Here is a 103,457-nt window from a genome sequence, read left to right on the forward strand (position 1 = left end):
GGTTTGCCAGCTTCCCAAGGCCATAAGGCTGAAAAGTGACAGAAGAGGGACAGAGAAAAGTTCTTGGCAGTCTCCCCAAGTTGGTACAAGGACCAAGCTGGAGCTGGGGCCACAGACAAGGGAAGAGAGCTCCTCACCCAGTCATGAGAGCCATCTGCCAGTCCAGGACAGCAGGGCAGCATTTCTTGGTCTTTGACCTGCCATGGGCTTATGAGACAAAAATGAAAGCGCAGCCAGCATCCTCTGCCACAAAAGACCTTTAATGGCTTCCTATTTATTATTCTTTTGTTCATTTGTTAGAGTTGAATAAACTATAATAATTTGTCTGACATAAGAATGCCACAGGTATAACAGATAAACCTGGCAGGTGGTCCAGGAATGAGAGTGTCACAAAATAATCACTCAACACAAGGGCCACAGAGCTGCAGATTCTTCCCAGCCATCCCTCACTCCTGCCCCAGGACACAATCCATGCAGGCCCCCATTCCATAGGAAGAGGCAGGTCCCATAGCGTCTGTGGCTAGACCTTAACACGGAGCAGAGATGCCTGGGAAGACGGCACTTCCTATGCTCGTTCCCAAGTGCTCTCCTCATCTGCCATGCAGGTCAGGACCACACCCCGAGTTTGTGAGGCACCCACTTCTTATACCCACCACCTCATATGACCACCTATCATACCCAACTCTCCTATGACCCTTGCAATTGTCGCAGTGAGGTGGGAAGAGCCTGGCACTAGCCTCATTTTACACACAGGGAAACTAAGGACACACTCGGACCTAATGTAATACACCCATGTCATGCGCTTGCTGTGCCCTGAGCTTCACATTTTCACCTAGAATTCCTTGTGGGGTGGGAGTGGGGGGCAGGGCAGGCAGGACTTTGTACCACGGGCTGATCCATGTCTCACTAAAGTGTACAGGATTCCTGGGGGAATCCTGCCCTCAAAGGAGGGATTTTGTCATAAAATCCTCCCTGAGTCTGTCTTTTATGTGAGCCAAGATTTCCATCCATCTGGCTCTGTGTAAAGATGAATTTAACCCTAGGCTGTCTCTCCATCACACTGCTTCTCCTGCTGTCCCTTGGGCCTGGGCCAGGAAAGTGGGGTGTCAGGCAGGGGTGCAGACACAAGTCCTAGGTGGGGGATTGAGCCTCTTTCCTTGCTGCAGAGCTCCCCATGCCTCATGGGCCAATATCAGGGTCAAGACCCATCCCCACTGAGCACCAGGTCCCTGTTCAAATCAAATCTTGGCCAGAGCTTCAGGGTGGGTTGGCTAGAAAAAACATCAACTATGTACGTGTGTGTGTGTGTGTCAGGTTCCAACACAAAGACACTTTGTACTGGAATGCTGGAGCCATTCCAACATGAGCAGCAAGAATAGAACCTGTGCTGGCTGGTCTAAGATCAAACCTGGAGATGGTGGTTTGAAGTTTTTCTTCAAAGAAAGCTTGAAAATGAAATCTCAGTAGGCAAGACAAATAAAAGCAGAGTTGTTCTGGTGGAGGTGGAAATGGGAGGAGGGCTGGAAACCTATCCTTTACCTCCACTCCCATCTTCCCACCTTAGCATCCCCTGACAAAGCTCTGTGGAATACCAGGGGTTCCGCAGCACCTGGTTTGAAAACCACTGTATCGGCCGGGCGCGGTGGCTCAAGCCTGTAATCCCAGCACTTTGGGAGGCCGAGACGGGCGGATCACGAGGTCAGGAGATCGAGACCATCCTGGCTAACACGGTGAAACCCCGTCTCTACTAAAAAATACAAAAATCTAGCCGGGCGAGGTGGCGGGCGCCTGTAGTCCCAGCTACTCAGGAGGCTGAGACAGGAGAATGGCCCGAACCCGGGAGGCGGAGCTTGCAGTGAGCTGAGATCGGGCCACTGCACTCCAGCCTGGGCGACAGAGGGAGACTCCGTCTCAAAAAAAAAAAAAAAAAACCACTGTATCAGTGTCTACAAACCGTGGGCCCCACAGACCTGTGCTTTGACTTCCCTTTTGGGGTGACGAGTTGGGAGTGTGATGGGGGGAGGATGTTTCCCCTTCAACAGGGCCTCTCTTTGAAGCCGCTGTGCAGTGACCCTCTGGGGAAGTGGTAGAGGCGGGGATCCTGCAACTTTAGTCCAGAAGGGATGGCAGAAGTGATGGAGCTGCCTGGGCCAGGAAGACACACCAGGCCCAATGCAGGCCGTAAGGCCATATAGATGAGGGTTCAGGAGTCTGTTTTGGTCCTTTTGAGTTTAAAAAATATACGTATCAGAACAGGCATAGGCCTATGTCCATGAGACCCTTTAAGAGTGTAAGACTGGGACCTAAACCCTTCCTCCTGGATGGATGGAGAACAACCAGTCCCCAGTGACTGGCAGGAGAGAAGCTGCCGCTCTGGACTGCTGACGCCACTGGGGGAATGCATCCGCTGTGGCTCAGCTCTCAGGGCAAAAGGCTTAGGTTTTCCCTGGGCCTGAAACCCTCCCAATGTCACTGAGAAGCCGTGGTAGCTCCAGCTGATCCCACAAGAGGCCTTACACTTTCAAGGGAAGGAACAGGCAATTTCTATTTCTCCTTGCCCTTAGATTTTCTGCAGATGGGTGATTTCAGCTCCCTGAGCCTGGGGGCTGGTGGCTCTCTTTAACCTGGGGTCAGAGCTAAGGCCCCTTGGCCTCTGTGGGGTTCTGACAGATGGGAGATGTGACTCCAGACCTACGAGGGTCCGAGATGTCCGCCTCCACCACTCACTGACAATATCCATGTCTTCCCTCTGTGTCCTGGTTGATGGGACCACTATTTTTGGGCATGATATTCCTGAATCGTGTCTAAATTTCCTGCTCAGCTAGGTCATCAAAGCCAAATTAGCTGTGTCTCATTCTGGCTGACATCTACCTAAGTGAGAAGCAGGGCAAGTGATGAAGACTGGTGGGGAGGGCTTCTCCCGCAGCAAACTTCCTGTGTGACCTTGGGCCATCCCTGCAGTGGCAGGGCCACACCCATGCAGCCATGTTCAACTTAGAGCCCTGACCGCTGACTTTCGTCTCATCTGGGCCTCATAACAATTCCTGCGTCAGGAAGGGAAGGGATTATAATCCCATTTTACAGTTAGGGAAACTGAGCCCCAGAGGTTGAGTAGCTTGCCCAAGTCCCCCAGGTGATTGGTGACAGCCAGGACTGAGAGGTGGCATTGGGGACCTCCAGGACAGAATTCCTTTTACTGCACCACGTAGGAACCAGCTTGTCAGGAACTCTCCCACAAAACCAGCAGCCAGGTGAACCCACTCTAGCAGGGCTGAGCTTTGACGCTGAGGTGCAGCCAAATAACTCAGTCCTCATTTTCGTGGGGACTGAACTCTTCCCCTGGGTGGAATGCTGAGGAGGGCCAGCTGGCCCTCTGCTCAGTGGGTTTTCACCAGGCCATGCTCTTCCTTCCTGTCAAGACTGGTGTCCACACGCCATCCACAGGGTGCACTACAAAGTCCCGGTGATGGATGGCTTGGCCAGCGCAGGCCCCAAATGCTTGGTATAGAAACCGCCAGTACTGTGGGCTGGTGCCTGGGGCCTAGTGAGGCTCCGCCACCTCTAGTTTCACTTCAAGGTCTCACCTGGACAGACTGACTCCAGAAGGGAAAGGGGCCCTGCAGAGAAGCACTCACTTGGCCATGTTTGGGGGCTGGGAGGTGGTGCCTGGAGTTGACCAGAAGCTTGGAAACATGACCTGGTGCTTCCTCTCCAGGAAGAAGCTGAAGGAAACACTTTGGTCTGTGTGTCCCTCGAGGCTGCAGCACATGGCTGTGTAGCAGGGCACCTGGCCAAGGGGAAAGGGGTGCCAAAATCCAACCTGTGTGTCACTCACAAAGCTACGCATTCTAGTGTGGGTCTGAATCACCTGGAAAGGGCACTGTCTTCTAACTCACATCAAGGTACGATAGGGACCAGCAGCCACCAGGAGCCCTGAAGGCAATTGCCCTCTATTACCTCCCCCTACAACGTTCCCCTGACTATGGGCTTCCTGAGGATGGGGGCTGGGACTGACTCATCTCTGTCTCCCGTACTTGGCATAGAGCTGAGTCATCAGCAAAGGATGGTAGGCTGAATTCAACTACGTTTGGCCATTGCCTTGTACAGTCCTGGCTCAAGGAGAAAAACAAAAAAAAAGATAGTACTCTGATCCTTCCCTGCAGCTGGAGAAATTTGCTAAACAACACTGGGCTAAACCCAAAAGGGTGAGTGTGACGTTGAGGCGGAGGCTCGGGAAACCAGCCTGACAAACCTTTTCCATGCATGCGTTAGGGATAGGGGAAGAGGTTTGCAGGAAAGAGGTCATTCCAAACACTAAAGGGTCTTGTGTCAGCCCCAAATGTTTCAGAAGACACTGGGGGGGGGGGTGTATGTTTGCCATGCACTGCTCCAGCATTTCATCAGCTCTGTGCCTGCCCAGATGAGGTGCAGCCTGCCCAGCAAGCTCTAGGAGGGGCTGGATGCCTGGGAGACCGGGCAGTACGACTGCCCCAGCTGACTTGGTTCTGGTCTGGGGAGGGGTCCCTTAGGTTGAGTGGTCATGAGCCTCAGAAGTTGCACTGCCAGGCTTGTGAAACAGGTGATTTCACCGTGGGAAATAAGTCGCACTGCCTGCCCAGGAGGTGCTGGACTGGAAAGGACTGAGATGCCACTTGCATAAGATTTTTTTGTCTCCCTTTTCAGACAAGTATGGGACAGAGATGGAAGGGAGCAGAAACTGAGGAGAGAGCCCTTGTCCTGCTAATCAATGTATTTGTTTGGGTAAACCTCAGGGTGTCTGCATCCACAGGGGGCAGTGAGGTGCTGCAGGCCCTATCACAAGCCCCTCAGCCAAGCCTCAGCAAAGACATGCTCTGCTCCTCCTTGGGCAACTCAGGCTAGCTATGGCCACAGCCTGACATCAATCCCTTCCCAGTCCTGGGCAGGGGGTGGAGTTGAGGGGAGTTGGTGCTCCATAGGGCCCTGCCACCTCTGAGGTCCAATAAATCCACTCTGGAGACAGAGAGACCAGGCAGCAGCTCTGGATCCACCCACCAGACCAGGAGTGCTAATATTCCCAAATTCTTGGTGGCCAGAGCTAGGAAGGCCCATTGTGATCATCTGGTCAAACTCCTTGCTTTCCCAAGTGAGAAACTGAGGCGCAGAGTGGGGAAGGAACTTGCCCAAAGTCACACAGTAAGTTATTCTCAAAGGCCAGGCAAAGAGGATAACTCCTAACACTTTCTACCTCATCTCCCATCTGGCTTCTTGCTCCAGGAATTGCCCTAGGTCTCAATCACGCCAACACCAGCCAATGCGTACTGGGTACCCATGACACTGGGAGCTACTGGAGGTCATCAACTCCCCAAGAAAAGAAGGGGCTTATTTGCTACCCAGAAGCCTCCTTCCCTTTGGGTGAGGATATCTCCATGGATGCTGCCACCTTCTGGGATAGGACCCCCTTTGCGGCATGGTGGCCTCAGGCACACTCTCCCAGTCTGCAGGTTCAGTCCAGCCCTGGAGAATGGCAGGGGGAAGCAGGAGGATACTAGTGGCCTCAGCCCCCGCTAGACCCCCATCCTCACTTCCTACATGACCATGTGAAGTCCACAAGGAAGGGACATAAGGCAGACTCTCCTCTCCCCACCCCCTGCCTCCATATCCCAGCGGCCCACTTCGGGAACCCTCATCAAGAGCTTCCGCTAACTCTGCTGTGGGCTGGTGCTTGCTGAAGGCCCCCTCCCTCCCTCCCTCTGCTTTTCTCTCTGCATATCTCTAGACAGGCCCATGCACTTGAAATACAAGGTAGCTAAGATGTCACATCCTGACACTACTGAAATATACTTTGTTGAGTCCACACAGCTTGCCTCAGTCTAGGTAACTGCTGGTAAGAAAGTCACTCCAGTTGCTTTTCTCTACTCCTGTGGTCTACAAACTTTCACCAACGTCACTATCAGACACAGAGGGACATCGGGTGGAGAGGAGGGTGAAGGCAGAAGGTCTTTGGTGGGTCAGAACTTCAAAAAGGCATTGAGAATCTGTCCACAGGTCTGCCCCTCCCAGCCAGAAGGAGGTGGCCTTCAATGCAGTCATCTTTTAGCTGCCAGAACTTTGTTAACCACCTGGAACCGTGGACATCTTCTCTCGTGTCTTGAGCCCTCATCCCCACCCCTCCAAGCCCTCATGCCCACCACACCGTGTCCTGCATGCCCCATCCTCCCCTGTCTGCTCCCCATCTCAAGTCCAATTCCAAGGCCAGAACCCTGGCAGCTTTTCTGGGAGACAGCATGAAAAGGAGGGCAGTGGAGAGGCAATGGCAGAGATGGGGTGGAGCCGGTGTGCTGTGGTCCTGTTGGCATGGTGATGTGGGGCCAATCCTGAGGTCAGAGGTTCATCACCGTGATCTGGAAGGCCACAGGCCCCCCTGGTAGAAACTGGAAGAACAAAGGGGAAAATAAACCAGAACGGGAAGAAGACGAATAAGCATCCGAGCGCACGAGAGTGGAGCCGGAGCCACGTGGAGGCAGGGCCGGCCCATCTATCTGTTGTTGAGCTGTGGAGAGCCGGTACCATTCTCCTCTTCCTCCTTGTCATCCTTCATGCCTTTCAGTCTCTGGCGGGCAAAGTCCTCAAATACAATGTCGTCATCACTAGTGGGAGAGACAAGGAAAATGTGGCGTGTTTGCAGGGGCAGGGAGAGTAGGCTTATCCAGAGGCCCGGCCAGAGGTGACTCAGAGTGTGGCTCTGGGGCCGGGGAGAGAACCACCCTCTGTGAGGTCTCTGACCTCGGCGACTGACCATAAGCAGAAAGGCCTGTCTGGCAGGCACATGTGGATGCCCCCTGTGGCAGTAAGGACAGTCACATCAGGACTCAGGCCAGTCATGAAAGGGGCAGAGAGGGGCATGAATTTGACTCTTGTGCCTAAGGGCTAGAAAAGTAACCCGGTTCTTTAGGAGGTGGGGGGAGCAGTGTGGCTCTGTAGCCCAAGGAAGGACTTAAGAAGCCAGGCCACCAGTAGTTGTTTCACAGCATGTTCTGAATCCCCCAAGAATAAGACTGGTAAACCCCACCCCACCACCCAGAAAACTGCCCTTATGAAGCATTCCCGTGTCTGGACAGGAAGGAGTAGTTTGGCTTCGTGGAAGAGAAGACCATGGAGAACCTTTCTCCCAGGAAGTGTCAGCTCCGATTCTCCCACGGGGGATCCCACACAGGAGAAGGCTGGGGTAGGAGGATGTGAATCTGAATAGGGGAGTAGAGGACCTGTTCGTGAGGAAAGGGGAGGCTTAAGTGGGGTTTCAGGACTAAGGACTGCCTTTAAGAACAGCGAGTTCCCTTCTACCATGAAACATGTCCACTTAGGACCATGCAGGGGTCCATCCAGGTCCCCTGCCCAACAGGGTTCAGCCAGTGCATGTGGCATCCTCATGGGGTGACTTGAGACTCCCACACCCCAGATTTCTCCTGGGGGACAAGGGAAGATTGGCTTTGGAGCTGCAGCAAGAAAACCAGTTGGCCCTGGAGGTGGTTCTCGCAGTCGGCCCAGGTCCTCCCCCTCTGGCCACTGTCCGGTGACTCGATGGCCTTTGACCGCAGGGAAATCCACATCGGTTGGTCCTCAGGAGTCAGAAGCAACAAGATCCCCAGTCCCCTGCCCACCCCACAGCCTGATTCCACTGGTTGGCGTGGGCAGGACAGGAGAGCCGAGCCCAGGGCCATGGACCAGCCCTGTGTGAGCTGAGCAGGCGCTGTGGATGGACGAACAGACTGACGGACGGACGTGCAAGGACGAGGGAGGAAGACAGACCCCACCAAGGCAGGAGGAAGAGGAACAGGCACGGAGGGTCCTTCAAGTCACATGCAGGCAAGCGGGTTGCTGAAGAGGCGAGCAGAGGCAGCTCTCAGCAGACGGGGTTAGACCAGCGGCTCCTCAGGGGTTAATAAGCATATATGCAAATGACCCCTCCGCCCCGCCCACCCACGGCCCACCCTGTCCCCCGATGTCTGCAGGCAGGGTTCGGCTTACTTTGTGTCAAGTTCTATGAGATTGGTATCTACTGGCGTCTGGTTCTCTGGAACTAAACACAGGGCGGGTGGGCAGAGTGTCCAGGGGTTAGTGAGTGGATGAGCACGGGGCGAGTAGGCACAGGCCCCCACCCTGGGACAACCAGACTAACATGAGGAGTGCAAAAGAAAAAGGGGAATGGAGAGGGGGGAGGACTCATTCCTGGTACTGAAACACCCCAAAGCATCTGAAAGGCAGGGAGGAGGGCACCAGGAGGGCCCCAATCCCCACTGCAGCCCCAGAAGAACAGAAAATCCTCTAACTTCTGTTTCTTTTGGGAGGTCTCCAACATGACTTACGTTAATTCCTAGCATGTATGACATTTACCAACTCTAAGACAATCTTTTTTTTTTTGAGACAGAGTCTCGCTCTGTCGCCCAGGCTGGAGTGCAGTGGCGCGATCTCGGCTCACTGCAAGCTCTGCCTCTCAGGTTCACGCCATTCTCCTGCCTCAGCCTCTCGAGTAGCTGGGACTACAGGCGCCTGCCACCATGCCCGGCTAATTTTTTTGTATTTTTAGTACAGACGGGGTTTCACTGTGTTAGCCAGGATGGTCTTGATCTCCTGACCTCGTGATCCACCCGCCTCGGCCTCCCAAAGTGCTGGGATTACAGGAGTGAGCCACTGTGCCCAACCAGACAATCTTTTTTATATTTTCCTTCACATTTTAACATCTCTGAACTTGGAGTGTATCTTACCGTCGATGGCACTGCACAGTTTAACCATGGAAGATTTTTCCTAATCGTATCTACTATAATGTTGTCTCTCTTCACTGAAAGTCTCAGATTCAGTGAAATATGACCAATCTGCTATCACTTGAAAAACATGACAGGCCGGGCGCGGTGGCTCATGCCTGTACTCCCAGCACTTTGGGAGGTTGAGGCAGGCAGATCACCTGAGGTCAGGAGTTTGAGACCCTCCTGGCCAACATGGTAAAACCCCGTCTCTACTAAAAATACAAAAATCAGCCAGGTGTGGTGGCAGCCGCCTGTAATCTCAGCTACTTGTGAGGCTGAAGCAGGAGAATCTCTTGAGCCTGGGAGGCGGAGGTTGCAGTGAGCTAAGATCCACTCCAGCCTGGGCAACAGAGTGAGACTATCTCAAAACCAAAAAAAAAAAAAAAAAAAAGAAGGAGAAAAACATGATAATAGTGTGTCCAGCGGTCATCTTATCCAAGCAGCCCCTTCCCCTACTTCCAAACGGGATCCAGCCCATGCCTGGGTGCAAGATAGAGGCTCAAAGCATGATCAGTGAGTTCCCTCCTCCACTCCTGGTCTCCCTCTCCCATGGGGAACAGGAGCCACGCCTCACTGTGTCCTGGTTGGTCAGAAGCAAATTGAGTTCTGGATCCCACAAAAGATGTGGGGACCTGAGAAAAGGGTGACTGGTCTGAGGGCAAACCGGGGGGGTGGGGGGTAGGTTACAGGGTCACATGGCAGCTGCTGGAGAATCCCTACCCCAGAGACCCACAGATTCTGCTCACCTTCCCGATGCAGGGGTTCCTCTTTGGGCTTGGGGTGCATTAGGGTGAAAGGCAGTTCCACAGCCACATCACTGAAAGAGACCCAGACCCAGTGAGCCTTGAGCAGACTCGCAGGCTGTGAGACTCGATGTCAACGCCCTGTCAGGGAGGACTGCGAAGGGTTTTGCCATCAGAGGAGGTAGATCCAAAAGATGTCCTCCAGCCCCAGTTCTGCCACTCAGAGCCTCGCTCTGCCTGGGAGCTGGATGAGGAGACTTCCTCTGGCTCCAAAAAGAAATGGAAGCCTCCCCTTTCCTGAGAAGGCTCCCTGGGTTCCCATGGGCTGGGAGGAGGCCCAGCGGTGGGAAAGGATTGCCCAGGGCAGCATGCACCATGGTCACTGCAGGGCTCCAGAGGTGCCCTGGGACCCTGCCCACCTCAAATCGCCACAGCCACCCTCACCTCCCCTGACACTGCCCTTCCCAACTTCCAGGTTGGAACTCCTCCCACCCTCACACCATCCCATCTCCCGACACCTCCAGGGCACTCTTGTAAAAGTGCTCAGGTGACCCTAGCACCCCTGCAATCTGGATGAAGCACTGTGGAGGTCAGTTTAGTCAGGTTTAGGATGGCCCCAGGGCCCAAGGCTGTCCACGCTGTGGGGATGCAGGAGAAAGCAGTCGGGAAGACCCAGCCACCAGCCAGTGCTTCTGATGGGGCTTTCTCTGTACTTGGCCCTGATGGACAGAATAAGAGCAAGTATTCACATGGTACTGACCCTGTGCCAAGGATTACTGTAAGCCCCTTCCATAGAGTAACTCATTTAATCCTCGCAACAACCCTATTATTATCCCCAATGTACAGACTGGGACATTGAGACATGAGGAGATTAAAATATCTTGCCCAAGGTCACACAGCTATTAATGATAAGTGATAGCAGATTCTGGCTCCACAGCCACACCCTTGATCACTGTGTGACAGTAGCAGAATTCAGACCAACAAAAGCAACCCTGAAGGCTCCTCTCGGCTTGGGGTGGCATCACCCTAGGAGACCCCCCAACTGCGAGTGCCTACAGGCACAAGCCACATCTTACTGATCTTTTTGTCCAGAGCCCAGTAGGGAAAGAGGAAGGGACAGGGAATGGAGTGGTCAGAGGCACAAGCCATGCAATTAGAAAGGTCTGTTCCACCAGCCTCACCACTCGCTGGTGCAGCACTTTCTAGCTTTGAGTCTCACTGAGCTCCACGTGGAAATGGGGATAACAACAGGTTCTAGATAGCCTGTCTTCTAGAACCACTGGAACTTCTGGGAGATGAGGCAGCTAAAGGGCTGAGTTAAACTGTGAAGCTTGACCAGGCACAGTGGCTCAAGCCTGTAATCCCAGCACTTTGGGAGGCCAAAGTGGGCGGATCCCTTGAGCTCAGGAGTTCGAGACCAGCCTGGGCAACATGGTGAGACGCTGCCCCCACCACCCATCTCTACTAAAAATACAAAAATTAGGCCGGGCACGGTGGCTCACGCCTGTAATCCCAGCACTTTGGGAGGCTGAGGCGAGTGGATCATGAAGTCAGGAATTCAAGACCAGCCTGGCCAAGATGGTGAAATACTGTCTCTAATAAAAATGCAAAAATTAGCCGGGGTTGGTGGCAGGTGCCTGTAATTCCAGCTACTTGGGAGGCTGAGGGAGAGAACTGCTTGAACCTGGGAGGCAGAGGTTGCAGTGAGCCAAGATGGCGCCACTGCACTCCAGCCTGGCCGACAGAGCGAGACTCTGTCTCAAATAGAATTAAAAAATCAAATAAAAATGTGAAGCTTGTGCCTGCCAGAATCATTACTTCCCCTCAGTGGGAACCTGGGGGTTTTACAAGGCTGTCAGAGCTATTTGGCCTTTTTTTCTTCTCTTTTTTTTTTTTTTTTTCCTTTTGCTTTGGGGATTGCTTCAGAATGGAGCTAGTGGAAGAGTGGGTTTGCCAACAGTTTAGTGGAAGAATCTGGATCTTAACCTTCTACTGGGCCAGGAATGATAAGGTCAGGGTCCACATCTGATTCCTCTCTGGGACTCTGGCACTCAGCACTAGCCTGGACACAAGCCCGGGGTGAGGAAATCTTTGCTGAATTATATGGAACTGAATTGAATTGAACGAATTTCACCTGTCAAATTAGTCTAAGATTTCTTAGGATGAGCCACACTGCCATCTTGTGACAGGAGGAGGCCAGACTGCTGTGTTTGGGGTACATGCATTTTTGGAATATAAGTGCATCCAGCTGGCTGCAAGGAGACCTTGTTTACAAAATAGGATCTCCTAAGGACCTCTCCTTAGCAACACTCGGCCAGCAGTTCATCCTCACTAGTGTAGAAGTTTGAAAGTCATGAAGTCTGCATTTCTCCAAAAGCTCCTATAATTCAGGTGATCAGTAATTCAAACTGCTCTCTTGGGGGCCACTCCCTGTATCAATGTAATCAGGCTTTGCTCTCTGTAAAGGTCCCTGTCACTCGGGTGGGATGGAAGAGCAAGGTAAGGTTTGTTAAAGAGAAATTGTGTCTCCCAGCTCACACCTGAACCTGGCAATCTGAAATGACCACTAAGATTCCTTCCAACCCAGTGCCCTGTGATTCTGGTCAGTCAACCCAATGGGCTCCAGGCCCTCCAGGAAGGTGGGTGAACGGTGGAAGGGAGGAATTTACCTGGATGCAAGATCTCCCAACAGGCTGGGTGGGTCAGAGGAGGCAGGAGAAGTGGTTGGGAGAGAGTTCAGAGAGGAGAGAGGAAGAAAACAAAAAGCACATTCATTCACCACTTCTGCTATCCCCCGGATAGAGAAGACCCATGGGACACACTCCCACCCACCCCCCTGCACAGCCCTGACTGCTCTTTCAGGGATACACTGAAATGGCATTAGCCCTGCCCCAAGGGACTGGGATCCAGACCCAGCTCAGCAAACCCCCTGAGCCCCAGGATCCTCATCTGTAAAGGCAGTGTAAAAATTAACCCCAGTGCTGCCTGCCCCAAGGGAGGCTGGGCTATCTAAAGGCAGAGGGAAGGACTCCGGAGTTGCCAAGAATGTTTGAGGGACTGCAGATCCTGAAAGGTCACCAGACACAGGATTTGGGATTTGTAATTTTGAGATGTTTTATTATATAAGGTCAGGATTACACACTGCCACTGCCAAGAGGCATTCTTCTAATAATCAAGGAGACCCAATGTCTAATGAGATTTAGCTTTTCAATCTTTTCATATAAATTTATGAATTAAGTTACAAAAAAGAAACGTAGTTGTTTTTTCTTCTTCTCCCCAAGCTTCCACCAAACTATGCTCCAGGGCAGGGAAGTCTGGTCCACTGCTATGACCCCAGCCCATGACCTGAGTTAGGGGAGGAGATTTCAGGCAATGTTTGGGGCACTGTTTGGGCCTCTGTTTCACCATCTGTAAAAAGGCAAAGCTGACTAGCTAGTAAATCCGCAATCCAGCTCTGGGTTCTGAGCCCTTTTAGCTGTTTCCTCGGAAAATTAGCTTGGGCATGCATGGGGGTGGGTGCCATGCCCACAGTGTGATGAGGAGATTGCACCCCTGGGCACCCCACAGCATAGACTCTGAGGACGCCGTCCCCTGGGCATGGCCAATCCTCAGTGTGAGCCCAGACCCAGGATAGAGGAGGAGAAGGAGGAGAGAAAGAGATGGCCGGGGGTAAGAGAGGGGCTGAGGGCCAAGGAAGGAAGAGAGGAAAAGCGGGCAGGGGAGGAGAAAGAGGAACAGAAGGGACAGGAGGTTCCTCCTCCAAGGTGGATGCAGCTAAAATGGCTGCAAACAGGCAGAATGGGGCAGGGGCCTGTGAGCATCTGCAACGCTCCCCTCTGCACACCAGGGTCTTGGGCTTGGCTAGAGCACTCACCCGCCCCGAGACACCACCAGCTTTACTTTCACTTTGTAGGAAACAATGATCCCCAGGATCTCACGGTTGGCGCCTTCCCTCAACCTGCAAAGTGACACAGGGGAGCCGGTTCAGGGGCCTTGCCAGGTGGGCGAGACACCTCAGGGGTGGGTGTGCTGGGGGGCAGTGGCCATCCATCCCCCATTTGGCTGGCCACTGAGCTACCATGTCCAGTAAAGTGCAGTGGAGGTGAGGAAGGTGAGCAGTGCCCTTAGGTAGCAGGGACCCAGAGCCCCGGTTCCAAGTCTGGCTGTGAGACTCGCTCGCTGTGTAGCCCTGTTGAGCCCCTCTCCCTGCCCAGGTCAGCATGCCCGCAGTGATGGCCGGGCTCCTTCTCCCCTCAGATGGATTCTGCTTCTCTCAGCAACCCATGGGCAGAAACGGCCACACACAGCGTTCACAGAGGGCCAGGCAGCTTGGATGGGGTGGGGGCCGTCAGAGAAGGACTTCTCCACAGAAGTGGTGCCTCAGCTGGGTCTTGAAGGTGGATAGGGTGTGAGCCAGTGTGGAGACAGGGCAAAAAGCTTCAGGTAAGTGGGAGGCTGTGCAGGGGCTGCTGAGGAGAGCTGAGAGAGTCTGTGCTGGAGTGGCAGCTGCTCTAGACTCAGGCCAAAGCCCCACTGAAGGACCACACTCGCAAGAGGGCAAGATGGCATCCCCATAGCCAGGGCTCTGCTGGAGCAGAGTAGCCTAGAGGCATCCATGATGACCGTGCAGCAGAAGTGACAAGATGCCCTGGGACCCCTGACTTGGAGGGGTACCTCATGTTGGGTCTAACCCAGCTCACCACCCTGGTCTCTCCTCAGGGACACCCCATCTGACTGAAGGCATTATGTCAGAAGCTGCCACCTCTTGCAGGAAGCCTTCCCAGGTTGCCCTCCCCCAGGCATGGTAGCAGAGCCCAGCACTGCCTGAGCGAGCTGGCCTAGTGGTCCATCTTATTCTCAGTCACCCCTGGGTAGGAATGGGAGCAAGGAGGCAGCTTCCCTGACAAGTCAAGCACCTGAGGACAGGCCCTGACAAGGCTGTGGAGAGGGTAGCCTGAGCTTTGTCTTTGAACTGGGGGGACCAAGGAGGGTGTGGCCCCATCAGGCAAGGTGCACTAGGAGCCCAGGACTAGGAGGGCAGGTCCTCACAGGGTGCTAGAGGCCAAGTTCGTGTCTTCATGCTTGAGCTTCCCGTCCAAGGCGAGGCCTCGCTTCTCTCGGTTATTGGCTAGGAAGGGGGTCAGTGTGTAGACCTTGCAGAACGTCGAGCTGGGTGCCACAGTGTCACTGGGAAGAAGGGAAGCAGCTGTGGAGATGGCCCTCCCCAGAGCCAACCCCACCCCTGATCTCCAGCCCAGCAGAATATCTAGTCTGGGCCTGCTCCAAGTCTCCCTCTCCCAACCTCTGTTCCCCAGATGCACGGACCACTTGGGCCAGCCCAGCTCAGGCAAGGAGAACCACTGCCACTCAAAAGAGGCACATCTATCTACATTCTATGCACAAACAGCACTGAATCTGGGATATTCTAAAAGATTGTCCAAGTCAAGCAGCACAGTGCTGAAAAGCGTATTCATTTAAAAAATTACAGCTGGCCGGGGACGGTGGCTCACGCCTGTAATCCCAGGACTTTGGGAGGCTGAGGTGGGTGGATCACCTGAGGTCAGGAGTTTGAGACCAGCATGGCCAACATGATGAAATCCCATCTCTACTAAAAATACAAAAAATTAGCCGGGTGTGGTGGCGGGCGTCTGTAGTCCCAGCTACTTGGGAGACTGAGGCAGGAGAATGGCATGAACCCGGGAGGCGAAGCTTGCAGTGAGCCAAGACTCCATATCAAAAATAATAATAATAATAAATTACAGCCACAGCCGGCACAGTTGCTTATGCCTGTAATCCCAGCAACTTGAGAGGCTGACAGGAGGATTGCTTGAGGCCAGGAGTTTGAGACCAGCCTGGGCAACATAGCAAGACCCCATCTCTACAAAAAATTTTAAATATTAGCCCGATATGGTGGCAGACACCTATAGTCCTAGCTACTTGGGAGGCTGAGGCAGGACGATCACTTGAGCCCAGGAGTTCGAGGCTAGCTGTAGTGAGCCATGATCATACCACTGCACTCCAGCCTGAGCAACAGAGTGAAACTCTGTCTCTAAACATTTAATTTAATTTAATTTTTTTATTTTATTTAATTTTTATTTTATTTTTTGAGACAGAGTCTCGCTCTGTCGCCCACGCTACAGTACAGTGGTGTGATCCTGGCTCACTGGAACCTCCACCTCCCAGGTTCAAGCAATTCTCCTACTTCAGCCTCTCAAGTAGTTGGCATTACGGGCGCACACCACCATGCCCAACTAATTTGTGTATTTTTAGTAGAGATGGGGTTTCGCCATGTTGGCCAGGATGGTCTCAAACTCCTGACCTCAAGTGATCCGCCTTCTTCAGCCTCCCAAAGCGCTGGGATTATAGGCATAAGCACCAGCCCTGTCTCTAAACAAATTTTAAAAAGAAAAAATTATAGCTACACACAAACCATAAATGAAGCTATTTGGGCAGCCATATACCCATCATATAGGCTCAACAATTAAAACGTTACTTGCTTGATCACATCCATCATACATAGGGCGTTTTGACTGTCCAATTTTTACTTGCTTTTGCTCTATCCTCCACCCTTTCCAATGAGAGAGCTGTCATGCAGCAGATAGTGAACAAGCCTTGGAGTCAGACGAGCTGTGTTCCAACCCCAGCTTTGCTGCTTGCTAGCTTGCAAGTCACATCTCTCTGAGCCACTTCCTCCTCTACACACTGGGGCAGCAGCAACCCCAGCCCCACAGTGCTTCCTGAGAAGTAAACAAGTCTGTGAATGCAAATGCCTCCCCAGCCATCCCTGCTGGTATTCGTTATGCAGACGCTGGCACCATCTGCAGTGGTTGCGATTTTCTACTCTTTAGGGATTATACGTTACTCTGGTTCTAGATCATTTCACTTTACCATCAGGAATCTATGCCTCATAGCTCTGATTTTTTTGAAAAAATCAACAGTGGATATGAAAAATATCCAATAACCAGAGAATGCTTGATCTAATCATAGCATGTTCACCTATAGGACATTAAAAACTATTTCAAAGGCCATGTAGTAACATTTAAAAAATGTTTTAAGTTGGCCGGGCGCGGTGGCTCAAGCCTGTAATCCCAGCACTTTGGGAGGCCGAGACGGGCGGATCACGAGATCAGGAGATCGAGACCATCCTGGCTAACACGGTGAAACCCCGTCTCTACTAAAAATACGAAAAAAAAACTAGCCGGGCGAGGTGGCGGGCGCCTGTAGTCCCAGCTACTCGGGAGGCTGAGGCAGGAGAATGGCGGGAACCCGGGAGGCGGAGCTTGCAGTGAGCTGAAATCCGGCCACTGCACTCCAGCCTGGGTGACAGAGTGAGACTCCGTCTCAAAAAAAAAAAAAAAAAAAAGTTTTAAGTTGCAAGAAATACTGATTGGAATTATATATAAACAAATACACATATACATGTAAAATTATATCGGGTGTAATTGCTCCAAGAAATTACTTGCAGGGCCAGGGGGGGAAAAAAAATGTGTGTGTCTTTGAATGGGAGCATTTACTTCCTTTAGGCAAGTAAAGATGTTTCACTTGAGATCTCTCCTCTTGCCTCAGCTGCCAACAAGCTTGGGACAAAGTTCAGTCCATGCTCAACCATAGTAGTTCTCCTCAAACCTGGATTGTCCCCCACACAACCTCTTTCACCCAATGAGCTGGATTACCCCTTTATCAAACAAGAGCTGTGTACCTAGTGCCTTACCCACTTTGCCCTGGCTACCAGAAAGTTCAAGAACAAAGTATTTCCCTTCAACCTAGGTTTCTTGTACAACGTAATTATCTTCTCTCCACAACCCCAATCCCCTTACATTCATTAGCTCTTGTTTTGTCGTTCTAGTTTTAGTGGGTCTCTTCCTTGACTGTAGCATGCATTTTCTTGTAGATAAATCAGGTGGATGGTTTCTAAAAGGCTCTTCGGGATCATCTACTCTGAATGGCAAGGAAGTCTGAGGCCCAGCCCTCTGCCAGGTGGAGAAGAGCCACCTGGACCTGTAACGGGACACCTAGAGCTTCTCTTTTTCCCACCGAATCCCACACGCCCAAGGCCAGACTTGTGCCCACTTACTCAGCCTCTTCCATGGCAACAGGGCACTTGTACTGAGCTGTGTTGAAAAGGCAGATGTCTGCATACTGGCGCACTAAGGAGGGAGAGGAATCGAGGTGGAGTGAGTCAGGAATGCAGCTCCCATGGAGTCTCACAGGCGTCCCGGGTTGGGGATATTCAGCCCCAGGCAATGGCCAGAGGCCACCAGTGGGGACTTCTGCATGAGACCACCCCTGTCTTCCATCCAAAGGGTAGCCCCAAACACATCCCTTTCCTTCCATAACCAAAGCCTTCCCCTCAAGGACAGCTTTGCCCAGAACCCAAGAAACTGAAGAGGTGGCTTAAAGAGCAAGCTCATTACCTGGCCAATAAGCAGCCTGCCTTACCCGACTCAAAAGCTTTGCCCTGTGGCTCAGAGCAGGCCCCAGGCTTCAGTGGCTATTTTTTATACAAGGCTGTTAACAAGGGGAGATCCTTCGGCCACTCCCAGCCCTTGGGAAGACTGCCTCTTGCTGTCCCCTAAGCTGACCCTCTGCCTGGGGTACCTGAGATCTTGATCTTCTTCACCGTCTTGTTGGTGTTGTTGGTGACGTGGACGTTGACACTGATGGGTTCTCCATGGTAATAGATCTGGGGGGCATAAGAAGGGATGGGGTTGGCTGGGCGGACAGCAAGGTCCTAGGGAAAGGGGAGGGAGAAAAGCCCCCACGCGATCTTCTGGGGTTCCCCAGACCTTGGGCAGACCTTCAGAAGGGTCTGCTGCTCCCTTCTGAAGTCCATCACATCCCTCAGGTTCATGCCCCCTCTGCCACTCCTTTAGGCCCAAGAGATTTCTCTGAATCCCCCAAGGCATTGTGACATTTGCCCCAAGTTCATCAGCCACTTCCCACTGCTGCTAAGGTGGCATGAAAGCCACCAAGCACATTAGCCTTCAGTTCCCTGGTGGGACCCTTGAAAGATAATGGAATTGGAAGGTGATAGTCCTGGGCTCCAGCCCTGGCTTGGCCACCAGTAATCGTGACAACAATAACAACAATAACACTGACGATGATGAAAGCAGTGTGACCGTGGGTAGGTTAAGCCTCAGAGTCTCCCTCTGTGCAATGAAGGGGTTGGACTAGGTGATATCTGAAGTCCCTGCCAGCTCTAAATTCTGTCCATGGAAGGATCTGGAAGAAGCAGGGAAAGGTGAGGAGGGGCTGACCAGCTCACTGAGGGAGCCAGCTCTGAATCCCCACAAAAAGGCCTCAACCTGCATCTTGCCCCAAGGCACTTCCCTTCAGCCATGCCCCAAGAGAGGGGGGGTGCCCACACGTTGAGGAGGGGCTAGCCCGAGCTCACAGCAGGCATCAGTCATCTGGGTTTGATTCAGAGCTTGAGGGGAGGCCCTTCCTTCAGCAGGGCTTGTCGCCCCGATGCTCAGGGTTTGGCAGGGAGGTCACAGCCCCCCACCGTACCCCCTCTGCAATGCTGGTTGACCTTCAGCACTCGGCCTGAAGCAGGCAGCTGGTGGAGGTGTGGGGGAGATGTCCAGGACCTTCGGGAGGGTCTGCTCCTCCCTTCTGAAGTCCATCACATCCCTCAAGTTCACGCCCCCTCTGCCATTCCTTTAGGCCCAAGAGACTTCTCCAAATCCCCCAGGAGAGGTCTCAGATTCCCTGAGCCCTGTGGTCCTTGGGCTGGGGGTAGAAGCTCCTACCTGAGGCATCCCTGCAGGCCAGGAGAGAGCTGGGATCTGAGGCCCAGGTCCTAGTGGAGCAGCCCCCACCCCCTGCCCAGTTCAAGCCTCCTACCTCCTTATCCAGGGAGGCCTCTAGGTGCAAGGGCTTGTCCGACATGAGGAACTGCCTGGTGGTCTCGGCTGTGGGCTGGGGGCCAGGCCTCTCTGGGGCATATTGAACCTTCCGGATGACCAGACGCACAGAATTCCTAATGGGGATGGATGGAGTGAAAGAGGACCAGGGTCACCTGCCTTCATCCCCTCTCCTTGCAAGCCTCACATCATTCTCCTGCTCAAGAGACTGGCATGGCTCTTCAACGCCTTAGAATCCAGCCAAACTGCAGAGATCAGCATAGGGGTCTGTCACTATCTGGCTCCATTCCATCCTCCCCTGTTCTATCCCAGAAGTGCCCCGTGGCCGCACTTCATTTGGGTCCTGGTACCCAGCAGGAGGCTGAAACAGGGACTACATTTTCACCTCCTGCTTCCCTATGTCACCAAATAGGTAACAATGTCACTTCCCGCCTCCCTATGTCACCTTACACAAATAGTGTCCCTCTGTCATCTCTTTTGGTGACACAGGACACTATTTGTGTAAGCTCTTTAAGGACAGAAATTTGTGTCTAAGGTGTTCACAACTGTACTCTCAGCACCTATAACTGTGCGTGCCATATAATAAACACATGCCAGATATCTATTATGTAAAACTACGCAGAGGGGACAGGGGTCCCAAGAAGAAATGGGGTTTGGGGAGGCGTCGGGGTTCAGGGAGGAGGTGTGGATTCAGTCAGGGGGATGCAAGCCAGTGAAGGGGACAAGCCCAGGGAGGGGAGAAGGGCCATGGATGAGACTGGCTCCACGAAGGTTACAGGGGATCAGGGAGCAAATGAGGATCTGGTGAGGGAGGGAGACTCAGTGAGGCCGTCTCTGAGGCATGCTGGGAATGCTGCATCTCCATTGCTCAGATAAGCTGCTTCCATTGCCTGGAATGGAGGAGCCAGGGTCAAACTCCCAGCTCTCCTCTTGCTAACTATGTGGCCTTGGGTACATTAACCTCTCTGCCTCCATTCCCTCATCTGTAAAGGGTGATGATAGAAGGACCTATCTCTTTTTTTGCTTTTTAAATTTTATTTATTTATTTATTTTGAGGTGGAGTCTCACTCTGTTGCCCGAGCTGGAGTGCAGTGGCGCGATCTCAGCTCACTACAACCTCTGCCTTCCAGGTTCAAGCAATTCTCCTGCCTCAGTCTTCCGAGCAACTGGGATTACAGGCATGTGCCACCACACCTGCCTAATTTTTGTATTTTCAGTAGAGATGGGGTTTCACCATGTTGGCCAGGCTGGTCTGGAACTCCTGGCCTCAAGTGATCTGCCCGCCTTGGCCTCCCAAAGCTCTGGGATTACAGGCGTGAGCCACCGCGCCTAGCCAGGACCTAATTCTTAGAGCTGCTATGAGGATTAAATTAGTTCGTACAGCCCAGCACTGTGAATGGTGCCTGACACCTAATCAGCCCTTGATAAATGATAGCTTCTATATCATTATTATTAGTAACTCCTTGGTGTGGATTTTAAATGTCCCATTGGTGGTAGGGTGAGAGGGGTGGCTCTCAATGTCACCTCCTCTTTCTTGTGCTTGCTAAGCCTCCTCCCACATCCCACAGCACCCTTCCTTTTCCCTTGTCTCAGGTCTTAAGAGGAAAAGGGAGACAGAGAAGCAAGGGAGAAAAGTCCCATCTCCCCACACACAGGCAGGGCTGCAGATGCAAATGTATGCAATACACCCTATAGCCACCAGGTGGCAAACTCAGCCCATGCCCTAAAAAGGCTGCTGTGCCCTCAGCCAACCTCCTCTGGGAACAGTGCCTCTGGATGCAGGAACATCAGCGTTGAGGGCCCACCAGCTCTTCCAGGAGGCAGGCAGAGCACAGCCTGACCCAGGAGGGGCAGGCCTGAGACATCCGGGCCAGCTGTTTCTGGCTGCCAGCCTGGGCTCTCTGTCTGCCCAGGCTGTGCTTCTCTGGAGAATGCTTCCCCTCTCGGATGTGGGCCGAGCTCCCTGTCACTCTGCCCTGGATGGGTTCACTATCTCCACTTCCTCCTCACTTAGAAGCTGCCATTGACACACACTCAACCCCTGCTGAACTCCTCCCAAGAGGAAAACTGGAAAATGGGGATGGTCAGGAAACAGCCTGCTCACGGTTTAACACAATCTGAATTTAGGATTTTTCCAAAACAAATTAAAAAGACATGCAGTCTGGAGGGGATGAAATGAGAGGCAGGGAGATGAGGGAGGAAGCTTCCACAACGGTGCGAAGGAGAAGATGCGGCAGCCTGAACCTGGGCAGTCAAAGCCACCTCCCCCAGGAAGCCCTCCGTGACCTCCCAGCTTCCAGAGTGCCCTTCCAAGGCTGGAATGTGCGCCCCTCCTCACACACTTCCAGGTATTGTTACTTATCTCCTCTTGGACTTTGCCCATCCTGTCTCCCTCCCTCACCCAGCAGGCAGCCCACACCCTGGCATCCTACTCACCGCTTGTGGATCTTCTCCTCCAAATTCTCCGCACAGAAGGCTTTGACTTCATAGTCCACACCGCAAGCCTGTGGGGAAGGGGTCACTGACCACAGGGCCTTGGAGAAGCAGGGTCCCCAGTACACAGCCAGCCTACCTCTCATTTTACAAGCGAGGACACTGGACAGGAACACCAAGCTCCCACAGCCCAGCCCTCCTCGGTCTGGAAGAAGCAGGGGAACGCCCTTGTGCTCAGCCCCAGTGCTGTGCTGCCTCCTCCATCTGACATGGGACATCCCAAATCATCCAAACAGGGCTCTGCTCTTTGGACTCCTGCCTCAGTCTGGGTGGCCATCCTCATCCAGGCAGCTGCCCAGAAATAGCAACAGGTACCTGAGCGGACTGGGGGCACCTACTACTACTGTGTGCAGACCTGGCCCTGGGTGGCTTCTCCGGTATCCCTCTAATAAGACAAGGAGGCACGTGCTGTCATCTCCATCTTGCAGATGAGGAAGCTGGGCTCAAAGATCTGCAGCTAGTGGTGTCACTTCTATCCAAGCCTCAGTTTCCCCATCTGTGACATGGGGATGATCACACCTTGATTCAAGGTTGCCAGGGGTTACGTGAGGCCAGGTGTAGGTCCTCAGAACACTTTGGTCCTGTTGCAACCAACGCCACTCAGGAGGGCCTCTGGATCCATCACTTAATGGGAGAGTGAGGCTGACCCCATACCTGCTGCCCTGTCTAAAGAGAGACTGGTTGTCCAAGGTGGGACCAGCTTAGCCTAACACTGTTCAACAGGGAGAGTGGTTCTGTGTGTCCAGCACCTCCCAGGGAGAAAGCCAGGGACCTGGGGACCTGAGAGTCCTGGAGCCAGAGAGATGGTCCCCTTGGGGTAACCTACCTTCCCTGTGTCTTCGGGCCCCGGCTGCAGTGTCACAGAGCATGGAAGGTTTGGAGGGATCTGTCAAGAAGACAGAACGAGCCATCTATCACATCCACCACTGTCCTGTCTCATGTCTTGCAGCCCAGACACGCCCATACACCTATCAGACCAAGGGCCCCAGGGGACAGGCCATGTCTACCCCATCAGACCATGCCAACCCATGCCCCGCAAGTGTCTGAGTTTTCTTTATCTAAAGAGTTTGGCCTAGCCCAGTTCTCACAGCAATGGTTTAAATAGATCTTTCTATGATGTCTACTGTAGTTGGCAGAATAATGGTCCCCCAAAGATGTCCACACCCTGATCCCCCAAACCTGGGACCTTAACGACAAAAGTGACTTTGCAGATCCAATTAAGGCCTTGAGATGGGGACAGTATCCTGGATGATTTTGGTGGGCCTGATATCATTATAAGAGTCCTTAGAAGTAGAAGCAGGAGGCAGAAATGTACGAGCCAGAGTGATGGGATGTGCAAAAGACTCAACAGCCACTGCTGGCTTTGACGATGGAGGAAGGCACCAGGATCCAAGGAAAGCGAAACTGGAAAAGGTGGACGCTCCCTGAGGGCCTCCAGAGGAGCCAGCCCTGCCATGCCTCCATTGAGGCACAGTGAGACCCGTTTTGGGACTTCTGACCTCCAGAGCTGTAGGCTCATACATCTGTGTTGTTTTAATTGCTGCCAAGTTTGTGGCAATTTGTTTCAGCAGCCATAGGGAGCTAACATGTCTATGTGGAAAAGGTGACTCCATAACCCTCTCCACTCTCTAAGTCTCCCAGAAAGGGAGGGACCACACTGAATCTCAGAATCAGAGAGCCTAAGAAACTTGAGATTTTGAAATCCAGCATCTTAGTCTCTGATTTGAAAGGTGGTGGAGCAGACAGATCACCTACTTGCCATCCCTCTCTTGCGAGCTGGGTTAAACCAGGCAAGTGGGGAGCTGATCTGAGCGGGAGACACCTTGCAGTGACTCACAGGCCACAAAGGGCTCCTGCTTTCTCTGAAGCCCCTTGGCGCCCCCTTTCTCCCACCAATGACCTGGCCTCGGTCTGAGTGGCCCAAAGGTACAGGTGACAAACCCCAGCAGGGGCTAGAGAAGAGACACTTACCAGGTAACATAGGTGTCAGTGCCCCAGGTCCCAGCATACACTGGGAAACTGGGTGGCAGGGAGCAGATGACCCACACCGACCCCTCATGCCCACCCCAGAGGGCTTCCTAGAGGTGGTATTTCTGGAATGGGGCTCCAGGGGTGGCAGTTCCTGACCTCAAAGGTGAAAGGGTAGGCATGCTCGCCCAACTTCTTGATGAGGCGCTCCTGTAGCCGCGTCAGGGGCTTCTTGTCCTCGGGGGCTGGTGGGAAGGACTGCACGTTGGCCACAAACAAGTCCTTGCGAAAGGTCAGGCCCAGGACATCCAGGTCCTCCCGGCCATAGCGGAAGGCGCAGGTCAGCGTCACATAGACTGTGGGGAGCAAGGAGCACTGAGGAGGGGCCTGGGAGAGCAGCAGGTGAGCCCCCCAGAGTGCCAACAGCAGCCATGGGACAAGCCCTGCTGGAGGCCCCAGGCCTGTCCCAAGCTCTTTGGGGATGGCTGTACTGTCTCCACCAGGAGGGGCTGGTATTGAGTACCTGGAAGGATGCCATGGCCTGGCCCCTGGGAGGAGGAGGGGGCTGCCTGCTGAGCAAGCCCTGTCCTTCTTCCCCCTCCCACCTCTCTCCAGGGCATGTGTGGAGGGGTATGGAAATGGTCTGACAGGCTTGGCGGGGGCTGGAGTAGTCTGGCAGGCCTGGGGTGGGGGTAGGAGGACTGAGGAAGGAGCAGGGAGTTGTAGGGGCAGGGCAAGTGCTGGGTGGTATCTGGAAGGCAAGGATCTTGTCACAGCTCAGTCGCCCATTGGTGCACATTGGTGCACATTGTCTTCCTGCACATTGGTGCACATTGATACTGCCCCGGTATCAACGTTCTGTTCTGTTAAAGAAGACCCTAATCCTGCCCTGCTGGCATCCCCAGCCTTGCCATAGTCATGACATATTGATGTGAAAGTGCTCAGGGCATAGGGAAACCTTCTCCCAAAGTAGGCTTGGGGCAGGGCCGTCCCAGGCTGGAGGAGGCAAGGGCATCTGTGGGGGTATTTGTTGAGGCTTTCAGGGGAACCAGTGGGGACGGACAGGGAGATCCTATGCTAGAGGTCCAGGGGGAAGAGGAGGCCCTTGACAGGCTGGGGATGGGGGCCACAGCCTACCTCTCCTCTCTTTGAGATACTCAGGATCCACCAGGACCACACCATCTGGGGAAAGGACAGAGAGTGAGCAGCCTCTCCCAACCTGGCCTCCCAAACCTCTGCGCCCCCAAACACCAGCCCAAGCCCAGATTCAACCATATGTCCATCTAAAATCATCCTGAGAAAAATGGAAAGGCCGGCACCTAGAGGGTGGCACTGCCGACCTCCACCATGCTCTACCTTTCCCTCATCCCAGGCCAGCCTAACAGACCCAGCTGGTGACTTTAAGCAGGTTAGTTAACACTTCTGTTTCTTCATATGTTAGTAAGAATAGTAACACAGGTCCAAAACTCCTAGAACCAGGTATACTTTGGAATTTAGAAATTGTGAAGCATAGAGAGGCAAAATGGGCCGGGCATGGGGGCTTATGCCTATAATCCCAACACTTTGGGAGGCTGAGGCGGGTGGATCACTTGAGGCCAAGAGTTCAAGACCAGCCTGGCCAATATGGTGAAACCTCATCTCTACTATAAATACAAAAATTAGCCGGGCATGGTGGTGGACACCTGTAGTCCCAGCTACTTGGGAGACTGAAGCAAGAGAATCACTTGAACCTGGGAGGCGGAGGCTGCAGTGAGCTGAGATCATGCCACTGCACTCCAGCCTGGGCAACACAGCGAGACTCTGTCTCAAAATAAAATAAAATAGGCAAAATGGTACACGTTCCATATATTCTGTAATGACCTCTGCAAGATCTGCACCCTATTACTAAAGCCATTGATACCTCCGTAGGAACACAAATATTCTCACCAAGAGGCTAAATATAGCCTCACATCAGTTGGGGTCAGGTTTGCCAATGAATGAATTCTGCATTAAACTTGGAAGCAATGCTAGGTTTTCAGAGCTTCTTGGGCTTGCCACATGTGAATCAGGGGTTGTGATCTGCAGTGCCTCCCTCATGGGTCTCCTGTGAGGACTGAATGGGTATACGCATGAATGTGCACATGCGTGCAGCACTTAGACAGCGCCGAGCACTCGAGAGCACTCTGCAGGTTGTGGAAGGTGCCTCAGTGCCCTGGCCCTCGGGAGCAGAGTCCAGCTGAACACAAAGGACATCTCTACTCAGCACCTCAGGAGGCCAGAAACACTGGTTCAGGGTCACCCCCTTGGCTGACATCCCCTGTCTATCTCTGGCCAAACCTTTCTTTCCTCTCTCTCCCCCTACCCTCTAACCCATTGTCATTCCACCGCCAGTGGAAGAGGAGGGCCAGGATGGATCACCAGTGTCCCGTTGGTGAGGCCAGTGGGCTCGGACTTGTGTGCAGGTTTGGTGGGGAACCGGTAAGCATAGGGAGGGTATCATCAGATCAAGCCAAATGGCAGGGTCACTATGGGAGAAGGGTCACAGAGCAGCTCCGCACAGTGCCCCAGAGTGTTCGGGGATCCCAGGGCTCACAAGGGGCCTGATACAGAGGGGGTGCTCTGTGAACACCTGCTGAACAGCTCTCAGGGTGCCTGCGTGTGTTGGGGGCTAGATTCCTACCCCTCTCCTCTCCCAGTCTCTGGGCTGCCTCTGCTGCTGTCCTTAGTAGGCCAATGGGTACGGATAACCCTGGCCTCAGAGGGCCACCAGAAATGACAACATGAAGCAGCCACAGGTGAGCACCGGGATGCCTGCTCCCAGCCTCTGAGGGGCCAGCACAGGGAGAAGATGCCAATGGCAGAGGGACACTGAGCTTCAGAAGACACCAAACAGCATCCTAGGCAGGGTTGGAGGGGAGAAGTGGGGGTGTTTGCTCCAGGCCATGAAGGGCTCTGCTGACTGTCCCCTGGCCCCTGGAGCCCAGTGTCCCCAGGTCTTCCTCCTGGTGAGCTGAAGTCCGCAGCTGGGCTCGCTCCCTTGGCTCAGGGACCACACAAATCACTCCTGCCCTGGCCCCAGGACAGCCCGCAGGGACACTGATGGGAGAGGCCACACTAGGCCTCACTTTGATTTGCTCGTCTTTTTTTTTAAGACAGAGTCTTGCTCTGTCACCCAGGCTGGAGTGCGGTGGCATGATCTCTGCTCACTGCAACTCTGCCTCCCGGGTTCAAAGGATTCTCACGCCTCAGCCACCCCAGTAGCAGGGACTACAGTTGTGCACCACCATGCTCTGCTTTTTTTTTTTTATTATTATTTTTATTTTTATTTATTTATTTATTTATTTTTTTTTTTTGAGACGGAGTCTTGCTCTGTTGCCCAGGCTGGACTGCAGTGGCCGGATCTCAGCTCACTGCAAGCTCCGCCTCCCGGGTTTACGCCATTCTCCTGCCTCAGCCTCCCGAGCAGCTGGGACTACAGGCGCCCGCCACCTCACCCGGCTAGATTTTTGTATTTTTTAGTAGAGACGGGGTTTCACCGTGTTAGCCAGGATGGTCTCGATCTCCTGACCTCGTGATCCGCCCGTCTCGGCCTCCCAAAGTGCTGGGATTACAGGCTTGAGCCACCGCGCCCGGCCATTTTTATTTTTTAGTAGAGATGGGATTTCACCCTGTGGGCCAGGCTGGTCTCAAACTCCTGACCTCGGGTGATTTGCCTTCCAAAGTGCTGGGATTATAGGCATGAGCCACCATGCCCAGCTGGCTTGCTCATCTTTCAAAAATCATTGAACCTCTTTGGACCTCACTGTGCCCATTTATAAAATAGGAGTAATTCTAGGCTTCCCTCTCACAAACAGGCATGAGAAGAGACCATGAGACCAAGGCTCTTCCAATGAGAGCAGTCATTCTTAATCAGGGTGATTCTGCCCCCAGATAAGACACTTTGGCAACGAATAAAGACTTTTTTTTTTTTTTTTTTTTCCCCGAAATGGAGTCTCACTCTGTCTCCCAGGCTGGAGTGCAGTGGCACAATCTCAGCTCCACTACAACCTTCATCTCCCGGGTTCAAGCGATTCTCCCATCCCAGCCTCCCGAGTAGCTGGGGTGGGAGAATTACAGGTGCCCACCGTCACGCCCAGCTAATTTTTGTATTTTTAGTAGAGACAGGGTTTCACCATGTTAGCCAGGATGGTCTCGAACTCCTGACATCAAGTGATCCTCCTGCCTCAGCCTCTCAAAATGCTGGGATTACAGGCATGAGCCACTGTACTCGGCCTAAAGACATTTTTAGTTGTCCTAACTGGAGCATGAGGTACTCTGGGCATTGAATGAGTAGAGGCCAGGGATGTGGCTATCCAGCCTATAACACACAGGACAGGCCACACCAACAAAGAATTATCCAGTCCAAAATGTCAAGCATGCAGAGATTGCAAAACCCTGAATTTGAATAAGAACCTGGAAGATGCCTTCGGCCACAGCCCAGGTCCTGGCAGGACCGCCATGTACGTGAGGACAGCTCCCATTTCACAAGTTCTAAGAAGGACTCTCCCTCTCTCTCCCACCCTTTGCCATCACACGGAAGCAGAACAAAGAGTTTTGCAGACTCTGCCAGGTTTGAACCGGGCTCCTCTATCTACTCGCTCTGTGACCTGGAGTAAGTCACTGAGCCACTCTGTGCCTCATTCTCCTTGTCTGTAAAGCAGGGCTAGTCATCATAGCCACCCCCACTGTCTGCTACATGACACGCCTTATAGTAAGTGGTGGTGTCTGTCGTCATCACCCTCACCCTTCTTACCGTCATCAGGACGCCTTCCCTGATTCTACCTCAGTCCTTCCCACAGTCTCTTCTTGCAGTCCTCACTTGAGTGGGAAAGTAGCTGCTCAGTAAATGCTTGCTGTCTGAAGCAGGAAGCCATCCACCCCCGTTCTTGGCACCAAGCCCCTCTGGAGAGCTGAGAGCTATTTCTGGGAGGCTTGGCCAGCCCCATGTTCCCCCAGCCCTCCTCTCGCCCTCCAGGGACTCACCCACAGGGTCCACGAGGTCGATGTGGTCCACAAAGTCCCGCTTTCCCAGGTAGACGGTGAGCTGGGGAGGAGAGGCATAGGGGGCGTTAGCAGCCGCAGGCCCGGAGGACATAGGACCCTGCCCTGGAGGAAACCCTGAGAGCAGCCTCTGAAACTCCAGACCCATCCCTAACTCTTATCAAAATCCTAACTGGACTTGGGCCTTCACCCCATCCCTAATACCAAGATTCGCAAACCCTTGTAAAATCTTAAAAGCACCTCTTCCTCCCAAAACCCTGTGAAGAAGTCATTATTGTTCCTGTTTTACAGATGAGGACACTGAGGCCTGGAGAGATCTTCATGCCAAGCACCACTGCCGGTGGAGCAGCAGCGGCAGAGAAGCCAGGTGAATGGGAGTGCGGGCATCTCAGAGGGTGAGAGCCCCCAGGCAGGCAGGAGCACGGAGCCCTCAGAGGCTCTGAACGCGGGCCGCACTGTGTTCTTCAGTTGCTCCTCCTCCCATGTAGCCAGGCAGGGATCCACTGATACGAGGACTCGTTTTCTTTCTCTTAATTTTTTTTTTATCGAGATGGAATTTTGCTCTTGTTGTCCGGCCTAGAGTGCAATGGCGCGATCTCAGATCACTGCAACCTCAGCCTCCCGGGTCCAGGTGATTCTCCTGCCTCAGCCTCCTGAGTAGCTGGGATTATAGGCGTGCACCACCACGTGCGGCTAATTTTTGCATTGTTAGTAGAGACGGGGTTTCACTATGTTCGTCAGGCTGGTCTCAAACTCCTAACCTCAGGTGATCAGCCTGCCTCGGCCTCCCAAGGTGCTAGGATTACAGGCGTGAGCCACCGCGCCCAGCCTAATTGATTTTTTAAATTGACTTAAAAGTATATGTTATTTATCATGCACAACACAATGTTTTAAAATAGATATACATTGTGGAAAGGTGACCTCCAGCTAATGAACAAATGCACCGCCTCACACAGTTAGCAGTTCTGTGTGTGACGACTTGCCTTCTGAAGCACTGAGGGGTCGGGGACTCATGCCCCACTCAGTAGCCAGCCAGGAGGGAAAAACTCCGAGACAGAATTCCAGCAGCTAAACCAGATCCAGAGTGTCACCCTGATGTGTCTGTTGCTCAACAACCCTTCAATCCTCGTGACTCAATCGCCATCATTATTTCTCAGGTCCATCCCTTTCCATCCCCACAGCCACTCCTGCCTAGACTACCACACCAGCCCCTTGCTGCTCACTCGCTGAGAGCCTGCTCTCCTCTTTAGCTAGACTAGACATTCTAAAACGCAAATCTTTTTTTTTTTTTTTTTTTTTGAGATGGAGTCTCGCTCTGTCGCCCAGGCTGGAGTGCAGTGGTGCAATCTCAGCTCACTGCAACCTCTGCCTCCTCGGTTCAAGTGATCCTCACACCTCAGTCTCCCAAATAGGTGGAACTACAGGCATGCACCACCACGCCTGGCTAATTTTTGTATTTTTAGTAGAGACAGGGTTTCAAACTCCTGACCTCAAGTGATCCACCCACCTTGGCCTCTCAAAGTGCTGGGATTATAGGTGTGAGCCACCACGCCCAGCCCTAAAATTCAAATCTAACCATGCTACTGCCGCCTGAAACCCATTAATGGTTCCTCAGTGTCCAAAAATAAGGATGACAAATGGGTTTCATTCCAAGTGCCAACTCAGATCTACCAGCGGGGAGAGGGGGCAGGGAGCTGTCTGGGACTCTGGGCTAAGAAGAAATCTAAGATGAAACCCTGGTGCAGCAGGAAAGGGCGATGGCGACTGATGTTATCTGCTGTGGGCACAGAAGAGAGATGTGGAAGCACATGTGGTGCTATTTGCCAACCCAGGCCAGCTCGTAAGCCAAGCCACAGGGTTCCTGTGACCAGCCCTGCAGCCTCTCAGCCTCAGCCTCCCTCTTGGCACTCTGAACTCAGCTGCTTAAGATTCCCACAGTCCCTATGCTTTTGTGTCCTGCCTACAACGCTGTTTTCACCTTGCCTTGCTGGAAATGCATCCCTCCTAGAAGCTGCCACTGCCCACCAGGCTGGGTCCTGCAGCCCCGATGGCCCCATATCTCCCACCTGCCACTTCATGCTGAAATGATGGATTTCGGTGTCTGTCTCTGCCATCTGGCTGTGAGAGGCACAGGCTGTGCCTCATTCATCTCAGTAGACCCTGCCCCTGTCCCCACCGGCTCAGCCCAGACCTGGTGTGGAATGGTGTCAATGTCTACCTGCTGAACTGAGGGGGAAGCAGGATGGCGTCTGGGCCTGCAGGGAGAAAGCAAGAGAGCCAGACCCTGGGAGCTGCCCTGGCTAAGGGTCCTCTCACAGCAGGGGACTCACTCCCCCAGGGCCCTCGGCGCTTACTGATTGGCTTGTCCTCCACTGTCACACACTTACTGAAGTCTCTCTATGACAGGCCATCTCTCTCCACACCAGAGCTCAGGGAGCTGTGCTTCCCCACTCAGAAAGTTTCCTGAGTGTGTCCTTCCCCCTTCAACTGACAGCTCCAAAAGACAGAGCTGTGTCACCCCTAAGACGGGGAGCAGCACCTGCCCCCTCCCACAGAGGTGTGCACTTCAGGGGACATGCCATTTCCTCTGCTTCCCAACAGAAAATGACCAGAGTGTGAGGTCAGGGAGTTGCTGGGCACAGCTGTTACAGACTCACCTTTCCATTCGGACTGGCCTTCTTGAACACTCTGTGGAGAGAAAGACAGGTCAGGCCAGGGTTCACAAATCCTGCCCAGGAGCAAGTTCCTGTGGGCCACCTTGAGGCAGGACCGGGGACCAGGGCTGGAGTGACTGACAGGCACCATGCAAGCTTGAGATCCGAATAGTGCCCATGTAATCTGCTCTTACCATCTCCACTGGTAAGCCTCCACGATAGCCATTAGAGCTCTCCTGGGCTACGCAACAGCCCCCTTGCAGTCAGGTCTTTGCAGGGCAGGCTGCGGAAGTCTCCAAGTGCAAATTTTCTAAGCTCAAGCGAGGAAAAGCCTGGCATGTTGTAAGGTCTGTGTGATCTACTCTCACCTCCTGGTGTCACCTCCTACTACTCTCCCTCACCCATCTCCAGCCACATCTGCCCCTGGCTGGTCCTCGAGCACACCAGGGCGATTCCCACCTCAGGGACAGTTCAGAGGCTCTCCCTGAGACATCTGCATGCTCAACCGCACTGTGTCCCGGGCCTGAAGTCCCTCTCTTGCTCCACTTCTTCTTTTTCCATAGCACTCATCACTTTCCGTTTTGAGACAGGGTTTCACTCTGTCACCCAGGCTGGAGTGCAGTGGTGTGATTTCTGCTCACTGCTTCAACCTCTGCCTTCCAGGCTCAAATGATCTTCCCTGCTCAGCCTCTCAAGTCACTGGGACCACAGGCACACGCCACCACCCCAGGCTAATTTTTATTTTTTGTTTTCTTGTTTTGTTTTGTTTTTTGGTAGAGATGGGATTTCACCATATTGCTTAGGCTGGTCTTGAACTTCCGGACTCAAGCAATCTGCCCACCTTGACTTCCCAAAGTGCTGAGATTACAGGTGTGAGCCACCGCGCCCAGCCAACACTTAACACTTTCGAACGTATACATATTTTACTTGTTTATTATGTGTCTGCTCTGCTAACATGTCACTCCACGAGGGCAAGGATCTTTGTTTCTCTTATCCACAGATGCATCTATCCCAAGCACCCAGAATGGCACTGCAATCATTGTTTAATAAACGATGGGTCTAGGCACAGTGGCTCATGCCTGTAATCCCAACATTTTGGGAGGCTGAGGAAGTCAGGAGTTCAAGACCAGCCTGACTAACGTGGTGAAACCCCGTCTCTATTAAAAATGCAAAAATAAGCTGACGTGGTGGCGGGCACCTGTAATCCCAGCTACTTGGGAGGCTGAGGTAGGAGAATTACTTGAACCCAGAAGACGGAGGTTGCAGTGAGCCAAGATCGTGCCACTGCACTCCAGCCTGGGCAACAGAATAAGATTCAGTCTCAAAACAAAAACAAACAAACAAAAAATGAATGGCAGGTAGCAAACACTCAGTAAACAGTTGAACAGGTGAAGGAATGAATGAGTGAAGGAATCAACCACCTTACTTAACAGAAACTGAAGCCCAGGAAAGGCAGAGAATAAGCCATGGTCACCCAGCAGTGCTAGACAAGGAATCAGGTCGAGATGTAGTCCATGACTCCCAAAAAGTGGAACTCACTTGCCTTCCATATCTCCTCCTGCCCTCTCCCACAAGCTGGGTCTTGGAGCCTGAGACCCCCTTCCCCAACAGCTAGCTCCAGGATCTCTCAAAGTAATTGTTGGGAGGGAGAGAAGAAAATTGAAAGATAGAGACAGAGACCCCGAGATAAGACAGGGGGTTGGGGAAGAGAGAGGAGGATAGGGACACAGACCCTGGACGGGTGAAAATGAAAGATGAAATAAGAGAGGCTAAAACAGCCATGGACAGGGGTAGGGTAGGCACACCTGAGGCTGAGAGGGCTTCCTGCCACCCAGTCCTCCCCCAGGAGCACAGGGCCCAGCAGGCACCAGGGTGGGCAGGACAGTGAGGCCCGCCAAGGCACAGGGACAGCCACTCCTGCCTCCTTCCGGAAGAGATGGTGAGTGGGTGGTGGCTCTGCGCTGCCTTCATAGCCCTGGCCCTGCCCACCCCCACCTCTCACTTCTGGGCTGGCAGGAACCACTGATGGGTGTGAGCATGGCTTGCTAAGAAGCCTGGCACATCCCGCCCCACCTCCCCTGGGAGACTGGGCTTTTCTCCTCCTCATAAATATGTATTTATTTATTTATTCATTCTTATTTTTTTGAGACTGAGTCTCGCTCTGTTGCCCAGGCTACAGTGCAGTGGTGTGATCTCAGCTCACTGCAACCTCCATCCCCCTGGTTCAAGTGATTCTCGTGCCTCAGCCTCCCTTGTAGCTAGGATTACAGGCGTGCACCACCAGGCCAGGCTAATTTTTGTGTTTTTAATAGAGACGGGGTTTCACCATGTTGGTCAGGCTGGTCTCAAACTCCTGACCTCAAGTGATCCGCCCACTTCCAGCCTCCCAAAATGCTGGGATTACAGGCGTGAGTCACCACATCCAGCTTCCTTCTCATAAATATTTATTAGTGTTCAGAGTGTGAAGATGCCACAGTCAGCTGGAGTGTGATAATTGCTAAAGTGAGGAAATAAACAGATCACACAGTTTGAAGCAGCAGCTCCCAAGGTGGGACTGGCCTGCAGAGAAGACCAGAGAAGTGGCACCAGCCACAAGGGACTCCACCTGCTTCCAGAAGCCCTGGGAGTCCATGGTCTGAGGGAAAGAGAGGCCACAGTGCCTGAGCCCACTAACAACTGAGTCAGGGAAAACCATTCCAGGGACTGTTGGAAGGAGCGAGACACCCTGGTCAGGCCGGAAGGGGCAACTTCACGAAGGGAGGGAGGGAAGACAGAACTTTGTTGAGTGGCTAATTATTTCTCATAATAGCTCTGTGAAATGGGGATTATCATCCTCATTTTACAGGTAATTAGCTCAAGGCTCACAGAGATGCAGTAATTTCTGCAAGAACACACAGCAAGCCAGGGGCTCAGTCAGGATTCAGACCCAATTCTGTCTGCCTGCCTCCAGAAGCTGGGTGCTTCATATCCAACCCGGCTGTTTTCCTAAACCGGGTGTTTTCAACAACACTGGGAATAACAATAAAGAGGGGAAATGAGGAGAGGAGAGGGGCAAGGGGCAGAGTGAGTGTGACCACGGTAGGAAGTGTGGCCAGCAGTGGGGAATGACCTGCTGCTAACCTCGTCAGCACCAGGACCACCTCCTTCAGGAAGCAGGACTCTGATGGCTTCCTCAAATGACAGCAGCAGCCACCACATTCCCCAAGAGCATGCCATGCTCTAGACGTGACTTTAGTTATTTTTCCTAGAATACTGCTGATCCTTACAATCTCATTTCAGAGATGAAATTGAGGCTCACCAAGGTGAAGCATGGTCTGCCTGTCTCCAGAGCCCATGTACTTTCCACTCCGTGACACTGTCAAGCCCTCTGTGATAAAACTCCTCTGACTTCCCGACCCTAACACTATCAGAAAAGAGGCCCCTGTGAGGATTTTTCGTTTCCTGGGACCTCCACCTATGCAGTGTCACACAGATGGCTCTGTCTGTCAACTTTGAAGAGCATGCACACACGTCCAAGACTGGTCAAAGCTAAATTTCCAGGATGCCAGAGGCAGGGTCTGTCTCGCCCCCAGCCCCATCTATGCCCCACAGCCTGATTCACAGAGCTGGGTGCCTATAAGAGACATACGGGCAGTGTTCCAGCTGATTAAGCCTCAGTGGAGACGAGAAACACAACCAGCCCCCACCACACCTGACCCCACCACCCAGGGTAGCTCAAGAAAAGCGGAGGGCATGTTATAAGAAGGCAAAACTCTCAAGGGATGCAGGCAGGATGCATGGTGGCTGGCGCAGGACCTGGGAAGCCATCTGAATCTCAGGCAGTCTCACTCTCTCTGCACCTCTCCTCCTGGGGCTGCATGTTCCCCCAGTTGCACTGCTTTCTGGGCGGCTGCCCCCTTGCCTCTGTGGACCAGCTGTCTCTACTTACTCAAGGCTTTTCTCCTCCTCCATCCTTTTGGCTTGGATGTGACTCCCACTCTGACACTGTTTCCACTGTGCTTCTCACTCAGCTTCCCACCGCTAACTGGTTGAATGGCCCACTTCCAAATTCCCAGGAGAGGAATTTGATTGGTCAGCATTGGTCATGTGTTCCACACCTGGGCCAATCAGCTATATCTAGGTGTGTCATATGGTCCAGGAGGCCTGGGCAGAAGAGGGTCTGTAATGTTTTCCAAACAGGGGATCACAACATACTAGTTGATAATAAAACCAACTTATGGCTGGGCATGGTGGCTCATGCCTGTAATCCCAGCACTTTGGGAGGTGGAGGTGGGAGGATCACTTGAGGTCAGGAGTTCAAGACCAGCCTGGTCAACATAGTGACACTCCGTCTCTACTAAAAATACAAAAATTGGCCAGGCATGGTGTCATGCGTCTGTAGTGCCAGCTACTCGGGAGGCTGAGGCAGAAGAATTGCTTGAACCAGGGAGGCAGAGGTTGCAGTGAGCTGAGATGGTGCCACTGCACTCCAGCCTAGGCAACAGAGCAAGACTCCGTCTCAAAAATAAATAAATAAATAAATAAATAAATAAATAAATAACCAACTTAAGAGATTTTTTTTTTTAATGAAATGGAATGGAATAGAAAATATAAGCATGCACTGCAGGTAGCAAGGTATAATAGACATTATTATATTCACCAAAATTCAGTTTCCCTCTAAGCCTGGGGGTATGTGAATATCAGATTTCTGTGGTACTATGAAGTTAGGCATGTCCATGTGGCTTGCTCTGGCCAATGAAATATGAGTAGAAGTGCCAGATGTCAGCGCCAGGCAGATTTAAGTGCTGGTGCTTCATTCCCCATGCCCTCTGTATTCGTTTTCTATGGCTGCTGTAACAAGTTACCACACACTTAGTGGCCTAAACCAACACAAACAGGTCAGGTGTGGTGGCTCACGCCTGTAATCCCAGCACTTTGGGAGGCCGAGGTGGGAGGATCACTTGAGTTCAGGAGTTCAAGACCAGTGTGGGCAACATGGTGAAACTCCGTCTCTACAAAAATACAAAAATTAGCCAGGCGTAGTGGCGTGTGCCTATAGTACCAGCTACTCAAAGGCTGAGATGGGAGGATCACTTGAACCTAGGAGGCGGAGGCTGCAGTGAGTCAAGATTGTGCCATTGCACTTGAGCCTGGGCGACAGAAGGAAACCCTGTCTCAAAAAAAAAAAAAAAAAACCCACACACACACACACACAACATATTATAGTTTGGTAGTTCAGAAACACTAAATGGGGCTCACTGGACTAAATTCAAGGTACCCGCAGGGCTGCATTCATTTCTGGAGGCTCAAGGGATAAATCTGTTTCCCTGACCTTCCCAGCTTCTAGGGGCTGCCCACATTCCTTGGCTCATGGCCCCTGCCTCTATCTTCAAAGCCAGCAAGAGCAGGTCGAGTTCTTATCACATTGCCTCACTCTGATCTTCTCTTCTGCCTCTCTCTTCCATTTATAAAGACCCCTGGGATTATGTTGAACCCATCTGGATAATCCAGAACAATCTCCCTATTTTAAGGTCGGTTAATTAGCAACCTTAATTCCATCTGCAACCTTCATTACCCTCTGCCATGTGACATATCATATTCACAGGTTCCAAGGATTATGACGTAGACATCTTTGGGAAGAGCATTCTTTTGCCTGCCATGCTGTCTTTCCTTTGCCACTGAAACCAGCAATGATCTGCATGAGAAAGCCTCCATCAACCTAAATCCCAGGGCTGCCCCACTACATGACAGATGTGTAGCATAAAGGAGAATGAAAGCTCTTGAGCCACTAAGATTTGGGGGTTCTTACTGCTGCAGGCTGGCTTCTCCTGGCTGATACAAAAAGTGAGTATTGGCTGGGCACAGTGGCTCAAGCCTATAATCCCAACACTTGGGAGGCCAAGGCGGGCAGATCACTTGAGGCCAGGAGTTCGAGACCAGCCTGGTGAACATAGTGAAACCTTGTCTCTACTAACAATACAAAAAATTAGCCAGGTGTGGTGGCACATGCCTGTAATCCCAACTACTCAGGAGGCTGAGGCATGAGAATCACTTGAACCTGGGAGGCAGAGGTTGCAGTAAGGTGAGATCGCGCCACTGCACTCCAGCCTGGGTGACAGAGTAAGGCTCTGTCTCAAAATTAAATAAATAAATAAATAAATAATAGAGTATTATTTAGCAAAATGTTTGTTTCAGGTGAATGTGTGTGTACTGAATTACAACGTAAAACGAATTTCACGATGCAAATTTTAAAATGTTTCAGATCCACTGTTCTAGAAAAACATGCCTAAACCAAACATGCCCTATCAGTGTCCGTGCAGACTGCTGGATGCTGTCTTCTGATTCCATTCCATCAAGGTGATGCTGCCAGGAAGACGGGTAAGTCAACTCTCCATGAACCAGAATGTCAGCTTCTCCAGTGAGCCCCATTCCCCACCTGCAGCACAGGGTACCTGTGGACCAACTTTGACACTAATATTTCACTGCTCTTCGGTGAGCCATCAGTCCTCCCAGTGTCCCTTTGTGCCTGTCAGGGAGAGGGCTACACGACAAAGGACCCAAACGAAGCACCTTCCAACATTGATTACACCAAAACAAGAGTTTATAATTCTACATGATACAGCTACACAAGGAATATTTTTTTCCTTTATTTTTTGAGATGGGTCTCACTCTGTCACCCAGGCTGGAATACAGTGGCGCCATCGCGGCTTGCTGCAACCTCCACCTCCCGGGCTCAAGCGATTCTCCTGCCTCAGCCTCCCAAGTAGCTGGGATTACTGGCGTGTGCCACCATGCCCAGCTAATTTTTTGTATTTTAGTAGAGAGAGGGTTTCACCATATTGTCCAGGGTGGTCTCGAACTTCTAAGCTCAGACAATCCACCTGCCTCGGCCTCCCAGAGTACTGGGATTACAGGCATGAGCCACTGTGCCCAGCCAACAATGGAATATTATACAGCACTGAAATTAGGTTTCCATCTTTCATAACATAAGGAAATGCCTATCATAGAATAGTAAGCAGAGTAAGTCAGGAATCAGAACAGTACGTTTGGCATGAGCTCAACTTTACACTCAATAAATACCCAAAACAAAAAAATGAGAAGACTTAATGTTGTTAAGATGCCTACGCTCCCCTAACTGATTCAATATAATCTTTATCAAATCCCAGCTAGCTTTTTTGCAGAAATTGACAAGCTGATCCTAAAATTCATAAGGAAATGCCAGGGAGCCAGAATAGCCAAACTATCTTAAAAATAATAATAATAATAGAACCAAGTTAGAAGACTCACACTTCCCACTTTCAAAACTTACTACAAAGCTACAGTAATCAAGACTATATTGTGCTGGCATAAAAACAGACATATAGGGCCGGGTGCGGTGGCTCACGCCTGTAATCCCAGCACTTTGGGAGGCCGAGACGGGCGGATCACGAGGTCAGGAGATCGAGACCATCCTGGCTGACACAGTGAAACCCCGTCTCTACTAAAAAATACAAAAAAACTAGCCGGGCGAGGTGGCGGGCGCCTGTAGTCCCAGCTACTCGGGAGGCTGAGGCAGGAGAATGGCGTGAACCCGGGAGGCGGAGCTTGCAGTGAGCCAAGATCACGCCACTGCACTCCAGCCTGGGCGGCAGAGCGAGACCCTGTCTCAAAAAAAAAAAAAAAAAAAAAAAAAAAAAAAAAATTAGCCGGGCATGGTGGAGGGCACCTGTAATCCCAACTACTCGGGAGGCTGAGGCAGGAGAATGGCGTGAACCTGGGAGGTGGAGCTTGCAGTGAGCCGAAATGGTGCCACTGCACTCCAGCCTGGGTGACAGAGTGAGACTCCATCTTAAAAAAAAAAAGACATGTAGATCAATGGGATATAATTGAGAGTCTAGAAATGAACCCATATATTTATGGTCAATTGATTTTTTTACAAAGGAGCCAAGGCAAGTCAATGGGGAAAGAACATTGTTTTCAACAAATGGTGCTAGGACAACTGGATAGTCGCACACAAAAAAACAAAGTTAGATCCCGACCTCACATCATGTACAAAAATTAACTCAAATGGGGCCGGGCGCTGTGTCTCACACCTGTAATCCCAGCACTTTTGGGAGGCTAAGGCGGGCAGATCACCTGAGGTCAGGAGTTCGAGACCAGCCTAGTCAACATGGTGAAACCCTGTCTTTACTAAAAATACAAAAATTAGCCAGGTGGACCGGGCGCGGTGGCTCAAGCCTGTAATCCCAGCACTTTGGGAGGCCGAGGCGGGTGGATCACGAGGTCAGGAGATCGAGACTATCCTGGCTAACATGGTGAAACCCCGTCTCTACTAAAAATACAAAAAACTAGCCGGGCGTGGTGGCGGGCGCCTGTAGTCTCAGCTACTTGGGAGGCTGAGGCGGGAGAATGGCGTGAACCCGGGAGGCGGAGCCTGCAGTGAGCTGAGATCACGCCACTGCACTCCAGCCTGGGAGACACAGCGAGACTCCATCTCAAAAAAAAAAAAAAAAATTAGCCAGGTGTGGTGGCGGGCGCCTGTAATCCCAGCTACTTGGGAGGCTGAGGCAGGAGAATCGCTTGAACCCAGGAGGCGGAGGTTGCAGTGAGCCGAGATCATGCCACTGCACTCCAGCCTGGGTAAGAGAACAAGACTTTGTCTCAAAAAAAAAAAAAAGTAAATGGACGAGAGACCTAAATGTAAAAGCTGCAGCTATAAAACTCTTAGCAGAAAACATAAGTAAAGTCTTCATGACCTTGGGTTAGGCAATGATTTCTTAGATATGACACCAAAAGCACAATCAACTGAAGAAAAAGTAGACAAAATTTTAAAACTTTTGTGCTTCAAAAGTCACTGTCAAGAAAGAGAATATCGGGGAGTGGAGGGCGGGAGGAAGGATAGCATTAGGAGAAATACCTAATGTAAATGATGAGTTAATGGGTGCAGCAAACAAACATGGCACATGTATACATATGTAACAAACCTGCAGGTGCCCTGTACCCTAGAACTTAAAGTATAATTAAAAAAAGAAAGAAAGGAAGGAAGGAAGGAAGGAAGGAAGGAAGGAAGGAAGGAAGGAAGGAAGGAAGGAAGGAAGGAGGGAAGGGAGTAGACAACCCACAGAATGGAGCAAATATTTTCAAATCAGGTCCTAATAGCCAGGATATATTAAGAACGATTGCAACTCGCCGGGCGCGGTGGCTCAAGCCTGTAATCCCAGCACTTTGGGAGGCCGAGACGGGTGGATCACGAGGTCAGGAGATCGAGACCACCCTGGCTAACCCGGTGAAACCCCGTCTCTACTAAAAAAAAATGCAAAACACTAGCCGGGCGAGGTGGTGGGCGCCTGTAGTCCCAGCTACTCGGGAGGCTGAGGCCGGAGAATGGCATGAACCCAGGAGGCGGAGCTTGCAGTGAGCTGAGATCCAGCCACTGCACTCCAGCCTGGGCAACAGAGCGAGACTCCGTCTCAAAAAAAAAAAAAAAAAAAAAAAGAACGATTGCAACTCAACAACAAACAGGCAAATCACCCATTTTTAAATGGGCAATGGATTTGTTTGAATAGGCATTTCTCCAAAGAAGATATTCACGTGGCCAATAAGCACATGAAAAGATGTCCAGCATCATCAGTCATCAGTCAAAACTGCAATGATACACTTCACACCCATTAAGATGGCTATACTCAAAAGGAAGGATAGTAAGTATGGACAGGAATGTGGAAAAACTGGAACCTTCATACATCACTGGTGGGATTGGAAAGTGGGGCCGTCACTTTGAAAAACAGTTTGGCGGTTCGTTTAAAAGTTAAACCAAGAGTTAACATATGACTCAGTAAGTCCCCTCCTGGGTATACACCCAAAGGAACTGAAACTGTCCACACACAAAAACTTGTGCATAAATGTTTGTAGCAGCATTATTCAAAATAGCCAAAAAGAGTGGGGAAAAAAATCTATCAACAAATACATGTATCTTTTTAAAATTCAGTCTATACATACAATGGAATATTATATAGTCATAAAATGGGATGAAGTACTGATTCATGCTACAACATAATGAACCTTGAAAACATTGTTAAGTAAATTAAGCCAGACACAGAAGGCTGCATATTATAGGATTCCACTTGCATGAAATGTTCAGAGTAGGCAAATTGCTAGAGAGAAGGTAAATTAGCGGTTGCCAAGGGTTGATGGAGTGGGAAATGGGGAGTGACTGCTAATTGGTACAGAGTTTCTTTGGGAGGTGATGAAAATGTTCTGGAATTGGATAGTGGTGATGGTTATACAAACTTGTGAATATATACGAAAACCACTGAATTTTACCCTAAAAGTGTGAATATTACGGTATATTACATCTCAATTTAAAAAAAAAAAAAAAACTAAAAAAAGACAGAATGAAAAAAAGGGAAATGTGCCTAAATACTCACAGGAGTTGAAGAAGACTCCGCCACCCACACAATTCTTTATATCTATAATTTTTCTGTTATACAACAAGCATAAAGTACTTTATAAAGATGCTTGGGTTTCCCTAACAAGATATGTCTCAAGTCAAGGAGAAAGGAGAATCTAGAAATCAAAAAAAATGGCCGGGCGCAGTGGCTCAAGCCTGTAATCCCAAAACTTTGGGAGGCCGAGACGGGCGGATCACGAGGTCAGGAGATCGAGAACATCCTGGCTAACACAGTGAAACCCCATCTCTACTAAAAAAAATACAAAAAACTAGCCGGATGTGGTGGCACGTGCCTGTAATCCCAGCTACTCGGGAGGCTGAGGCAGGAGAATCGCTTGAACCCGGGAGGCGAGGTTGCAGTGAGCTGAGATTGTGCCACTGCACTCCAGCCTGGGCAACACAGTAAGACTCTGTCTCAAACAACAACAACAAAAAGAAAGCTTATCCAGGAGAGAAACCAAGTCCAGTTACTGCTCTAAGCTGGTTATAAATATCAACTCACTTATTTCTCCAACAACTCTATAACAAGTATTACTATTATCCCACTTCACAGATAAGAAAACTGAGGCACAGAGAGGTTAAGTAATTTACCTAGGGTCACACAGCAAGTAAACAACAGATCTAGATATCAGAGCCCAGGTACTCCAGCTCCAGAGACCACACTTTTAATCACTCACAATACTGCCTGAGAGGTGGGATTATGTGGTTCTATCTGGAGAGTCAAGAAAGCCTTCAGGGCTGGCCGCTGTGGCTCATGCCTTTAGTCCCGGCACTTTGGGAGGCTGAGGTGGGCGGATCACGAGGTCAAGAGATTGAGACCATCCTGGCCGACATGGCGAAACCCCATCTCTACTAAAAACACAAAACTTAGCTGGGCGTGGTGGTGGGCACCTGTAGTCCCAGCTACTCTGGAGGCTGAGGCAGGAGAATCACTTGAACCCAGGAGGAGGAGGGTGCAATGAGCCAAGATCGCGCCACTGCACTCCAGCCTGGCAACAGAGCAAGACTCCATCTCAAAAAACAAAAACAAAAAAGCCTTCAAGGGAAGAGGTAGCAATGAGGAAAATCTTGAAGGACACATGAGGTGCAGAAGGGGTGACCACACTGCAGGCAGAGGCCTGGAGAGGGCAACTGAGTCCACCGGGTGCTCAGGAGACAGCGAGCCTCTGACGTGGCTGGAGTGTACCCTAAGTGCCTGGGAGGAGCCCCAGGGGAAGAGGCTGGGCTGGAGAATGGTCCGTTCGCTCCACAGAGAATCACGGAGAACTTGTATGTGTGGGCCCTCGGCTAGGAGGGTAGGGCCGTGAAGGGTCTTGAGTGCTGGGCCGAGGAACTTGGACCTTATCCAGAAGGCAATGGGGAGCGATGGGCATTTGAGGGAAGAGAGACTGATGGGCCAGGGCCATATTTTGGATCCAGAGAGGCCCTCAATTCCATAATGTTCCCCCATCCCTGCCCGATAGCAGCCATGGCTCAGCTGGGTAGGGTGGGGAGACGCAAGGGGGCATTCACTCAGACTCAACCGCCCTACATTCTGACCCACTTTCCTGGGTGTGAGAGCAGCCATCAGGGAGCAGGGAGGTGTGGGGAGCAGGTGGCAGCGGCTGCAGAGAGGTTCCTAGGCCTTTATCACATTCTCCCTGGTAGCAGAGTTATTTGTGTACCAGCTTGTCTGCCCTGCCAGAATTTCCCAGCCCTCCCTGTGTTAGAGCGTGGTCTGCCTGTTTACCCGCCATCAGTGCACCTGCTTTTCAGGACAGCCCGGGAGGGGGAAGCAGGCAGGAAGGCAAGAAATGTCACCCCATTTCAGAGATTTCCGGAGCCTGAGGGAGCACAGTCCCACCTGCTTCATTTCCCAGATGGAGAAATCAAAGTGAGAGAAGAGCCTCACACCAGGCCAGGAAGCTCAGGCTCAGGGAGACTCACTAGTGTGCCCAGAGTCAGACTGGGATGGGGACCGCTGGCTTCTGTGGTTCCCGTCTCCTGTCACATCCCTGCTGAAATCCGCCATGGCTCCCAGGGCACAGGGCAGTGCCTGGCAGGCCAGAGGGGTCAGGGATGGTAGCTGGCGGGTGAGGGGTTCTGGCCAAGTCAGTCTCCTGGGCTGCAGACTTCCCATAGACTTCTAGGCAGACAGCAATTCCCCAAGCCTCCTGCTGCATTCATGGGTTCACTTTTTTGGCCATGAAGCATGTTTGTGAAAACTCTCAGGTGGTGCAGAGTGAGGAAAGAGGGGGCCATGGACAGAGGGGAGAGTTTCTTAAAAGAGCTTGGCTTACTTTCTGTTAACCCATGAAACTGGAGATCTGAAAATCAAGGGCTGATCAAAATTTCCCCAGGTAGGCTGGCAGCTGGGTACCAAAGAGCCCACAGACTGTGCCTGAGCGCTGCCCAGCCTTCCCGGGGCTGAGATTCAGAAAGAGAAGGTTGTTGGCAGTCAAAAGAGCCCAGAGGCTGAAGCAGACAGTCCCTGCCTGAGTCCCTGCTTGAGCCCAGTGTGACCTCAGGCCCGTTTCCTATCCTCTCGAAGGCTCAGCTTCCTTCGCCTGGAGAATGGGGATAATACCCACCCCACAGGCTGGGGATATGTGTAAAAACCTGGTCCCCAGTAGTGACTCAACACAGAGAAGCTAACATTGTTGATGCTATGATACTACAATTATCATCATCATTATCCTGGCCAGTGTCCCGTCCCCACCCCCTGCTCAGGGAGAGTTCTCCCCCAAATGTCCCTCAGGTGGGAAAGCCTTGCTGCTGGGAGGAGACGGTCGTGTTACTCCTACTGGGACAGGGAAAGGTTTAAGTTGTCTGTCTCCCTACAGTCATGGGTAGAAAACACTTTATGATGTTTTTCCCCAGATTATTATTACATTATTATTATTATTATTTGGAGATGGAGTCTCTCTCTGTCACTCAGGCTGGACTGGAGTGGCATGATCTTGGCTCACTGCAACCTCCGCCTCCTGGGTTAAAGCAATTCTGCCTCAGCCTCCGGAGTAGCTGGGACGACAGGTGCGCGCCACCATGCCCAGCTAATTATTGTATTTTTAGTAAAGACAGGGTTTCAGCATATTGGCCAGGCTGGTTTCAAACTCCTGACCTCAAGTGATCTGCCCACCTCGGCCTCCCAAAGTGCTGGGATTACAGGTGTGAGTCACTGTGCCCCCACTTTTTCCCAGTGTAGACATCCACATTCCAGAAATTTCCGTGTACGTGCCCTGCTCTTCCCTCTTCCTGTACTATCCTTTGCATCAGTTCTACCATTTGCAGCCCTTCCCATCCTTCACACAGTCCCACCGTCACCACACCCAAGAAGCCTTCCTTGACTGCCTTGGCTTAAAGTGCTCTTGCCCTGACTCCTCTGCCCTTATTCCCTCCTTTGCTTCCTTCCATTTGTCTTTCTTATTTCCCTTCTTTCTTTTCTTCCCTTTATTTTTCAAATCTCTGGACCTGGGGCTGTTTTTACCTGTAGGAGGTGCAGGCCCCAGTCGGTGTTGTTCCCCAGAGCACCTACAGGGCAGCGGGAGGCAGACACTCCACTAACGAGCAAGCCCTCCCTCAAAAGCACAGTGGGAGGGTGGAAGGAGGTGCATGTGTGATGTGCCCAGCTCCGTTCCAGGCACACACCAGGCACCCAGCACACATGTGCATCTTTCCCTCCCTCTCCTGCTGGCCCCTGAGCATCCAAACAGGGCCTGCACACAGCTGCTCCTGAGTGGACGCCACGGAACTGAAATGATGGCAAGCCCCAGGGAGCAGAAACTGTGACTTCAGTCACTTATGTTCCTTGGTACATAGTAGGTGCTTAATAAAGATTTTGAATGAACAAACAAGAGCCAAGCCCTGAGCTTGAAGCTGGGAAAAAATAGGACCTGGGCCAAGAAGTGGCAGCCTCACCACCTGGATGAGCACCATGGATGTGCAGCCTCGGCAGGAACTCATTAGCTATAGGGCGCTCCTGACACAAGACAGGCCATTATTTTCCCAGCAGAAAGATTTTATTTAAAGGGGGTTTTTGTTTGGTTTGTTTGTTTTGCCAATTTCAACATGCAAACTTTTAAGGATATAGAATAACATATGTTAAGATAAGATATTAATTCAAAAACATCACTAATTTCTTCCTATTCTCACATTTCATAAAATGTCATAACAGATCCACTATGGCAGTATATCTCTGACTCTGTGTCCACTGTTCTGTGGATCAGTCAGTAAGCCAACAGGGTTCTCCATGGTCGGGGACTCTGTACAGACCGAAATCTAAGGTCTAAGGTGGCAGCTTTTTCCAGGGAAATAATTTTGGGGGGAAAAACTGCCTTATATTTATCTGGATGCGGTGCCCATGGTGTGCTGAGCTGGCTTGTACAGGCTCATAAGAGGCAAGTGTCACATTTTTAAGAATTTCGTGAGCTGGTTGTTAAACACAGCCAGTACCATTGGTTCTCAGCCGGGGGGTGAATTTGCACCCCAGGGGACACCTGGCAATGTCTGGAGACATTGTGAGCTGTCATGATTTGTGGAAGAGGTGCTACTAACACCTAGCAGGTAGAGGCCAGGGATGCCGCCTGTATAATGCACATGTCAGTGTCCCCAACCCCCTAGCAAAGGATCTCCAGCCCAAAATGTTATGGTGCTGATGCTGAGAAACCCTGCTTGGAGCAGTGGCTCATGCCTGCAATCCCAGCACTCTGGGAGGCTGAGGTGGGAGGATCGCTTGAGCCCAGGAGTTTGAGACCAGGCTGGGCAACATAGTGAGACCTGTCTTTAAAAAAAGAGAAAAAAAAAGTTAAAAAAAAAGAATAATAGAAATCCTAATGTGAAGTTACAATTAAACAAACTCTATTAAAAGCAAAGGGAATGCATTTTCTTTTTTTTTTTTTTTTTTTTTTTTTTTTTTTTGAGACAGAGTCTTGCTCTGTTGCCCAGGCTAGAATGTGGAATGCAGTGATGTGATCTTGGCTCACTGCAACCCCCACCTCCTGGGCTCATGCAATTCTCATGCCTCAGCCTCCCAAGTAGCTGGGATTACAGGTGTGCGCCACCACACCCAGCCAATTTTTGTATTTTTTTTTTTTTTTGGTAGAGATGGAGTTTCACCATGTTGGCCAGGCTAGTCTTGAACTCCTGACTTCAAGTGATCCTCCCGCTTCGGCCTCCCAGAGTGCTGGAATTACAGGCATGAGAAACCATGACTGGCCCAGGAATGCATTTTCAAAACTGATTACTAATTATTTTCCTGTTGTCACTATCATACCCTCAAGGGTATTTATGCCTACTACACCTGTATGATGGAAATGCTATACAATGGTGTCTGCTGTTCATCTCTTCCCAACTGCACATTCAATGACTTCACGTTGGTAAGAGTGAAATCTGAAGTCAGAGAATTTACATCACAGAAATTGGCAGATGCTAAAATCCCCCACCCTCCTTTTTTTCTGGAGGGCCAGTTGTTACCAGCACACTATTGGGTGTAACCCTAAGTAGAGAAGAGAAATTCACAATCTTGATGAATCCTTCCCAGTTTCCAGCCCAGGCAGACGACTCAGCACCAGCCTGCTGTATGGATCAAGGATCTGAATGTGGTCATGTGCACACACTCTACACACCATGCACAGAAAGACACACACAAATACTAAACACACACATGCATCACACTCCCCATACACATCTTGTCTACAAACCCCCACATATACAACATACACACAGCATATAACCGACTACACATGCACCCCATAGCAGCCCTTCAGTCAGCAGGGGAATAGTTTGAATAATGAGAAAAACAAGCAAAAGAATGACAACCTGACTGATCAAATTCCTTGATGTCTGAGCACCTTCACCTTTACTCCCTCCTCATCCTCTGTGATCCACCCTTCCCCACACACCCCGACATCACACTGCAAAGGCAAAAGTCTCAACTCCCACAGGAAGCACCAAACGCACTGATCCCATTTCAGTCCTGCTGGAGGCCCTGGCCACATGGCTCCCCATCCCTGCTCTGTACCCAGCTCTCAGGAGACTCCAGAGCTGAGTCTGACCTTGGCTTCTTCCCAGATCCCATAACAAGGAGTTCCCTGGGCAACTCCACCCATCTGACCACTTCAGCTGCCACCAGATGCTAGTAAGTCCAAACCTCGTCTCCAGCCAGACCCTCTCTGACCCCACACCCATCAGCCTTCAGACATCTCTACTTGATGTCCCCCAACTCCTTAGACAAGTCCTAAACAGCCTTTCCCCCTCTCTGCCCCACACTGTTCCTCCCCGTGTTCTCCATCCCCACCTATGCCAGAGGCTGGTGCACAGGAAGCATTCAATGCACATCTCATGGAGAGAGGAAGAAATCATGTAAATCCCAGAAAGAGAGGAAAAGCAAACTTCCTGGTAAGGCAGATAGAAAGTCTTACCCCATTTTACAGATGAGAGCCCAGAGATTCAGTGGAGTGAAGAGGCCAGCCCAGGAGCAGCACCAAAGCCGTGGACTGTGAGGTGGAGGGAGCCTGAGCTGGGGGCCGCAGGCAGCAGCAACCAGGCCAGGGCCAGCCCCGCAGGCTCAGCTCTCACCAGCTCCAAGCGAGGGGTTAGTTACAAAGAAAAGGAAAAGGCGTTCCTGATATGCGTCCTGTTTCCTCTCCTCCTCCGGGCTTCTCAGGCCATGGAGGGCGGATGTCCCCGGGCTGGCAGCACTCTGCCTGTACACAGATGGGCAGTGGGTGAGGGTCTCCCCAAAGATGCTGAGGGTCTCCCTAGACCACTTTCCATTCCAGCAGTCCAGCCTGCATGAAGACAGGGGCTCACCAGAGTGACCCATCAAGTTTCCCTTCCAGCCTGGGGGAGCCCTTACCCCTTATCTGCAGTAGGTACTTATCACAGCCAGGCATCTCCTGTCCATCAGAGGATCCCAGACAGACACCTTCACCAGGAAGGCTTCTATGTCACCCTCACTTAAAGCAGGGGGCCTCCTTACAGTCTCCTGTAAGGAGTCTCCTGTCTTCCCTTCCTCCCTGCCCCACAGCAGCCAAGTTCATAACTGCCCAGCTCCATGTGTAGCTGCTGCCTGTGGGACCTGGCCTCCCCATGAATCAGGTAGGGGAAGGGGTCAAAGGTGAAGGGGTCAAAGGTGAAGGCCATAAATGGGGTTTCTTGAGTAAGCCTCCATCAGACAGGGGTCCTTCCTGAGGACAGAGGTCAGGGCTCCTCTCTCAAATAGGGAATCTCTCCGAGGGAAGTGACCGCAGCTCCCCCATCAGATTGGAGGCTCCTGCAGGATGGAGACCATGCCTCATTCCTCAGACACACGGCTCCTAGAGGACAAGAGGACTGTGTCCCCTCTGTTACACAGGCAGTCCCAGGAAACAGAAGCCACGTTGCCCCATCAGACAGGAGTGTCCTGGAGGTCAGGGCCATGCCTCCTCCATCACACCAGGAGCTCCCAGAGGGCATGATCCCCATCTGCTCCCTCTCCCCAGAAGTTCCCAGGACAGACTTCAGCTCAGTCTAACACACGGGGAAGGGCTTCCCTCTGGAGCCCTTGCTCACACCCTCCCCTGCCCAGGGTCCCACTCCAATTCCCCATTTATGCTCTCCATTGAACTGAAGCCACCATGCCATATTTATGACAGCTGTGTGTCTGGACAGAGGCCAGCACCCTCTGGAGAGACAGCAAGGGGACAAGAAGGGGATCCCTGACAAGAGGATCCCAGGACAGACCATGGCCCCAGCTCTGGCTGGATGTGACCCAGATGAGTATCCACACCTGCCTCTGCCACTAACTGGGCAAGCCTCTTACCCCATGGCCACGGATAGCACCATCCCCATCATCAAACTTTATCAGCACCCACTCCTGGCTAAAGTGGAATAAAGCATCAGGGACAGGGGATAGCAGGCCCTTCCTTAGTCCCACTGTGAGGACAACACTAGCCCTCCCTGGGTGCCGGCCCTGAGCCTGGTCCAAGCAACCTCCGCAGTCGTCTTTCCTACTCACAGCAGCTCCAGGGAACCGCTATTAGTTAGCATCGATCCACAAAGTACTTTGCCGACACTTTATGAGCTCAGTCTCACCAGAGGCCCCAGGGACCATGAACAAGAGGCAGAAACCAAGGCCCAGGAACTCAGGCCACTGAGTAGAGCCAGGGAGTCGCTGAGCCAGCATTTGAAACCAGGTCCTATGACCAAGGCCCAAGTGAGCCCAGAGACAGCACTAAGTAAATATTTGCAGAATGCCTGTTCACTGAAAAGCAATCTGACTGGATTTTGGTAACAATCTGGGTATATTTTCTTATTAAAAAATTTGGCCAGGCACAGTAGCTCACGCCTGTAATCCCAGCACTGTGGGAGGCCGAGGCAGGTGGATCACTTGAGGTCAGGAATTCAAGACCAGCCTGGCCAATATGGTGAAACCCCGTCTCTACTAAAAATTAAAAAATTAGCTGGACGTGGTGGCACACACCTATAATGCCAGCTATTTGGGAGGCTGAGGCAGGAGAACTGCTTTAACCCGGGAGACGGAGGTTGCAGTGAGCCAAGATCACACCACTGCACTCTAGCCTTGGCGAAAGAGTGAGACTCCATCTCAAAAAAAAAAAAAAAAAATAGTCCTACGATAACATTTTTTTTGGAGGAAGGGTCTCACTATATTGTCTTCATCTCCTGGGCGCAAGTGAGCCTCCCACCTCAGCGTCCTGAGTAGCTGCAACTACAGGTACATGCCATCGTGCCCAGTGATTATTTTAAGACATATCATTTATTAATTTGTCATGTGCTAGGTACTTTATATATTTATGTTTAATCTCAAGGATAACTCATGGAGAAAAAGCCAGTATCCTCTTTTTACAGAATTGGAAACTGGAGGCTAGGGAGGGGGAAGAGATAAGTTACCCAGTTCAGGGGAGGCAATGCCCGCCTGGTGGCCCCAAAGCCTCTGCTCCTTTTCCTGCCCACACAGCTTCCTGTGCTCTTAGAAGGTGGCCTGGGGAGGCCAGAGGCCCACAAATGGGCGCAGCCAGCATCAAAGTGCTCAGGCAGCCTGCCTGGTGGGCCTGACTCCACATTGCAGGGACCCCTGGAGGAGAGGGCTTAAGCCCTGATCCCTCAGGGAGCTTTGCCAGGCCTCTCTGAGGACACGCCCCTGCCTTAGTGGGCATCATTCATTTGAGAACTTGCCCCCCAGGATGGGAACTCCTCCAGGGCAAGGCCTGTGCTTGGCACAGAGAAGGTGCATCATAAAGGAGTTAAGGGCTCAAGCTTAGGGTCAGGCAGGCCTATAGCCTCATCACCCTGCTGCACAGCCGTCTGGAGGGAAATGAGGCCCTGGCACAGAGTTGGAGCTCTGTGAATGGTGCAAATACAAACCCCCACCACAGCAAGCAGACCCACTGGTGGCCTTGGGCAGGTCCTTGTCCATCTTGGCTTCAGCTGGCTTACGGGCTCTCACAGGGGGTCACGTTACCTCACAGGAGCCTAGATAGCTGAGGGGAGATAATGGGTACATGAGGAGTCCTGGGGAGACCAGAGTGCTGAGCAGAGACAAAGGCCTGATATTAGGACAAGGCTGAATTATGGAGCATTTTAAATAAATGCATTTCCATTACTTCCAGGAACACACAGGCTTGCAGATAAGGTGGGCACAGCAAAGCCAACCAAGAGCAGCTGTGCCTCAGTGAGGCAGGGAGCAGGGGAGGAGCATTCTAGAGCATCTCCAGACCTTTCCCCAGACACACACTGGGACTTGGTAATATGCATCCCCCAAACCTTTCACCTGCTCCTCAAACCAGTTCCCTTTTATGGCTTCAGGATGGGTGGTCAGAAGCCCACAGAAGGAACGGTGCTGGCCCTCTTCTTAGCCACCAATCTATCTGGAATGACCTCCCCAGAGCCAGCTCTGCCTGCTGCAACCTAGAAGCTCAGGCCATCTGATCCCAAACCTCAGGGAGAACTGCACAAATGGAAATGGATGTGGGGAGCAATTGGGAACAGGGTCTTGCTCTCTCTCCTGGTATTTAATGGCTGTGTTTGGACATGGCATCTTACCTTCCCTGTCCTCACCTGGATAACAGGGCAACACAGCCTGCTTCAAGGTGTTGAGGGGGATGAAAGGCTGATGTCTGTATATGCCTGGCATGTAACCTGGGTTCAACATAGGTAGGTGAGTGCACTGAGAGGCACTGGGAACACCGAGGAGAACAAGGCCATCCAGGGCCCTGCCTCTGTGGGGCTTAAAGTCTAGCAGGGGGAAAAGGTGTAAGGAATGGCATATAAGAACATCTGAGGAAGTGGAGGAGCCTTTGATCACCACGCTACATTGTTTCCAACATTTATTTGATACTCTCTGTGTATCAAACCGGCACCAGGCAGTGGGACACAGCCTTCGCAGGGGGTTTGGAGTGTGGTGGATGAGCTTATGGAATGTGCTTCCTTAAGACCTAGATGGCCTTTCCTTCAGCACCATCCCTTGGCTCAGATTTCACCCTCATCAGGAAACCTCATGAGCAACGCGGCCCCTGTGCTGTCTGATTATCAGCAGGAGGCAGTGGGCATAGGCATTCATGCCACAGAGAGCGATGGACCCGAATTATTTGGTCCCCTGCTTAATTTAGCTCAGGTTCGTGTGAATCTGCTTGAGTCAGTCATGCAGTCTGCGCAATTCTAAGGGCTGGACTGACATGTGGCAACTTTGTACAGGCCAGACCCCAGGAGGCCGGCTCCCCAACTGCCTTTGCCACACTGCCTCTGTCCCATCACAACCACAGTGACCTTAAGGAGCAGAGGGGTCTGTTACAAATGTACTGCCCACACAGGGTGGGGTAGACAGATGTCCAAACCAATACCCTGCCCACCAAAGGCACCCCATGAGAGGGTTATAAAGAGGCCACAGGGCCAGGCACTGTGGCTCATGCCTGTAATCCCAGCACTTTGAAAGGTCGAGGCGGGCAGATCATCTGAGGTCAGGTGTTCAAGACCAGCCTGACCAACATGGTGAAACCCTGTCTCTACTAAAAATACAAAATTAGCTGGGCATGGTGGCACATGCCTGTAGTCCCAGCTACTTGGGAGGCTGAGGCAGGAGAATCACTTGAACCTGGTAGGCAGAGGTTGCAGTGAGCTGAGATGGTGCCATTGCACTCCAGCCTGGGCAACAAGAGCGAAACTCTGTCTCAAGAAAAAATAAAAATTAAAAAAATTAAGAGGCCACAGCAATTCCGAGGAGGGAGCAGCTCCATTCTCTCTGGGACGGGCAGGGGGCTGTTGACAAAGTTACAGAGAGCAGGCGACATCTGAGCTGGACTTGAAGCACAATGAAGAGTTTGTCAGACTGTCAAACTGCAGAAGAGAACATTAAAGGAACAGGCTATGCATGGAATGCACATCCTTATATAGCAGACTGCACATTTCAAAATCAGTTCAAAATCACAACCTCATTTCACCCTCTCAAATCCCATAATGGTGTTAACTGCCTCTCCCATGGCCCTCCACCCCGCTACACATAGGCAAACAAAAAAAGTGAGGTCCAGTGAAGGCAGATGATGAGCCCCAGGGCAAACGGTGACTAATTTCTGAGTAGAGGGAAGTGAGAGGTGGACTCTGGCTGAAATGGTCCTCTTCTCACTGAAGTGGGGGATTCCTGGCTTCCTGTCCGGCGGCAGAGCCCCACTTCGGCCCCTGCTGGCCTGTGACACACTCCTCTCATCCCCAACATACATACACACACTCCTGCAGCCACCAGGGCCTGTCAGAAGGGGCTGGCTGAGAGGGGGTGGCCGGCAGAGGAACCAAGCAGCAGGGCCTGGGCCAAGGGGCTGAGGAAAAGCTGACCATTCTAGATGAGAGGCCCTGCCCAGCCTCTTCCCCTTCTCTGAGTGCCGATCACCTCAGCCTCTCCCACTGCAAGTCTCATTCCGTAGCCTCTCCTCTCCATCTCTTGCAGTGGCTGCTGCTGACCTCTCCCTTCTCCTTCCTCCACCCTCACCCTCCCCGGGGAGTGGTGAGCTCAGCCTTTCCCAGCAGCCGTCCCTGGGAAAGATGGGAAATGCACCAACGGGAGCTGAGAATAGGCCTGCCCTTGGGAGGGAGTGGGAGAAGAGGCATTGGGGACAGGGCTCAAGTCTGCCACTTCCTAGGAACTCCTGGCCGCCGAAGGGACAGTCTGCCTGTGTGTACTGCATGCTGGAAGGACGTGGGCTCAGACTGTGTGGACTGCCAGGGACCTCATCTTACAGATGGGGAGACACAGGCCCCGGGAGAGGAGAAAGGGGACTGACGGCCTGTCCCAGGCACTGGGAGCCTTTCAGTTGTCTTGTTTCATGTCATCCACACAACTGCTCTGCAAGGTGTGTGTGGTAGGCTGAGTAACAGCCCCCCAAGATGCCCACATCCTAATCGCCAGAGCTGCGGCTGTGTTAGGTCATGTGGTAGAAGAGATTCTGCAGATGCAATTTTGTTCAGGGCCTTGAGATGGAGAGATTATCCTGCACGACCTGGGTGGGCCCAATGTCATCACAAGGGTCCTGACAAGAGGGAGGCAGGAGGGTCAGAGAGAGTAAAGGTGATGGGATGATGGAAGCATTGAAAGACAGACGAAAATCTACACTGCTGTCTTCAAAGCTAGAGGATGGGGCTGGGAGCCAAGGCATGCAGACAGCTTCTGGAAGCTAGCAGAGGCAAGGGAACGGATCCCCGCTAGAGTTTCCAGAGGACACAGCCCTGACAACCCATTTCAGGACTTTGGACCTCCAGAACTGTAAAAGAATACATTTGTGTTGTTTTAAGCCACTAAATATATGGTAATTTGTAACAGGAGTAATAGGAGACTAATACGACAGGCATTCTCATTCCCATTCTGCGGACCAGGAAACTGAGGCTCGCAGAAGGCTCGTAACTCCCTCAGGCCAGGCGTGGTGGCTCACACCTGTAATCCCAGCACTTTGGGAGGCCAAGGCCAGCAGATCACTTGAGGTCAGGAGTTCTAGACCAACCTGGCCAACATGGTGAAATCCCGTTTCTACTAAAAATACAAAAATTACAGGCATTGTGGCTTATGCCTATAATCCCAGGTACTTGGGAGGCTGAGGCAGGAGAATTGCTTAAACCTGGCAGGTGGAGGTTGCAGTGAGCTGAGATTGCGCCACTTCACTCCAGCCTGCACGACAGAGTGTGACTCCATCTCAAAAAATAATAACAATTATAATAATAACTCCCTTAGGTCCTGCAAGAATCTCTATGAGCTCTTAAGGTTGGGGGCCCCTCAGCCAGGGCTTCAGGCTAGGGGGAGAGTCTGAGGAGGAGGCAGGGGTCTGCCACTGTAGGCTAAGGCTGAAGACAAGAGAGAACTGGAGAAGGTTAAGCTTTGTGCCTTATTACAGCTGGGCCCTTCCAGATCCCGTGACTAAGTCCTGCCATGTCCTGACTGAGAAGCAGGGAGGCATGTGACACACAGGAAGGGCCCTGGCTGTGCAGCTGGGATTGGCTGGCTGAGTGTTTGCCAGATTAACTGAGAAGATGAAATCCCCTACTTAGCTACTTGGATCCTGATAAAACCCCTGTGAGGAAACTTCTTATCCTTCTGCATTACTGGTAAGCAAGGCAGGTCCCCCGGGTTAGTGACTGGCCCAAGTTCTCCCAGCTAGTAAGCAGTGCAGTCTGGGTATTCATAATGAGCAACAGAAAAAGCATCACAGCCAGGCCTGATGGCTATTGAGTGCTTCCTATGTGCCTAACACTGCCTTAACAGTTGCAGGCATTTTCTTAATCATTCTAGATGCAAACCTGATCACGTGCCTCCTCTGCCTAAAAACTCTTAATGGCTCCCAAGAGCTCTTCACAATCTAGCCTCTGTCCAGCCTCCAGCCTCCCTCTCACCATGCTCCCTGCCCCCACACACCCTCTAGCCACACTGACCTTGGTCAGTTCCCTGGAGCCACCAACTTCCTTCTTACTTCAGGGTCTCTCCCACAGGACTCCAGCCCCACCAGCCTGGGGCCCCACTAACACAGGGTGGAGAAACCATGGGTCCTGGCCACCTCTGCTCCCCATTGTGGGTAAGGAAGGGATGGGACCACAGGTCAGCCCTCAATGGCAAGGGTCCTGGGAGGCTGGAGCTGAGAGGGCCCAAGTCAGCTGGTCATCTTCTTAGTAAAGGTAACAGCAGACTGGATGCAGCAGGGCATGGTGGTACAGCTCCCAGGGATGCACCCCCACCCCCCAGAAATGCAGACCCCAGGACACTGGAGCTGAGGGGGCTTGGGAACACAAGATGTCCCCCTAAGAGCACGCATGGCAACAGGAGGCCCACAGAAGAGCAGGGACTTGCTGCGGGCCCCACAGTATCACTCTGGGAGTCAGGTCAGAGCAATGGTTAAGGCTTTGGGGTCTGCCACTCACCAGTTGGGTAACTGAACCTCTAACTTTCATCTCTAACAACAGCACCTTTTTGTTTGTTTGTTTTTTGAAAAAAAAAAAAAAACTTTGTTGCCCAGCCTGGAGTGAAGTGGCACCATCACAGCTCACTGCAGACTTGACCTCCCCAGGCTCAGGTGATCCTCCCACCTCAGCCTCCCAAGTATCTGGGACTACAGGCAGGCACCACACCACCACACCCAGCTCGTTTTTGTATTTTTTATAGAGACGGGGTTTTGCCATGTTGCCCAGGCTGGTCTCAAACTCCTGACCTCAGGTGATCCACCCACCTCGGCCTCCCAAAGTGCTGGGATTACAGGCGTGAGCCACCACGCCCGGCCAACAGTGCCTTTCTTCACTGATACATGTGGAGCACCTGGTTCGGTGCCCGGTGAACAGTGAGGCCCGTGGTAGATGACAGCTGCTCTTTCCATTGAGAGAACAGGGTCTGCACTCGGGACACCTGGGTCCCAGTTAGTGCTGCTTCCACCACCACCATCACCCCCTGGATGGGGGAGATCACCCGCTGTAGTGAATTTTAACAATTTCATGTTGCTTGGGCACCCATTCTGAATATGTCAGACTTTCTCATACCAGAAGTGGGGCTCAGTCACCCTTGACACAGCTTCCAGTGCTCGGCCTCCTCCCAGTTCTTCAATGTAATCCATCCAGGTATGTGCCTTATGCAACCTCCTCCTGGTCACCACCTCGCCATGCGACAGCTAGACAGATGCCACCTAACTCGCCCATTGACCCCACACACACACCCACATGAGCTGCATGGATTTGCCACAGTGACCCCCCTCAGTCACCATGCCTTATGCCTGCTTGCTCTAATCCCACCAATTATATTTACCCACAGAAACCTGCGTGGGTAACATCCTGCACTCCAACAAAGCCTCCAGCCCACAGGTCCTCCCATCTCCCTCTTGCTCCAACTCGCTGGCTAAGCACGGTGTCCCAGGCAGCTCCCCGCTGCCCTCCCCTCTGTGAGTAATACTCTGCTTCTGTTATTTCCCGGGTTTTGCTGTGCTGCCTCCTCCGTGTCTCACCTGACCACACACTCTCCTAGAGAGTGGTTTTCTTGGTAGGAATAAACTGGACACAGGTCAGAAAAGAGCCACAGGGCACCTTCCACTATAAGTCAGTTTCCTGTGAGAGAGACACCTGGTCACGGCTGGATACTTAGGCATCAGACCATCCACCAGGATAAAGAAGCATCTCATCATGAAAGGCACACTGTGGACCCCCACGACCACCTGCCCTGGAACTCCGTCAAGCAGGGCTAGAATTTATAGCCATTCTCAGAGAGAGACCTCAAGACCAAACTAGAGGAAAATACACCCACCCCACCCCCACTCTATGATATAGCTGGGTGGGTTTAATTAACCCCCCAAGTGGGACCCCAACAGGGAGGACACCTGGACAGGTGGCACTCAGCTGTCTCTGGAGCCACTGCTTCTGGGCCTCAAAGCTGGTTACAGGTGGGGCACAGTGGCTGACGCCTGTAATCCCAGCACTTCGGGAGGCCGAGGCAGGCAGATTACCTGAGATCAGGCGTTCAAGAACAGCCTGGCCAACATGGTGAAACCCCGTCTCTACAAAAATACAAAATTAAGCCAGGCATGATGGCGGGTGCCTGTAATCCCAGCTACTCGGGAGGCTGAGGTGTGAAAATTGCTTGAATCCAGGAGGCAGAGGTTGCAGTGAGCCGAGATCGTGCCATTGCACTCCAGCCTGGGCGACAGAGCAAGACTCTGTCAAAAAAAAAAAAAAAAAAAAATGCTGGCTATGTCCTTATCTCCTCTGGTCTTCTACAGAAAAGGGGTGATCGGCCTCATTTTCCTTACAATTAAAGGAAGGGGCCAGCACTTCCCCAGGGAAGTGAGCCTGGGCTAAAGGAACTCCTAATCCAAAACTGAGCTCCCCACTTGCAAACCAACAGAGGGGAAAGAGGAATGGACTATTCACTGAGCACTTCCAGCGGGTGGGTGCCATGGGAACCTGCCATGAAACATCTTGCTTAAACCCCACAACGGCACAACGACAGGGGCTAAGCAGTAGTCTAGTCCCATTTTGCTGGGTACGATGGCTCGTGCCTGTAATCCCAGCAACTCAGAAGACACAGGCAGGAGAATAATTTAAGAACAGAAGGTCAAGACCAGCCTAGGCAAGACAGTGAGACTTATCTCTTAAAAATTGTTTATTTTAATTAAAAATAATAATAATAGGACAGGCACGGTGGCTCACGCCCCTAATCCCAGCACTTTGGGAAGCTGAGGTGGACAGATCATGAGGTCAGGAGTTCGAGACCAGCCTGGCCAATATGGTGAAACCCCATCTCTACTAACAATACGAAAATTAGCAGGTGTGGTGGCGCACGCCTGTAGTCTCAGCTACTTGGGAGACTGAGGCAGAAGAATCGTTTGAACCCAGTAGGTGGAGGTTGCAGTGAGCCGAAATCGTGCCGCCGCCCTGGGCAACAGAGTAAGACTCCGTCTTAAAATAATAATAATAATAATCCGGCCGGGCGCGGTGGCTCAAGCCTGTAATCCCAGCACTTTGGGAGGCCGAGACGGGCAGATCACGAGGTCAGGAGATCGAGACCATCCTGGCTAACATGGTGAAACCCCGTCTCTACTAAAAAATATACAAAAAACTAGCCGGGCGAGGTGGCGGGCGCCTGTAGTCCCAGCTACTTGGGAGGCTGAGGCAGGAGAATGGCGTAAACCCGGGAGGCGGAGCTTGCAGTGAGCTGAGATCTGGCCACTGCACCCCAGCCTGGGCGACAAAGCGAGACTCTGTCTCAACAACAACAACAACAACAACAACAAAAATAATAATAATAATCCCATTTTGCTTACATGAAGCTAAGGCTTCCAGAGGTAAAACAACTTAACTTGTGGCACCAGCTGGCAAAGTCATTCTCCTCCACTGTGTCAGGTGGCCTCTGGGTGAGGGCCCCATTTCCATTCTAAATGGCTACAGTCTAGGGCCTTTTTGAAGGAAAGGAACCCAGACCAGGAAGATGAGGCCCCCAAGGCAGCCTCTCACCCACCCTTAGCCCCTATGGCCCATCTCCTCCCTCCAGCTCCTCTCCCCTCCCATCAGCCTATCCCAGAGACTGGTTATTAATTTATGTGAAAATAACACATGGCAGTGCTGCTGCCTCCTCACAACCCCCGACGGCATCCCCACCCCCATGCCCGGTTCACAGCCACTCCTTCTCTGAGTTTTGCTCCTTTGGCACTTCCAAAGCCTTTAGTGAGCTGCAACTAGGTCAGATCCCTCCATCAGACAATCTCCTGTGCCTGCACTTTTCCCTTGGAAGCACATCTCACAGTGTGCATCTCTTGCTGTCTATCTACCTGCTGCTCCAGACCATAAGCCCCATTAAGCCAACGACATGTCTGTTTTGCTGCCACGGTATCCCCAGAGGTGTGCACCGCACTGGCATCCAGCCTCAGAGTCACTCCACACTCGCATGTGCCAGGCCCTGTGCTAAGAGCTGTGCCTAGGCATCACACTTAACCCCCATCAGTGCCCCAGCAGAGTGAGAATTATCACCCTGCTATACAGATGAGGACAGCGAGACTCTGAAAGGGCAAGTGACTTCCTGGAGGTTACCCCCTAGGCTGGGTCACAGCAGGAATCAGCGCCCAGGACTAGCTACATAATTTGTAGGCCCAGTGCAGACTGGAAATGTGCTCAGATGTCAAGACAAAGTCAAGTTGCGACTCGAAGTCAAAGCCAGGCTCCACCCACCGAGATGCTGAGGTCCCCTAAGGCAGTGGGCCTCACGCTTGAGCTGGGGTCACAATCACCAGAAGGACTTGTTTAAAAACAGGTTGCTAGGCCGGGCGCGGTGGCTCAAGCCTGTAATCCCAGCACTTTGGGAGGCCGAGACGGGCGGATCACGAGGTCAGCAGATCGAGACCATCCTGGCTAACATGGTGAAACCCCGTCTCTACTAAAAAATACAAAAAACTAGCCGGGCGAGGTGGCAGGCGCCTGTAGTCCCAGCTACTCGGGAGGCTGAGGCAGGAGAATGGCCAAACCTGGGAGGTGGAGCTTGCAGTGAGCTGAGATCCGGCCACTGCACTCCAGCCTGGGCGACAGAGCAAGACTCAGTCTCAAAAAAAAAAAAAAAAAAACAGGTTGCTGGGGCCCAGTCCTAGAGTTCTGATTCAGTGGATGTGATGTAGGCCTGGAAATGTGGGTGTCTCACTAGTGTGTGTTTTTTTGTTTTGTTTTTTTGTTTTTTGAGAGATTGAGAAAGAGAGATTAGGCCGGGCGCGGTGGCTCAAGCCTGTAATCCCAGCACTTTGGGAGGCCGAGACGGGCGGATCACGAGGTCAGGAGATCGAGACCATCCTGGCTAACACAGTGAAACCCCGTCTCTACTAAAAATACAAAAACTTAGCCGGGCGAGGTGGCAGGCGCCTGTAGTCCCAGCTACTCGGGAGGCTGAGGCAGGAGAACGGCGTGAACCTGGGAGGCGGAACTTGCAGTGAGCTGAGATCCGGCCACTGCACTCCAGCCTGGGTGACAGAGCGAGACTCCGTCTCAAAAAAAAAAAGAGAAAGAGAGATTAGGTCTCACTCTGTTACCTCGGCTGGAGTACAGCACAATCACAGCTTACTGCAGCCTCGAACTCCTGGACTCAAACAGTCCTTCAGCCTCAGCCTCCTGAGTAGCTGGGACTACAGACACATGCCTGGCTACTTTTTTTATTATTATTTGTGGAGACAAGGTCTCACCATGTTGCCCAGGCTAGTCCTGAACTCCTGGCTCAAGAGATCTCCCCATGGCTGGGCACGGTGGCTCATGTCTATAATCCCAGAACTTTGGGAGGCCGAGGTGGGCAGGTCATCTGAGGTCAGAAGTTCAAGACCAGCCTGGCCAACATGATGAAACCCCATCTCTACCAAAAATACAAAAATTAGCAGGGTGTGGTGGCATGCACCTTTAATCCCAGCTATTCAGGAGGCTGAGGCAGGAGAATTGCTTGAACCTGGGAGGCAGAGGTGGCAGTGAGCTGAAATCACACCACTGCACTCTAGCCTGGGCAACAGAGTGAGACTCTGTCTCAAAAAAAAAAAAAAATCGGCCGGGCGCGGTGGCTCAAGCCTGTAATCCCAGCACTTTGGGAGGCCGAGACGGGCGGATCACGAGGTCAGGAGATCGAAACCATCCTGGCTAACACAGTGAAACCCCGTCTCTATTAAGAAATACAAAAAACTAGCCGGGCGAGGTGGCGGGCGCCTGTAGTCCCAGCTACTCGGGAGGCTGAGGCCGGAGAATGGCGTGAACCCGGGAGGCGGAGCTTGCAGTGAGCTGAGATCCGGCCACTGCACTCCAGCCTGGGCGACAGAGCGAGACTCCGTCTCAAAAAAAAAAAAAAAAAAAAAAAAAAAAAAAAAATCCTCCCGCCTCAGCCTCCCAAAGCACTGGCACTGCGATTACAGGAGTGAGCACTGCACCGGCATAAATGTTGCATTTCTAAAGGGGATGCTGATGCTGTGGTCCACAGACACTGAGAACTGGGCTATCAGGGCTGAGGATGTCCAGGATCCTTCAAACAGCAGTCAGGCCCTCAGTTCAAATGCCCAGCCCTACTAAGAAGGAGAGGAGCATATGGGAGGAGGGGCAGAAGGAAAGGAGGAAAAAGGAAAACTTTACACAAGTTACCTTGTTTGATTTTCATAACAATCTTGCCAGGTAGGTTCTATTATCTTTATTATAGAAACAACTGTAGCACACAGAAGTCAATAATTTACCCTAGGTCCCAGCCAGGAAATTATGGAGACCAGAACTGAACCTGGTTCTATTTGTGTTATGCAGCTAGAACCTGCTTGAACCACAGCTGGCTCCAACAGGTTCAAACCCCATAACCTCCTTGCCCAGGGGAGCAGAGCCCAAGCCTCAGGAGGGAAGGATTAGCACAGCCTCAAGCCCTGGGGAGCCCTGGCAAGCCCCAGGGATCCTCCCCTTCCACTACCTGCCTGCTCTCCAAGCCCAGGCCCACAGCACAGAGACCTGGGACCAGGTGAGGGGGCCAGTCGCTGGTGTCACTCCAGCAGGCCAGCATGCCCATGCCCAGATGAGAGGTTCCTCACACATGTCCTAAGTGCCAGATTTGACCACACTGTTTCAGACTTTGCACAGGCTGCTCCTGCCTGGAATGCCCTTCCCACCCTGCCTCTCTGTCCAATTCACTCATCCTTCAAAATGCAGTTGGGCTCTGAGAAGTGTTCCCTCAGCACCTTGTCCGCCCTCACTGCTCCATCAGGTCACCCTGAGATTCCCTAGCTGCTCCTCCAGCCATTCACTCCACAAAAATTTAATAAACATCTGCCCTGCCCCAGGCACAGTGCAAGGTGCTAAGGCTACAAGGCCAAGGTTGGGCTCTGTCAGGCCAGGATGTACGTTGGTTTCATCCCTGTGAAGCTCTGTAAGCCAGGAGCAGACAGGGAAAGGGACCGTGAGGGTCCTCAGGGGGACCCCTGGGGGTTTGAAAAATTAGAAGTACTCAAATTCTACATTCCAGGCCACTGCCTAGGTGGTAGGTGGAGGGTAGCTCCTCTCAGTGCCTCCAGGCCTGGAGTAAAGATGCTTGGCAAAGCAGCACAAAACTCCTACTAAACAAGTACAAGGCATGCTATGTACCTCTATGCCAAGAGGCCCAGTTGGCTGTGAACTCCCCAGGAGACTAAGGCCCCAAGGGGGACAGGGAAGAGCCCAAAGTCCCCTGCAGAGCAGGAGGTTGCCCGGGAGAGGGCCTGTAGCCTCCTCTCCCAGGAGATTTGGGCTTCAACAGAGGAGGAAGAGAAGAGGTGAGAGGCACCACCATCCTGAAGGATTTGCCTGCAGACCCTCTACTGGTGAACGGGGCATTAAGGGCACACCCTGGGAAGTCACAGCCCACAGAAGCCCCAGGCAAGAGAGGATGGCTGCTGCCTGCCCAAGGTGGGGAGGGGGCTGGAGTGGAGCCAGGCTGGCGAAGGAAACATCTTGATCAGCAAGCGGGAGGAAAGGAGGAGGAATAAGAAAGGAGGAAAGAGCCAGACATGCAAACTCCTCCGCCTCCTCCTTCCAACCAAAACAGAATCCCCAGCAGACTGAGACCTGTGAGGAAGGAAGCGGGAAAAAGCTGAGGCCTCCGAGGGCGGGTGGCTGGAATGGTGGCCCTGAGACTGGAGCCTCTGAAAGCTTCGGGGGCTGGGTAGCCCCACCAGAGATGGGGAGGGATCAGTCATCAGGGCCTGCCCAGCTCTGTACCCGCAAGGGCTGAACGCTCCCGGAGGAAGAGGATATGGGCTCCATCTGGTAACTCCGATTCCTCCTTTGAGACCCCACTCAAGTACCCGACTCTTCCCAAAGCCCTCAGACCTGACCTCAGCTGGGCTGGCTCCAGCACTGCACAAACTCAAAAACATTGTAGAGTAAAACTCATCCTAGCCTCTGGAAAGCCCAGAATCAGCTAGGAAACCCAAGGAACCCAGAAGAGGAAGTGCCGGCACAGAGACGACCCTGGCCTCCCAGACCATTGGGCGCTGGGACACATTTCAGTTCCATTTGCAAAGCCTTCATGGGGGCCTTTTCCTCTGGTGGGACAGGAGGCTGGGATGAGGAGACAGGAGGGGCCATGGGAGCTGAGGAACAGGGAGACATAATCTTTGCCCCTCTACCCCCAACACACATACACTCACTAATGGGAGCTAAGAGGCTCCCAGGGACCTGGCTCTGTGTCTTGGACAAATCCTTTGACTTCTCTGGTTCTGTTTTCCCTCTCCTGCACACCTGCTTTCCTGCCCTCCTTCTTTTCAGGAGAGGCACAAGGTAAAGTTTAGGCCTCCAGGTAGGTAAGAACAAAGGCCTCTGGTATGACCTCAGAACGTGGAAGAGAATCCCACCCCACCCCTGCCCGCCCCACCACCCCCCGCAACCTCTTTCCTCAGGCCTCTATTATGGCAGAGTGAGCCTGGGAGGCAGAAGCTGTGGTCAGGAAAGTAGGAAGCCAGGCTCGGAGCCCAAGGGGAGAGTGACCACCAAGGTAACCCATCTCCTCTCCAAGGGCCTTTTCTCTCCTCCTTCTCTCCCTGCTGGAGGAAACCACCTTCCTTCCACACATCCTCACCATCATTTGAGAGAGGCTTTATTGGGATGCCTTTAGTCTGTGTTTTCCTTACAGCCCTCATCTGAGTTACTTGAAGCTGCTGGAGTTTAGGGGTTCTTCTTTCATTCACTTTTTTATCCTAGTGAACCAGTCGCCTTGGTTGGAACCAGCTAGAGGGCATCAGTCAAGTGACTTCCCCTCATTCAACTTGTTTCTTCATCTGTAAAATGGGATAACAGCAGCGCCCACTCCATCGGGTTGTTCTGAGGATTAAGTGAGTGTAGTGTCTGGCACCTAGTAATACATGTTAGCTCTTCTTATGAATATTCAACAGAATTTATTGAGCACCTATTGTGTGTCAGATGCTGTTGGCCATCAGACATATGGTGAATAGGGCAGATTTGGGCAATGGACCCTGTCTACAAAAAGCTTCCCTTCTGGCCAGGGAAACTGCAGGGTTTTGCATTACACAGCTCCTTTTGTTACCAGGACACAGATCACAGCACAAACAGAACACAGAGCATTCCTACAAGCAGGTAACACAGCAGCCCTGCAAGATAGGCATCATACAAACAAGTATACAGTGACTCTCACAATAAATGCTATAAAGTGGAGGGCTCCAAGAGCCCAGGAGGGGGCACACCAGCCTGAGGAGTCAGCGAAGGCTTCCCCAAGAAAGTGATATCTGGGCTAGGAGTTGAAGAAGCAGCAGTACTAACTCCAAAAGGTACAAGGGCTGGCGTGCTGAATTGAGATGAAACAAAACCAAACCTACCGGCCGGACGCCTGTAATCCCAGCACTTTGGGAGGCTGAGGTAGATGGATCACCTGAGGTCAGGAGTTCGAGACCAGACTGGCCAACATGGCAAAACCCCGTCTCTACTAAAAATACAAAAATTAGCCAGGCATGGTGGCACATGCCTGTAATCCCAGCTATTTGGGATTCTGAGGCAGGAGAATCACTTGTACCCAGGAGGCAGAGGTTGCAGTGAGCCGAGATCACGCCACTGCACTCCAGCCTGGGCAACAGAGCAAGACTCAATCTCAAAAAACAAAGCAAAACAAAACAAAAAAACACCCCAAACCTACCATGGGAAGGTTCTAGGGGATGAGAGGGAATCACTGAAGGTACAAGGCCAGCAGGGACATGGGGGCAGGGCCTGATCACCAGAAGGCTAGATCAGAGGTGTGGATGTTACTCTGTCACCGTGACAAGACATTGGTGGGGTTTCAGCAGATGATTGACACAACGCAGTCATGCTTTAGTATGTTCACTTGGGCTGCTGGGAGGCAAATGGAAGGGCAGAGAGACCAGAGTGGAAGCAAAGAGACCAGTTAGGAGGCAGATTCAACTAGACTGCTCTGGGTTCAAATCCTAGATCTGCCATTCATTAGATGGGAAACCTCTCAGGGTCTCAGTTTTCCCTTCTGTAAAATGGAGATTACAACAGTATCTACTTCTCTGGGTTGTTGTGAGGATTAAATGAGCAACTTTACACATGTAAAGAACTTGGAACAATACCTGGACCACAGGAAGTGCTGTGTGTTTAGCTAGTATTATTCATCTGGGTCAGAAATGAGGGTGGTCCAGAATAGGGAGGTAGCAATGAGAGAGAAAGAGAAAACTGGACAGATTCAGAGATAAAATCAACAGGTCTTGCTCCAAGCACCCAGCTGCTCCAGCCCACCTTGTGCCACGTGCAGCCATCTGAGAGACTCTATGCCAGAATTGCCCAGCGGAGCTCTTCCCAAACTCCTGACCCATGGAAATCATAGTCAATAACAAAATGAATGTTGTTGTTTTGAGCCTCTAAGTGTTTGTGTTATTTGTTATGTAGCAAAAGATAAATGGAGCAACCCACATTGAAATGTACCTAGAGGGGCCAGGCGTGGTGGCTCATGCCTGTAATCCCAGCGCTTTGGGAGGCAGAGGCGGGCGGCTCACCTGAGGTCAGGAGTTGGAGACCAACCTGACCAACATGGCAAAATCCTCATCTCTATTAAAAATACAAAAATTAGCCAGGCATGGTGGTGCACACCTGTAGTCCCAGCTACTCGGGAGGCTAAGGCACAAGAATCACTTGAACCCAGGAGACGAAGATTACAGTGAGCCCAGATCGCACCATTGCACTCCAGCCTGGGTAACAAGAGCAAGACTCTGTCTGAAAAAAAAAAGAAAAAAATAAGTGTACCTGGAGAGGAAACCTTCTCCCCGCCATGAGCAAGAAGGGAAGCAGCTGAGCAGGAAGGAAGCGGAAAGGTGTGCAGGGAAGACGGGAGGGGCTGAGAGCCAAGCCTGGGACCTCTGAGCCCCCCAGGGTCCAGGCTCTGCCTTCAGGAAGTGACGGGATAGCTCCAAAGCTAATCATTTCAGCACTATTTACAATACCAAACACCTGGAAATAATGTAAATACCAAAGAAGCGGCTGGTTAAACTGTAGGGCACCCACATGAGGGACAATCATTAACAAATTGAGATACTATGAGTTAATAGCATAGGAGATACTGAAGAAAAAAAAGCAGTATTCAAAATTTTACATACAGTTTAATCACAATTGTGCTTGAATACACAAACACATGCGCGCGCGCACACACACACACAGAGCAAGAAGCACAAACACCAAAAAGTGTTAGGAATGTTGTTTCTAAATGATGAAATTCTGGATGATCGCTCTCTTCTCCTTGTCTAATGTGAAGGGTTTTGTTGTTGTTTAAATGACTACTGAAAGATAACTGGTAGTTCTTTTAAGCCCTCAGAACTCAGGCTGTGTGCCCGCGCCCTCGCCTCAGGTCTAGGGGAACACAGCACCAGCACCAGTTGCTCCATGAGGGCAGGGATTCTTGCCCGCTTCCTTTACTGCTGGGACAGCGCCTAGCACACAGCAGGCTGGATGAGCACTTACTGGTGAATGAATGAGTGGTCTTTATCTGCCCGAGCTGAGCTTCTCTGAGTCCACAGCAGCCACCCTCATCAGCCTTAGGTGGGGATGAGGTCCGGCCCCTCTCCATGTCCTCAGGGTTCAGAACAGGGCCTACCACCAAGGAGGCACTAGCGAGAGCTGTGAATGAATGAATTAAGGGCTGAATAAATGAACATCCTACCCAAAGAAGTCCTCCCTGATCACCATTGCCGAGCCCTGAAGGCCTGGGGAGTGTGCGTGTGGGTGTGGGTGTGGAATAGTGGGCAGCAAGAATGGAAACATACCTGGGTCTTCCGAGAACCCAGACAGTCTGTGCGCCTGACTCCGACTCCACCTGCCTCCTCCGGCCCCTTCCCCTTCTGCTGTGACTTTGCCTGTTTGGTCCCCTCCTGAGACCACAGAGAAGTCCTGGAAGGTTCTAACTGCTATGTCTACACTCAAAGTGTAGCTGTTTTTAAAAGGAGAAGAGAGCAAGGCCCTTTCTAGATGTTTCTGCCTCTCTCACCACCCCCACCCCTGTCCCTGGGAGAAACTTCTGGGAGGGAAGCCAGCACATGGGGACCCAGGGTTGTTGACTGGCATGTGAGGTGAGGCAGGGAGGGATGCAGGTGTCAGAGACTCAGGCAGGGCTGGGCAGGAGGGCCTTAGGGTAGAGACCTGAAGAAAACCCTATGGAAGGAAATGGCAGGGAACGTATGCTGGTTATCAGGGGTGGAGGGGGGACTACATGGTGCAAGGATGACAACTGAGGCTGGCAGTGGGGGAGGTGCCAACATGGGGAGGCTGACTGTAAGGAGGACCAGCAGTAGAATCAGATTGTTTTTGCCCAGGAGAGCTGAGGTCAGACTGAGCCTGAATGGCTACCAGAGGGGCGGGGCAGGAATCTCCTGACCCTCACCCCAGCCCCTACTCCGGCTGCCCAGAATGCCAGCCCAAAAAAGGTAGTTTACCCTTTTTTTTTTAGACAGACTCTCTCACTCCATCACCCAGGCTAGAGTGCAGTGGTGCAATCTCAGCTCACTGCAACCTCCGCCTCCTGGGTTCAAGCGATTTGCACACCTCAGCCTCCTAGCTAGGATTACAGGCATGTACCACCACATCCAGCTAATTTTTGTATTTTTAGTAGACAGGAGTTTCACTATGTTGGCCAGGCTGGTCTCAAACTCCTGACCTCAAGTGATCCACCTGCCTCGGCCTCCCAAAGTGTTGGGATTACAGGCGTGAGCCACTGCGCCCGGCCCAGTTTACTTTTTATAAAATAAATCTCAACAGGCGTGACACTTCAAGCCCATCCAAAATATAGACTAGTGAACCCTGCGGCTCATGCTAACAACAGGTAGGGGCTGAGGCCACCGAAGCCCCTCCCCAAACCAGGCTTGTCCATTACCTTCCAGGCACCCCCAGGCATGTCCCAGCCTCTCCCTGGACCTCACTAACCTTGTGCGTAAAGGGACCTCTGAGATCCCTTCTGGACCTCACGCCCTCTCTGGTCTCACCCTGCCAATGCTCAAAGCAAAAGCTCCAGGCCCAACTCAGCCAGCTTGACTCAGAGGCCTGGAGGTTAGAAAACAGAAGAATCTCAGAGCTCAGCCAGCCTGACCTCTCCCATGATAGGTAGGGAAACTAAGGCCTAGGGTCTTTCCTAAGGTTCCCTCAAGCCTAGGGCACCAGCTCCCAAGCCTAGGGCGTTTTCTAATGCCCTGCAGGAGCTCTGCAGGGTCCCAGGGGAGGCGGTGCCTGCTCAGGCAGCTCTGGAGAAGCAGGAGGCGATGAAGAATTTTCATTAACAGCCAAGGCTCCAGGCTGGGAGGAGGAGGGTGCTGCCAGAGGATGTGCGAAAGCTCCTGAGAGAGGCACTGAGTCATGCTTGCAGCTGCATCCCCAGAAAGCAGCCCAGGGCCTGGTGCAGCGTGGGTGTGCAGTAAATGAACAAATAAATAAAAATGTGAATGAGTGATAATAACAGCAGCTAACACGTAGTACTTACTTTGTGCCAAGCACTTTACAAATATTAACTCATTTAAGCCTAATGGAAACATTAAGAGTCCCACAATAAAAGATTAAGATTCTCATAACAAAAATTGTGTTATTCCTCTTTTATAGACAGGGAAACTGAAACAGAGACAGGTTAAACAACCTGCCCAAGGCCACATAGCTTTGAAGTCTGGCAGTCAACCTTGGTCTTAATCTTAACCACTCTGCCTCCCACTCGGCACCCTTACCTGCCACAGCCTCTCCCACACACTGTCTCCTGCAGTCTCACCCTAACACCCATGTCTCATCACAACCTCATCCCCTCCTAACACACACTGCCTTTTTAAAATTATATAGATAGATAGATAGATTTTTTTTTTTTTTTTTTTTTTTTTGAGACAGGGTGTCACTCCAGCCCGGGCTGGAGTGCTGGGCTGCAATCATGGCTCACTACAGCTTCAATCTCCTACCTCAGCCTCTCGAGTAGCTGGGACTACAGACACGCCCCACCACACCCATGCCTAATTTTTGTATTTTTAGTAGAGACAGGGTTTTGCTATGTTGCCCAGGCTTGTCTCAAACGCCTGGGCTCAAGTGATCTGCCCACTTCGACCTCACAAAATGCTGGGATTACAGGTGTGAGCCACCACGCCCAGACTCTTGTTATCTTTGAAATTTTATAACATGTATTTTTTGAAACAGGGTCTCACTAGGTTGCCGAGGATCATCTCCAATTCCTGGACTCAAGTAATCCTCCTGTCTCAGCCTCCAAAGTGCTGGGAGTACACCTGGGAGTACAGGTGCCAACCACATCCACCAGCAGAAAAACTAATTCATTGAGGTGAAATTCACATAACATAAAATTTACCTCTTTAAAGTGAACAACTGGCTGAGTGCAGTGGTTCATGCCTATAATCCCAGTACTTTAGGAGGCCAAGACAGGAGGATCACTTGAGTTCAGGAGTTTGTTTGTTTGTTTGTTTGTTTGTTTGTTTTCTGAGATGGAGTCTCGCTCTGTCACCCAGGCTGGAGTGCAGTGGCATGATCTTGGCTCACTGCAACCTCTGCCTCCCGGGTTCAAGCAATTCTCCTGCCTCAGCCTCCTGAGTAGCTGGGATTACAGGCGCCCACTACCATGCACGGCTAAATTTTGTACTTTTAGTAGAGACAGGGTTTCGCCATGTTGGTCAGGCTGTTCTCGAACTCCTGAGCTCAGGTGATCTGCCTGCCTCGGCCTCCCAAAGTGCTGTGATTACAGGCGTGAGCCACCGTGCCCGGCTGAGCTCAAGAGTTTGACAGCACCCTAGGCAACGCAGCAAGACCCTGTCTCTACAAATAAATAAAAATAAAATAAATACATAAAGCGAACAATTCAGTGGCATTCAGTACATTCACAACATTGTGCAAAACCGCCACTTCTATCTAGATCCAATGCATGTCCATCACTCCAAAGTAAAACCCTTTACTCACCATGTAGTCTCTCCCCAGTCTTCCCACTCTCCAACCCCTGGCAACTGCCAGTGTCTGCTTTCTGTCTCTGGATTTCTCTATTCTGGATATTTCATACAAGTTGACTCATACTATAGGTGACCTCTTGTGTCTGGCTTTTTTCATTTCACGTAAGGTTTGCAAGGTTCGTCCACTTTATAGCATGGATCAGTATTTCATTCCTTCTCACGGGTGAAGAACGTTCTACGGCATGGATACACCACCATTTGTTTATCCACTCATCTGCAGATGGGCATTTAGGCTGTCTGTTCCCACTTTTTGGCTATTGTGAATAGTCAGATGCTGCCTGTTCCTCCCCGCTAAAACCCTGTGAGTGAGGACAGTCGTTCATCCCCATTCCCCAGAAGACAACATGGAGGTTAATTTGTGATACAGATGGTGACTTGAACTGAAGACCCTGCCACCCAAACGAAAGTGCCCTTCTTACATCCTTGTCTCTCACCAGCCATTCACCCATCCCAAGTGTCACACCTTCCCTGGGCATCTGTTACCACATGCTGGGCTCTGTGCCAGCTGCTGGCCACCTGGTGTGGACAGCTCAGGCCAAGTCCCAGACTCTACTATAGTCTGAAACTGCAGAGGCCTGGAGGCTGCAGTCTTACCCTCTGGGATGGGCTCCTGTCCAGCCAAGGAGTTCCAGGATCCAGGGCCAGGGGCCAGGCATACCACATCCAGGATGAATACAGACAGGAGTGCCCTGCTCCTGTCCTTCCTGGATCCCAGTTTTCCTCAATGCATAGAGGAAAATGGCCCCCAGCAGATGGCTCCAGAGATCTGCATGGCAAAACCATTGAGTGGAATGGGAATGGCTGGGCTGAGAGGGCCATCAGAAAACAGAACTCAGAGCACTGAAGAGAGTGGGGCAGCCAGTAAGGGTTTCCCATGCAAATCGGTCACTGCACCTATCAAATGTCAACGCACTAGAAACAGCACTTCGCTGGGACTCCTAACCATCCACCCCTTCCTGCTGTGTAACCTTTTCTCTTTTATTTTTTTATTTTTTATTTTTTTTAAAACAAGGTCTTGCTCTGTCACCCAGGCTGACATTCAGTGACACAATTACGGCTTACTGGCTCACTGCAGCCTCAACCTCCTGGGTTCAACTGATCCTCCCACCTCAGCCCCCTGAGTAGCTAGGACTACAGGCACGCACCACCACGTCCAGCTAATTTTTTTGTATTTTTTATAGAGATGGGGTCTGACCATGTTGCCCAGGCTGGCCTGGAACTCCTAGGCTCAAGTGATCATCCCGCCTCGGCCTCCGAAACTGCTGGAATTACAGGTGTGAGCCACTGCACCCCGCTGCTGTGTAACCTTGAGCCAAACCTTCTCTGAGCCATCTCTGCCTAAAAGCAGGGTTCAAGGATCTAGAATTCCAGATTCTAGAGTGGGAGCAGTGGGTTGTCCTTGCAGAGCCCCTCCTGTTAAAGACTACATCCACTCAGGCTGTCTCTTTGTGTAAGATGGTGCAGCTATGACCACTATGCAGACCACTGCCTTCCTGGCCTTTCACGAAACCGCCTTCTGCCACAAATTAGCCTGCTAATGGGACCATCCTCAGAGGGTTTCTGACATTCCATGTAAGGACGAACAGTCACAATAATCACTACTGGCTGGGCACTGTGGTGCATGCCTGTAACCCCAGTGCTTTGGGAGATCAAGGTGGGAGGATAGCTTGAGCCCAGGAGTTTGAGACCAGCCTCGACAACATAGTAAGACCCTACCTCTACAAAAAATTTTAAAAAGTACCCAGGCATGGTAGCACATGCCTGTGCTACAAGTCTTAGCTACTTGAAAAGCTGATGCAGGAGGATCACTTGACCCCAGGAGTTCAAGGCTGCATTAAGACGGACTGAGACCCTGTATCTTAAAAAAAAAAAAAAAAAGGCACTACTGCCTCTCAGACTCCCTCTCACACGACAGAGGCCTGACAAATTTGCACTGGATGAATAAATGAACGAACAAACAATCTGTCACTCATTTCCCAACTTCTAGCCTCTCTCTTCTAGTCTGTTTACCTACACAGCTGCCATGTGAACCTTCAGATCCTGCTTTTCCTGAAAGCTGTATGGTCTTGGACAAATTGCTGAACTTAGCTGAGCTTTCAATTCCTCAACTGCAAACAGGGAGCCTACTTGGGTAATTAGGAAGATTGAAAGAAAGTGTAAGCATAGCATCTCCAGGGCTAAGGAGGAGTCCAGGAAAAGCTGTTGAAGGAAAGCTGTTTTTCCCCACCACACCCCGTCACACCCCATACCACCCTAATCCTCTAATCTCTCTCTGTTCCAAAGGCTTCAGGAAAGAGCTCAGGCCCTGGGCTGGCCCCTGGCTATATGTAAATGTTTATGCCAAGCCCAGCCTCCTAGGGACAAGTTATTTGCTTTGCTTGTAATTAATTGCAGAAGGCTCAGCCGGGTAATAAACTCTGCTGAAGAAATATAAACAGTTTGCACAGAGCTTCAAATCCATTGTGAGGCCAAGAGAAAGGGTCTGCTAGGAATGGAATGTTCTCCCCAGTCTCCTCCAAGCTGGAGGCAGAGAGATCACTGAAGGTCAGAACTGAAAGGACCCTTGGAAATCATTTGAAAAATAGCAGCTGGCATCATTACCTTGTTCCAGGCCCGGCTCAGCACTTGCTTTATATGGCACAGCTATTCTCCCATTCTAAAGATGAAGAAACTGAAGCTGAATGAAAGTGGCAGGGAACTTTACCCAACTAGAAAGCAGCTGGGCTGGAAGTTGAACCCAGCTGGACTTCAGAGAAAAAAAAGAAAGACAGCCATTCATTCAACAAAATTATCCCATGTCCCCCGTGCCAGGCACTGGCACCTGGTGACACAGCTCCTGTAGCACTTGCATTCCAGTGGGAAGAGGCAGATTTCAGACGTTGAGGACTAAAATCTGATTTTTATTTTCGAGGCGGAGTCTCACTCTGTTGCCCAGTGGCATGATCCCGGCTTACTACAACCTCCACCTCCCAGGTTCAAGCAATTCTCCTGCCTCAGCCTCCCGAGTAGCTGGGATTACAGGCGCCCGCCACCACGCCTGGCTAATTTTTTTGTATTTTTAGTAGAGACACAGTTTCACCATGTTGGCCAGGCTGCTTTTGAACTCTTGACCTCAAGTGATCCGTCCACCTCGGCCTCCCAAAGTGCTGAGATTACAGGGGTGTCCCACGGTGCCTGAACTTGTCTGATTTTTTTTTTATCTTGCCCAAATTCCTATCCAAGGAGCCTGGGGAGTCATCTACAAACCAAGAATTCTCATTGTCAGGCCTCTGAGCACAAGCTAAGCCATCATATCCCCTGTGACCTGCACGTATACATTCAGATGGCCTGAAGTAACTGAAGAATGACAAAAGAAGTGAAAATGGCCTGTTCCTGACTTAATTGATGATATTACCTTGTGAAATTCCTTCTCCTGTCTCATCCTGGCTCAAAAGCTCCCCCACTGAACACCTTGTGACCCCCACCCCTGCCCGCCAGAGAACAACCCCCCTTTTGACTGTAATTTTCCTTTACCTACCCAAATCTTATAAAACGGCCCCACCCCTCTCCCTTCGCTGACTCTCTTTTCGGACTCAGCCCGCCTGCACCCAGGTGAAATAAACAGCCTTGCTGCTCACAGAAAGCCTGTTTGGTAGTCTCTTCACACGCACTCGAGTGAACCTCATCAGATGGGTTTTATGTACCCCTACATGTCGTGACTTACTTTCCAGTTTGACTATGGCATAACATTACTGTCAGGCTTCTGAGCTCAAGCCCGCAGGTATACATCCAGATGGCCTGAGGCAACTGAAGAACCACAAGTGAAGTGAAAATGGCCAGTTCCTGCCTTAATTGATGACATTACCTTGTGACATTCCTTCTCCTGGACAATAAGTCTCTGGAGCTTCCCACTTGTGACCCCCGCCCCTGCCTGCAAGAGAACAAACTCCTTTAACTGTAATTTTCCACTACCTACCCAAATGCCATAAAACTGCCCCACCCCTATCTCTCTCCCTTTGCTGACTCCTTTTTCAGACTTAGTCCACCGGCACCCAGGTGATTAAATCACTTTATTGCTCACACAAAGCCTGTTTGGTGGTCTCTTCACACAGACAAGTGTGACAATTACGAGAAGAAAGAATTTCAGAATATTTTTCCCCAAAAACATGTTTCTCTGCCATATCTTGAAATGGCCCTGCAAAGCCATCCTTAATGGGGGAAAATCTGCATCTGTAAACATAGCTAGATCTTTTTCTTCCAGGCCCTCCCAATCCTGATGAGACTGACTAAGTCTAGCACCTTTTAAAGGTCTGAATAGGAAACATTTGTCATCTATTGTCTCTAAGGGCAGCCGCTATAAGACTTCAAAAGAACTTTGATCTCCACAATCTTTTATCTTAACCTGAACATTTCCTTTCTATGGATCCCAAGTCTTTAGACAAACTCAGCCACCTGTCAACCAGAAAATGTTTAAATTTACCTATAGCTGGCCGGGTGCGGTGGCTCACGCCTGTAATCCCAGCACTTAGGGAGGCCGAGGCAGGTGGATCATGAGGTCAGGAGTTCGAGACCAGCCTGGTCAATATGGTGAAACCCCATCTCTACTAAAAATACACAAATTTTCTAGGTGTGGTGGTGCATGCCTGTAGTCCCTGCTACTCAGGAGGCTGAGGCAGGAGAATCACTTGAACCCAGGAGGCAGAGCTTGCAGTAAGCCGAGATCGTGCCACTGCACTCTGGCCTGGGCGACAGAGTGAAACTCCGTCTCAAAAAAAAAAAAATTTTCCTATAGCCTGGAAGCTCCCCCCAACCCCGCCCCCTGCTTTGAGTTGTCCCACCTTTCTGAACCAAACCAATGTATTCCTTAAATGTATTTGATCGATGTCTCATGCCTCCTAAAATATATAAAACCAAGTTGTACCCCGACCACCTTGGTTGGGCACATGTTCTCAGGACCTCCTGAGGGCTGTGTCACAGGCCATGGTTGTCAGGCCTCTGAGCCCAAGCCAGGTCATTGCATCCCCTGTGACTTGCACGTCCACATCCCCTGTGACTCGCAAGTATACGCCCAGATGGCCTGAAGTAACTGAAGAATCACAAAAGAGGTGAAAATGCCCTGCCCCGCCTTAACTGATGACATTCCACCACAAAAGAAGTGAAAATGGCCAGTCCTTGCCTTAAGCGATGACATTACCTTGTGAAATTCCTTTTCCTGGCTCATCCTGGTTCAAAAACCTCCCCCACTGAGCACGTTGGGACCCCTACTCCTGCCTGCCAGAGAACAACCCCCCTTTGACTATAATTTTCCTTTACTTACCCAAATCCTATAAAACGGCCCCACCCTTATCTCCCTTCGCTGACTCTCTTTTCAGACTCAGCCCGCCTGCACCCAGGTGATTAAAAAGCTTTATTGTTCACACAAAGCCTGTCTGGTGGTCTCTTCACATGGACGCGCATGACAATGGTCACTCAAATTTGGCTCAGAATAAATCTCCTCAAATATTTTACAGAGTTGGACTCAACAAAGCTCACCAAATTGATTACAGCAGGTGCTAAGTGCTCTGAAGAAAAGAACAAAGCTGCTTGTCTAGAAGGGCAGAGCCACAGTTGTGGGTGGCCATTCAAGCTCTGCAGGGCAGAAGCCATACAGTAAGTGCTCTGGCAGCAGCTCACAGTAGTGTGTTGTAAGCAAGTTTCCAGCTAAAACTTAACACTGTTTTCTTTGGGCTCAGTGCAGCTTCTTGCCAACCAATTCAGGGTGTCTTGAAGGCATTGTGCCAGGGCTGGGGAATGGAACGATTGGTGAACAAAACTCAGCCCTTGCCACCAGACAGCCCACACCCAACTCGGGGCACAGACAAATGGGGAAGTATAAAACAGAAGTTGATGAGGGTCCTGGGGCAGGAGAGTGACAATCAGTATGTACTGAGCACCTACTGTGTACCAGGCACTGTGTTAAGCCCTGCATTATCTCATTTAAGCCTTACCACAACCCTATGGGGGTGAGGAGAGGATTTTATTACCCCCATTTTAAAGAAATGTTTTTTTTTTTTTTGAGACGGAGTCTTGCTCTGTCGCCCAGGCTGGAGTGCAGTGGCCGGATCTCAGCTCACTGCAAGCTCCGCCTCCCGGGTTCACGCCTTTCTCCTGCCTCAGCCTCCCAAGTAGCTGGGACTACAGGCGCCCGCCACCACGCCTGGCTAGTTTTTTGTATTTTTTAGTAGAGACGGGGTTTCACCGTGTTAGCCAGGATGGTCTCGATCTCCTGACCTCGTGATCCACCCGTCTCGGCCTCCCAAAGTGCTGGGATTACAGGCTTGAGCCACCGCGCCCGGCCTAAGAAATGGTTTTTAAAACCAAGGTTCAGAAAGATTATGTAACCGTCTGCAGCTCACAGGTGTAACAAGCAGTAGGGGTGGGATCTGAAACCCGGCCGGACACCATGTTTTTTCTTCAAAGCCCTCCCCACAGCCTCCTGTCTTAGGGAAGCACAGGAGGCAAGATATTGCTGCCAACAAACTCCCCTTCCCTGACTCTGCAGAGGGATGCACCGCACCCTGCCAGCCTGGCTTCCTTTCTGAGCAGGAAAGGTCAGCTCGACCTGCCCTGGCAGCTCCTCTCAGGCACCAGAACAGCCAGACTCCTGACCCAGTCCCAGGAACAGGAAAGGCCTGTTCAGACTTCTACTCTGCCCCACTCCCACAGAAGGCCCCATCCCGGGCCGGGCGCGGTGGCTCATGCTTGTAATCCCAGCACTTTGGGAGGGCCAAAGTGCTAGCCATTTCCATCCAGCTTTCATCAGCATTTCCTGAGCTCCCAGGACAAGCCTGGGATTAGACCAGGCAGTTTTACCTATGGTTCATTATTTTAACCTTTCCAGGAAGGTCTTATCTCCATTTTGCAGAAGAGGAAGATTAAAGCCAGAGAAGCCTTTCCAGTCTCTAATTTACATGGCACGTGAAGCTGCAGGCTCAGCCTGCCCCAGAACTGGTTCCCCTGGATGCCTTTCAGGTGTTGCTTCTGCAGGGAGGACTCTAACCAATGACAGATCTCTGCCTCAGGGGGATGAGAGCCCCCTGAGGACATGCAGCAGATATGGCACCAACATCCCAGCCCAAAGGAAAACTTGCCACAGCAGAGCAGAGCTGGGCTTGTGGGCCTAAAGCTTATATAGCTTGAAAGGTTTTTTTTTTTTTTTTTTTTTAAGAGTACAAAAATATCTTCCTTTTGCAAATTTCACAAAACCCTGAGCACGTGGACATATTGCTAGGCCTTGGAAAGGGCTCTAGAGCGTGAAGGGCCGGAAGCTGAAGCTGCATCAGCCTCATGGTGAATCCGCCTCGGGGCTGGAGGAAGGGCCCAGAGGCGATCTGAGCACCACCCGCCTTCACAAAGGCCCTGCCTCCAGCCCAACAGACAGATGAGGCTCCGGAAGACATTCCTTCTTCTTGTTTGGAGTCCCGCTGCTACTTAACCCTCCCCTGCAGTAGGTCCAAGTCTGTCTGTCTTTCTCTTCCCATGTTTTCAGAAGCAGATCTTGGCCAGGCGTGGTAGCTCACACCTGTAACCCAGCACTTTGGGAGGCTAAGGCAGGAGGATTGCTTGAGCCCAGGAGTTCAAGATCAGCCTGGGCAATGTAGCAAAACCACATCTGTACAAAAAATTTAAAAATTAGCCTGGTACGGTGGCGCACACCTGTGGTCCCAGCTACTCGAGAGGCTGAGGAGGAAGGATTGTTTGAGCCCAGGAAGTCAAGGCTATAGTGAGCTATGATTGCACTACTGCACTCCAGGCTGGGCAACAGAGCCAGGCCCTGTCCCCGTCTCAAAAAAAAAAAAAAAAGGAAGAAGAAGAAGAAAGGAGAAGAAGAAAGGAGGAGGAGGAGGAGGAGGAGGAGGAGGAGGAGAAGGAGGAGGAGAAGGAGGAGGAGGAGGAAGAAAGAAAGGAAGGAAGAAAGAAAGAAAGGAAGAAGAAGAAGAGGAAGAGGAAGAGGAAGAAGAAGAAGAAGAAGAAGAAGAAGAAGAAGAAGAGAAGAAGAAGAAGAGAAGAAGAGGAAGAAGAGGAAGAAGAGGAAGAGGAGGAGGAGGAGGAGGAGGAGGAGGAGGAGGAGGAGGAGGAGGAGGAGGAAGAGGAAGAGGAAGAGGAAGAGGAAGAGGAAGAGAAGAAGAAGAAGAAGAAAAGAAGAAGAAGAAGAAGAAGAAGAAGAAGAAGAAGAAGAAGAAGAAGAAGAAGAAGAAGAAGAAGAAGAAGGAGAAGGAGAAGGAGAAGGAGAAGGAGAAGAAGAAGAAGAAGAAGAAGAAGAAGAAGAAGAAGAAGAAGAAGAAGAAGAAGAAGAAGAAGAAGAAGAAGAAGAACTCAGCTGAGTCTAGGTCCTGCCTGCAGGGGTCTGCTGCTCACAAGGGCAGCACCGCCAGATTTCTTTGTGATCCTGGGGCATATCCCCAAGAGAAGCCTTCCATGCCTGGGCTGGAATCCTGGGCTAACAAGGGCTGCCCTATTAAGAACCCCATCCTCAAACATTTGTAGGGTATGATACAGTTTACCAAATGTTCCTACATCCCACATCCACATCCCGTTTGGCCCACACAACAGTCCTGGAGGTGTGCAGGGCAAGCTTTATTGTCCCCCTTTTATAGACAGGGACAAAACACGAGACTTGCTGTGTACCTATTGCATACTAAAGACGCCAAGGGGCTTTCCACACGTGACAACTCACAGACACCGTGTGAGAAACCAAGGCTCACTCAGTTTCTGGGGCTGGTAGGCCTGAGAACGAGCCTGCAGCCCTGCTCTCCCATCTGGCAGCCCATGCCTCTGCCCTGTCTCATCTCAGTCTGGCATGGACAGCTCAGAAGGCAGTGGGCAGGCATGCTGAGACTCAGTGGGCTGACGAAGGAGAGGCCTCCAGCTACCAAGGTGGAAGAGCAGCTGAGGACTCAATATATTAATAGAAATTTAAAAAGTGAGAATCAACCACACCCTCTCTGGATGTGTCTGAGGAAGAGCACATGGCCCTTGGGAGCCTGAAACCTGTTTGAAAGCAATCACCTTACAGACTCAGGGCCTGATGTCCTCCCCACACCCTGCCAAGCTGCAGATGGCCCCATCCCTACCTACCACTGTACACGTGCTAGGCCTTCCAGACCCTTCTGCTGACTCCTCTCAGCGCCCAAGGCAGCCACCCAGTGCTTGTCCTGCCCTGTTCAAGTCCCACCCCTGTACTTCACTAACGCTTGCTTAGTGGATATACCTATTCTACGAATCTTTATGAGAAGATACTGTAGGGTGACCCACAGTACTGATTTGCCCAGGAGTGAGCTGAAGGGTTTCCTGAGATGCAGTAAGGGAGGAGACCACCCCTCATATCATCTTATGCCCAATTTCTGCCTCCAAAGAAAGAAGAAGTAAAAACTAAAAGGCAGAAATGAAATCCACAGGCAGACAGCCCGGCGCCGCACCCTGGGTCTGGTAGTTAAAGATCGACCCCTGACCTAATGGGTTCTCTTATCTATAGATTACAGACATTGTACAGAAATGCACTGTGAAAATCCCTATCTTGTTTTGTTCCGATCTAATTACCGGTGCATGCAGCCCCCAGCCACGTACCCGCTGCTTGCTCAATCACATCCCTCTCACACGCACCCCCTTAGAGTTGTGAGCCCTTAAAAGGGACAGGAATTGTTCACTCAGGGAGCTCGGCTCTTGAGACAGAAGTCTTGCCAATGCCCCCGGCCGAATAAACCCCTTCTTTCTTTAACTCAGTGTCTGAGGAGTTTTGTCTGCCACTCGCCCTGCTACAGCAGGACTGAGACTGTCCCAGGAAAATTGGGATGGCTGATGACCCTCATGTACTGCATGCCTGGTCCTAGGCTGGGCACTAAGACACATTTATCTACTGGACATGGTCACTGCCCTTAAGAAACTTCCAGTCAGAGAGTGGCTGCCACTCAATGAGAAACCACTGTCAAAGTCACCTGTTCAGTCCCTCACACACATGATCCATCACCACCCTGTGAGGGGAATATTATCATCTCCGTGGTATGCATACGAAAACTAGGGCTCAGAAAGGTGGCGTGATGTGCCCAGAGTCAGAGCTACAAGTGACATGCTAAGATTTGAACTTGGTCCAATGAAACAGAAAAAGGAAAGGGCAGTTTCCAGCATGAACATTATGGAGATAGAAAAAGATAGACACGTTTTATTTAATTCATTTTTGTAGCTCCAGTGTCTGGCATGTTCTAGGTATTCAGGAAATGTGTGAAGGGAGAGAGGGAGATCTAAGCCTTATTTAATTATCTCCAGGCTAGGAGATTTCATCCACCAATTCAAAAGCTATACATTTCCCTTTTCAAAGTCAGTTTCAGACCAGGCATGGTGGCTCACACCTATAAACCCAACACTACGGGAGGCTGAGGCAGAAGGATCTCTGGAGCCCAGGGGTTTGAGACCAGCCTGGGCAACACAGTGAGACCTTGTCTCCACAAAAAAATCTTCGAGGCTGCAGTGAGCTATGATCGTGCCACTGCACTCCAGTCTGGGTGACACAGCAAGATCCTATCTCAAAGGAAAAAAAGGAAAGGAAAAAAAAAGTTTCAACTGTTTTCCTTCAGCACCAGGACCAGGAAGGAAGTAAGAAGAGGGAAAGGGTGCTTCTTCTTTAAGTCAGCAGCTTGGGGCTCACTTCCTCCAGGGAATCTTCCCTGACTCACTCCCCAACCGACTCTGGCCTCACACTGTGCCAGGCCCCAGTCAGGAGCTGGGAGTCCAAGAGACAAGAAATACACATTTGCCCTTGAGCAGAGAGGGAACTGACTTGTTAGCAGTCAACTACAATACAAAGTGCCATCCAGGAAGCCTGCACAGTGCTAAGGGAGCCTGAAAGAGGCCATTCACTCTACTTGGGCAGGGAGCAGAGTCAAGGGAGGGCTTCATGTCTAGAGCAAGCAGGTACCCTGTGCAGTTGTTCAATGAACTTCATTGAAATGTCTATTTTTTCTTTTTTTTTTTTTTTGAGACTGAGATTTGTTCGTTGCCCAGGCTGGAGTGCAATGGTGCTCAAGTGATCCGCCTGCCTCAGCCTCCCAAAGTACTGGGATTACAGGTGTGAGCCACAGCACCCAGCCTGAAATGTCTTTAAGGAAGATTTCACCAGAGGAGGAAGGGCATTCCAGCTAAAGAGACAGGCTTGAGCAAAGGCACAGAGGTGTGAAAAGTGCAAAGACTGTTAAGCAAGATCCAAAAAAGTCAATGCAGCCAGGTTGTTAGCAGTGTGGTGGGGACAGCTGGGAAAGGAGTGTGGAAGGGACATTACGGACAGATCCTGAAGGGCCTCCTAGAGAATGGGGACTTTCCCATAGGAGATGGGGAGCAGTGGATCAGGCTTTAGGCTGGGAAGGATATGGCCACATGTGAATTTCAGAATAACAGGATGGCTTGGAGGGTTGGGACTGAGCAGAAAGAGAGTAACTAGAAGAAAACTGTAATGATCCAGGCCAGGAGTGGGGCTTGACCTGAGCCAGTGGCGGTAGAATGAGGACAACAGTACTTTGGGAGACATGTCTCTATCACCATTCAGTTTGGATCCCCTGAACTCGGGTTGCCCACAGGAAGGAATGGGTTTCTCTTTTCCAGGGAGCTCGACACACCCCCATCCAGCTCTACACTCAAATGGAAGTTGAGGCCGGAGCAACCCAGGTCTTTCTGAACGCTGGGTCAGGGCTCAGTGTGGGGCCGGGTCATGGTTCTTTGAAAGTTCTTCCTACTACAAAGTTTACTCTGCAAATGGTGAACATCAGAGGTGGCTGGATTGTTTCAAGTATGCATAGTGAATCGCTGCTACACTGAATTGCTGCTATAGAACAGTCAGCGCAGGGAGAAACGACCACGCATATTAGCCGCTTGATTATGATGTGTAATCATCTTTGTCATTTTTAGAATGTCAAAAAAATCTGTTGCAAAAAAAAAAAAAATCTCCTTATTGAGTTTTAAAATGTCTCTAGGTTTCTCCCAGTACCCTGGGGCAACAGAGACCCATCATAACATCAACCAGTGAAGAGCCCTGCTAATGTGCTGGGTGCTTTCATTAGCACAGCTGTAACTGAGAAAGGGTGAACAGGCTATCTCCAGAGGCTGGAAAACTTGCCTACAGACATGCAATTACTGGTAGAGGGGAAGTGAGAACCCCAGCCAGCTGCCTCTCTCCACCACTCCATGTGGCCTCAGTGTGCCTAAAGATAGCCCTCCAATTTGTAGAGACCAGCACACATGGCCCCTGGCTGCCAGTCCCACAGCCTGGAGCTGTTTCTCCTAAGACACAGTTTCCCAACTGTCTAGTGTCCATGGGCTCCTCTGGGAACAGCCATCAGACCTCTGCAGTGTCTCCTGGCTGGAGGAAAGCTTTGCTCTCCATACCCTCAGCACAGTAGACCCTGGTTTCCAACGGCAGGTTTGCTGAGCCCAGTGTCTCCTGATATACCCACCCCATTTTCTTTGTCCAGGCCGAAAAACTCACTGTGATGCCATGTGGCAGAACTTTCACTTTTCACCCTAGTGTGTTTTGTTCTTAAGCAGTCTGCATTCCCAAGACACTCCTTACTGACAGCAGGTGAAACCAGTGCCTGACACTATGCAGGCACATAGTAGGTTTCTCAAGTCTGCTGAAGAAAGTCAGACCTGGATGAAAACCCATGTCACAGAGATACTGCCAGAAGAGTATTACTTATGGCTCACACAAATGCACTTTCCAACCTGCTCACGGCCCCTACTTCTGGTGAGCTGCCTCTGATCCTTAACCTCTGGCTCTGTTTTGTCCCTGCTAAAAACAGATGCCCACTACCCCTCTTCTGGCAGCTGTTGTGATCATCTATTTCCTCTCTCCCAATACATCTGAGCAGCATGAGGGCAGAGACTTGTCTGGGTCCTCTTTATATTTCAGGTGCCCAGCACAGGGCCTGGGGTGTGGCACAGAGAGAAAGCTTTGTTCCTTGGAATCTCCTCGGGAGGACAGCGATGGCCTAACAGAAACGATATAAGCTAACCCTGAAAACTTCTAGCCCAAGGCCCAGGGAGATAGCGTTCCACATCATAAGGTTCCTTGCCACCCAGAACCTGGGAAGGCCAGGCCCTCAACTTCGGAGAAAGGGCAGCGTCAGGCAGGAGGCAGAGCAGAGCTGCTCCATAAATCCCCTTCCCGCTTGGAGAGAGACACACCACTGGGACAGGCCTGGCCGCTTCGGGACATTCCTTGAGTGGAAGGAGAAATGTTTGTGGAATAGAATGGGACAAAGTGTAAAATGCTAGCTATTTGTTCCTCTGGCTGCAGAGAGGCCCGTTTCCTCTGGGGGCAGTTTTCAGGCAAATTATCTCAGGACAAGGCCTGTTTCCTCTAATGAGGCTTCTTCCCTTTGCAGCTCTGCTCCCAAGAGAGTTGGAGGGGACAATGCTCAGAGCCAACCCCAGAGGCCTGCACTGAGGAAGCATACACGGCTCACCATCCTACACGGCTCACCATTCTACACGGTGTGGGCGGCACTACCACTATCCAAGGCAGAGGGATGCTCCTCATGACCTTCTGGGCTCAGGAATTCTGGGCAATGCAGCACCTCCTCCAAGGCCCCTCTAGGGAGACAGGGAGGAAAGGAGCAGGGAGGCATGCTTAGTTATGTAACCAGCTGCCTTGGAGTCAGAGTCCCTGGCATGTCTCAGCCCAGCACTGCGAGGAGAGGCTGTGGGGGCTGGGGGTCTTTCTTCTCTTTTGCTGCCTCCTCCAGACCTGGCAGACCCTGTAGTAGGCACTGCTTTCCAAGTGCCTGAGCTCCAAGCAGGCACCTCCTACTCGGGGCTGGGAACCAGGAAAGCTGTTGCTTTCTGAGTGTGTGAAACAGTGGCCTGCTGGCTCCTTTGGCAGAAAGCCAGGCTCGGGGCTGTGCACAGGGGTGAGGGTTAAGAAAGAGGAGCATGGGGCCAGGATGCCGAGGGACTTCCCTCCACAACTGCCCCCAGCTTCCTGCTCCCCAATCTCTCCCCACTTCCTCCTAGAGAATCTGCCATGGGTGGGGGCCAGAGGGGAGGGGCCCCAGGCCCAGCACCACACTGCTGTTGCTGACCCTGGGCAATCTCACTTCCCTTCTTGCCTTCCTCGGAGCTTCTCAGCTGGCCGGCACAGCCCCCACCCGCTGCACACAGCTGTGTGCACAGCCCTGGACCATGGAAAAGAGGGATGAAAGAGGAGGGAGGGGACATGGGAGAGGGAAGGAGCTGAGATCCACTCTCAGTCTTGAATGACAATGGCTTTTTCTTTTTTTTGAGACAGAGTCTCACTCTGTCACCCAGGCTGGAGTACAGTAGTAAGATCTCAGCTCACTGTAACCTCCACCTCCCTGGTCCAAGCAATCCTCCCACTTCAGCCTCCCTGGTAGCTGGGATTACAGGTGTGCACCCCCACACCTGGCTAATTTTTGTATTTTTAGTAGAGACAAGGTTTCACAATGTTGGCCAGGCTGGTCTCGAACTCCTGACCTCAGGTCATCTTCCCACCTCAGCCTCCCAAAGTGCTGGGATTACAGGCGTCAGCCACCATGCCTGGCCGACAATGACTTTGTATGAAGCCCTGACCCTCTCTGCCCACAGCAACCCCATTAATATTATTATACCTATTTCCCAAAGGAGAAAACTGAGGCCAGAGAGTTTAAGACCCAAGCTGAAGGTCATGGAGCTAGCAAGTGAGCAGTACAAGCAGAGTCTAACTCTGAATTGCAACCTCCAAACCTCCTGGCTCTAGCTCCAAGAGCCCCTCCTCCACACACTCTGAGGGTGCTACTTGGGCAATTCCTACACAAATGGAAATGACACTGCCCAGCCCTGGGGAGGGAGACCTCGGCCTTAAAGAGTCCCTCGCTGAGGACCAGTTTGGGAACCACAGGACAGTCCCGAAGGCAGGACCAAGGGCGGGACGTGCTTGGGGAGCCAGGTGGGCAGACTGCTGCTCCCAACTGTCTTCCCTTCTGACCCAGTCTCAGGCTGGAACAGACTCCTACACTGTCTGCCACTTCCAGAAAGCAGGGCTGCCAGAGGCCAAGCTATCCTGCCAGAATCACGCTGCCGCTCATGCCCTCTCCCAACGAGAGAAGGAAAGAGTCCTAGGGAGCCTCTAGGCCAAAGCCTCTCCTACTTCCTGCTTGACACATAGAGAAACTGAAGCCCAATGAGGAAAAGCAGCTTGCCTATGGCAGCACAGGGACAGTGAAGAAGTGGGATCCCTGTCTCCCAGGTCAGAGCTCCTGCCCTCCATTCACCCCACTTGGGTGCTCTCCTCAGATGGCACCTTTGGGCATCTGCCTGCCTCTCTCCCTGCTTCACACCCTCCCTCTGCACTTCCTGCTTCCCCCTCCCAGCCCTGCTCTGCAGGCCCATCTCTGAGCCTCCCCTGTTACATCTCCTCCCAGCCTCACCACTCCACCCCCATTCCCTCTGCTCTGGGCCAAGGAGCAATGCTTGGGTGGTTTAATTAGCTGATTATGACCGCAGCCTGCTGGATGCAGTGCCCAGAATTCTGTCCCCAGTAATTAGGTGGGTTCTGAGTACTTGCCCAGTGGGGAGTCGATGGGGAGCTCTGTGCTCTGCCAGCCAAGGGAGGCTGTCCAGCTGAATAAAGAGCTCTTTGATCACCGGTGGGTCATCGGAAACCATGGTCCCCTCCTCAGGCCAGGTCAAACCACACTGGAGGGATTGCAGCCAGACCCAGATGTCCATCCTAAGGAGGGACTCCCTTTTCTCCCATGCCACTGCCCACACCCGGGAAAGGCTCCGTACATGACTGACGATGAGGATGAAGAATTGAGCGCACGCTCCAGAGGCCGGGAGAGAATGGCTTCATGACCGGGGCACCTATTTAAGAAGTAGGATTGGAACAAGTAGACAGAGAGGCACAGCAGGAACAAAGGCCCAGAGGTGGGAATGAGCCGCCAAGCCCCTTCCCAGAGAGCTCTGATTGTCAGAAAATACAGTCTTCCAGCAAGGTAAAGCTGGACATCCAGTGACCTCTGCCCTTTAGGTCGCAAAGAATAATCTAATTCCTATGGCTCTGGGCTACTTTGAGATATTTTTGAAATCAGCAATGATGTCCTATGGTCCTCACCAACCACAATGCCCACCCCCTAGAATATCTCCTCCCAGTGAGATGCCTTGGCTGAACAAATATTTATGGAGTTCAGCGGCATGCCAGGTCTGCGCAGGTGCTGGGGACAAGCAGATCCAGGCCAGGTGCTCTTGAAAAGTTCTTGACCTCACAAGATGACATTATGAGTGTGCAAATACCCAGGATCCATGCAGGGAGGGAGGGATGAGTGCTGACAGAGAGAGATTACAAGAAGGTCACAAAGCGCTGGGAATCCAGTGAGGGTTTCCCAGAGGAAGAGGTGAATGTATGTGATCCAGGCCTTTAAGGATGGGAAAGCTGTTCTATGTGGTCAAGTCAGCAATCAGGTACTGAAAGCCAACAATAATACAGGCTTGTAATGAGGCCTTGGGAGCCTCAAAAAAATGAATCAAACAGGGTCCTTCCCTGGGGGAGCTCACAGCTGGGTGAGGGAGGCAGGCCCAGTGAGAGGTCACACAAGCGATAACAGCCGGAAACAGTGACCTTGCACAGGGACTTTCTTTGCTTTATTTTACTTAATTTTAACTCAGTCCTCATGACAACATACTACCCTATTTTACAGATAAGGGAGCCACAGCAGAGAAAGGGTTAAGTAATCAGGGAAGCCACCCAGCTGGTAAGTGTCAGAGCTGGGACTGGAAACCAGGAAATCTGGTTCTTCCAAGAGCCTAACCCCTATGCTAATCTGCTAATAATCCATGCTAATCAGATCACCAAGAGGGCTGCAGGTGCCCAGAGGAGGCCCCAGAGCAGCAGAGAAGGCTTCCTGGAGGAAGTGCTCCTGCCCTGAGTGTTTTTTGTGTGTGTGTGTTTTTTTGTTTTGTTTTGAGACAGTCTCGCTCTGTCGCTCAGGCTGGAGTGCAGTGGCGAGATCTCCACTCACTGCAAGCTCCGCCTCCCGGGTTCAAGGCATTCTCCTGCCTCAGCCTCCTGAGTAGCTGGGACTACAGGCGCCCGCCACCACGCCCGGCTAAGTTTTTGTATTTTTAGTAGAGATGGGGTTTCACCGTGTTAGCCAGGATGGTCTCGATCTCCTGACCTTGCAATCCACCAGCCTCAGCCTCCCAAAGTGCTGGGATTACAGGCATGAGCCACTGCGCCCGGCCTGACCTGAGTCTTAAAAGAGAGGGAAGGGCGTTCACGAGGAGCAAACACCTGGGCAAAGGGTTACTAAAGATGCTTTGTTTATTTATTTATTTTTTTTTGCCATATTTTATTTTATTTATTAATTTTTGAGACAGTCTTGTCCTGTCACCCAGGCTGGAGTGCAGTGGTGCTATTTTGGCTCACTGCAACCTCCACCTCCTGGGTTCAAGCGATTCTTCTGCCTCAGCCTCCTGAGTAGGTGGGACTACAGGTGCATGTTACCATGCCTGGCTAACTTTTGTATTTTCAAAAGAGATGGGGTTTCACCATGTTGGCCAGGCTGGTCTCAAACTCCTGACCTCAAGTGATCCACCCACCTCAGCCTCCCAAAGTGCTGGGATTACAGGCATGAGCCACATACCTGCTACAGATGCTGTATGTCCCTGGAGGTGATCACGACTGCTGTTCCTGATACCATGGGAGACAGCACCACCCTTTCGAGCAATAGCCAATTCCTTCCTGGCCCTCAGCACCCAACACCCATCTCCCACCCAGGACACACTCCCTGGTGGTCTCAGTACCACTGGCCTGTAGCAGAGGCCTGAGCTGCTCAATCTTCCACTTTGGCTGCCCAGAAGAAAGGTCACTCCTGGACCTGCTAGCAGAAGGGCCTCTCACGTGATTTGACTTCATAGGGACACTAGGACCCAGAGAGGGTGCATGTCATGCCCAAGGTCACACAGCAATAAGTACGCAGTAGAGCATATCTCTGGGACCCTTCTGAGGCGGTGAGCCCCAGCAGTCTACTCCCCACCCCTCCCCTGGCCCTATGCCAAAACTTGTCCATGCCCATTGCACAAGGCAGGGGCAAGGGTGAAGAGGGAACAAACCTGGCAGAGGTTTGCTCGCCCTCTGTCCAACCCTCTGTTCTCCAACCCCCTACTAGGACTCAAACCACCCCTGGGATGGACCCATCCTGCACACGGGAAGGCAGAAGACAAGGTGCCCAGGAACCATCTGAGATGATACCTGTTCTAGTTCCAGGGCTCATGTGGGAGACAAAACCCCAACCTCAGGAGCCCCCAGTGTGATGGGGGAAGAAGGGAAGAAAGAGTTCAGTCCAGTTCAACAAGCCTCCCTGCAAGGCTGAGGGAAGGGTACGGCTGCACAAGGACCAAGTGAGCTGGTTGTGGGCTACAGGTCCAGGGCCAGCATGAAAGGGACCTCCTGCCTCATCCAGGCCCATACATGGGCTGCTGAACCACTGAATGGTTCAGACATTGCATCCTGCCTCCCGCTGACTCAACATCAGTCACAGTGCTCCCAGTGCTAAAGGCCTTTTACAGCAGCAGATCCCTCCCCAGGTGCAGGGAGGCAGAAGCTCAACTGTGGCCTCAGCCAGGTGTTGCCCAGCCCCAGGCAGAGGAAAAGCTGTTCAGTTCCTGCGGTGACCTTAGTCACACAGAATTCTGGGGACCTGTCTGGTCCAACTCCCAGGGACCTCATCTGGCACCAGGTCTCCTGGGAAGGAACAAGCAGTTCTTCTGAAGTGGGACTAAAGATGGGGCCAGTCCCAGGAAGGAGGAGGTGCGTCTCCGGAGAGATGACCCTGCCAGGGCCCCTTAGGGAAGGCGGGAGGGGGCTGGGACAACAGAGTCCTTTGTTACCCTCTCAAAAGCAGCCACCCTGTCCTGCCAACCCCCTCTGTTCTCCAACCCCCTACTGGGACTCAAGCCACCCCTGGGACAGGACCCATCCTGTCCACATGGGAGGGAAGAACGCAGAGCACCCAGGGACCATCTGAGATGATACCTGTTCTAACCCCAGGACTCACGTAGGAGACAAGGCCCCAACCTCAGGAGCCCCCAGTGTGATGGGGGAGATATCCTTCCTTCAGAAGCCTCTAGTCTGAGGAGGGAGACATGGCTCCCACCTGCAAAAGCCAATCAGATGAGGGAGCTCCCAGGCCTCCAGCTCAGGCGCCCCATGCTAATAGGGGTGGTATATTCCTGTCCCTCAGGACTTCCCAGGCTGATGCAGGAGTCAGGACCCCACCCCTCTCTTTTGAGAACTTGCCTAATGTGGGAAGTATTTCTTTCAGTCTTAGGATTCACTAATGGGAAAGGCCTAATTTCAGCACTTAGGGAGTCCCTGGGCCGACAGCAGAGGCAAGAAGGGAAAAAAATGTTCAGTCCAGTTCAGCAAACCTCTGCCAGGCATCTCCTGGGGAAGCAGACCCAGTGTGGGTGAGGAAGTATCAACTGAGAACAGAAATAGCCCTGAACCACAAGCTGCTCACCAAATGGGGAGCTCACTCAGCCTGAAGTATGAATGAATAAGAAAGTACCTTGAAACCACCCACCCAAGGCCTACTGGCCAAGGTTGCTCCTTCCTCCACAGCCTCACCCCTCACACTCCCACACCTGCACCCAATATCTGCACCTTGGCCTAGGCTCTTCTTTCTGTCTAGAACACTTTACTCCCACCTAACTCTTTCTCATATTCTAGCACCCAGCTCCGGGGTCACCTCCTCGAAGAAGCCTTCTTCCAAGTCCCCCACCTGAGTCAGACGCCCCACCTTTCTGGAGCCAGCACATTGCATGTCTTCCCCAGGACCAGCTCACACTTCACAACCCCTCAGCCTAAGCCTGAAAGGACAGCACAGGGCAGTGGCCTTCTGCCTCTGGACATAAGGCAGAAGGAGGGGGTGGATGAGATAAAACCCCTAGGTTCCCATACCCACAGTCTTCACTGCCCGCTTGCTCCCAGCCCTGGGCCTCATGCCCTTCCTCCAAGAGGCTCAAGCCTTGCTCCAAGCATAAGAAAAGCAGGGTCCTCTCCCACTCCTCTCTGCCCGCTGTAGCCTAGCTTTGCCCTCACCACTCCACCAAAACCCATGCCACCAGCTACTGTCTTCTGGCTGAATCTGAGGGGTCTTGCTCCAGCTCATCCTCTGTGGGTCTGTCCCTGCTTCTTTGGCTCCAAGAAGATGGCCTTCCGTCAGTTTCCTCCCTCTTCTCTCCACGCCCAGGCACTGGTGCTCTCCAAGGCCCTGGCTGTCCCTAATCATCCTCTCTTCATACTCTATACCTCCTCCCTATGCGACGTCATTCATCCACATTTCCAAAGCCCTGCCTCGCATTTTGATCCTTACCCCAGGATCCAGACCCCTTAACGCAGAAGCCCCACTACATCCAGCCTATAACAGACTGCCCTGGCTCCCTCACCAAGCTGCTCCCAGCCCTGCAGGCCTCAGCCAGATGGTAGGCACGAGCACTGTGGCAGCAGCGGAGGACGGCTGGGTGGAGGCCAGGACCTCACTTGGGGTGTGCTGACTCCCAGCCTGCTGTTCTACCGCCACCACCTCAAAGTGTCAGAAGCCCTGGAAGTGGCAAGCCCACAACTCAGGACCTCTGGACCCATGCCAACGGGAGGCGTCAGCCTCAGGCAAGGAGGCCCAAACTTGGAAGGAAGAGAGCAGTGGAGAAGTCTGAAGCCCAGAGGCCGGCCTGGAATCAGGGATCAGAGATAACGGGCCAGGCTCGATGCTACCACTCCCAGTGGGCCCACAAGCAGCCCTGGCCAAAGCCACAGGACTTCCCCATGTTCCAGCCAAGATGGGTCACACAGGGCTTAACCACCAAGAGAAATGACAGCCAAAGTTCACAGAGAGCTGGTGATTACATGTCCCCATCATCTTCCTTTCTCTGAAAAAAGAGTTCATCTGCAGGAAAGGAAATTCCATTCCCTACCATTGCCTCTCAGGAAGTCCCTCCTGTTGTCTAAATCTGATCCTTCATGTTGTCTGTTGAGTTAGTGGAAACAGCAAGGCCCAGAAAGGATGCACAACTTGAGGCTGGGAGCTGCTGGGGAGGCCAACTGTGAGCCAGACAAGGCCCCCTCTCTTGGGCAAAAGCATCGAGTAGCAGAGAGGGCTTTGTGGGCCAATAGGCCTGGATTCTTATGCTTGCTGGCTGAATGGCAGTGAACAAATACTTAATCTCTCCTAGTCTGTTTCCTCATCTGCAAAATGGGGACAACAATCACTACGTTACTAGATTACAGTTGAATTCATTGAGATTATGCGTATAATTCTAACACACCAGATACCTGGCAAAGGTTCCATGGACCAGCAAGGTTGATGGACTCCACCTCCCATTCACATTCATGTTTCTCAGCTCTATCCTCTCTGCAGCATAAGTTCAGAGCTCACAGCCTTAGTTCTCAGGTTTCTCCCCAACCTCCTGACTGGTCTCCCTGCTTCTAGGCCTGCTCTTCCCATCCACCCTCCTTGGCGCTGCCAAAGACATCTCTCTGAAATGAAAACATCTGCTTTCAGCCCTCAGCTGCCTCACACTCTTCTCTGATTCACCATCTACTTCAGGAGAAAATGCTCTCTCCTTAGCCTGACATTCCCAGGCTGCTGGTGACCGGCCTGTGTTTACCTCTTAAGGCTCAGTGTCATCCCCAGCCCAGGCCCCAGGCTGCACGCCTTGCTTCCTGCCTCCAAGCCATTGCAAATTCTGCACCCTCGGCCAGGAATATCATTCCCAATCCCGCCCCCTTGGCCTCCTCATCCTTCCAGATGAAGCTCAGCAGTTCCAATGCCACCTCCTTTCCAGGAGAGCTTCCTGTGCCATGCTCCCTGCCTGGGCCTGGGTTGGGGACTTCTCCTTAAGCCTCCCACAACACACATCATCCTGCATTATGACCACCTGCTCTGCTCTAAATCCCTGGAGGACAGAGTAGACTCCTTCCTCTCTGAATCCCCAGGCCCTGGGCACTCAGAAGGCACTCATCAACATTTGTTGAATGAATATATGATTGTTCCCAGAGCATTTTACAGCAACCATCATACTCCTGCCCTGTGATTAGTCCTGTTCAGGTATTTTGTTTTTATCTTTTCAGACCGGGTCTCACTCTCACCCAGGCTGGAGTGCAGTGGCATGATCATGGCTCACTACAGTCTTGACCTCCAAGGCTCAAGTGATCCTCCCACTTCAGCCTCCTGAGTAGTTAGGACTATAGGCATGTGCCACCACACTCAGCTAATTTTTGTATTTTTTGTAGAGATGGTATTTCACCATGTTACCCGGGCTGGTCTCAAACTCCTGAGCTCAAGCAACCTGCCCATCTCAGCCTTCCAAAGTGCTAGGATTGCAGGCGTGAGCCACCACGCACAGCCCTGTCCAGGTATTTAACACCACTTTCCCCCTTGAACCTGGGAATTCCTAGAAGGCAGTGACAGTTTCTGATAAATTTTCATTGTCACTTTCATATGGGGGTGCAATTCCAGATGGAGGGATGGATGCAATGATTCCTGATGTTCAGTTTTAGATATCTTCAGATTCCTCCTCTAAGTCATAGATAAAGTAGAATCTCATGGCTTACGGAAAAAGACAAGGTACAGCCCATTACCGATTTTGCCCTTCTTTTCCAAATTACTTAGCAAACTGTCTGGAAAGGGACAGAAAGCCCTCATGGGGCTGCAGGAGAGTCTGAGGGGGAGGTCAGGGCCACTATCAGGTGGATTTAGCTGGGCCTTGGCTCCAGGCTTCAGGCAGTGCCTCTTCCCCTGCCCAGTGAAGTCAGTAAGTACAAGGGAAGCCTTAAAATGTTAAGTATTGATAGCTCCAGTTTACAGATGGGAAACTAAGGTCCGGAAAAGTAAAGGCAATTGCCCAATGTCCCAACGGTCCAGCAGTGAGTTCAAGGCAGGGCAGGGGGAGTCATGGAAAATATCTTGGCCTCAGAGACAGGGTCTCCAACAGGTGCCTGGAAGCCCATGGTGTCCACATCTTCCTGACAATCATGTCAGCAGGACAGCAATGACACTTATCCCCCAAGTCACAGAGAGGTACAGAGAGACCCAAGAGAGGCTGAGTTACCCCAATCACAAGGCAGCCTAGGAAGGACAGGAGGAGTGGAGAATGGCTCCAACTCCCTGCTATACCCTGCAGGAAGAAAAGCCTGACCTCATGGGTCAAGATGGATGTGGCTGGGGAGGGAGTCACATACCTTCCTACTGAGGACAGAGGCCTAGGTCACAGTGCTGGCCAGCCAGCTGCAATGGGGACTAGCCATCAAGATGCATGCAGACACAGCATGATCTTCTGCTGTCTCCCCCAAAGCCTGGGCCTCCAGCACAGAGCAGGGCACCCCTCCCTGGCCCATGTGGGGCCTGGTAGTGCCCTAGGGCCATCCACAGAGACATGACCAAGTGGACTCCAGCCTCTGCCCTGCCTCTGGCCTCTTTTGACCTTAGGCAAATCACATGACCTCTCCAGCTCTCTGGTTCCTCTGCTAGAAAACAGGAAGAGGAAAATTAACCCCCTGGAAGAGCTGTCAGGAGGATGGCTGGAAAGTAATTTCTAAACATTAAGAGCCTAAGTTGCCTCTGAGCCTCAGTTTCCTCCTCTAGAAAATAGAAATAATCTCTGGAAGCCCTTTCTCACACTGTTGAGAGAGAGTCTCAGATGGCAGTACGTGAGAAATGGCTTTGTCAGTGGCCCTGAAAGGTGGTGCCCACTGGGGTGTGTCTCTCTAGTCTGTTAGCTCCTTCAGAGGAGTGGGCCTTGCGCATCTTTGATTACCCACACTATGCCTAGTATACAGCAAGAGCTTAATAATAAATGGAACCGAGGAGAGGAGAGGGGAGGAAAGGGAGGAGGCAGAAGTCAGGCACAAGAATAGGAGAGGAGAAAGACAGAAAACAATGAGAAAGAGGGGGAGCCCAGGAAGAGGCTGCTGTGCCCACTTGGGTGGGGAGGGCAACGGGGAAAATAGGGTGGCAATGCTGAGCCCTTGACCAGGGCTGGTCCTGTCTGAAGGGCTGGTCCTGTCTGAAGGGCTGCCCCCAGGGGCTGTCCTGCTCCAGCCCCCTCCTCCTTCTGTCCCACTTTCCCCTTTCAGAGGCATAGACCGTTTCTTTCTGAGTATTTCAGGCCAGGTTCTAGAACGGGAGGGGTTCTCCCAGCCCTAGGTTCAAAACAGCCCCTGGCCAGCCACTCCTCAGGAGGTCAGAGGGAAAGGGAACAGAGTAGATGGATGCGATCTATTCGGATGGGATGGGATCTGTTTTCCCCAGGCTGGGGGCAGTGGGGAGCGTTCTACCCCGTGTGATGTGTGTTTCCACTTCTGGCCATGTGGGGCCTGGAACGTGTGTGTCAGCGGGCCTCCGGCTAGCAGCTCGTGCCTGCGGGGTGCCAGTCTTTGCAAGCATTAGTCTGATTGTGTCTGTGGGGGTCAGTGTTGGTGTGGCCTTGCGCTCCACTGTGTTGGTGAGACATGCCAGCACAAGTGTGTGTGCTAGTGAGGGTGATGTGTGTACCAGCAAGAGTGTTTGCTACAGCGAGTGCAGGTGACAGTTTGCGTATCAGTGTATGCCCACACGTGTGTGCTAGCACGAGGGTGTGTTAGAATTGGTGTGTGTTGGAGTGTGAGCCGTTCATGCCAACAAGGCTGTAAGCAAGAATGTGTTGACCGAGGCGTGTATGACGGCGTGCCACTGTGTGTGATGAGCGTGTGCCAGTGGCTGCCAGTGTGTGCGCCAGCATGCCTGTGCCACGGGTTAGTGTGCCCGTGCGTGTATTGTGTGTCAACCTGCCCCCGCGCGTTTCTGCGGCTGCCGGCCAATGCTGGGTATCAGCAAGCTGTGAGTGTGTCCGGGCCAGGAGCCGCGGCCCACATGGGGCGGCCCGGCCCTCGCCCTTTGGGTCCCCCTCGCCCACGGCCCTGCCGGGGAGACCACGCAGGAGACCTCGGGTGGAGGAGGGCTGGTACTAGATCCCGGGATGGCCGCGAACACAGAACCAGGACGCAATCGGAGCCCCCGCCCGTGCCCTCGCCGAGGTCGCCCCCACACGCCCCACGCCGGGCGACCGCCCTGCACTCACCGGGTCCCTTTGTCGCCCATGGTCCGCGACGGCCGCAGGGAGGTCCGCGGCGTCAGCACCCAGGCTGGAAAATCCCCGGCCAGCAGGAGGAGCGCGGGCCAGCCCGCTCCCGGCTCCCTGCTCCGCCTTCTCCGCTCTCCCGGCCGCCGCCGCCACCGCCCCCGCCCCCGCCCCCGCCCCCGCCCCCGGTCCCCGCCCGCCTCCCGCCGCGCGGAGCAGCGCAGCGCCCGGGCCGCGGTCAGGGGCGTGGAACCGCGCGGGGTGTGTGTGTGTGTGCGCGCGCTCGTGCGTCTGCGTGTGCGCGCGCCGCCCAGCGAGCCGGGGCAGCGCTGCAGGACGCGTCAAGGCCCCAAGGTCGGCGTTTGTGGTGGGGGAGGGGTCCACCCGCGTGCGAGTCCGTATGAGTGAGTGTGTGTGTGTTTGTATGGTGGTGGTGGTGTGGTGTACGTGAGGGCGCACGGCTGTGTGCTGGCCCTATTGGGAGTGTATTGGTGTGGATGGAGGAGTGTGCACGTCTTTGTGCAGTTGTGCGTGTGTGCGCACGGCCGTGGGTGCGAGCGCGCTCTCCCGCGCATGCCGGGGCAGCCTTTGTGTGTGCGTGTGGTTGGAAGCCGAGGGTCTGGCGACCCCGAGGCCGCGCTCTCTGCGGCCGCTCGCCTAGCTGGAGACCCCGGGATGCCTGGCAAGGCCTTCGCCCTGTGCTCCACCCTTCCCCATTCCACCCCACCCCACCCCCTTCTACTGGAGAGATAACACCCAGTCACCCAACAGAGACAGGAAGAAGGGGTGGAGGGGGCAGTAGACGGCCTTGACACTGGGGAACTGAGCGGAGACCCGCGACCAGCAAGGGCTGCAGGAAGCCGCCCAGGAAAGGGAAGCTGCGAGAAGTGAGAAGAGGCGATAAAGGAAGAGGGCAGAGCTGGCCCGCTGATGTGACCGGGTAGCACCGTGGAAAGTGCCCATGCCTAGCTCCATGGCCTGCTGCGGGTGACCCTGTACACCAAGCTTCTGAGAACGCATGTCCGGACCTGTAAAGTGAGGATACACTAATATCAGCCTGCAGAATTAATAGGTTGAAAGAACTTGCTTGTTTGCTGGCCTCCCCAAGTGCCTGCATACAGTAGGTGCCCAGTAGATGTTAGCCCACTTCTCTGCAGGCTTCTTGATGTCCTGTGAAATCTTGGCTGGGACGCTGCTTTGTCTGAGGTGCCTTCCTGCTTTGCAGGTAGTGGGAAATTGTAAGGTCTTTCCCACACCCTCACTGCTGAGATTTGGCTAACTATCCCTGAAAGGTCTAAGTATTAAGGGAGGAAGCTATCATTTACTCTGATGCTGTTGTGAGTGTGTAAACATCTCCTGTAATCATGCTCAGAAGCAGTTACCTATACTGTTTATATGCAGTATCATTACTATAATTATGTCCAGATTTGGCAGAGGGGCAGGGGAAGGCTGATGGGTAGGCAGGGTGGCCCACCTCTGGGCAATGTTAGGAGCTAGAGAATATGGAGGAAGGCCCAGAACCCTCCTCCCAGTCTTGGCCTCTGGGCTTCACCCTCCACAGGGGAAGAAGAGGAAGCCACCTGTTGTTTCTGCAGGGCTCAGAGATCTGGAAAGGAGCAGACTAGAATCTTTTTGATGACAGGAGATCCCTAACCAGGATGGTGAGGCCAGGTCCTGCCACTCTCCACATCAGTTTCCCCACCTATAAAACAGGTTTGACCAAACCATATGATCTCCAATGGATCTCTCCATGCTGATGCCCAAAACATCTAAATGGTTTTTTTTTTTTTTTTGGAGACACAGTCTCACTCTGCCACCCAGGCTGGAGTGCAATGGAATGATCTTGGCTCACTGCAACCTCTGCCTCCCGGGTCAAGCAATTCTGCCACCTCAGCCTCCCCAGTAGCTGGAATTACAGCTACTGCCATCATGCCCAGCTAATTTTTGTATTTTTGTAGAGATGGGGTTTCACCATGTTGGCCAGGCTGGTCTCGAACTTCTGACCTTAGGTGGTCCACCCACCTTGGCCTCCCAAAGTGCTGGGATTACAGGCATGAGCCACCACACCTGGCCCTAAATTTAAAAACTGATGCAAATTCTTCGTGTATTTATTTTACTGCATTTGTTTTTGTATTTGTTTTACTGTAAAAATAATGTTTTTAATTACTTCTGAGTAAAAGAAACAGTCCAGAAAGATGCATCAGGGGATTTCAGGTAACCTCTCCCCACAGCTTGCAAAGCAGGGCTCCAACATTTAGGGACACTGAACAGACTGGTAGACTGTGGAGTCAACATGCAGGAGTCCAAATACTGCATATTTAAAGTCAAGAGGACAATTTTGCTTTACCTGCCAGGCTCTATGAAAAATATATTTATGTATTAATAAAATGGCCGGGCATGGTGGCTCACGCCTATAATCCTGGCATTTTGGGAGGCCAAGGCGGGCAGATCACTTGAGGTCAGGAGTTCAAGACCAGCCTGGCCAACATGGTGAAACCCCGTCTCTCCTAAAAATACAACAACAAAAAAAATTAGCCAGGCGTGGTGACGGGCGCCTGTAGTCCTGGCAACCTGGGAGACTGAGGCAGGAGAATCACTTGAACTTGGGAAGCAGAGAATGCAGTGAGCCGAGATCACGCCACTGCACTCCAGCCTGGTTGACAGAGCCAGACTCCATCTCAAAAAAAAAAAAATTTTATTGAAATGTAAAAGTGATAATGTTGAGGAGAACTCTTTGTATATCTACAATATAATCTCAGCCAGTAATAAGTGTTATGAAGAAAATAAAACAGTAATGAAACAGGATGATAGGGACAAGTAGACTTAGAAAAAGGCCCTCCAAGGAGGTGGGCTTTGGGCTGAGACCTGCAGAAAAGAATCAGCAATGAGAGGGGACAGTCAGGGAAGGAGCTACCCAAGCAGAAGGAGCAGCAACTGCAGAGGCGCAGAAGCAAGGACAGTGCTCCTGGTGTTGGTGAACAGGCAAGGGGTGGTACAGGTGAGGCAGCAGGGTTGGGGTCACATAGGACTTGTAGTTGAGGATGAGGAATTTGGGGAGCCAGTGGGAGGTTTAAGCAGCTGAGTAGCAGTATCTGCTTTACATTTTTAAAGGTCACTCTAGCTATTGGATAGAGGTGACTTGGTACCAGACAAGAGCAGAGGCAAGGCACCCCATTATTGCAGTCGTCAGGGTGGGGTTTTGGGCAAGACAGGTGGCCACAGAAATGAAGGAAGTAAAGGGGTTCAGGATATATTTGGGAAGCAGATTTTTTTTTTTTTTTTTTTTTTTGGAGACAGAATCTCACTCTGTTGCCCAGGCTGGAGTGCAGTGGCACGATCTTGGCTCACTGCAAACTCCTCCTCCCAGGTTCAAGCGATTCTAGTGACCCAGCTTCCTAAGGTAGCTGGGACTACAGGCGCATGCCACCCTGCCCGGCTAATTTTGTATTTTTAGTGGAGATGGGGTTTCACCTCAGGTGATCCACCCGCCTCAGCCTCCCAGAGTGCTGGGATTACAGGCGTGAGCCACCGAGCCTGGCCGGGTTCAGGATATATTTGGAAAGGGAGCCGCCAGCACATACTGAGGGACTGGCTGTGAATAATGGAGGATCCAGGATGACTCAGAGGTTTGGGTCAGGGTCTGTCTGTTCCAACTCTCCATGTAATTCTCCAAAGGAAGTCATGATCAAGAGGACTGGTGGGCTCCATTCTTCCTGTCAACCCATTTCTCTCACATCCTCCACCTAAGCAACAGAGTGATTTTTTGCTCAAAGGCAAATGGCTTCTCAGCTGAGGCTCATAGGAGATGGTCATCTCCAACTGTATTCCAACTAGGGCTAGTCACATGCTTGAAATTTACCACTCACAATAATTTCTTATCAAAAAATGAGAAAGGGGGGTTCTGGATGTGGTGACTCATGCCTGTAATCCCAGCACTTTGGGAGGCTGAGGCAGGAGGATTGCTGGAGCCCAGGAGTTTGAGACCAGCCTGGGCAATATAGTGAGACCTCTACAGAAAATAATAATAATAATAATAATAAAAAACTAGCTGGGCCGGGCGCGGTGGCTCACGCCTGTAATCCCAGCACTTTGGGAGGCCGAGGCAGGCGGATCACGAGGTCAGGAGATCGAGACCATCCTGGCGAACATGGTGAAACCCCGTCTCTACTAAAAATACAAAAAAACTAGCCGGGCGAGGTGGCGGCGCCTGTAGTCCCAGCTACTCGGGAGGCTGAGGCAGGAGAATGGTGGGAACCCGGGAGGCGGAGCTTGCAGTGAGCTGAGATCCGGCCACTGCACTCCAGCCTGGGTGACAGCGCGAGACTCCGTCTCAAAAAAAAAAAAAAAAAAAAAAAAAAAACTAGCTGGGTTTGGTGGTGTGTGCCTGTAGTCTTAACTACTCGGGAGACTTGGGAGGGAGGATCCCTTTAGACCAAGAGTTTGAGGCTGCCATGAGCTATGATTGTACCACTGCACTCCAGCCTGTGCAACAAAGAGAGACCCCTGTCTCTTTAAAAAAAAAAAAAAAAAGAAGAAGAAGCAAAGGAGAGATAGAGAGAAAGGAAGTATTTGTCTGCTTTGTAGATGAGAACACAAAACTTTACAAGGGAAATTGCCTAAACCAAGGGCATAGCAAATGAAAGGTAGAGCAAGGACTCAAACCCAAAGCTGCTGCATAGCTGGTCAGATAGCTGAGTGTCAGACTAAAGTCAGACTGAAGTGTAAGTGTAGCGGGTGGATGAGTTTTCAGCTCCTTGTTCAACAAAGGACTTGAGCTGGGTGTGGTGGCTCATGCCTGTAATCCCAGCAATTTGGGAAGCTGAGGTGGGTAGATCACCTGAGATCAGGAGTTCCAGACCAGCCTGGGCAACACCCCATCTCTACTAAAAATACAAAAATACTGATGTGCTCCTTTTAAGATGTTAGAAATTGAGAAACTAATAAGGAGCTTCCCTACCTCTGCCCAACCAGAAATCTGAGTGTGATCTTTGACTCCTTCCTTGTCCATCTCAATCCATAGCTACCTAGTCCCAGACTACCTCCTAAGTGTCCCCCAGTAAAGTTGGAGGGGTAACCAGGAACGAGACCATGCTGGGCCCGGAGGGTCATGTAAGGAATTTGTTCTTCATCCAAGTATCAATGAAGAGGCTGAGCAGAGAGGTCACATGCTCAGACATGCATTTGGAGAAGATGCTATGGCTGATGTGTGAAGAATGGATTGGACATGCACCAGAAGGGATGCAGAGAGGAAGACCAATTAGGACATGGTGTCAGCAATTCAGAGGGAGGAATGATAACTGCATTCCAGGAAGAAGACACACAACAGCTGCAAAGCCAGGAAGGAAGGAAAGGGCACAATGCTTGGGGGAATTCAGATGGATCTGCGGCGAAAGCAGAGTAGTGGGGAGGGACTGGAAAGGAAGATGGGGCCGTATCCTGAGGAAGCAGGTTCAGACAAGGCAGCTCCCCAGTGTGGCTCAGGGCCTGTTTTAGGTTTGTCTAACAAGATCTCCAGTCCCCATTTTCCTAAGGTGGGATTGTTGTATTTATCACTAGGTGGACATTTCAAAGTTCTCTCTTTTTTTTCTTTTTTTTTTTTGAGATGGAGCCTCGCTCTGTCACCTGGGCTGGAGTGCAGTGTCGCGATCTGGGCTCACTGCAAGCTCCACTTCCCAAGTTCACGCCATTCTGCCTCAGCCTCCAGAGTGGCTGGTAAGGGAGGATACTACCCCTCATATCATCTTATGCCCAATTTCTGCCTCCAAAGAAAGAAGAAGTAAAAACTAAAATGCAGAAATGAAATCCACAGGCAGACAGCCCGGCGCCGCACTCTGGGCCTGGTAGTTAAAGATCGACCCCTGACCTAGTTGGTTCTGTTATCTATAGATTACAGACATTGTCTAGGAATGCACTGTGAAAATCTCTATCTTGTTTTGTTCCGATCTAATTACCGGTGCATGCAGCCCCCAGTCACGTACCCGCTGCTTACTCAATCACGACCCTCTCACACGCACCCCCTTAGAGTTGTGAGCCCTTAAAAGGGACAGGAATTGTTCACTCAGGGAGCTCGGCTCTTGAGACAGAAGTCTTGCCAATGCCCCCGGCCGAATAAACCCCTTCCTTCTTTAACTCGGTGTCTGAGGAGTTTTGTCTGCCGCTCATTCAGCTACACGGGGACTACAGGCACCCGCCACCACGCCAGCTAATTTTTGGTATTTTTAGTAGAGACGTGTTAGCCAAGGATGGTCTCAATCTCCTGACCTCGTGATCTGCCTGCCTCGGCTTCCCAAAGTGCTGCCATTACAGGTGTGAGCCACCGTGCCCGGCGTCAAAATTCTCATTTGTAATCAACAAAAACCAATTCTGACAGACTTAAACATACAAAAAAATTATTGGCCATATATTCAGGTAGCTGCCACTGCTGAACAGTGGACACCACAGTTCACATCCCCATGATCTCCAGCACCAAACCCAGCCCTGTTGCTGCTCCCAGAAACTAGGTATGGTCACTGCTGCCTCTGTCATCACGATGGACTCTTTGTTGGCTCTGCATCTTTGAGTCAAAGTCCCCCATGCATTTGATTGACTGAGTCTAGGTTATGTGCTCCCAACCTTGCTTCAAGGATGCTAAGAAACTGTGTAGATGGCATTTGAGATTTCCATTCTGGGAGGTGGGCTTTGACTTACTGTAAGACTCATGAAATAGAGAATTCCCCAAACATAAGAAAAGAGTTGGCTGGGTGCAGCGGCTCATGCCTGTAATCCCAGCACTTTGGGAGGCCAAGGCGGGTGGATTGTTATGCCCAGACTGTTTGTTCCCCAAAGAAGACCACCAGAGTCCAGAGTCAAAGCCAAGCGGCAAGGATCTTTACTACAAGTTCGAACCTGGTCCCTCCTTTACACAGTATACAAGAGGGCCCCGAACAATGCGAGCTTTTTATAGCCCGAAAGTTGTAGGGGAACAAAGAAATTCTTTTGGCTCCTGCGCTTTCAGTAACCTTGAACGGCTGTCTCCTTATCGGAGACTTTCCAGGTGGTGTTTGTACTGGGCTCAGGGAGTTTGAGAGATATATGGTGGTGGGATGGGAGGATGGGATGTGTTTGTGCTAGGCTCAGGGAGTTTTGAGCCCGGGGCTGAGGAATGTGCCCAGCTCCTTTCAGGATCACCTGAGATCAGGAGTTTGAGACCAGCCTGACCAACATGGTGAAACCCCGTCACTACCAAAAATACAAAATTAGCTGGGGGTGGTGGCGCATGCCTGTAATCCCAGCTACTCGGGAGCCTGAGACAGGAGAATTGCTTGAACTCGGGAGGCGGAGGTTGCAGTGAGCCAAGATAATGCCATTGCACTGTAGCCTGGGTGACAGAGCAAAACTCTGTCTCAAAAAAAGAAAAGAGTTTAGAGGGTGAGCAGCCAAAAAAATTCAAGTATCCACTTCACTGTGAAATGCAACTGGGTGAGTTATAGGAATAGCTCAAAATGGGAGGCAACATGA

General features: G+C 51.7%; 1 protein-coding gene across 12 annotated transcripts; it reads right to left on the minus strand.

Moving 5' to 3' along the window:
- Positions 1–239: 239 nt before the first annotated feature.
- Positions 240–96,093, minus strand: ARRB1 (arrestin beta 1). Of its 12 annotated transcripts, none has more exons than XM_005579095.4 (16): positions 95,961–96,093; positions 31,530–31,560; positions 28,855–28,915; positions 24,991–25,035; positions 24,013–24,209; positions 22,712–22,771; positions 21,829–21,896; positions 19,373–19,508; positions 18,125–18,209; positions 17,601–17,673; positions 14,576–14,713; positions 13,401–13,484; positions 12,196–12,219; positions 9,530–9,600; positions 8,008–8,059; positions 240–6,629 (listed from the first exon to the last, which is right to left on the minus strand). In XM_005579095.4, exons 1-16 carry the CDS (start codon positions 95,978–95,980, stop codon positions 6,518–6,520), a joined length of 1,257 nt encoding a protein of 418 aa, XP_005579152.1. In that variant the 5' UTR covers positions 95,981–96,093; the 3' UTR covers positions 240–6,517. The 12 variants fall into 12 exon arrangements, 10 of the variants coding, with proteins under 10 accessions (XP_005579152.1, XP_065384803.1, XP_045227234.1 ...); XM_065528731.1 differs by lacking the exon at positions 95,961–96,093 and adding an exon at positions 48,330–48,511; XM_045371300.3 differs by having other exon boundaries at positions 4,736–7,857.
- Between the last annotated feature and the right edge of the window lie 7,364 nt (positions 96,094–103,457).

Source organism: Macaca fascicularis, chromosome 14, assembly GCF_037993035.2.
Source record: "Macaca fascicularis isolate 582-1 chromosome 14, T2T-MFA8v1.1".
NCBI lineage: Eukaryota > Metazoa > Chordata > Mammalia > Primates > Cercopithecidae > Macaca > Macaca fascicularis.

Coding starts and splice junctions, on each gene's coding strand:
- ARRB1 (XM_005579095.4), bottom strand. CDS start 95,980: ATGGGCGACAAAGGGACCCG. Junction 28,916..31,529: donor AGGCCAGTCCGAATGGAAAG/GTGAGTCTGTAA, acceptor TCTCCTCCCCAG/CTCACCGTCTACCTGGGAAA. Junction 14,714..17,600: donor GTTGCCATGGAAGAGGCTGA/GTAAGTGGGCAC, acceptor CCTTCTTCCCAG/TGACACTGTGGCACCCAGCT.